This window comes from Chaetomium tenue, assembly GCF_020726465.1.
Source record: "Chaetomium tenue strain MPI-SDFR-AT-0079 chromosome Unknown F5144scaffold_4, whole genome shotgun sequence".
NCBI lineage: Eukaryota > Fungi > Ascomycota > Sordariomycetes > Sordariales > Chaetomiaceae > Chaetomium > Chaetomium tenue.
Window position 1 is genome coordinate 4787100 of NW_027117332.1, and position 109823 is coordinate 4896922.

The window sequence follows — 109823 nt, forward strand, 5'->3', positions numbered from 1 at the left end:
CCCCATCCCACCAACCCGCGCCCCCTTGGACGTTTGAGAACCACACACAACCGAGCCGGTGATCGTTTTGAGCGAGGTTGCCGACGAGGTCGCCGCTTGCACTGTTGCACATGCCGTTTTATCTTGACCATGTCGCCCCGGAAGCTTCCTTCAACTTGTGTCCCCTTGCACGTTTGAAAACCAAACTCAACCGGACCAGTAGTGGGTGGTGTTGAGTGAGGTTGCGGACCAGGGCCGCCGCTTGGACGTGCCGTTTCGTTGGGACCATCTTAGCCCGGAAGCTTCCTCTAACTGGCTTCCAGAGAGAAATATCATGTCTCATTCTCAGTTTCAGACCCTCTACTCGCTCGGGGTCACCCGGGCGAGGAGCCACACATCCAAAAATATCCTGGAAAGCACGGCCGATGAGGACGTCAAAGGCTGCGGCTCGGCGAGCGAGGGACGAAGATATATTGAATGATTCCAGCCGAGCAACATCACGCCTCTTGCTTCTGATCAAACAGAACCCAACATCTTCGCTATCTTCGCATCTTTGCCATCTTCGCCATTTCCAAGTCGTTCCCGTTTCTACACAAGCGTCTCATTCTCTGAACTCCTGGCGAGCTATTACTGCTACCCATAATCTCCGTCTCGAATCACCATGCCTGCCACGAACATGCGTATCCGTTTCAGCGATCAAGTGCCCAACGACGAGGGATACCGCCGATATCTCAAGGGCAAAGTGCTGGCGTTCGTCGACCTCGATCCGCATAACGAAGGTCTTGCCAACTGTGCGGCGGCCATCGTCTTGTAAAACTCACACCGACTGCTTGCCGCTTGTATTGATGTCGGCATTGACTTCTCAAATAGTAACAGCGGCCATTCGAGCCAATCTGACCGCAGAAATCACTCAACGGTGAATTTCTACGATCTTGACCGGGACGGGGGGGCGCGGTTCTTCGTCACCCAGCACGTTGTGGCGATGAAATACAGGACATGGTTGCGGGAAAGCCGGCGCCGCCGCCGGTAGACACCCGCATAGCTTGGCCGTGGCTTCAGGTTGTCTGCAGGCAGGGGCTCGAAGAATGGGCGCGTTATTTAAGTGATGGCAGGCCGTTACGAGGGGGTCTGCGGCCTGGCGCCTGCGGCCCGGGGAGTGTATTTCTCTCTTTAGGCAATAAAACCGATTTGAATACCTAGGTATTGTGATATTGTGGGCAAATGCGACTCTTTGTCTGTCTCCCGACTATGGGCTACTATCGCCACCTTGGAACACAGCATCCGTCTCGACTCAATGTTAACGCCCAGCGATATATGTTCGGAATATCCTGGCTGTCCCATGTCTCCTTCGACCCAAGTAGGCGGTTGTAGTTCCTAGATCCCTAGTATCTCAAAAGCAACGAGTGCTCACCCTGGCTCACTCGGCTCACTCGGCTCACGCACCCATCCAACGGGCCGGATCGGCGGGCGAGCCGGAGCCATCGAACCGGGGAAACCGTGAAACGGCCTCCGGTACGTCTGACCAGAGGGTCTTGATTTTTCGACTTTTCGTTCCTTGCGCCGCGGCGCCTTTATATCTAGTCAGGGGGCGGGACCCTCCCTGAATTGGGGGGGGGCAGATAATTATTATCTTACTTTTCGTTTCCACACTTGCGGAAGTGACCTTTTTGACGCGGTTCCCTGATCCGCGGCCCTGCCCGTGAATGAGGGGCCCGCGCGTAGGGGCGTTACGAGACCGGAATCGTAGGATTCGCGGTGGAAGTTTACAGTTTCTGAGCTATCTCCTCCCTTATATGACATTGACATCACAAGGCGTGCGGCACTGTGGCTCAAGCGTTGGTGGTGTGTGTGGTTTTGGTGTATCACCGCTTCACCATGCACGCTCAGGTGAGTCAGGTCAGGTCGCGGAGTCCTGGACTCCCGGATCAAAATGTCCGAAGAAGCTCATGCATCCAAGCACCAGCAAGCAGCAGCCAATCAGCAGCCAAGCAGCCACTGACCGTGGTAAACAGCCAAGGCAGCCAAGGCACCGCGTTTGCATGACGTCACCCCCACACAATCGTCATCAGCACGCACGGGCTGCACGACACCAACTTGAATCTGGATAAAGTTTAACTTCCCCTCACACCCTCCTTCACCAAAACATCACGAATATTCTCTCTCCGTGTCAACGCTGAAGTCAGTCTTAAACCAAGAAACAACTCACCTCGAAACAGTCAACATCCAGTCATCATGACTTTCAACACCCTCCTCTCCAACATCATCCTCCAGCTCTGCTTCGCCTCTTTCGGCCTCGCCGCTCCTGTCTCGACCGAAGCACTGGACAACAGCTGGCAGTATGGCACTGGCGGTGGCCTAATTGGACTTGTTGTCCTAATCCTGGATATTATCGTCTTTGGTACGTTGATGTTATTTGGTTTTAGCTTGATGTCAACCATGACATGACCGCTAACGCTACTTCTCAACAGTCGAGGTCCTCAAGTCGAGCCGCACGCCCGTCCAGAAGCTCATTTGGTGCCTGGTCGTCTTCCTGTTCCCCGTTATCGGCATGATCGTCTACTATCTCTTCTCGAACCGCTCCAACTACCAGCGCGGCTCCGGCTATGAGACATTAGCGTAATGGCCCGCCGTCATAGGCTCCTCATAGCCCGTCACAACGATGACTTCCTCACTATTATGATCAGATATGAGAAACGAAGATACTGGAGTTGGATGGAAATAGGGCTGAATCGGATTTATGTAAAACCTGGGCTGCGGAATATGTGGATAGCAATCTCTTTTCGGGCACCTGGCGTATGGTGGGGACATGTTCCGTGTTAGAACCAGGTACTCGTATGTGCGTTGTGGCGTTTACAGTTCCGTACGTTAGTTACCAGGATAGGCAATACAAAGGAAACAGAGTCGACAACCTGAAACTCGTCTAATCAGCGGCTAGTCGCTGGGGTTATTTCCTGTTGCCGTATATCCGAGTGTCGATCCGGAGATAGCCTTGATACGGTTGGAGATGGTTTTGATTCTGCTTTGCATCCCGGACCCAGACCTCAACCATCTCTTGACTTTCCCGGTCCCGGTAACCATCGTATCATCGGCGCCTGAGCCGTTCCAAGAGACGGCTCGTCTGGGCCGGACGGCGATGACGATCCCCGTCCCTCCAACAGAACCCACCCCCGGTGATCACGAATGGTTCCTGGTAAGGCGGGTGCGGGGTGCATAGGAGATCGGCATAAAAAGTACCGGAGGCGGCTTGAAGGGCTAAATTGCAGCCCTTGCGAACGGTCCGACGCGACCGGCTGTTAATTGAAGTCTCCATTGAGCACCCGCTCACGGAACTTCCAAATTGAGCGACACGGAAGATGAAAGTGGTGAATATGGGCCATGAACACAGCCGGCGCGATGGGATCCCCCCTGGATTTAAACAAGCTTTCCCACAGCGAGAATGGAGCGCCGAGGAACCTGGGGTCGCGTACCCAACATAAATAAGTACTACTCAACCCCCCTGACTTGCTCCTTTTAGATTCTTACTTCCTCAGTCCCATTCCTCTCCCATCCTCACTTGCTACCACCAGCAACCATCCGCAACAATGCTCCGCCAGGCTGCCCTTTTCGCCCTCGCCCTCGTGCCCGCCACCTTCGCCCAGGTCGCCGAAGACTTCGAGGGCGGCTGGGACGAGGCGGCATGGCCTACCTACGCCCCTGACTGCAACCAGGGCGGCAAGGTCGCCCTGGACAGCTCCACTGCCCACAGCGGCTCGAACTCCATCCGTGTCGACGGCGCTGGCGGCTTCTGCGGGCACATCTTCTTCGGCACAAAGAGCATCCCTAGCGGAGATCTTTATGTTAGAGCCTGGGTGTAAGTTTGCAAACACGGACGAACTCCAGACAGAAAAGCAGTTCTGACCGTCCTCCTCATCCAGCAAGGCGTCAAAGGCCTTCACCGACTCCCACGTCACCTTCATTACCATGCCGGATCCCGCCCAGGGTACCAACAAGCACCTCCGCATCGGCGGCCAGAGCAAAATCTTGATGTACAACCGCGAATCCGACGACGCCACCCTCCCAGACCTATCCCCGCAGGGTATCGCCGCCTCTGCCGCCCTCCCCGCGGGCGAGTGGCAGTGCTTCGAGTACCACGTCGGCACCGACGGCTCTATCGAGACGTGGCTCAACGGCGAGGCCGTTGAGGGTTTGACCAGCGTGCCGGGCGATGGTAACCCCAACGCCGGCCAGTGGCAACGGAGCAGCGTTAAGCCTACGCCCGAGGCTGTATACTTCGGCTGGGAGTCATACGGCGGCGATACCAACACCTTCTGGTACGACGACATCGCCATTGACTCGGCCCGCGTTGGGTGCGAGTAGATTAGGGGGAACCGGACCAGGATAGATTGCAGATCTTGTAACTGTGTACATATTATTTGCATACTAAAAGGCCTGAACATACAAAGCCATCCCAAACGATCTCGCCCAAGAACGTAAAGTTGCGTAACCGGCCTGGCCGCCTGTCTGGTGGTCAACCATCCATCCCCCTGACTACCAGTCAAAGAAGTACTCAATTGCCTCCGTCAACACCGTCCCTGCCACCCCGGGGTGCTCCTGCCCAGCATACTCCCTCAACACCACCTCCCGCACCCCGTTGCCCGGGCGGACACGGTCATACAGCGCATGACTCCACTCAGTCATATGGTTCCATCCGTACAGAGCCTTGCGCGCCTGGAAATGGTCCTCCGTCTCGGCACGCCTCCGGACAGGGAACTGCTCCGCGCCGCCATACCCAATAAACAAAGCCGGCTTCGTCTCATTCCCACCACCACCCCCGCCCTGCTGCTGCTCGTCACCACCCCCCAACCCATCACCAAACCTCCGCGTAATCTCCTCCAACAACGCCTCATCATTCCACCCCACGCCCGGACTCGCCGCCACAAACGTATCAAACGCCGCCGGCTCGCTCACCAGCGCATACACCACAAACAGCCCGCCCAACGAATGCCCATACAACGCATCCCTCTCAAACCCCACGCCCGGAAATACCGTCCCCCTCACCCACGGCCGCAGCACCCCGCTCAAAAATGCCAAAAACTCATCCGCATGCCCATTCCCCGCCGGCTCCGGACTCCCGGTCGAAGGGGGCGCGGGGGGCAGTGGTGGGAGGAAGTCGGCGTTGCGGCGGGTTACGTCGTAGACGGCGTCGGAGAGCGGGTAGCCCACGCTGACGACGACCGCGTCGGGCTGGTCGGCGTAGATTAGTTTGCGCCGTTTGATCGCTTCGGCGGCGGTGGTGCCGAGGGCGTTGCCGTCGAGGATGTAACTAGAGTGCGAGGTAGTTAGATAGGGGGTTGTTTTCTTTTTCTAGCTTTCTTTTCTTTTTCCTCTTCCCTTTTTTTGTCCTTCTCGAGGGGGGGGGGTTCTGGCTGGTTGTCACTTACAGGGTCAGAGCTGACTTGTCAGTCACCTCGCGGGATTCCCATTCGAAGGGCCAGGAGATCTGGACTTGGTAGCTGAGGTTCTTGGCCGTGTTGCTGACGTCCCACATGGCGATGTTGGGGAAGACGGTCGGCGCAAAGGCCGGCAAGGGATTGAACGACCAGTTCGCGAGGGAAGCCATGCTATGTTGTGCGTGTACGGCTTGTCGTACTTCTTCGCAACTCTTGATGCTGAAGAAGAAGAAGTTGCTGAACATGAGCACCGCCGGCTCATACTAATAAGTCTCGAGTACAAGGCCAATAAAGTAAAGTGGGGAGTGATGGCGGTGGTTTAGAACAGTACTATCTCACGTCGGGCTTCGGGGCTTCCCGTGCCCGGATCTGCAATTCACCTAGCAAGGGGTAGGGGGTTGGTTTGTCATATTTCGTAACTGCACAAAATCATGACAAATTACGGTGTAGTAACGCCCCGTCTTGGAATACTCCGACTATGCCCCTAACAAGGGACCATTTACCAGATCTGGTCAAGTCTGACCAATGGGCCCAGATACGGTCAGGGGTTGGCATCCCACGAGGTTCGACGGCCGCTAGGTATGGCAGGTGGACAGAGGTATTAAGACCTCATTCGACTTCTCGAACAATCGCAGTCGGTTAGGGTCGGAGTTTTCGGTGCATGACCAATCTCCGGGGCTCCGACAACAGGGTAGGCGACATAGGGCTACATACCGTTGAAGGTGTACCCGTCGGCGATAACACCAATCACTGCCTTGTGTGATTAAATGACGTCTTCGGCGAACAGCCATCCGTGCTGCTGACGATATGGATGGAAAAGGGTGGGTCTCGATTTGTGCCTTTTATGGAGGTCTGATAATAATTAGAATCAGCATACATAAGCTACCTAACACTGAAAAAATAGCCGCGGTCATATTCACTATTCTGAAGAAGTTCATCGTAAATTCCCACGCCGGGTCTTCTATCCTCTCTGTGGTACCTCTCCTGGGCAGGACAATCTTCTCTCCAGACTCCGCGTCGACTAGCCATTACCGCCCTCGCGAAGTTCATGAAGCATCATCCGTACAGGCGTCCTTGAGACCAGGTGCATATTTCTCCAGAAGATATTTCAGCTTGTCATGGACCCTAGATACATTAGCTTGACTTTAGGTCAGGTTGGTAAACTTGGGGCATGCCTACTCTTCGCGAAACCAGTCTCCATTATGACACGCAGCGGCATGAAGAGCTGTACATGCGCTGTAGAGCTTCTGGCGATCTTCAAATTGCTCTGCGGGTTCGCTGATGCCCATTTGGGCAAGATATTCCTTCACGTAAACACCTGAACCGACAACGGAGGCAGGGTGAGGCCGCCATATTGCAATTTCCATCTCGTGGTGGGCGTAGTAGGAACTGGCATCGAATATGTAGATCTTGCCGGTCTTGGAATCAGTCCCAATTTTACCCCCCCACAAATCTGAGAACGGTGGTCAATTCCGGGCTCCCGTGGCTGCTGCGATTGAATAGGTACATACCTCCATGGATCAATGACGGTTTGACGGATCGTCCGTCGGCTCCCAGCGGTCCCAATACCCGCGGCACAACATGTTTTATGGCCAACTCGACCAGGTGCCCGATGTCCTTCCAAGTGCCGTTGACCTTTTGATCCAACGCCAGCGATCTCCGGAAAAGCTGGATGAAGAACTCTAACCAGTCAGGATTCCATGTTGTCTCCAGTGGAAGGTTCCCTCTCAAGGGCTTGATATGGAAACCGAACATTCCAGTCGGCGACTTGCTGGACTTGTGCAGTGCAACTAGCTTCTCGCAGAGCTGAAAGGGATCCGGCTTTTGGCCGGTAAACTCGATGAAGTCGCAAAGGTAGTAGTATGTCTTTGGATTGGAAACAGTAAGTTGTCCCCAGCCGTGCGGCTTCGGCACGAGATTGGGAGCGACTTTGTACAGTTCGTTCATCGAATGGAACTCCCCTTCCAACATGGCTCTTCCTTGGTCATATTCTGCACACTTAGAGTTGTAAGCATCGTGGATTGAAGGTGGAGCGGGAGGGTCTGCCATAGTTGTTACCTTGAGGAAATAAGACTTTGGCTCGCCGCTCGCAAGGATGGTCTCGATTCTCGCGGCCACAGTCCAGTCAGATGCGCCGTAACGATTGCAAGACCGGACCACAGTGCCAGGCGGAAACTCTATATATATTAGCCACTGCTCTTGGAGCTTATTGGGACTCGGTACGGACCGTCAATCACGACTTGGTCCAACGGAAAATCTCCTTCGACAGGTTTACCGCCACTAGAACCCGGAGCGACCTCCGGTATCCCCCCAAGGAACTTGGGCGGGACTTCCCACTCTTCGGCCATAATGCTTTGGCTGTTTGCGACGCGTGAGGCGGCGAGCCTTAGCTGGGTACCTAGGGATTCGTGGGGAAATTGCTCAGTTCTCCCAGGCTAAAGCTGGCTGTGGAAGGTGTTTTGTAGGTTGGGTGGAAGTTTTTGGCTTAAGCAGGTTCTACCATATGCTCCCAGAACTCTTGGGACCGCTAGCACTCCCGGGGACTTGAGAGCACCAAGGGACCTGCTTCCGAGCAGAAGCAAAGGGGAAACGGTAGGCTTCCGACTTTTTTGAAGAGGTCAAAAGTGGGGTGGGGGCATGTATGTGTATCACCTGCGCAGCCACGCTGGCAAGTGCGCCTTCTCGTTGTTCCTAATTAAGACCCAATCTCACCAATTGAGTCCTATGCTTGCTACCGCGTTGTTGGGAGAGGTTGGTCCGAGCCAGTGCCTCAAAAATGTCGGAATGTGCACCTTCGCTGTAGCCATCATGGAAGCTGTATTTCATATTACCTACCTAGGTACTTTCCGCATGATTTGCCCGAACTAACTTGGCTTAGCTGCTTCTCCTTAGCCGTCCTGTTAAACCACAGTAAAAGCTTCATTGCTTGCCACCTTCAGAATGCCCTCATCCAGCAGGCACCCTAAGCCAACCCTTCTATAGGTCTTGGGAAACCATGTGTGTTTCTGCAGCAACAGCATCCAAGCGCCGAGGAATTTGTCTCCCAATGACGCTGTCGAAACAATAAGGCATTTGGTTCTAGTTGACTTACCCACCTTGCCAATCCCAGGATGAGAATCCATGATCTCCCACGCGATATCCGCCTGCGCGGTGATGGAGGAGTTTGAACCAGCCCTGCTCCAAACTGCCACGACTGGTGGGCCGTTCTGAGGTGCCATTGCAACAGAGGTGGATTTCCTGAACTGTATCAAAGGGGACCGCTTGATCACCATACCCTCGACGACAAGTGAGCAAGTGCTAGCAGCACGTTGCGAGGCGAAAGATCGCATCCATGGCGCCGTCTCGACTGTATTCAGGCAAACACCGTCGGGGGTGATGGACCTAAAAGTCGCACAGCTCGCCATATCCGCACCATCTGGAGAAGCGGCGAAAGCTATCCTGCCGTCCACGCTGGCCCAGGACCAGGACGGGGCCCTCTTCGCTGGCTTCTGTAAAGGTTTAGGGGCCTGGTTGGAGTACCATAGAATCGATCTCACAACGTCGGTATTGAAGATGCCGCAATGATAGTCGTAAGATAAACTCGACGCAAAAAGACTGTCCAGCTGTTCGGCGATGCCAGCCACAGCTATCAGTTTGTCGTCGGGTTTCGTCATCTGACACGTCGAATATTGAGAGATCAACTCTCGCCAGAGATTGGAGCGGGCTTCTCCTAGTTGCTCCCAATCCTGAGACCGACGGCCTTGCAACAACAGCGCGGCCCACGTTGGTGGATTTTCGGTATCAATCCGCAGGGGTGTGTGGTCGCATTCCCATAGGACGCGATTCTCGAGGAAATGGAGGATACGCGGCGAGAGACACAGCTCCTGCATCACCCACGCTCTGCTGTTGAGGCAACTTTGTGAGAACCTACTCAGCAGGGCGGCGGATGACAGCTCCAGCGTTGGAATGGTGAAGCCACCTGCCGGGTTGTCGGGGGTGATTCGGAGCGAGTTAGGAACGAGAAACGAACCTAGGAAGCCTTGCGTGGAATCCTGCGCTGAATGAGCGGCGATAGTCATGCTAGAATTTGCAAAGATCTTTCCCATCTGTTGGGATTGGGCAAGCCAATCCGCCTCGTCGTCCTGCACGATACAGAGCAAGTCGATCCATAAGTACCGGAGCCCCAGGCTCCGAGCGACCAGAACTGCATCTTGGAAACTTGGAGGGAGTTCCTCCAAGTAAAAGCCATTGACTCTAGCTGTGAAAGTGTTGCTTGTTGTCATAAATGGTACTGTACCTCCCCAACGATGGCTGAATGTGGCGTAGTGAGCGAAGTAAGGGTTGTGCAGTGATGATAGCCGAAGATGAAATTTCAGCTTAGGTCCTAAGGTCATGTGTAAAGGGCCTATATCGATCACTCGAGTAGTGAGGGCGGGTGCTGTTACCTGTTGTTCGACCCTCGATGCGCCAACGGATTGGCAATATTCCTCATACGTATATCGATCGCGGGCTCTGGCGTCGGAGGACGTGAGACAGGTGCATGGAGGCAATGAATCTAACATCGACTCTACAACTGCTGTGGCGATATTGGCTCGGTCCTGGATGGAACATTCCGCATGGTCGAAGTGCGCGCTTGTCTTCATCAGCCTGGGAGTAGCCCACGGTGGTGGGGGCATTAAAGGCGGGAATTCGTGCCCAGCTACAACACGTTAAAAAGGAGATCCAATTACATGTATATGTAAAAGTTAAGATACCTAGTGTTTAACGAGCCCTCAACTGTTAACGCAGTCTTCGAGGACTAAAGGTATTGAAGTGACCTCACCTAAGATTTCGTCCCCTAAGCCGGCGTCTTCATCAAGGTACACCTGGAACTCTGCTAAAGTGAAGCCATCATCCGTGATTCTGCTCGGGCGCCGCGCCACGTATACGCGCAGAATACCGGCTTCCAGAGCCAAGCATAAAGAGCACGCGCTGTTCCGTGTCAAACCCAGTGCCGTGAGAGTCGTCTCAATATCCAGATTGCCGTTGTCTTTGATGGTCTGCACGAGTAATGCACAAAACCGGCAGTCGATGGCCGACCCCTCGAGATCCCAAAAGTTTGCCAAGAGTGTATATCGTTCGGATACTGCGATGGTCCGGGTATCAATTTGCTTGCAAGCAGGGCAAAGGTTGGCGATGTGGTGTAGGCGATGAGTCCCTGCAAGAGGGTATGTCGGCACCGAGAGCCCGGGCAAGCTAATGGAAGCCCTGTCCGGCTCGACAGTAGTTGGTGGCAAAGGTACTGATTTTGATGAGGTGTAACAGGAAGAGATCCGCTTGAACATATTTCACCGACCGCCGAAGGAACTACCGGATTTGAGGACCAGGTTATTGTTAAAATGAATGCATGTATAAGTGCGTAGAGAGACTATGCGTTTATCTAACTTCTAGTATAACGGAAGTTCACGATAGGTACTGCAATACTAAATGGAACTCGGCGGGGAAGTGGCACGCACGGTACCGGAACAAAGATCCTCAAGCCTGGCCATGCAGGGCAGTACCTAGTATTATGTTCGCATAGATGGACCTTATGACCTGTTCACACATCTCATCTCGTCTTTACAGCAAGTAACGAGCGTCGAGAATAGGTCTTGCAGTATGGTACGGCCAATATCTAGAATACCTATAGAAAGCATGATATGAATAGGTAGCAATGGCAGAGGCGTCATGCGACGGCCTAGTCTAATTAATATAAAGTACCTAACTATCTATGTTGTACACAATGGTAGATGATACACCCATGAGAGATTGGTACATAGGAGCCGCAAGAAAGCGCGGGCTTCGCTTAAACACGCCAAGTTGTGACGAATAGGGAGAGCGGCCGCCACCCCAGTGCCGTTTACGGATTCTCAATGCAGTTGGTGTTTGCCATTTAGCGCCTTGGGGCTGAAAGTGACTAAAATCTGACACGACAACGTGGGAAATTAGGCAACACTGAAATTCTACGATATCTTTCTTGAAGTTGAGGAACAATCACTCAATCAACTTCTCACAACTCACCAGTACCCCTGACGACATGGCCAGGTAGACCACAACCTACCCATCACATCTCAGCAAGTTTCGGCTCTATACCCAATACAAACCCCACAATGCGCCACGCCGCCGTTTCGGCCCTGGTGGGTCTGCTCGCCGCAACAGGGCTCGCCGCCAAGTCGCCCAAGCGTGGGCTCGCGGCTGTGGGTAACAAGGACTGGCCCGAGGACGACGCGAACTGGGTGCGGGAGGGCTCGCCCATCTCGTGGTACTACAACTTCCACTGGAACCTGTCGGAGACGTACGCGTCGCTGGGGCAGGACCGGATCGAGTATGTGCCCATGCTGTGGGGCGGCGGCGCCAACGACACCGACTTCCTCCGGAACATGACCGAGATGATCCAACCGACCTCCGACCGGAATGCGAGGAATATCACGCATGTTATGGGCTTCAACCTGCCGGATCAGCCGTTTGAGTATGGGGGGAGCGAGATGAAGCCCCGTGACGCCGCCCGCGCGTGGGTGCGTAACCTCGTGCCGCTGCGCGAGAAGTTTGGTGTTAAGCTGGGGTTGCCTGTTGTGGGGGATCCCCGTGGTGGATGGATTGACCCGTTCCTCAAAAACTGCACCGAGTTGAACAAGGACAAGGAGTGCGAGTTTGACTTTGTGCCGTTCCATGCGTTGGGGCATTTCGGCGTGCTTAAGGACCGGGTCGGCTCGTTTTCCTCTGCGTAAGTCGGCGCTATCATCGGGAGAACCAGACTCGGCTAACCATGACCCCAGATTCCCCGGCGTACCGCTCTGGGTGGTCGAGTACGGCTACAACGACCAGAACCTGTCGACAACGCAGGAGTATTTCAACCAGTCCCTGACATTCCTCGAGGGCAACAAGGACGTGGCGCGGTACAGCTGGTTCGGGTCGTTCCGCAGCACCGTCTCCAACGTCGGCCCCAACATGGCCATGCTCGATCCGTGGGGCAACCTGACCGACATCGGGTCATGGTATCTCGGCGGTAACGCCACCGGAAACGCGGCCATGCCGAACGACACGCCGCGGACTAATGCGTGCTCCGCTGAGCATCCTTGCACCGGCAGTGGTGAGAATGCTGCGGTGAGTATGTCCGGTGGAGGTTTGGGGTTGTGGGGGGCAGCTGGCGCGGGGTTGCTGTTCCTTCTTCTTTGAGGAAAAAGAAAACTGGATCAATAGCATTCGAACGCGCGGGATAAGGGTGGTTGCTCGAGTTACAAATGAGGAATCTGGTGATTGATGGCAGAGGACCTCGAAAGATGGAGAACGCGCGAGATGACCAAGAAAAAAGGGACGAGCCTGGACGTCAGGATGATGATTCCGGCGAAGTTGCAATTACTAGGTGTAGAGCTAGCTTATAATGATTAATTCCTGACTCCGACTTCTAGAGAATTCATCCTGTCCGAGAAGTTTCTTGCCAGGAGTGTGATGCCGCACAAGTGGGATGAACGGGTGGTTGACCAGGGTTAGGGGTGGTCCCTCTATTTTCATTGGGCAATCGGCCAAGTCGCCAGCTTGCCACTCCTCGAAAGTGCGACTAAATCTCAGGGTCTAGGCACACGAGCTCCTCTAGTTTCACGAGTTACGCAACATGCGCTGGCGCGTGTCCTATCTCCTCGTCATTGCATAGGGATCCCATTCAGACAACAGCCGAAATGCTGTCCCTCCCGCAACGGATGCAGCTGTTCGTGCTGATCGCTGCTTTCTTGGCGGCGACGGCGATGGCTGCTTCGAGTCCAAACCACGAGCACTCTCTACCGTCGTACCATTATGGCGCCCCGATACGGGTCGAGTGCATGAACCGAAGCTCGTAAGTCCTACTTTCTTTCTGTCTTCGATAATGCGCTCGGGAACGAGGTGGATGGGAACTTGCTGACCCCGATGCGCCCACAGGGAAACGGGCGAACACATCGAAAACGCACAGCACGAAATCCAATGGATCCCCTTCCCGGTCTGCAACGAGACGAACCAGCCACTCGAATTCAACTACGGCATTGAGGGGGAGCAGAACTGCACCATCGCCATGATCAGCGACCCCTTCTTCCACCTGCTCGAGTTCTACATCCACAACGACGCCCCATTATCCTGCCGCCTGCCCGCACGACCTCCACCACACATCACAGCCGTCGGCGAGAAGCCGCCGGAGCAAGAGTACATCCCGCTGGTATTCGCGCTGGCGGGCACGCTGCAGCTGAGCCACATGCACATCAGCACGCACCTCAACGTCCTGCTGCACAGCACGCCCAAGCACCACGTGCAGCCGCGCGACAGCGGCGTGCTCGACAGCGGCACCGCCTACAGCACCAGCCCGCTCACCCACCTCGAGGGCAGCGCGACCCGGCGCCTGGTCATAGGGGACCCGCTGCCGTTCAGCTTCAGCGTGCGCTGGTTCCCCACCCCGGCCCTGCCCAAGGTCGCCGGCAAGGTGGAGTGGGCCGGCATGGGCGGCCACATCTACGCCAGCACCGTCTTTTACAGCCTGGTGTCGTTTTGCGCCGGCGCCGTCGTCTCGGCCGTTTACTTTTTTGGGTCGGTAATGCCTCGGCGGCTCAGGGGGAGGGGCCTCGGCGGCGCGACCCCGCTTGGTTATGGGGTGAACGGCGTGGGGAATGGTTGGGGATACCAGAAGCGGGCGGTCGACTGAGCCCACCAAAGCTGGGGACATCGGACGGAAAGATCGTGATTTGGGGTGCGAAGCGCTGTACTACCAAAAATGATACCACGGCGTTCTGGAGTCGGCACTCGACAACGGGTCCTTTTAATACATGTTGTTTAAATCCAAACGCTGTCACAAGCATCCAAGGAAGTCCTGCCCAATACTGGCTTGACTGCCGTCCACCACCAGGCACTGAAACCAGACCCAACTCGCTTACTGCGACTTCTTGGCTCCTTGAGCGGCATCGGCGGCCTTGATGCGGCCCATGATCCGGGCCGCCATGTCGATAGCACCGAGGGCCGCTTATTTCACAGTCAGATACAACCTCAAATCCAACCATTTAGGACAGGCGAAGCACTTACGGATAATGCACCACGGCGCATAGAGCTGGAACTGCATCTCACGCTTGATGGCGGGCGAGTAGATGGCCTCGTCCAGGAAGGACGTGTCGTAGATGCAGATGAGGGTGGTGAAGGCGACCTCGAGCGCGAATACGAGGAACAGAAGCTCATCGCAGCCCGAGGTGCCGCGCCGCTGCACGGCTAGGCGGTAAATGCCGTATAGCACCGTCGGCAGTAGGAAGAAGAACTCGAGGTGCATGAACAGACCCATCCAGCTGTCATGGCCCGACGCCGTCTCCGCCGTCCACTGCACGATCGGGTCGTTGTACTTGCCGATGTACCACGCCTTCATCTGGAAGGCTGCGTGCAGCGGGGAGCCGACGGGCTCGTAGAGCCAAGCGGGCCACATGTAGTCAAGCAGGTCCATGACTGAAGGGAGACGTTAGATTCGCGCACTGGCAAACTTGAACATCACGGCCCCGGAGCCGAAGCCCAAGGTCGCAGCGGTGGGCTTACAGAGGATGATGGGCAGCTGCATGAAGAACCATCCCATCCACACCTTGTTCCTCCATGTATTGGTGTAGGTCGCCATTCTGTACAACTAGAGTGGTGAAGCTGCGCTGTTTCGCTGTTGAGAGATGTGTACCGGACGAGGACGTTGTGAGAGTGAGCTTGAGCTTGAGCTTGTGCTGACCGCTGAAGAAAGTTCAGCGCTTGGTCGCGTCGCGTTCAGCTGGTTGGCCGGCGATCATTCGAATCGGACGAAAATGCAGGGGTCCAAGAGCAAGGGTCTGCTACAGGGTTCCCCACGGCACTCAACGAACACCACCTGAACTCGAAGTGCTCCACCAGGGCAGATGCCCGCGATCCCACTGCCTCTGTAAACTCCATCTCCCCCATAAAACCTTTATCCACCATCAGGGCAAGGTGGCCGAGCGGTCTAAGGCGCCATGCCAAGGAATTCCAAACCCTTAATCACAGTTTCCGTGGTCTCGAAAGGGGCGTGAGTTCGAATTTCACCCTTGTCAACACTCTTTTGCTCGAGCAGCAGCGAGACGCTTGATGGACTCTATTTTTGTCTGCTTGGCTTTTAAATACTCTAGTGGCATACTTCGTACACTTGAGGTAAAGGGGCGATCATAAGCATTGCATTGTGAAATGTTTCACCTTCGAACAGTTTCCAGCCCTTATACTCGTAATAGGATGCTCTTTCCGTCAAAGTGAATGTGACACAGGGTTGGGTTAGGGTAGCTTCCTTGTGCAAGTCTCCACCCGCGGTTGCCGGTTTGGGGAGGAACACCGGAATTCAAGTTTCCAAGACTGGCGCATGGATCGGTCGGGTTGGCTTTGGTCGCCTGCATCTGACTTACATCACCCAAACCCAACAACATGGGAACGCACTCGAGTTTGTTCCGCGACAACTTCCCTTCCGGCGAGAACGGCTTATGGCGAGCTGGTCCCTGTCAGGGGCCGCCAAGCTCCCGGAAACAATCAGATTACGTTATGGGAAGCTGAAATGATCCACCGCGACCGTTAACTTTTGGCGCATTTGCGATGCGCCTCGTGTCAATTCGTCTTCCAGCTCGAACCTATCCCCAAACTCGAACCTTGGCTGCTCGACATCGAACCCCGACCGATGAATCGAGACCACCCGTGGCATCCACAATAACGACATGGGCGCGGATTTCCCCGATACCAGCTCCCACTCTTCGTCTGACGAGGACGACGACCCCGAGGCCGCCCTGAACCCACACGGCGAGAACGACAACGTGGCGCCTCTCTTTCGTATGCGGCGGTTGCCGCCCCAAGGAGGGGAGGATGGCAGCGCCGTGTTGCTGCCCGGAGAGGGCACCGTCATGTCGGTTTACATGATGATGCACAGGTACGGGACTCGGAGAAGGTGCATCGACAACTATGGCAGGAGGTTGACAAGATGGCAGGATCCGGCGTTTGGTCATCGCAGCTATCGGTATGCCCACGAGTTCCGGTAATAGAAATTGGCCATAGTCTGACATGTGACTAGACGATACCTACACCTTGGACGAGCTTCGAGCGCCCCATATGGACCACCAGATCGTACGGCCCCTCGTCGACCGGTTATACAATCCAGAGGACCCCGCCATCGGTCAGTGTCTTACGGTCGTCTGCAGGGAATATCATGCTAACTGTCGTGGATGTTGCAGTTTACTGTCTCGTCGCCAATAGGGTTCAGTTCCTCCGCCCTCGCTCCGATGAGGCGCTCTACCAAGGCGTACACGAGTCGCGTGCCATCCTCTGCGAGCTTCTTGCAACCCGTATTTTGCGCCGTTTCCACGAAGATCACCCGGGGCGCTCGGGTCTCCTTCTCATCGCCAACATTCTAGTTTCCGGCTTCGACCCTTGCGATACGGCACCCGAAACTGTGCGATCTCGCCGCCCACAATGGGCCATCCAGGAGCGGGGCGGCCACGAGCGGAAATTGACGGCGCTCGAACTCGCCATCATCTCGGAAAGCAAATTCCTGATCAAGTCGCCCGCTTGTCAGCTCGTCGTGGATGCCGTGTATAAGGGGGTTGTGGTGTATACGCCCTTGTCCTTCGTCGACTTCCTCCCAGACCACTACAAGTACCACCCTGTTTCGCTCTACGAACCCCGCCGAGCTGCCATTCTCAACCATCACCGCCTCATTGTCCCTCAGTTGAGGAACGTCATAGAGCTGATGCACTTTGGGATCCTCCTGGTTCTTTACATGTTGACCGTTGCCCACTTCGGGTTCGGGGCTGACATGGCCGGTGTCCGCCTTTACGAGACCGTCTTCAACGTTTTCGCCGCTGGTTGGGTGCTGGAACAGTTTGCCGCCGTTGTTGAACATGGCTGGGAGGTCCATGCTCAGAACCTGTGGTCGTTCCTCGACCTCACCTTCGTCGCCATTTACGCCACCTACGGTTTGGTACGCGCCGTTGAACTGGTGCTTTCCGACGACGCCTACTATGCCCTTCCAGTGTTGTGCACCGCCGCCCCCGTGTTGCTCACGCGTATCGCCTTCGCCTTGATGCCCGATAACATCGTCTTCATTGCTCTCCACGCCATGATGCGCGACTTCACCCGCCTGACGTTTATTGCTATATGGTGCTTTGCCGGTTTTGTCGTGGGGTTGCTGTTCCTTGCAAGAACCAGCGGCGAAGGATCGCTAAATGCCAATGTCACCTGGGCTACCATCACCAAATGGCTGCTATGGTATGTATCTCCCTAGCTCTGTCAGCGGTAAGGACTTCTTCAGCTAACAGTGAAAAGGATTTGGTTTGGCCTTGACGGCACAGGTATTGAGCGAGCAGCGGACTTCCACCTAATCCTCGGCCCGACCTTGATCATCACATTTGCTTTCCTTGGCAACACCCTGTTCCTTACCATCCTCGTCGCCATCTTGACCAACACCTTTTCCAAGATCATCTCCAACGAAGCAGCCGAAGTCCAATTCCGCCGCGCGGTTCTCACTTTCCAGGGCGTCAAGAGTGATGCTATCTTTTCGTATCCGCCGCCCTTCAACATCGCCGCCATGCTGATTCTGTTGCCTATCAAGTTCTTGGTGGGACCCCTGGCTTTCCACAACATCAACGTCGCTGCCATCCGCACTGTCAACGCTCCGGTTCTGTTGCTCATTGGATTATGGGAGCGACGGAGCGTCTGGGCCCGACGATCTAAGGCGGCTAGATTTGGATCCTGGAGATACTTCCCCGGCTTGTCTCCCCACGGCGACATTCAAGTCGTGTTTGGTTCGGAGCCGCCGTCCGAGGTTGTTGACGCGTTAGAAAAGATGGATGCTCTGCATGAGGTGGGAACTGCAGCTGACCGTGCGCCCACGATACACTCGCCGAAGGAGCTGCGCGGGCTCGCTTCGGCTGTGCGCAGGCGAAGGACGTCCAATAGCAGCAGTATTAGACGGTTCGAAACATGAGAGATAGATAAGGAGTAATACTTCTCCGCTAGAATATCACACAATATTACAAAGAAATCCAAAGCCTGTGCCCTTCCCGCTTCCGTATTTGAACAATGTCTTCGCCCAGCCGTGGCAGCAACAACAACCAATCCCTCGCTACCCCTATCACTGCTTCTCCTCCATTCCTTCCCGTAGGATCGCCACCTGTTTCTTGATCTCAACCCACAAGACCAAGTCCTCCAGATCCCCATCATCCGAGTCCCCCTCATCAGCAACCCCCACCCACCCATCCTCCAACTCCTCGCCCTCCACGGCCTCCCACCCCGTCACCTCACCCTCGCCGTCACCACTACCCCCACCGCGCGCCACCACAATCAGCGCCGCGACAAACGCCTCCTGGATGTATGCGAAGCTAAACCCGTCGGTGATGCCCGCGATGGCGCCGCACAGCCGGTCCGGAAACTCAATGTCCTTGTTGCCGGCCAGCTTGCGCTGCCAGAAGCGGCAGTAGGCCACGCGCTGGGCGCGGTCCGGGTCCGGGAAGTAGTATTTGCGGTCAAAGCGCGAGGGGCGTTTCTGGGTTGTGTTAGTGAAGGTAAGGTACCTAATTGGTTTAGGGGGGGTGGGGTCGAGGGCTTACCGCGATGCCCGGGTCGAGGCGCTCCAGGTGGTTGGTGCTGCCGACGATGAAGATGCCGTCATTGCTGCGCAGGCCGTCGATCTCGTTGAGGAAGTAGCTGCGCACCGAGTCGGTGACCAGCGAGTCCAGGTCCTCGAAGATCAGGTAGCAGGGCGCGTACTGCCGCGCCTTGAGGAAGATCTGGCTGATGCCGTATTCGGGGCCGGCGAACTGAAGGTTGGTTAGTACATGTACCAGACGTAGACTGGAGGGGTGGCTAGTATGCGCGGGTGTCTGTCTCATACCGAAGAGAAGCTCCTGACGTAGAGTGCCGGCACCGGGTCCTTCCGGTCGTACAGCATGTGCATCGTGGCCTTGATGGAGATGGTCTTGCCGTTGCCCGGTGGGCCGTAGTAGATGAGTCCGCGCTTCCAGGGCACCTTGAGGCGGCCGTATGTGTCACGCGCGTCGAAAAAGGATTGGTGGTCCGCGATGATGGCCTTCTTCATGCTGTCCTCAAGAATGACGGCGTCCCAGGAGGCCTTGCCGATGCTCTGATACAGCTCCGCGCTTTTGTTCCACATGCCGCTGTCCCACACCCACACCTGCTCGTGAAGCTCGTTGCCCCACTGCCCAGCGGCAATCAAAAGGGCGTCCGCCTTATGCGTGTCCGTGGTCAGGATGTAGTTGTTGCGTATCGGCGGATATGAACTGGTCCCGTCGCGCCCATCGACCATGTAGAGGATGAACTCGTCATCCTCCCATTTGTACAAGAATTTGGCGAATATCACGTCCTGTGCCAGACTTCCGGGGCTGCCGTCGATACGTCTACCGGGTGTGACATACACCTTCCATATCAGCGAGGACGGCAGCTCATCGCTGACCTCGTCAATGGACTTGAAGCTGGCGTGTCCGGCGGACGCATACCCCAGCAAGTCAATGCCGTAAGAGGGGGCAATTACAAGCTCGAGGCCGGGGTACTCGGCCTTGAGAGCTTTGGCGATGGTTGCGTCGGTGTTGACGCGTTTGGCAGACGAGTGGCGGAAGAATTGCTGGCTGATTTCGTTGGAGGTCGTGTTTATCCCCGCTGGGAGAGTCTGCTTGGTGTTGGTATCCATTGCGTCACAACGCTGTTGAAATTCCAGTGGGGTTGTGGTCAATGCTAAGTGAAAGTGAATGACGACAGTGGTGGATGAACGAGTTGGAGTTACCAAGTATTACTGAAGTGAAATACACCGTAGAATTGGAGTCGTGTCTCTCCTGGTTGGGGCGGTCGTGCGGGGAAGCTTCAGCTGCCTACGGCGCAGGGGGGCGCCTGAGACACAGGCATCATGGACAGGGTATCTATTCGCTGAGAGGGGAGCTCTGAGGCGGTGACCCGAACAACCGAGGGCCAACGAGAATCTCTCTTAAGAAGACCCTTAGCTGGCGAGGTATATACCTACAATCCCTATGATCTAGGCGTGGCCGACACTCCTAACCGCGAAGATAAATGCGAGAATCCCTCCCGTCACAAACCCATCAACTGAGAAAAGTGCATATCTCTAAGCCGATAACTCGGGCAAGTGGGCAACAACCCCACCGTCGTCCATGTCCAGTGGCAGTTTATATTCACGAGCCTAGATTGCAGACCTGGCATTATTCACAAATTGTGTTGCCGCACCAGCTCCTCTTCAATGTCAGGCTTGTACAACAACCTCCTGAGTTCCACTCCGGCATCGCAAGTTGCCTGTCGTGCCGCCTCGGACCACGGCGTCATTTGCAGCCATCCATACGCGAGATCATCATAATGCTTCCAAGCGGCCAGCAACCCTACTCTGTTCATCTTCCTGGCGAACCTAATGCCGTCCTCCCGTAAGGGATCGAAGCCGTTGGTTAAGATAGCTGCGGGGGGCTGCCCAATGAGCCCAGAACTGCCCTGATCACCAGGGTAGACGTACTCGACGGGCCGTGGAAGATCTATTGAATGTTAAGCTAGTTCACGAGCGTGGGCGGGACAACATGGGACCTTACCGGCTGTGAGAGGCAGGTAGTGGATGGTACACGAATAGGTGCCTTTACCCTGCATGTAGTATGTGGGCTCGCCCTCATCCTCCTCTAGATTGAGGTATGACGAGTACACCGCCGGGTACAATAACAATTGGGCTGCCAGTGGTTTTAGGCCTAGACTGCGGCGGCGAAAGCAGAGCGCCACCGTCATGCTACCCCCAACCCCGTCTCCGCCCCCCGCCACGCGGCGAGGGTGCACCCCCCTATATCGGCCCCCGTCGCCTTGCACCCAGTCGACGACGGCCGAGTATTCGTCGAGCTGGACAGGGTAGCGAAATTCTGGAGCCAGCCGGTACTCGACAGCAACAACCTGCAGGGCCAATAATGGTCAGTCGCGAATGCCTGCTCGTGGTGTTGGGGCCCGGGGAATAATGTATAGGTAGGTAGGTGTTTTACCAGGCAGCCTGACGTCTCGGCTATAAGTCTCAAACCATTCTCGAATTCATCCACACTCCCGACGCAATACTCCCCGCCATGACAGTAGACCAGCGCTCCCGCATCTCCGCTTGTCCTCAGGTCTATGCCCTTTTCCGGATACAAGACCCGGATCGGAATGTCTCCATGGGGCCCGCGGACAGTGGTGAATTCGACGGTGCCGATGGGGTTAGCCTTGTGTTCGGGGAGGTTCTTGAGGGCAAAAACTTCGGCGTGCTTCTGCCGCTCCACATCGTACCACTCAGTCCTCCCCAGCTTAAGGTCTTGGTGGCTATCTAGGAAACGGGCCACTCCTCTATCTAGGAACGCGGCACGGGTACCAGCTTTTGGGACATGAATACGCGACTGCTCGGATGTCATGATGAGTATACTATGCCAGCACGCAGCGTCACCGGTCTGACTTCCTTTCCTTAGGTAAGTGATGTTTTGTCGTTGTGCGTAACTGTCGGTGAAATGGTGCCGTGATATTTCGGTCGTCAACCCCACGAGTGGACGAGAAAGGGGCCAAACGTCCGAAAACGTAAGGTACCCTACCTACCTGGAATTGGGTTGGGGGATTAGCTGGGTTCAGGTTGTTCTGCAAGGTGGGATGGGAGGTAGATAATATATTAACGGGAACGGTGGGAACGGGAAGCAAAAAGTAGGAGTTTGGAAGTCAGAACGAGTGTGAAGGGGAATCGAGAGACTTTTCGAAAGTGCTGAGTGCCTGGGGTGTTTTTTTTATATATTATATTTCAGCGCATCATAGGCTCCTCTCTATGATGTTACATCTGATGTTAATGGAAGCGCTAGGCCAAATGTCACGTCATCTCAACATCACGGGTTGTTTGCCCCCCGTATCGCTCCCTGCTTAGAACATGTTGATTTTATCATCACTTAATTCAGGCTTGGAATGACCCGGGCCACTGAGCCCCTGTGACCTGGGATTTGGAAAGTTGAGGGTGCTCACCGCATGCGTGCAGAGCTGCCTGGCACTCAAGTGCTGATGTGCCCGGCCCAGCCATCATTATCAGGGGTTTTGGACATGGACGCAGGCCACGTGCATCACCATAAGACGGTGGCCACGGGACGGGGGTTCATAGTTATGGAATCTCTTCGATCACCAAAGAATGATGAGTGGCCGGAAATGTGATGAATCATGATTGTGATGGAATTGTTCGCCGAGACTTTCATCTCGTCCAGTCTGTCGCTTCCCGGGCGACAACCAATGAGAAGCTTGTTGACCATCACAGTCCCACATCGCGTTTCTTTTTCACAATCCAATCATTTTGTTGCCGTTTGATAATCGACGGTGCGACCACCCCCCATCCCCATTGGCGGTACTGCAAATGTTGTCAACAGGATCCAGCCTGCCCTTTTGATGTTTTACTGTTCTGCTGTTTCGTTAGTTACCATGAAGGCGAACGCGATGCACCTTGTTTGAGACGCGCCGGTCAATGATGGGCGGTCGATTGTGACTTGACTTGTGAGCACATGCAGTGAGCACAAAACACCAGGATCAGCCAGGGGCACGATAACCATCTCAACTCAACCAAAATCATGCGGGACGCCGGCCGGGAGGGATTGGCCTGGGAGGACAACGGCCTGGGTCCGGAGCCGCGATGGACGCGAGACCCTCACATCCGGGCCGTCGAGCGCGTCTGTTGTCGACATATGGGTATACCTCCCCGCAAGCCGTCCGAGGAGGGAGAAGCGAACGGCCCGGTCTCCTTTCATGCGGATGGCGCCTTCAACAAGCTTTACCGGGTCTACTCACCGCGGGGTCACTTCATGATGCGGGTCTCATTGCCCGTCGACCCTCACATCAAGACTCGTGGAGAAGCGGCTACGCTACAGCTCGTCGGCCGCAAGACCGATATCCCGGTCCCAGAGCTTGTGGCCTTCGACGACTCCCGGAGCAATGAAATCGGATACGAGTGGCTTATCATGAGCAGAATGACCGGAATACCAGCTTACTACCGCTGGCGAAAGATGTCGATGGCACAGAAGGAAGCCCTAACCACCAGGGCGGCCGCCTTCCAGGCTCAGCTGTTTCGCTGCGGCAACTTCGGCGAGGGTTTTAGGGGCATCGGAACTCTGGGAACCAGCCCCAACTCGGACCACGGAATGCCTGAGCCGGGACCCATTGTGTCCAGCTTCTTCTTCTCGGGGCAGCGATACCATTATCCGATCCCGCGCGGCCCCTTCAGCTGCAGCCACGACTGGATCCGCGCCCAGCTGAACGTCATTATCAAGGAGCACACGGCTGCGCTCGCCGAGGCCAAAACCGAGCTCGACAAGGACTACGCCGAGAGCGCGCTGCGGGTGGCTCGGAAACTCCTGCGCATGGTGCACAAGGTTTTCCCCGCCATCGTTCAACCCCCCGAACGGACCGTCATTTGGCACGACGACCTGTCGCTCCGGAACATACTCGTCGATGCCAGCGGCAGCGTTACAGCTGTCATCGGATGGTGTGTACTTTTATCTTACTTGGCATTGCCTTCTCTAGCTTGGTAGGGTGAACGAAAGCTAATATCATGACCAGGGAGTGCGCATCGGCAATGCCGCGGTGGGTGGCGTCACAAGTGCCCGAGTTTCTGCGCGGCGCCGTGAGGGATGTGAAGCCCGACCGCAACTGTTATACGGACGTCGACAACGGGGGAAGCGAGGTCTCCGGCGGCGACGACCCCGACGACGGGCTCGACAACGAGGGCAAGACAGAGCTGTACTGGATTCACCTGATGGAGTACGAGCAGACCCAGCTTCGCAAGGTGTATACGGCGCGTATGCGTCAACTCAGGCCTGAGTGGGATATGGAGGTGGAAGAGGGTGCCCTGAAGGTCGACTTCTTAAACGCCGTTTCGCGGTGCGGTTCAGGATTCTATCTCCGGCGCATCGAGCAATGGGTGGACGCGATTGAGCGCAAGGAGTATCTACCCTTGATGGAGGTGCTCAGGGTGGGCATCAAAAAGGAGAAAGCAAGCAACGCGGGCACGAAACCAACAGCATCGGGGACGGTTACTCTGATAAGCAGATTGTCATGAAGATGTCAAGTATCTATCCCTTCACTGGGGGATTGGGAGCCGGAAGCGCCGCAACCACTTTCCCATCGAAGGCCTCCTTAAAGATCTCGAAATTACCCTCATTCCTCAGATCGTACACAGCAAACCAGATCTCCTTGAACCAGCCACCCGCGAACTCGACTTCACTCAACACCTCCATCCAGCACTTGGCAACTTCCTCGGGCGGGTTCCGGAAGGCGCCACATCCGATCGCCCCGAGCACCAGCATCGTGTGTCCCTTTGCACCAGCCATACGCAGACACAGTCGCATCTTGTCCTTTGTCAGCTCCCGCGCCGCAGGGTCGGCGAACACAAACGGCCCCTTGGGTGCCTTTGCCTTTCCTTTTCCTTCCCACTTCTTCCTCCCGGCACTGCCATTGCCCGGTCGCTCATCAGTCACCTCCTCCTGATCAACCTCATCCTCAACACTCCCTTCCGCCCCCTCCGTCTCGCCGCTAGCGCTCGCACCCTCCGCCCCCTCCCCCCCAACCGGCCTAACCTCCGGCCTCCGAATGCCCGCCACACTCAGCACCCCCACCACCGGCAACTCCGCAACCCCCACCTCCGGCACCATCAACTTATGCCCGTCCGCCGCCGCCCCGCGAAAGATGACCACATCACGGGTATACAGCCCGGCCCTCTCCCGGATCGGATACAGCGCGCGGTGCAGCGACGCGGCCAGGGTGCTGCGGAAGCACAGGGCCTCTTCCTGGGCCGAGGCGCCCTTGAGCCAGCCGCCGCCGGGGCTGCGCTCCGAGGCCATGTTGAGCACGGCGACGCGCGGGGCCGTGGTGGGGTTGAGGTGGGCGGGGGAGGTGGCGGTGGTTTTGAGGAGGGCAAGGGTGGAGGCTTCGGTTTCGGTTGTTGGGGTGGGTTTTGGCGTTGGGTTGGCGCTGGGTGGGATGGAGAGGACCGAGGCGGGCATGGCGAGGGCGGCGTCGAAGGTGTCTTGGCTGAAGACGCGGGTTGTGGTGCCGTAGACTGGGGTTGGCCCGTCTGGGTGCATGGTCTGGAAACGCGGGCATTTCGATGGGTCGAGAGGTGGCAGGTTGGCCAGGTCGAGCGTCTCAGACTTTGTTGGGTCGAGATGCGGTAGCCCTGACGCGATGGTTGGTGTCATGGCCACGGTCTCTTTGGCGACGGCTGCGAGCGCCAGGCGACGCGGGTGTTCGTAATACTTTTTCCTCCACATGGCGGGCTGAGTCTGGGGTTTCTTCAAGTTGTTGTTTGATATGGAGTAAAGTCTCGAACACTCTGGTCGGCGCAGAAAGAGCGGATAGGCCCTTTTAATAATTATAAACATTCACTGCTCTGTTCGTTCAATCCCAGGGTTGCCCTCGTGTCACCCGGGCTGCGCTTGCTCGCCTGGTGTGTCACCGGCAAGCGCAGGTTGCACAGCCTGGGTTTGCCAGGCAGGATCCAGCTGAAGTGAACGGTGTGCCCAAGGAGGCTAGAGCGAACGAGGGTGCATCTCCAGTTCTTGGCTAACCGGCCCGGGTTGATTACCAGCAGCTCAGACGAGGGTAAATCAGAACCCTAACCCTTCTCCTTTCATGGTGATAACGGTTGGTCACCCGGTGGAGTTGGACGACGTCAACAGCGCCAGGAAAGTTTGCCTCGATGTGGGTTCGTCAAGCGTGGCTCCGAAGCTTCCTTTGTTAGTCTGGTGTGCGGGGATTTCGGACATTTAAATCCTCGCTCAGCCTAAACGTGCCGAAAACCGGCCTCAACCCCCACCCCGGCCCTACGTTATAGACTTGAGTGATATAAGAAGTCTTTGGTTAAGATTGGGTTTCACAACTTTCAACATATTTCGCAACCTACCAGTCATAATCTACAAGGATACAAGATGCCCGTCTATTGCATCACCGGCACCAACCGCGGGCTGGGGCTCGAGTTCGTCCGGCAACTAGCCCAGTCCAATGACAACACCATCATCGCCGCCGTCCGATCTCTGTCTTCGGACCTCACCGACTTGAAGGCGGTAGCTTCCCCCACCACTCACATTCTCGAATGCGACACGGGCAATATCCCGTCCATCCACACCTTCGTCAAGGCAGTCGCCCGCACCCTCGGCGAGGGTAAGAAGATCGACTACCTCCTCAACGTGGCGGGGGTGAATCTCGCCTCGTCGCAGAGCTCGCTCAACCTCGGGCCGGACGAGCTGCACGCCCAGCTGAGCATCAACGTGATCGGCCCCGCCAAGACGGTAGAGCTGTTCCTCGACGCGGGCCTGCTGTCGCCCGACGTGCGCGTCCTCAACATGACGTCCGGCCTGGCCAGCCTCCAGCTCAGCACGCAGTCGGCGCGCAAGTGCGCCGGCTACTCCATCTCCAAGGCGGCGCTCAACATGCTCACCGTCCACCAGAGCGCCGACCTCCGTGCGCAGCTCCCCGGCGCCGTGGTTATCGTCATGGACCCCGGGTGGGTCAAGACTAGAATGGGCGGTGCCGGCGCCCAGATGGAGCCGAGCAAGAGCATCGGCGACATGCTCGTCGTTCTGCACGGGCTACGACCCGAGGACACAGGGTCCTTTTATTGCCACAACGGAGAGAAGCTCCCGTGGTAAGGACTGGGTTGGGTTGGCGAATATGTATGGACGCACGAGGTTATGAAATTGGCGGGCGACATGGGCTAAAATGATGTGTTTGAATACATTACCCTGCTGAATAACGCCCTTCCCAACGCACATACGAATACTCCCCAAACTACGATGTGGAACTGCCGAATATCCCCTGGAGCGTAGCTAGCAACAGGGGCTGGAAGAAGGCGCCACAGATGGCCGACAAAACCGCTACAAGAACGAGGGCCCAGAGGCCAAATCCCCGGCTGTTGTGGTATGCTCGTGGTGCCATTGGGCCGACCATCTTCTTGATCGGGGCGATGCCTTCCTGCTTTCCAGTCTTGTACCCGATTTTCATTCCCGGCAGACCGTCCACGCTGTATGCGTTCTTGAACGCCCAATACCTGAATCGAGATTGTGATTTAGTTGGCGCTCCGTTCCGCCGGGGCATGTGAGCGATATGTACGAACCTTTCCCTGCTCTCCTGTGACTTGCCCTGCTCGAACTTCTCTTCTTTTTTCGCAAAGGTTTCGTTGAGTGTGTTACGGAAGTTCTTGAATTCGTAATAAGGCACCGAGTAGCCGCACGAGCTCGCCACCTGGTGCACCTTGACGATGATGATGGACCTGGAGCTCGGGAGGACCTGGAGGTCGTGCTTCTTGACAAAGTCGTCAAAGGCTTCGCCTCCTCCTTCGTGCACGCCTCCCCGCTCAAGGACCGACCCGTGGCCGAAAAGGCGGACGATGCGAGGCGGCCCTTCGAACGAGTTGAACATGACGGTGATGCGGCCGTTGTCGGGCTCGTGCAGATGTGCAATGGTTTCACTACCACTGCCAGTGAGGTCCATGTACCAGAAGGTTTTGTCATCCAGCAAGCCGAAGTAGAGGCCACCCTTGGGTGACACATTGACGTGCCCAGATGCCGAGAGCGGTGATGTGGCTACCCAGAACATCTTCTGTTCAAGGATCCATGTCATGAGATACTCTGGGATTGTTTCGAAGAACTGCCCCATCGTGAATGATGCGCCAAGTCGTCGACAGTGGATAGGTAGGTAAGCTATCGGGTGATGGAGTTAGCTGACTGACATCCACTTTTACCTGACCTTGAGTATTAATGTATCATGTTGGGAACCGGCAGTAGCCGAACAGCTGGAATTGAGTCACCTGAAGGATGGCGGTATCGGCCTTCCGACGGTGAAAGAGAGGGGCCGCGGGTCCACGGCTCGGGAATAATTGACTTACTGACGCGTGCATGGCTCTTACTCGTTAAAGATTGTTACGCTAGTTTGAACAGCAGCGTTTCGGCACCCAGAGTTCTGCAGCCGTCATTGGTTACCTGGTTGTGGTCCCATCGCATTGGTGTTATGGGCTTATGGTTGGCCATGGACCAAAACAACCATCTCGGTTCTCATTGTCACGTTTTTTGGCCCCGAGGACCGAGGACCTCTTCGAATTGACCTTCGCGAGTCACGTTTAATCATTATACTAGCACGAGAAAGTCATGTAGAGGTACTTCCACCCAATTGTACGCAAAAGAGCATCATGATATTCCCCTTCATTCTGACAGACTTTATGAATATTGCCAACATTTCCGTATCCCCCACCGTCGCTGTTTCTCCCAAGCAAAATCGGGGCTCCTTCGGCGCCACTTACTCACGATCCGGTCCTGTCCAGCCGCTCCTCTTCAGCCACGCTTCAAATGAGCTAGCAGTCAGACCAAGCTCGTCGGCGGAGCGATCTATCTCTGGTTCCAGAGCTCCATAGGCGACTTTGCCCTTTGGGGCGACGGCGGCCCATTGCATCATCTGCGTGGCGTCCTCTTTGAAAGCTGGTCCGACCAATGGAGCTGTCAGGTCGCCAAACTCTTCCGCTGACGTCGGGGAGTGGATGGCCGGTTGCCCAGTGACTCTTGTGAAGGTCTCTACCACTTCCTGCGGCGTGATCCGGGGGCCCATAACGAGGTAGGTCTTGCCGCGCGTCTGATCGATGCCCAAGTCGAATACCTCTGTTTTATAGCAGGCGTAATTAGATAAAAGCCACAAGTAAAGGGGGCTCGCTCTGCTCTCATCTCCGTTTCGCTTCTCCTTCTCGCCCTCTTTCGGTTGGTATTGAGATGGAATGTTGACTTACTTGCCGCGAAGGAGCCCATGTCGTATTCCGGGTCTGTCCACTGTGCCACCTGGTCCGATGGAAGCGGGTAGCAGAACCTAACAATGCCGTCATCTACGCCATATGGGAGCGGGGGAGAGGTCAGTTTCGTTTCTCTCTTATGTTTCAATGGAAACAGCCCTCGTCGAGTGTGGTGGGGGGTTAGATGAGGTGCAGCTCGACGTACCCTGGCGTCGAGAATACTGTCGCCATTGCAGATTTGTGTAGAAGAAACCTGGTATGAGGCAAGTGACTTTTCCTGGGAGCTCTTCTCTGGCAATCTGCTCGACGGCATGCTTGTTGTTCATGTGGTAGAGTTTCGGAAATTGGCCAGACGTGGCCTGCATCATGTCGGGCAAGCTGCTAAAGACAAAATGTTGAACATTGCACTCCTTGGCGGCTAGAACAATGTTGCGCCCAGCCTCAATTTCGTGCTGCATCTCCTCTTCGTTCACTATTTTCTTGTCAGGATGGCGCTCGCTGGTGATGGCGAAGACTCCATAGGCGCCGGCAAATGCCTTTCGCAGACTCTCGATATCGTACACGTGTGCGGCGACAACCTCCAACCGGCCATCATTGGTTTGCTCCTCGGCCAGGAGCTTTTGGGCCTTGGGCGAGTCCGGGTCGCGAGTGCCAGCTCGGACAATCCACGATTTGGACTTGAGCAATGCCCGAGCGACGCCACCACCTTGGTTTCCCGTGGCTCCTAGGACGACGATGACTCTTGGATGGCTTGCGGATGTCGACATGTTTCGTACGATCAACCAAAAAATGGTATTAGAATCGAAATGAATACTGGTAGATTCGGGATGTTGGACAAGGAGCCGTGGTGGGTGGAGTCCAGGCCGGGGAGTTGAGTGACAAGGTCGAAATGACCAGAAGGACCTGCGAGTGTACGTGCTTATATAGACTTACAGCTTAATAATTGGGAAAACTATCAACCGGACTCTTACAAATCAAAGTACCGTTCAGTACGCAAGCACAACATTTGCGGGTTTTCTTTTCTAGCGCCAGATGTCAGGGGCATGGCTTGGGATTTCCCTTTGCGCTTCCGTGACCCCCGCCCCCCCTCCGTATATCGTGTCTCTTTGCGGGAGTTCCTTCTCTGTCATTATTGGTTCACCCAGTTGATTAATGATCGTGACACTTCATAGACCTCAAAAAAGGAAGAGCGTTCATTTCTGGTGATCGTTTTGATAGAAATTATGATCAATTACAAGAGGCTATCACCAGCTAAAATGCGGTTCTTACAGGACGTGGAGCATCTGTACGTGACTCCTTACTTCGGCCAAAGGCGTTTCAAAGGAGCTGATCCAGGGCATCTGCCGTACACGCACCATTACCTCGTTCCATTCTTTCCCGTTTAGTCGATGGATATCTCGTGCAATCAGGCGTACAGCCGCTTCCCGTTCGCACGATCTGTGGCAAGATGCGATGCCACAGAGAACACTAAGCCAGAGCCTCACAGACAAGACGTCATCCGAAGAACCCGAGGCAGTGTCTGCCGCCCAGCTCGTCTCCGCACTGAGCATGGAGAGTAACTCTGGTATGTATGCCATGGGAGAGCCCGGCCATGATCGGCACATGCGTTTCACCCAGATAATCCAAATGATGACCCCCAGCCGTATGGACTCCAAAGTCCGATCCAAGTGAGAAGATAATCCAGTAGTCCGCCTCGCGCGGTCAAACAAACGATATACCAGGGCGTTAATTCGTAGCCCCAGAAACATCTCATCATCCCACAAGGCATTCCCTCTCGCGGCCAGCTCTGACTCGATGACTACGGCTACTTCGCTCAAGTCTGCTATATAAACTGGGATGTGCGTTAATTGTGCCTCAGCTTCGGCGGTAGCAAGAATCTTCGAGAGCGGTATCGGCAAATCTTTTAATGACTCCGTGTGAAACATTGGCGGGGTGAGGTCCAGGGGAAGTGAGTATCGTGGCCTCGTGTTGAACAGCAAGCATGTCGCGGCGTCGACCCTAGAAGCCGGATATTAGCTACAATCCAAGACCTCATCCGGCTGGTAGCTGTACCAGAAAATCATCAATCTGAGTTCTTTGTTGCTCTTCAGAGATTGTATCCCGCCTCTGGCAGCAATCACCCCCCCAAGACCCTCCAAATGGACTCGTGCTTGGTCAAACTCGAGGCTCAATAGCTTGCGGGACAATCATCAGTGACTCGGACGCAAAGAGGAACGGTACAAGCCCTGGGTTCCACTTACATTGTAACAAATGACGGATAAGACGGCGTAAATGACACGGTCCGCTGTCGCGAGATCAAAGCTGGGCTTGGCCACATTCGCCTCTATACACGAAATTGTCCCCATGGAACGTTCCAATGCCATAACTCTGATCCTCGCAGATGACCGATGGTAGATTCCTTTGAGCATGGAAGGGTCGGAGAAGATGGGCTTGAAGTGGCGGAGGAATGCGGACGACGTGAAAGCGAATGGGAATGAGAAACCCTCGGAAGTCAATGCATCTGCATTGCCGAGGAGTCTTTTGCCCTCGGCAGCCAGAAAAGACATGCCGTACGCCGAGAAGCTGTCCATCCCCCACTGTTGCTCCAAAACGCTGAGCGGATTCTGATTCCAGAAGGGCAGCAACAGAGAGTTCACCGGATGAGACCCCATCTCGATGACGAACTGCGGGTTCTGCTGGGGTTTGCGGCGGGATATTCCGATATCTTTCATGATATGGCGCCGGATTTTCGTCATGGTGGTTTTATCACGACGGCGAACACCTGTCGGCTCGGCGGAGTGCACCCAGAGCAGTCGCTGCGGTTTTGAGGGGTTCATGGCGATAGTATGGCGCTTGGGGAGGGGAGGGGTCAAGCTGAGTGGTGGGGGAGGCAAAAGCTGAAGGAATTGAAGGAAGAAAGAGGGGGGACAAAGGGAACTCCGAAGATCGAGATTATTTCTTGGTGCTGGGGATGACCATCGTGACCGTCGTTACCAGACAAGTCTTTAGTCATCATCGGAGATTTCAACTGCTCCCATCGATTGATTCGTCTCCACACCGCCTCAACGCTGAGAGGCGTTGCGGTTTTCCCGATTAGGCATATGGTCCCTGGCATCTTGCAGGAACCAATACGACGACGTGATTTTCGTGTAGACGCAAGCTGATATCCCCCACTTGAAAAACAAACCAATGGATTATGGCAGTAGTCATACCCCTATGCTGCCTCGTCCTTCTTCACAGACACCCCGATCCACGGGCTCCCGGCCAACTAATGCCTTGTTCGCCATCTTACGGCAAACGGAAAGGCCGGCAGATACCTACCGAGACTTGAGTCATGCGACTTTCTTGATCGGGTATCAGGTCCCTGGGATGATGCAGCAAACTGAAACTGAGGCTTTTGGCTTTGACTCGCACGGAAGATATTCATTATCGTGAGATACTGAAGACGGACTCGGCCCAGCCCAAGCCAAGCGTCAAACCTCATCATTATTAATTAGAATGTCAATAATCCGGCCTGGCCGTCTAGGTAATTTGTCAGATTTCAAGCAAACATCTCCTAGAGATTTAGATCGTGTTGCCATTATTATTAAGCAAGGCGGATGCTGTTTGAAGTATTTATGTTCATAGTTCTGGCGCTCAGGAAATCCCAGACCTCACGCTGCACCAACACCACCACACCGATCTCAGAAATTGGGCCAGCTGACAGAAGTCAAGATGACGACCAAGACCAACATCACTGCGTACAGCGAGGGCACGCCTAATGGATTGAAAGTCCACATCGCTCTAGAGGAGCTTGGGCTCGAGTACAAGGTACGATCGTGACAGTTTCTTTCTTTCCTCTTGGTTAAGTGACAAGCCTGACATATCACACAGCTGGTACAGATTGATATCTTCAAGAACAAACACAAGGAGCCGTGGTTTACCGAGATCAACCCCAATGGACGCATCCCGGCCATCACCGACGTGGCAGCCGACGGCGTGGAGCTCAAGGTCTTTGAGTCGGGGGCTATCCTGGAGTACCTGGTGGCGACATACGACAAGAACCACCTGATCTCTTATCCCCGCGGAACCAAGGAGCACTGGGAGACAATTAGTTGGGTAAGGATTCCAGCTGTCATGGAGTACCTCCGGCTAACTTTCTCGTAGCTGATGTGGCAGATGGGTGGCTTAGGACCCATGCTAGGCCAGTCCAACTTCTTTACTCGTAAGTAGGAAAACACAGCGGAAAGCCGGAAATTCCGTCTAAGATTTCCCACAGGTTCCGCGGTAGGAGTACACCAATACTCGATTGACCGCTACGTCAATGAGAGCCGCCGCTTGCTTCGAGTTCTTGATGGCCATCTCGAGAAGAAAGGGACCGCCTTCTTGGTCGGTGATCGTCTCACGATCGCCGATATCGCCATCTGGCCGTGGGTTTCTGCAGTCAGTATGTGTTAACCAACACGCAAAGCATACACTGTGAAGCCTTTTCCTAACCAGCTTTAGGGTATTCGGGATTACGCGCCATCGAAGAGTTTCCGAACGTTTCCAAGTGGTTCTGGGGTTTGCTCGAGCGTCCCGGCTTCCAGAAAGGTGCCAATATCCCGGGGCCAAACAAGTACCTCGCTACCAACAAGATGACAGAAGAGGAGATGAACCGAGCTTCTGCGCCCACGGTGAAATGGATCGCCGAGAGCATGAAGAGGGATGCCGAGGCCTGATTTCTAGGAAGCACACGCACCCCTCGAGATTAGGAAATTGCGCATGAAGTAGTTGAAACTGTATCGTTTCCTGTTCGAATCCAAACCGATTTTGATATTGATTTTGGGAAACGGAGACTGCACGAAGTTTCCACAGGAAAAGGCCCAGTGAACCTATGTCCGGACATACGGTGGTTTCCAGCCGCAATTTTATTCAAGTCTCGTCTTGATTTGATGATAAATAGCAAACCAAGGAGAAAATCAACAGTGTTGAAGTGTTGGGGGATTGCAACACGAGTAATGGCACTCACAGGCGAACCGACCCTAACCCTGAAACATGGAACAAGGGGCCGGCCACCTGCCCTGTCGCCGGCGCCGTTCGGACTGCCGGACCCGTTACGGAGATGGCCGCGGACCGGGAATGTGGGCAGAATCTCGGCCGGTAAAACATCTGCAATCGCTGGCTCGAATTGGTGGCACCCGGGCGGAAACCGCTGCAGCCCGAAGGAAACATGGTCACGGTGTTTTACTGGCCGCCCCGGTACTTATTTACATGTAGGTGTTTTGGGAGCCTCCATTTTCTTATCGATGATGGAATGATGTGTGTGTCTCTTGAGACATTGAATCCCCACAACGTTCACCACACGCCGGACTCCGGAGAAACACCAAGATCCCAAATCCAATCCTCGGGCTGGTGTCTCTCCCTCATTTTGTCTATGGTGGGGCGGCGCAACCCGTCTCCTTTAATTAGCAAACTTGGCACTTTCAGACCCGCTGTGCCTGAGGAGTTGAACCACTGTGCGACGGTTCCTCGGCTTCTGGGATCATGGTGTGGGGCGGATATCCCCCTGACAAGGAAGGTGACAAGACCTAAATTGCCTATCCCGGCAGGAATTCCACCGTCTTACTGCTTGTGGGCGGAAGGGGCAGACAAATATAAAGACTTCCAGGGATTTTCCACGCAAAGTTGATCGCTCCACTCGGGGCCGCACGACTTGCATCTGGAAAACATGAGAATCACCACGCTCCTTACGGCTTCCCTCCTTCCCGCCGGCCTTTTGGCCGCTTCGGCCGACAAGGCGGTCGACCCCCACTATGGTTATGTTCGAAAGGAACCTGTTTCCTGTAAAATTGTCAACGCCTCTTCGACAGTGAACTGCCGGTCGGGCCCCGGCACGCAATTTAAAGTGGTCACGGCGTTGAAGGTCAACACCGTTGGCAGCTTCATGTGTGTGAAGACTGGAGAATGTGTAACGGACAGCGGGAATGTCAACTGGTAAGGAGATCTGTGACGCCAGCCTTTTGACTCACCAAAGAGATTCCCTCGACTAACTCGACTCGAAGCGGTTGGCACCAAGTGCAAGTCAAGGACAAGACTTGCTACATCAGCGGCCACTACACCGACGAGAACTGCACTCTGGGTACGATACCTCCTTCGTCCTCCTCGTATGCCAGTCACTGGTATAGCTAACACCAATTGTGCCAGCTAATCTCGGGAAATGCTAGCTTAGCATGGCAGGGCAATCGTCAATTCGAGAGTCTCGTGCCTTTTGCTCCCCGGGTGAGGGGCTCGGAATGGCTCTGGCTGGAAACAAAAAACAGAGAGCCGTGGTCTTCTAACATAGATGGCCGGAGGTCGTGTAATGATAATGGTAGAGATAAAACCAAATGGTTGGCCTTCGCAAGTTGTAACATATTCAATGAGCATGTACACAGCCAGAGGGGGTAAGGGGAGCCACAAGAAGCCGCCGAGGATAAGGGGGCCCAGGAGGCACGCAATCAACCCTAACCCGGTCTTAACGAGTGATTCACGTGTTTCTTCCGCGCCGGCTGACTGCTTTTTGAAACTTGAACTTTTGCCCAGTTGTGCAAAGTACCTCAGCATAATTAAGTCAGCAATTTGATCGAGAGCCCTCCCCTAGGTTCATGCACAACCATGTGTCTTTGATTCCCCACCATTCCCTAACTATATCCAGTCTTAGCCTACTCGGTGGTTCCGATCATGCCTACAAGTAACGCACAAGAAGAGTCGGACCGCTCGAGTGCGGGGCCGCCACCGCCGGGCTCACCAGAGTCACACCCTGAGTCTGGGCGACAGCCAGATCAACCCCATATCCAATCACCCACAGCCGCTAGCATTGCACTCTTAGTTGACGACTTCTCTCGCGTTCGCACCCAAGATCCTGAAAACGTTGAGGATATGCCACGGCAAGCTGCGGACGCCACAGCGACCAAAATGCCCGCAGAGTCCGAAACTCACGATCATCGTCACCGTATCAAAGCCCAACATTCACCGGTCCCCAAAGCTGCTGCGTCCCCTGACAACAACACGGATGCCGATATGTCAGACGATGATGAGCAGAGTACTAGCTCGGATGAAGCCACGCTCGGCCACAATCGAGACGATGGCGGCCAGTCCGAGATGATTGACCACATCATGAAGAGTTTCTGCGCGTCGCTCAATCTCAAGATTGCTGCCATCAAGGGGACCAAAGCACGTCCGGCGGTGAAGAAGGAAGAACCGGGGGAAGCGGAACCTCGCAGGCCACCTGTTGCTACCACCAAAACCGTACCGAAGGACGCAGCCCCGGGTGAAGCGTTGCGAAAACGTGCCGTGAGGAGGACTAAACTTCAGGGCTGGAGTCATCCCACCGACGTGCAACCGACTCCGACCGCTCCAGGGTCTGGCATCCCACAGCCCGGTCCAAGTGCGATGGCCTCGTTCTTCACTCCAGTGTTGGCTACAACTCACGCCCCAGTGCCTGCATCTCTAGGATTCCCATCAACAGCGCATAGATCGACTATGTCCCAACCCCCAGGCCCGCCCCCGCCACCCTTGCCCCTGACTTTCGCATCATTCCGTTCCCGCCAGCAGGCACCCGCACCGTCTCCGCCGCCTCCTCCGCCTCCAGCCCCTATTCGCTTTGCGCGTCGAGCGGGGGGGCTGCCCAGTCCGCCTTCCGCTGCCGCGCCACCGAGTGGTGGAACCATCCAGCTTCTGGCTCACTCCCAGAACCAAGAAACCTCAGTCACGGGAGGTGAGCTTGGTAGTGTAGGAAGACTTCCTGCCTTCCGAGCCCGCTCGTTGGGAGAACCGGAGGTTCAATCCGACGTGGTAGATTCCGGCCTACTACGCACTCAACATGCCCCTCATGGCCCAGTAGACGACGGTGAACAGACGGTGCCCGAGGGGGGCGTTTCTCGTTCGAGTGACACCTATTTCGGTTCTGCTACGATCAATACCCCTCCTTTCGAAGCCAACGCCTCGTCGGCCGAGCAAGAAATGGATTTGCCCTTTATCGGATACACCTTCAAGACCTTTGGAGGCCCACCCTTGGCGCACCAATCCGTGCCGCCTCCTCCTAACCTCCGCACCCAAGACTTGATTCTTTCGGCCCAGCGATCTGGGTTGGAGACGCCCGAGGGATGGCAAGCTACGCAGGGAATGAAGCGGGCATCTGGACCTGAGCCATTGGGTCCCGGTACATCGCCTGAGACGCCTCAAGAAGACGACGGCGACGGCAGGCGCAAGAAGACCAAACGAGCTTCCCTGAGCGTTGCGACCACAAGCCAGGAGAAAGGCACGGACAAGTTTGCCTGTCCCTATTTTCAACGGAATCCGAAAAAGTACCGGAAGTGGACTTCATGTCCTGGGCCGGGATGGGACGAGGTGCATAGGGTCAAGTAAGTTTTCCTAACGCGCCATTCGACGACGACGGTGCTAACAACTCGTTTGCAGGACGCACCTCTACCGGCGACACGCCCTTCCCATCCAGTGTCCCCGGTGCTGGGAAACTTTTAAAACGGATGGCCAACTCCAACTACACTTGCAGCAAGACCCACCATGCTCGGTTCAAAGGAACCGGACCATTCAAGAGGGCTTTACTAAAGACCAAGAAAAGAGACTACGCAGCCGCAAGAAGACTCATGCGGACATGACCGATGAGGATAAATGGCGGGAGATCTACATGATCCTTTTTCCAGATGATGAGCAGAGTGCTATCCCATCACCATGTAAGACAATTCAACTCTTGCTTTCGATACTAAGAAACATGTTTCTAACCAAACCCTCAGATTACGAATCCAAGGGCGGAGACGAAAACCAAGAGCTGGGGGGCTCAGGGGAGCTAGAAGACTACGCCACCTTCATTCGCCGGGAGATGCCCACGCTTGTACGACGAGAGTTGGAAACATTGTTCCGCGAAGAATTCCAGGACGTCGAGGAGCGGGTCCGACCACAAATTGCGGATATTGTTCTGAACCTACAGCCGAGACTACTGGGTCTCTACAAGCAGTCGCAGATGCCCTTAGACGAATACGGACCCCAGCAGCACGCAGATGCTGCAAGTGGTAGCGAGCCGACTCTCACGCCACTGCTGTCACAAGGCACGGGCTCGGCAACGGGATCAGGCCCAGACTTAACCCCCGACACAACATTTGGGGTCGACGATATGTTTACGGGGCCCGAAGCTCAACTGGGCTTTTCCGGTAGCGGCTCCGATGAGCAGTGGGACGCGCTTTATCCCACGAATCTCATGCAACTCCAAGCACCAGAGGCAAACTACGGTCTCGGATTGAACTGGGACTCGGAATTCGACAGGCTGCTGAATCCCGCGCTGTTCCTGCCTCCTACTAGTGGACTTCCCGCCGGTTATCCCCACCAGACAGGAACACGAACGGGATGAGACTGGCGCTCTTCGGATTTGACCTGACACGCCACGGCAGCACTAAATACATCTCTGCCACGAAGTACTTAGTTGCTCGCCTTCCAGGCCCAGGCCACAACCACAAAGGGACCGCCGCCGCCCCCTACACGCGACAAAGCCGACCATTCTGCGTCGGCAGTTCGCTGGACGTCCGCACACCCCATGCCTCACTGCCGGGCGTCACTGGCGCCCAAAACACATGCCATGGGTCCCGCTCGCGCTTGATGCGCGCCAGCTTCTCATAGTTGGACCCAAAGAAGCTGCGCTGCCAGTCGGGCTCCTGGATGTCCGCCTCGTTGAAGTATGCCCCACCCCCAGGGGTCGCCGCGCGGATCGCCTCCATGTACCCGTTCAGCCGGCGCTGCTCGGCCGCGCCCTGCGCCGGCGTCAGCGCGCCCATGTCGACCCGCGCGAACACGTCGGCGTGCATGACGGTGTCACGCCACACGGGGTTCAGGCCGGCCGGGGCCGGGTACCCGGCGGCCTTGAGCGTCGGCGCCATGTTGAGCCCGTGGAAGGTGTATCCGCCCTCGACCGTTGCCCGGGCCGCTGCCATGGCCGCCGCGAAGAGCGTGGCGTTTTCGAAGGACGTGCGCGGGAACAGCCGGGACGCGTAGTACCCATTGCCGGGTTGGCCTCCGGTGTTTCCGGTTTGGCTGCTGTACACGCGGGTGGTTGGGGTGGTGATGGCGACGGGGATTCCGAGGTTGTTGAGGGTACGTAGGAGTGGCTGTACGAAGGCGGTTGCTTCGTCCGGCGTTAGGCCGGGTAGCTGGACCTGTGCCTGCATCTGGTAGCGGTTCGCGCCCGTCGGGATACCGTTGGTCCAGAGATAGCCACCAGCATCGGCCGTAGGGACTCCAAATGCGTAGACTTCGTTGAACCCTTTCCAGAATGTGTCGATGTCGGTGATCGTGACGCTGGGGCCCGGAGTGGTCGATAATGTATCGCCGACGGCAAAATTGAAGCTCGCAATCGTCAGGTTGATCTGGGGGTGCGCCTTGACGATGGCTGAGGTGACAATTCCGTACGTGCCTATCACGTAGGTCAGCAGTTGCCTTTGATATTCAAAACGGCGTAACTTCTAGGAACGTGTGAACGTACTGCCTCCACCCCCTCTCATGGCGAAAAACAGGTCCTCGTTTGTCTTGGGGTCTGCGATCACGTATCGCCCATCCGCCGTCACTACTTGCAGAGACAAGACCTGGTCGACGCCCAAACCATACTTGGAGCTGAGAGGAGAGTGGCCGCCTCCCGTCATCCAACCACCGTACGACCCGACCGTGAGACAGGAGGCCGCCGTCAATGTGGCATTATATCGTTCGGCGTTCGCAAAGACTTCCCACACTTGCAACCCGGCACCCACAACGGCAGCTGGGCCTCGGTAGTTTCCGCCTGGCTGCTTATAGTTGGGAAGGAATTCAAAACCCTTCAGATAATGCGTCCAAACGCTAATGGAGCCAGCCCCTGTATTCCGTCCGCCGGAGTCATGTCCGGTGTTCCTATCCAGCAACTGTCAGTCACATTCGGCGCTGAGTTGGTATTTGTTTTGGAATACAGACTTGATTACAAGGCGGATGTTTTTGTTTCTGGCGAAATTGACAGCAGCCTGGACTTGTTTGACGTTTGTTGCGTTGACCACATAGACGGGGTATCCCCCCTGAGTGCAGGTGCCAGTCGGATTTCGGGAGATGAGGCACGTATTGCCCTGGGGCCATTGCGTCAAGATGGTGAGGGGGTCATCTAGATAGAAGGTTGTGCGGCTCGCATTGTTGAGGAGGAAACTGCAGGTTTCGGCATTGAAGTTGGGTGACATGCTGTAGCATGCGGACGCGGCTGGAAGGGGCTTCAAGAGGGCACCTCCCAGGGTCTTGTTGAGACGCGACCATTCGGATTCTTTGGGCCATGATTTGTCCCCTGGAAACGATTTGCAGTCAGGCCGTGGCGTGGATGAAGTTGTACGTTTTACACCCGCAAACCCAACTGCTTCGAAATCCCCGATAGCTTCCGTGGTCAGTTGAATGTCGCTGGGGGCGTGGACTGAGCTGACAACAAACCCCTGAACGCCCGATACGAAGTGAACAGCGGCCAGAAAAAACGGAACTCGCCACATGGTAACAGTGCTGAGTGAGTTGCCAGAGGTTATCACAGCAGCGATACCGAAGAGCGGATCATCTCCGTTAACTACCTTACCAATTTACAGAACCCTTGTCCTTTTAAGGTATCCGGAAACTACTCACAACCCCGAATACTATCGGTCAGAGAAGTAGAACCGCTTACACCATCATACAGTAAGCGCAGGAACCCAACCATCGGGGACTTTGGGTCTGTGCGAGTACGACCAAGAAGGTGATTGAGATGGCATGGCTCGCAGCCAGCGCAACCATTCAGCCCCTGGGCCGTCCCGCCTTGTGCAGCACATGGTGTCACTGCAGCTCTCAGCTTACTGGAGCGGGGTAGAAACGACCGAGAACCCCGAGGCGGATGCACATACAACACGTTGAAAGTGCTTAGCGCCGCTGGCGCCACGACCAACTGACGTTGTACTTGATAACAACGGGAGCTAGCGGTTTGAAGACTCGCTTTCTAGCTCGGATTAGGACAACTTCACGGCTTCTAGTACTAGCATCCGACAGACCGAGTGACGGCTGGACTAGCAACAAACCAAGGCTTGGATCATGGATGTCAAACTGCCATTCCTAATTACCTTCCCTTTTCGTTCAACTCATCCACACGGTGCAGGAACGCCGCAGCCCTTTCCAGTTGTTCCTCATCCACGCTACCAAACCTTGCCCACCCGTCCATAGCCATGCGAGCGTACCTTGTAGCATTCACCATGTCTCCTTTCAGAAAGTAGAGGTCTGCAAGGGTATCGTGGTAATCGGGCATGAAGGGCGGGGTCATGTCCCAGTCGGAGATAAGAAGCCACTCTTCCGTCATGACGATTGCGTGTTGGTAATACTCTTGGCTTCTCGCATCCAAGATTGATGATTTCAGGTTCTTGACCTTGTCTCTCCAAGCTTCAGAATTGTCTGCATCCAATTTCGATGCGCGACAGAGCGAGCAGGCGCAGTTGAAACCCCAGTGGTCTTGTAAGTATTTTCGGCGTTCGTCCACTGGTGTTTCGAGGGGAACGTCTAGAATAGTTAGAATCATGGCATCAGGGGTCGGAGTATTGTCATAAAAACGTACAGCTCATGAGAATTTCCTGTCCTGGCTGAATAGCGCGGAAGGCCACCACTTCCATAGTCAACCGACGTTCTGAAAATCTGTAGTATGCGCTATGAAAAGGTTAACACATAACAAGGCTCCAAACTAGATCAAGGGCAAACTCACTTCGGTCTGCACGCATGGTTGATTCTCTACCGGGAGCGATGTTCGTTAGCCAACACCATCAATTACCGTCAGACTTCACCAGGCGCTAGACGTACCGCAGCCTCTGTGAACAAGCCGACGTGAACTTCGTCTTCGCCCACTGTGATGGTATTCGAGTTGGACCCCATGATTGCGTCCACTTCGTACTTTGATGAGCTCCGACTCAAGCTGTAGACCCGGCGCTGGGTTTCTTCGGGTAACTGTTTTATAGCTTGTTTGATGATGCGGCGCCGATGATGCGGTTTGGTGTCGGCCAGGAACGGGATCGAAACAAGCACCGCCGGAACATCGACCATGATGATCTCTCCCCTCCGAATCAACCGGTTTGCCACCACACCTTGACCTTTTCCTTCGACAGGGACGATATCATACAATGGCCCAAGGGCGTCACGCCGTTGGGCGACAAGGGGTGATGGCTTATCCGAAAAGGCTTCGAGTCCTATCAGATGCGAGGCGCTGGTCGTCGTCGTCACCAGGCTGGTGCCGTGCCCGTTGCGGAACTCAGTTGAAGTAAAGAGACAATCGATGCGGGACGAATTATCCAAGGATACTTGGTTGATACATTTCGGGGGAAATGACCAGGACATGGCGTTGTCATCCCCGTCTTCCACAATCCCGATTCTTCCCGGAACAGGACAGACACCGGATCTATTTTCCTGCAGTCTGCCTGCAGGTTCGTTCAGGCATTGCGCTGAGTAGGTGAGAGACGACGTTACCAAGGCCGCATGATAAAACAAGAACACGAAAACGGACGAGAGGCGCGTGCTGGCGAGCTGATGAGCAGGGCGGGAAACCCGAATTACTGACCCCGGGCCCGCCATTTTGGATGTCGAGGGGGTTTCGCAATGTCTTGGGTCTATTGGAAAGAGTTGTCAGTTTTCCGCATAATAGTAACTCAGGGTTAGCTATCAAGATGCAATGTGTCCGTAGTGACAGACTCCCACGATGCTTGCATCAGTATTGACAATACCCGGCGGCTAATTGCATCCGCGGCTGCAACATCATGGCGAGCCCTGGTACTTGGAACATGGGACGATGAAACACGATCGCCCCGGATTTCATTTATTAGATCCACATTAATTATCCCCATCCAATATGTCCATCACAGTTTCCCTTAAAAGTGCTTAAAAGAGGCCAAAGCAGTTGGCATAATACGTGACGGTGGCGCTCCAATCCGAGAAGACACCAACCACGCCCACATCCTGCGCCAGCACGTGCAGCAGATTGTACACGTCGCCCTCGTTGTTGGTAACGTTTGCAATGCTGCTGTAGTAGTATCCGCCCCCCGAGCCATCGCCCAGCCAGCCGCTGCGCTCCAAGCTCCAGGTGATGATCTTGAGGCCGACCTTCTTGGCCTCCAGGGCATACTCGCTCGGAACGATGCTGCCTTTCTCGACCGCGACGAGGTACGGGAGCGGGGGCGCGATAATCTTGACGCCCGCCTTGGCGTACTTCTTGAGGCTGGCCACCGCCTCAGGCATGGTCATGGCCGCGTCGGCGCTCTCGTCGAGCAGGACGGCCTGCTTGGCCCACTTCGGTTCCGCCTTGATCCAGTAGAGGAGGTCGTCGTACAGGAAGGACTGCAGCCACACGCGCTCCGGCTTGATGTTGGCGGCTTTGAACTCGTCGATCAGCTGCTGGGCGAACTTGGCCTGGGTGTAGTCGCTGCCGGCCGGGAAAGGCATGGGGACCTCAGGGGTCTTGAGCTCAGCGGTGAACTTGAGTCCCAGGCCGTCGACAAGCTCGACATAGTCACGGAAGGTGAGCACACGACTGCAAGTCTTGGCATACAGGTCAGTCCGATACCCAGGCGTGCCGCCGAGGAACTCGGCCGGTGTGGTGGCAGCGCTGTTGGAGGCGTCCATCTTGGCACACAGTGTCTCAATTTCTTCGAGGGTGAAGTCCGAGGTGCAGCACTTGGCGGTAGCAGCGGCGCCGTTTGCCGCCGGCTTAAAGGGAACAGTGCATTTGGCATTGAGTTCCGGGATGGAGACCACGTTGGTGGTGGTGTGGAGGTCACACTGGGCGTGGCGACACACGAGCTTCTTGTCCTTGGTGAATGTGACGTCGCATTCTTGGATACCGGCCCCCATTCTCGTCTGCCGCAGAGTTAGTGATTTTTATTCGAAAGGACGGGCGCGGGAGACCATAGCTGCTTACCCCGGCCATGAGGGACCCGTGTGTATGCTCCGGGAACTGCAGGGTGCCGCCACCGCGGTGAGAAATGCTCCAGTCGCTTCGCTTCATCTCCTTTTCGGAACACGAAGCGAGCTTCTGCTTCAGCGGGCCATCGTCCATGTCGTCAACCAGCCAATACGGGCGAGGACCGAGCGAGATCCGTTTGACGGGAGTGACCTTCCCCGGGCCGGAGCTACATCCTTTCCCATTGTCGCGGGGAGCCGCGAGGCTCGGGATAACGAAGGCCGACCAGGCCAGGAAACGGATCGCTACCATGGCGGGCGGATTGGGTGATCCGGAGGATGGTCTCGGGAAGGGAAGCTCTGGGCGGGCGATCTCGGGCTTCTGGGCTTTCGAAGCCGGGGGATTCGCAGCATCGGGACCAACCCATATATATACTTGGAGTTGCACAGGAACTAATTATAAGCACGTGTGACAATCAAGGCGTTCGGTTCCCAATCTGCTCTTCGATGCACCCTCTCCGTTACCCCTGAACCCGGGAAGAATGCATCTTCGGCCCCAACATCGCTTCTCCCAGCACGTGGCTGGGGGTAGGATTGTTATCTTTCTAAATCTGGTATAATCTGCCAAGAACAACCCGCAGGACAAGCGTGGGCCGCCTCTCGCCCAGAGGTGTGCTTCAATCTGCGTTGCTGATTGGTGGTGAGTGGATGAGAACACCAGCCGCGGATGCAGGTTGTGCAGGTTCTTGCTCCCAGGGGGACGAGGGCCCGTGAAAACGAAAGGGCTTTCCAGGATAGTCAAACCCAATCGTAGATTCTTCCGTCTTACAAGGACGTCGAGATGACCCGAAGGCTTGAACTTTTCCTGATTAATCACTGAAGATCACATTGTTTGCAATGACCACACCCGACCCTGCGAAACCATGAGGTAGCATCCGACTCCATCATGACTTGGCATCCCACGTGGGTTATTGACGCGGAAGACGGCATGTCTGAAGTGGATTGCCTTGTGGGCACCTTATGGAGTTGAGTTGAGTTGACGGTCAGGGGTTCCACAACACCGAGGTGCCCTTCTCAACAGACTGGACGGATGAACATCACAGCGGCGCGATTTCCTATCTAGGTACTCTGTCTTCCCCAAACTGACAGCGCCCGTTTCACTATGTGCCCGAAAAGGCTCTCCGGCTCCCACGTCAACATATCTACCTAACTACCCTGAATAAATCTTCGAGTGCTCTTATCTCACAACCCGCTGGCTTTTGACCCCATTCCATACCTATTGTACACACGCTTGCTCAGAGGAGATGAGATGTATACATCTAATCTGTATTTAAACGCTCGTTATAAAGAAAAGCCTAGGTCCTCTATCATTTTCACATTATCCAATCCCCAACTTTGCCATACGCCAGTGCTTCTAGCACTTACACCCGCGACGCAGGCTGTGGGCTAACCTCCTCTAGAGCAACGACTTCGGCGCTAGCCGAGTCGCCGTTATCTTCCTTCCCCTTTTCGCGAGGGGTCTCACTAGGCCGCCAACCGGCGCTCCGCCACGGAGTGCATGTCTTGTCCCCATACATCTCATCCACCTGCTCTAGCGACAACCCCTTGGTCTCATAGATGAGGAAGTACACAAATGCGATACACAGGAAGCAGCAGCCAAACCAGACAAAGAAGATCTTGCTCTGCAGGTTGGCGTACCCTTCGCCGTAGTTGACCAGATACGGCGTCGCGTACGCGATAGCCCAGTTGAGTAGCCACTGTATTTCCAGATCCATGTTAGCATTCATTCTTTACGTAGGGGATATCGGCGGAAAGGTACGTACGTTGGTGGCAGTTGTGATAGACAAGCCCCTAGCACGGTGCTTCAGGGGGAAGATCTCGCCTGTCACCACCCAAGCGAGGGGGCCCCAGGTGGAGGCAAAGAAGAAGATGTAGATGCAAACAAAGGCGATAGATGCCTTTTGCGCAGCAAGATTAAACACGAGGATATTACCGTCGGCATCTTGTCCGGTAGTGGTGGTGCCGAGGACGGCCACGAGGAGCTGGCTGACGCTCATGCCGATGCCGCCGAGGAAGAGGAGAGGCCGACGGCCCCATGTGTCGGTCGCATAAAGGCCGGGAATGGTGGATACGACGTTGACGCAGGAGGTGATAAGGGTGATGGTGAAGGCGTTGGATATGCCGGAGTTGCGGAAGAATTGCGTGCCGTAGTAGAAGATGAAGTTAATACCCGTAAGCTGCTGTAGCGCTTGGATGCCCATGCCCGTCAGCTGCCTCTTCAGCATGCCGCCGCGGAAGCAGTCGAGATAGCCGGCCTCGCCTATGCTCATTTCAAACTCGTAGCTGGCTTGGACCTCAGCAAGCTCGTCATGGACAGCGGCGTGGTCCTGCGGCAGCCGGCGAAGGCGTCCAAGAGCCGACTTGGCTTTATCCATTTGCCCACGCTTGATCAGATAGCGGGGTGTCTCTGGGAGTAGAAGCATACCCACCATGAGGACGATGGACCAGGCGAACTGGACGGCGATGGGGATCCGGTAGGAACCTGTGTCCATGCGGAGATGCGTGGCATTGTCGACGACGGCAGCGAGGAGCAAGCCAATAGTGATGGCGAACTGATAACTCCCAACAATAGCTCCTCGGATCCATTTCGGTGCGGTTTCCGACTGGTACAGGGGGACTGATAAGACGTCGTTAGCTATCTGGTATTCACTACTAGAGAGGCAAAGGTCTGGCACTCACCGAGAGCGGAGAGTAGGCCAACGCCCAGTCCCGCAAAGAACCGCCCGGCAAGGAAGAGAGGGAGCGCAGTGGCCGCTGTCTGGAGCGCGACGCCAAGGTTGAAGACCCAACACGACGCAATGAGGCCCCAGCGGCGTCCGATGGTGTCACCCAGAAGCGGTGAGGCGAGGGCACCAAAGAAGGTGCCGGCGGACAAGATGGACACAATAGCTGACGACTGGGAGGGTGATACGTCCAGGTGGCCCTTGGGATCACGATAGCCGGTTGAGAAGAGGTCCCTCCAGTAGTCCATGGCGAGGATTCCGCTGATGGTACCCGTGTCATATCCAAAGAGCACGCCGCCAAAGGCCACGAAGGCACTGATGGCGATGGCCGGCCATGCTGAGCCGGCCTCCCCAGGAGGTTTTGAGACGGCGAGGGGCATTGTGTTCCCAAGAGGACACGGCAAGTTCTCCGACGGCAGACCACGAAATAGAGAATGGGAGGAGGTCGACGGACACAAGAGGTTGAGGTAGAGTTCAGTGGCCCAGAGGTCTAAGGAGCTGAGCCAATGCTGCGGGATCCTGCTTTTAAACCCGGGGATGTTGGGCAGGTTGCGGGGAGCGCGGAGAATCCGGGGAACGAGGTTCAGAAGGGGAGGTTTCCCCGTTACTCCACGCCGACCAGAAGGTGGAGGAGTGGTCCACTAAACGTGGTCATCCCCTTCGTCGGGTATCCCATGTTTGGTTTAGTGTCCCGCTCCGCGGTGGATGGAAAGTGGTTGAGTACAAAGTAATGCCGCGTGTGTAGGGGTAATGCACGTTCCTTCCGACTCCTGCGGCCAGATAACAGGGCGGGCGGTCTTCTCAAGGGGCAATCCTCGCTGTGGTCATGCTCAACGCTGCGAGGCCACACTCCCTTGAGTGCACGGCGGTATGCATGTACATGATGATGCGAGTAACTATAGCGGCGGTTGGTCTCACACCCCAATCTCAAAGTGGGCCTTCCTGCTGTTCGATTTTGGCGGTGCAAGTCGTCCTCTCAGCTCTGTTGCAGTTCGGAGCGTTGAAAGACCTCGTGGCTCCTGGTTTTGACCGGTTTCGAGGCGCCAGGGACAGGCCCCGGAGAAATGTCCTTGTTGGTCAAAGTAAAGGGCCGATGAAGGACTGTTGGCTATGGGCTTTCCTGCTGAGAAGCGGAGAACCAACAGGGCCGTCAGCCGCCGTCTGCAAATGGGTGTGCCACGACAGGGAAACGACACGGAGCTTGCCATGCAAAGGGGCGCCACTTAAACGCAGATCATGGCACCTAGGGAGGCTAGTGCACGGCAGTGAGTCGGGAATCTCCGAGCTGAGGCTCTGTGTCTTGGCTGCTTGACGATGACGTTCACTGTTCATCTCATGACAGCCTCCCTGGCAAACCTGAAATGGTGCAGAGCATCCAGTCTTTTGTTTCATCTCGTTGTACATACAAGAACTGAGAGCTCGCTCATCAAAGTCTAGGTGCATGACTCTCCGGGCTTCCAGGATCTCGAATGATCCACCAGTGCGATTCAGGAACAGGAATAGGAGGCGCGTACGGATACGCGAAGACCCTCTCACCTGCTCCATTTTGTCTCCATGAATCGGCCCTGTTGGCCCTTGTTGGAGCATCACGGACCCACTTGACCTGAACAACGTCGTGCGAGATTCGGTCCGATTGTTCGATTTCGCCGTGTTCACCAACGGCAAATATAGAGATGCGGCGCGCGCAGAAGATTCCGGGTGGCGAGTGTATTTTTTCCCTCATTTTCTAGAAAGAGCCGGTTTCAATGTTGTTTTTGTTAGGTTGGTTTTGGGGCAGCATGGGATGCCGATCAAGGGATCGTTGTGTAATTACCTACCCGACTGTACATATACTACGTATTTACAAGATCGACAAGGAAAGTATTGATTGGGTACGTTACGTAGCGTACGTCATAGAGAGACCCAAGCATGTGTTGCGCCCGTTTCTGGTCTAATCTGGCCAAAAAGCATCTGCCCCCTAGAAAGTAAGTGTGGATAGCTGATCAGAAAGGAACCCTTATTTATTCATAACAAGGGGTGCTGTGATTTGTGGTGAACTCCGGGTTGATGGGCTTGGAGAGGTTCGTACGGCAGTGTTTCGTCTTGAAGATCAGGTACGTAAGGTACTGTGTATGTATACTATGGGACGATACCACGTTGTGTGAAACTTTAGTAAACCAACCAAAAGTGAGGGGCTATATATACAATTGCGCATATCGAGGTGAGTAGGGATCTATACTTATCGTCTTGTTCTTTGCTTTGAACACCGCAATGATGTAGACATTGGAAGGGCTATGGCAAAAAGTGATTTGCCCTGAATTCTGTTTGATAATTACCTCAGGTGTGATGAAACGCAATCCCGACGCAGAGGGTTAGGGTTTCTATTTTTGGTCCTGAGCTACCTAATCAAATGACGGCTGCGCTTGTGGGCGGCTGTTTAAGCCACACACCACAGTAGGTGGCCCTTGCACGTCTTGGCAGAAAGGCCATGTGGCTTTCCTCCAACGGGACTGTATTCCATCTGATACTTTCGCCACCTGCTTGAAAACAAAACCTCATGCCCATAGTTAGCCAAGATTGCCATTCCAAGTGACTTTTCCCGTCATTTATTTTTAAATAAAAAAAGATTATTCATTTCCCTCCGCCATCGCCATGACTCTCAGCCCACGATCCAGCAACGGGGGAAGACGGCTTGCGGCGGGTAACCCGTACTACGATCTCGGGCGACACACGCGTCGCGTAAGCACCAGGAGCCCAGATGCCCAGACTTGGTTCGACCGAGGGCTGAACTGGGTTTACGCTTTTAACCACGCCGAGGCCGCCGCATGTTTCGGACAAGTGGTGCTTCACGATCCCGACTGCGCCATGGGTTACTGGGGTGTTGCATTTGCCACTGGCCCCAACTACAACAAGGGTTGGTCAGCTTTTGATAAGGAGGACTTGTCACAATCTTTGGCAACATGTTACAACTTCTCCCGCAAAGCTCAGGCGATGTCCGGGTCCGCGACCCCTGTCGAGCGGGCGCTTATCGACGCTCTCACGTATCGTTTCCCTTCAGCCACCACACTTGTGGCCCTGGGGTCGAGATCTGTCCTCGCATACGCCGATGCCATGAGGCAAGTGGGCAAGGATTTTGGCGAGCAGGATTTGGACGTCACTACACTCGTGGCGGATGCCCTGATGAACACGGCACCTTGGAGACTTTACCGGGCAAAAACCGGCGAACCCAATCCCAATACCCCCGTCCTTGAAATACGCGAGATGCTCGAACGCGGTATGGCGCTACCTGACGCAAAGTATCATCCCGGTATCCTCCATATGTACATCCACCTCGTGGAGATGTCTAAGATGCCCGAGGACGCTGTCAACGCGGCCGATTACTTGCGAGGCCTGGTCCCCGATGCCGGCCATTTGCACCACATGCCCAGCCATATCGATGTTCTTGTCGGGGACTACCGGCGAGCGCTTCACGCCAATCTAGAAGCCACTATTGCCGACGACAAGTACTATGCCCGTGAGGGCGGGAGAAATTTTTATTCCTTCTATCGGATGCACAACTACCACTCTCTCATATACAACGCCATGATGGCCGGCCAATCCCAAGCTGCCCTTGACGCCACCACTCGGATGGAAGATACGATCACCGAGACGATGCTTTTGATGACATCCCCTCCGATGGCGAGCTGGCTGGAGTTCTTCAAGTCAGTTCGCGTTCATGTCCTCATCCGGTTCGGCATGTGGGAGGAGCTGAAGCAGCTGCCAGTCCCGGAGGACAAGGAGCTCTACTGCGTCACCGTCGCCATGACGTACTACGGGAAGGGCATTGCATATGCGGCTACCAACGACGTCAAGACTGCAGTTGGATACCAAGACATCTTCAGGGACGCGGCAAGACGCGTGCCGCCAAGCCGCCTCGACTTCCCCAACAGGGTCGTTGATGAACTTGCAGTTGCAGCAGCTATGTTAGAGGGAGAGATCGAGTATCGACGCGGCAATTACGAGGTTGCTTTCAAGAGCTTGCGCCTCGCCATCGCGCGGGATGACTCGCTGCTTTATTCGGAGCCCTGGGGTTGGATGATCCCCTCACGCCACCCATATGCCGCGCTACTACTCGAGCAGGGGCACGTCGATGAGGCCGCCAGGATCTACGCCGATGACCTCGGTCTCGGCGCCGGTCTTGTCCGAGCCCACCAGCATCCAAACAATATCTGGGCCCTACACGGCTATCACGAGTGCCTTCAACGCCTAGGGCGCACCGCCGAGGCGAGCATCATCCGCAAGCAGCTCTCGCTCGCTATGGCAGGCGCCGACACTAAAATTGAATCGTCGTGTTTCTGTCGATTGAAGCCGGCGGATGACGGTGTTACCAAGGGTTGTCGTTTATAGCATCAGTTAATGGTTTTGGGAGTATAGGATATTGCATACTGGATCTACGGAGGAGATAGATGATACCCAATAAAGCGCTTTTTGTCTTTTGGTTTTACTTTTTAATCCCATTTCTCTTCTTTTAGTCTCTATGTTTTTCCCCATTGATTTTTGGGCGGCAGAAGCCACAGTGCCTCCTTCGCTGTATGCATACTGTATGTACGTGCGTGCACTTGGTATAACTGTGCGGGGTACTCTCACCCAAACCGTCCCACTACACTGAGCTCCCGCACCGAACCCTGTCCACAACCGTTGTGGATCGGGTAGCTTGGTACGCGACTGCTGCGCGACTGCTGCTGGACATGTCGTTTCCCAATATCTACACGCACCGCAAGGTGGCCGAGACCAAGGCCAAATCATGCGACATTTGCTTCAAGATCAGCTCTAGCGTGTTGATCACCCCCGACAACAAGGTCCGCCCAATTGCCCCTGCCCGACACCTTTCTCAAGCCCGTCAACATGGACACGGTCTGACAGCCTGCAGGACTGGTTTTACGTCTGTCCCGCACATCTCAAAGACATCGGCTTCTGTACGCCCAAGATCGACCAGGCAGCCATCGAGGCCCGCAAGAAGCGCGAGTTGGACGAGGAGGTCGAGCGAGTGAAGAAGGAATACGAGGAGAAGCAGAAGAAAAAGAAGGAGAAGGACGAGAAGGGCAACAAGAAGGATGATAAAAAAGACGACAAGAAGGAGGACACGAAGGATGGAACCGGCGAGGACAAACAAACCACACAGGACAAGACCGAATCAGTCAGCGACTCCAACCCCCCGATCGCCTTCGTCCCCTCTGGCTAATGTTCTGTTTACTACAGGCCCAAGAAGGTGCTACCGCCTCGCCAGTGGATGAAGAGGAAGAACCCCGCGTGTTCGAGTTGAAGAGGTGGGAAGCTTTCCTCGTCCCCGCCGTTCCGTTTTGCTGACGGCCACCTGCAGCGCCTTCTACCAACAACGGGTGAACAGAAAGAGACAAGCCGAGATCGCCAAACGTAACCGCGAGCGCATGCGCGATCCCACCTTTTTTCCGTCCGTCCCTAAGAACCTTCCATGATGAAGGGCCCCGGCAAGCACACGAGACCGAATCAGCAGGCGTCTTCCTGACACTGGGCAAGAGTACCAGGCCAGCATGTCCTAAGTGGGGGCCATTTGATGCTTCCTTCGGGCTTGTTGCTGTGATACTCCCCACAGTCGAGGGTTGCAGACCATTCAAGGGCAAGAATAACACGGGTAAGGCGAGCATGCACGCCTGGTATGGGTTCGGGTTTCGGCTCTGCGCTGGTGGGGTTTCCTGGGTTGTATCGGCTGCAAGCGTCTTGTGTGGTATCTCAGCACCTGCACACTGGCCTTCCTCGACCGACTGCAGCATCACGACCGCGGCTAGCGCCCGCCGGGAACCGACGGCCTTTCCACAATTTCTGCATGGAGATCCTTTCGCCGCCAAAGAAATCGGTGGCGGGATACATGGACTGTCTGTCCGCTGCACTCTCGGGTCACCCCGACTGTTCGTGGAGGGCGTTCTTTCTGTTCCCCGGTACTTGCATGAGTGGCCCCCACTTGGCGATCCGTTGCCCGACTTTGGTTGCCCACATTGCAAAATGCAAGATCTTTGCATCCTCGTCCAACGGCTCGAAGCGACGTCAGATTGGCCGATATGTCGCTTGGACGGCTCAGTTCCTCGTCATTTGTATGTAGCATCTCTTCGTCGCCAAGACGTTGTGCAGATTGGCTGCTCCTCCCCTCGGCGTATTATTAGCCCATCTGACAGCGATCTCAACATCCATCGAGACGATGAACGTGCTTGTAATGTGAGCCCGGAGGAAGGGGCCCCACTACGCCGCAGGAGGAGTGATTCCAGTACCGGACGAGCTCGGCCACGGCCGGAGAAAAGAAGAAAACGAAGAAAAACGGATCCTTCGTCTCAACAGACGACGGTCTCACCCCCTCCTAAGCTGTCTCGCATATGACGGTTGCATCGGAGACGCATGCCCGCGTCTTCATGAAGATTTAGCGCTTACTGTGTGCTGTCACCACACAACAACCGTCTTGATGACTGGCTTCCTGCAGTCAGCCGGTTGCAACACCAACTCTGATGCATGCCAGACAACCTTGGCGCTCATCAGTCAGCTATGCTTCTGCGTATATGAGGTGCTCGCGCCGGTTTCGGAATACGCGCCAGGTCTGTTGAGCCTTTTGTAGAAGACGATGGATTCTCAACGTCAAAATGAGCGAGGTCGGTGTGTGAAGGGTACGTTGGCACAATCAACACAAGCAGGACATCAAAATTACCAGCAATGGCCTAGGCAACGAGTTCGACAGCTGGAGAAAGAAGAGGCAATTCTGTCCGTGAGCACGGAGCCACTGCGGGCAAGGTAGAAGGAGTTTTCAGCTTGTTCAACATTGGGTGAAGCCGGCCTGGGCTGGGTTGGGGGTGGAAGATGCTGAGATTGAGATTGGAGGGGGGGGGGGGGGGGGGGGGCAGAAGGATGGCTAGGAGGTGCCTCGCTTTGGGAACCCGCAGATAAGTGCGTTGGCGCAACCTATTGTCCGTCGCGTGCATCCGTCCCAACTCGGGGACCAAACCTGTCTGCCACAACTGCCCGGGACAGAGGGGGCGGGCCAAGTAAACAAACATTGAAGGGAGATTGCGAAAGTCATTAGTCTATGCAACCGGGTAGGTTCTATATAAGAGCAGCGTGCCAGTCCAAGGTCGGCCTAGGCCATCTGGGTGTGCCACTGGCTCCAGCATAAGCAAGACTATGTAAAACCCTACAGAGAATTTTAGGACTTGGAATTTATTGCAAACCTTCCTGTCAGTCACCTACCTTACGTTGTGGTCTCGACAAAGCGCATATGCAGCTGTATGTAATACGCTGCGCTACCGTGCTAATCTTTATCGACTACGGTGAGGCATCGCAACCTGTGGGATCGTCTAGGCTGTGGCGGGAGGAGCGGCGTATTACTCGGATCCCGAGCTCCACCATCAGAGGTTCTCCTTGTACCTCTCGGCGGCGGCGTCGGACGTTGCAACATGGGGCGCTCTTGCAGCCCCCGGTGGCATGCGGATGCCCAGGGCAGCCATCCGCTCAGCAACGGCGCCGGCGCCAGCGCCTTGCCTCCCTTTGACAACTTTGTCGACCTTGCTGTTCTGCAACGAGAAGGCCGGGGCAACCCACTCGCCACAGCTGCACTTGAACCCCTGCCAGGCGTACCGGCCGATAGAAGCCGAGCACTTGGCATTTGGACATATCAAGCGGCCGTCGAGCGCGCCTTCCTCTAGGATCGGACGCATCCACGAAAGCGCCTCGATGAAGAAATGGGGACAGTCTGCCCGGTCCACTTCGTCCGTGCCGCGATGCGGTACGATAAAGGGCCCCGTGGCTAGCACGCGCCGGCATTTCTTACATCTGAGCTCCGTCCCCGTGCCGGCCTCCGTAGCCTTGACAGCGGCCCCAATTGTCTCCTCATCCTCGAAGCGTATCCAGTCAGGGGCTCGCCCGATGCGCGCCGCGTCTTCGACCTCCCGCTTGTATAGCCAGCGTTGGTACGCGGGCTCCTTCTCGACCGCATCGTCGCTGCCGGCCGGGCAGCCCATGTCCCACCATAATTCGAGCTGGCGCATGAAGCCGTCGTTGGGCTCGGCTAGGGGCCGGGTCTGGCGTACCCATTCCACCGCTTGTGCGACCGCTTGTTGGGCTGTTGTCGTCGGGTTCGCTTTGCCGAAACGGTGCGCGTGTTTCCAGAGGAGGTAGGCCACCACGGCGGAGACGGAACGCGACTTGCCCATGGCACAATGCACGAGGACAGCACTGGGTGGTGGTGTTATTTCGGTTGTCGATGGAGCTTTGTCGTTGTTGTCGTTGTCGGCCGTGGACTTCCCGGGATGGAGACCGCGGTCGATGAAGCGTACCAACCTGGGGAGTTGCACGAGGATGTCCTGGTCGTCCATGTCATCGATGTCGATGCTGAGGTGCTCGACATTACGGAATGTATCGTCGTCTCGGTTTAGAGCGTACTTGACGACGGAGAGAATGTGGGTGATGCTGTGTTCTTGGAGCCGGGCACGATTGATACCGAAAACGCTGCGGTACCTACACGTCAGTTTTTCCTGTTTCCCAGCTGCGAGACAATCTGAAAATGCCCACTCACCCTCCGACATACAGCTCTTCAGGGCCGTTGATCCGGTTTACGGCCATATTTTTGCGAGGTTAAAGTGTGAAGGAGTCACACAACTTTCCGGTCCAAGTCAAAATTATTCTAGCTTGTGACAGACACAACACAGTCGACAATTTGCAAGACTGCCCCGCGACTGACGACTGCGGGGTAACATGGACCCCTGTCAGGGGTCTGAAGTGGGGCCTGGGTTCGGTCAGCCCTGTCACGGAAATGTGGATGGTAGGCGACTGTGTGCCGGACCTTCTTGGCGGGGCAAAGACAACACAACAACACAGAAAGACAAAGGGCCAATTGGAAAACAGATATTGGTACTTTTCTATGGTTCATTGGCATGGTCGGTCATCAAGAGGACAAAAAAATGTGTCACCGTCAAATGCGCCAGATACGCCCCAGAATACACCATGTCCAGGAAGTAAAGGTGCGCCGTTGAGCCGTTGCCAGGACCATACTGGGGAAAAAGAAAAATGGGATATACAGATCTGTAGGGGCTCCAAAATCGGCCATGAACACCCTCCAACCAAGCCAAGAGACGCCGCTTTGATGTAAACCAATGTGAGCTCGGACACTTCGGAATCCGGTAGCTATCGCATGCTAATGCAAATGCTCAGGTCGTAACTTCGTTCGGCGCGGCGAGCCTCGTTGTACCTGAGGGTTACCGCGTCGGTGGTAAAAGTGTCGGTGTGCGCTGCTGCAATGAAGTGCCGGTGGTTGAGGTACCGGTAGTTCGTGAGGGATGGCCACCGAGTCGTCAACGGCTTGCTCGGGGATGAGAGGGGGTTCAGATGCATCCGAAAAATAGCGAGCCCTTGTCCCGGGATCGGGTCCGCGGCGGGCTTGCATGAAACGGTCTGGGGCGCTGCATCAACGTCGTCCCTTTGGCAGGGTTGAGCTCGCGCAACGATCCTGGATCCGGGCGAGGCAACGTCGCATCATCTCGCCCCGGCCATCTCCGCCACGACGGCTGGATCGGCCAAATCTCCTCTTGCCCCACTTTCGAATTCCGAAAGTAGACAAAATACCCAGAATCGAGACCGAGCTGGCCAGGGCCTGGCCCCGGGTTTCGCTCTGAGATCTCGACGAGGCATCCGTCTTGGTGAGGGAAGCTTCCATTCTCAGGAGGAGCATCCCAAATCGCAAATCCTGAATTGCCCCCACATCTCATCCGCGATGGCGAGGAGGGCTTCATCTCGTGGGAACGGGTGGGTCCTCTTCCAGCATGCAAGCATTCTCGAGCATGTTGGTCCACTTGCCACTGGTGCCCGCATGGCTATGCTTGAGGTGCTGGCGGAAATGATCTGCTCGGTAGAACTTCTTGCTCGAGTTGCACTCACGGAATTTGTGCACGTCCTGGAGATGGCGTGCGCGGTCCTCCCAGTCCTGTTCGTCTTTCCCGCTCCTGAGGAACTCCTCACCGCAGTATCCACAGACATCCGCCTCGCCGGGCCTCGTTGTGCTGTCGTGAAACGCCCGCGCGTACACGGTCAAGGCCGAGCATGACCAGCTATGCCGCCGGACATGGAGCGAGTTTTGATGTCTCTCGGCTTCGTTCTTGTTTTTGAAGCGGTTGCCGCAGAACGCGCATCCGTACTGTTTCTCGGCCTCGTGCGCTCTGGTGGGGGTGGCGGAGGTTAGTTCGACGACTGCAAAAATCCAAGGGCGTGAATGCAAGGACCAATAGCATACCTCAATTCTTCTTCGGTCTCAAACTTTTTGGGTTTCTTCGGGCAGCACTCGCACATATACGGACCCTTGAGCTTGGCGGCCAGGCTGCTGTGGTTTTTGGGGACATCAGCAATCTTCCGTGGGGAGGCGACGGTGCGCGTGACCTGTGCTGGCGATGGCTGTTCGCTAGGTGATCGATTATGTGGTGAGAGCGCACCGACGGTCCGTCCGATTGAGGGGCGCGGAGAAGCGGATATGCTTGTTGGCGGCGGATACGGGCTGCTGCAGGTCATGGGGTCGGTTGGGGACAAGCCAGCCGGGGAGAGGGCGTTGGGCGAGCGCCGCCCAAACGAGCCCATGCTTGTGATGCTGCTAGCGGTGAGGTTACTTGCGAAGCTTCCGCTTCGGCTGACCGAGGACACACTCGACAGCGAGTTTTGAGGTATCGCCAGGAGCCGCGGCGTAGGTGAGCCCCGAGTCATTAAGCCGCCGTCCCTTCTCCTCAGCAACTCGTTTGCTACCGCGGCGTCATCGCTCGGCGGCGACGAGGCCCTGCGTTTCTGGCCTGGTTGATAGCAGTCGCGTTCCCTCTCTCGTTCCCGCTCTCTGTCCCGGTCCCTATCCCAGTCTCTTTCCCGCCACTGGTCTTCAATCGCAAGGCTCCGCATGCGCGTCGTTTCCTCCATGGGAAAATCAACGTCATCTTCCCGGCCGTCGTAACCCCCGTAACCGGTGTGCCCCCCCTCATCTGCCGCAAGGACCCCGTGCATCCTGCGAGGCCGCGGGAGTGGCGACCGATTATACTCATTACTGTCGGTTCCCAAGGGTGAACGGTGGTCCATAGAACCCCGCCCGTGATGGCCAAAGGGTGCGGCGATCGGAGATGTGGCTGACATGGCTCCGGGAGACTTGGTGAAGGTCGAGTCTAGGTATGGTTGTCTGGTTCGGTGGGGTAGAGAGAGAGTCGTCAGCTGCGCGTGGTGGGGGCGAGCGCCCTGCAGGTCGTTGACCGACGCGCTGAGTCCAGGACGCCGTCCGGGGCGGTTAAGCTTGTCGAGCATCGAGTGGTCGATGGAGTCGCCGCTTGGGCGGAAGCTCTTCATAGTGTGGTGACCGAAAGGCGAGGGGAAACCTGAAGATCTAGGGATGGGCGGAAGATAGCTTGGTTAGCTCACCTGGGCGTACACGCCGTGAAGTGTGCCGCAGGGGTTACGGGTGGCCTGGACAAACCTGAAGCTTTCGAAACTGTGGTATCCGTCGTCGGAAATGTCACTCCTGAAGGACATATCCCTTCGTTTGAAGCTATGCCCAAACGAATCGGCACCAGGGCTGCCGTAGTCGTCCCTGCGCATGCTCTCTTTGAATTGCAGCGTTGGGTCGACGGGCCCACTGATGGGGACCAACCGTGGCGGGGGTAGAGGCGGAGGCGCGTTGATGTAATCCGTACCGCGTATCGCCATAGGATTCGAAGCGGCCGAGGGCGAGAGGTTGTCTGCGAAGGGGACCGCGCGACCTGGAGGTCCAAAGGGCCTTGAGAGGGTTTCGCTACGACCAGTTGATATGGACGGGAGAGGGCCGGGACTGGGGCTCATGTCTCTTCCCCCGTACCCCCGGGAGGGCGCCTGGATGGGGATGGCGGCCATGACGTTGGGTTTGGACTTGGTGGCAAGGGAAAGAGTAGGCGTGTGGAAGACGATGGCAATGTCAACGCGTGCTGAGAGCCTCAGTGGGAAAGGAGGACAGCGGACGAGCTGAAGTGCAAGGCGAGGTTTCGCCTTGCCACCGGCGCCGATTCCGACGAGGTCCTTGGCTGAACCGAAGCCGTACCAAGCCTGATCTCACAGTGGACACGGACACCGGGCCCTGCAACTGGCGGCTGGCAGGGAATCGCAATTTTTGAAGCCTCAGCTGCTCAGGCGTCCGAAGAGAGCCGGTCTTGCCGTGCACTCGTTTTGGGATTGGTTGCGGCGGCAGCTCAATCCAGCGCACAAGCAACTGGAACACCCCGCGTGCATGGGATCAAGACGAATGAGGGCAGAAAGGAGACAAGAGTGCGGAGGGCGGCGGCTGATAATCAACAAATTAGGTAGCTAGTGCGATGCAGGAAACGGCCAAAAAAATAAAAGCAGACGGCGGTCCGCCTACTGCGACAGTGCTGGCTCCCGGGCCATTGGGACGAGGGCAGTGGTGGTGGAGAAATTGTGTGGGCTGGGGTCACCGTCCTTGCCGGGAAATGCCTGCCAAAAGAAGTGGAGGTTTGGCACGACAGGGCGTCAGGGCGTCTCGAGGGCGTGTCGCCGGCCGGTGGGTTCAGCTACCCAGGCGTGGGGCCGCACGGCAATGGGCCAAATATGTGCGGCCCCCGCTGAGTGTCCTTGGTGTCAGCTGCAGTAATCAGCAGCCGGTCGCTGGCTACCTAAGGTGGTAGGGAGGTTGAGAGGCTGGAAACCTGGAAAGAGGGAGCAGCCCCAATTTGTCGTGTCACTTGCTCGGAACCTGAAAGTACCGGGAGGTGTCTTTGTGAGCATGCTGGGGTGCGCTGTTCCGTGTCGTTCATCCATCAACTCTCATGTATCCACGATTCGTCCCTGCCATGTACGCAGGGTCGTAGGGCTGGGTGGCTGCGCGGGATGTGGCGGGCAGAGGGGACGGGACGCACAGAAAAGATGGAAGGACGGAACACACGGAACCTGGAAGCGCTCGAAGGCGGAACGAGGGTACGAAAGCGAGGGGCCCGTTTTGCGGAATATTGCCCTGCGCTGCTTGCAGAGCGCGGATTGGAAGGAGCGAGCTGCAGAGGCCCCATCCTCGGCACCATTGGCTCGCAGCACGCATGGCATCGCACTCAGAAGGTCGCGTCATCCAGAACGGTTTAAGCCCGACCCACTCTCCCACTCAACCCAGTCCGCTGCTTCAGCCCTTTTTTGTGAAAAACGGCAGGGATAGTTAGTGGATCTGCGAGGTAACTGGGTTCCTTTGCGATCAACAAATCCATGTCCCTGCCTCCTGCGCGACTTTAGCGTAGCAACCTCGAGGCACCACAAGGAACTGCCCGTGTGGGAATGATGAGTCCTTGGGAAGAACTCGCACGGCCAACTCCACAGAGCTTTGTTTGGCGGAGTGTTCCAGTCGTTCGAGCGCGTCCACTCTGCTCGCTCACAAGTTACCTGCCTAGGTACTTACCTGACTGCACGGCCTGCCTCCATCAGGTTCTCCAACATCCTCCAGTCGAAGGTTGTTGTTAATTTGCGGCAATATTTGAGCAGGGCAAGACCTGGATAGTTAGTGGCAGGCAAATGAGGAGGAGGTGAGTGTCGGCGTCCGCCCATGGGACCCCATGCCTCCGGTCAATGGTGGGGTCTCGGTCTTGCCTTGCTGGGCAGAAAAGGGGTCACCGCCTGTGGGGAAAATCCTTGTCTCAGGGATGGGATGGGATGGGATAGTTCGGACCATGGCCGATGTCTTTCGCTTTTGAGCCTTATTTTACAGGTTTCCATGCAACCACCGAATGAATGAATTGTAGCGAAGCTTTCCTAGCTGAAAAGTTTGCAGCGGACTCCGGCCGATTACCGCCAAAAAGTAGTAAGTTGGAGAACCTCCTTTTTTGTATAAAGTTTGCCCGAAGCTCGGGTTTTTTTGGGGGGGGCGGGGGGGGGGTTTGTTCTCGTTTTTTTTTCTCGCCGTCAGCCCGTCAAACGAGGGTACATTACCTACCTCCCTCTTACACTTACTAGATCCAGACAAAACGACACCAACTAGACCCCTCCATAGCTAAACCTAACCGGGGTGACTAGTGGGACCGCCCTTTTCTCACCACCAAGGGATGAGCCCATCCAACCGCAGCGACGCCATCTTCAGAACAGGGAGGCGGGCGGAGCGATGATCTGGCAGGTGGTAATCGGCAATGCTAGCGGCAAATGGCGGTTCCGAGACACAGGCAGCGACAGTGCGGACAGGTTAGCTCTTTCGGTTCATGTTTTGTTTCACTCCTGGGAAGGGGCGTACGGATGCATCCTCTCCTGGCCGACGATCAACCGGTGCGTGGCGATCAAGTAGGCCATCTTTCCGTCTTTCTTCTGGTTCGCCTGACGAAAGTGGGCGGCGTTGATTGCAAACGCATGCACGAAGACCATGCGTCAGCAGGATGGGTGAGTCGTCGTTCGGTTGTCCAGACAGGGCACATCCGTCACCCGCGGTTGACCCCGGTGACGAGATTTGGGGGCCAACCAAAACGTGGCTCTCTTGTCAGCCTCCACATCCATGAGTGGGCGGCTCCGAGAGTAAAGGGCCTGCGAGGTTGGAACAAGGCCGCTTGCCCCCTCCTTGAAGCCCATGAACCTACGAGAAATCACAGGGAACGTGCCTCGAGTTGTAACTTGGTTTTTAAGTTTGACCAGCCACACGTCTCAAGTTCCATACCAACCTCGGGTATATTACCAGGGCCCTAGGCAGGCAGGTAGCCGTCCAAGGGAGCTGTCCAAATGGACCCTTTGGCTCCGGCCCGGGCGGTTCCAGATGGAGTTTGACACCGCACGGCCATGAATGCAAACTTTGGCGTGTGGAGGAATCTCAGCCCTACGGTAGGGACAGCCAAGACCCCTTCCCATTGCAGAATAGCCCGTGGTGATTGGCAGAATTGAAGTGAGCTGACATCTGGTGGGTTCCCAGTGCTTGGCTAGAACCACGTCTTGGTCAAAAACTCATCCTGTTTATGTTGTTTCTTCGGCTTGGCCTATTTTGCAAACGGTAATTCTTCAAACGTGCGCGTTTGGATTTCGGTGGGAGAAACGGGATGGGCTTCGTGAAAGTGACTTCGGGACTCTGGGAGTATTTGCGCGCTGGATGCTTGGGCTACACACTAAGCTGTTACTTCCCCCGCAACAAAGGCGGCTGCGGGGTAAATGAAGAACCCCAGTCCAATTAGCGGTGAGCGGTTCGGTGTCGAGGCGGCGCTGGCCTTCGGCCTTCCACAAAAACCACCAGCCGAATCGAGATGGCCCTTTCCCCCAGCTGACCTCCCATTTCCGGGTAGCTCAGCAAGAAGTGAAGCTCCTGTGCTAGAGATTCGTTGCCTTGTAGAGCTCCTCGCTCGAAAGCTCCGTCTGCTGTCTAGCCATATATGTACATTGACGACGTGAGGGACCTGGTTAAGGGGTCGCATCGTCAGTGGGGAGATACCCCATGCCGAACAATTCGAGTACCTGTATACGTAAGGTATGTACTTGACGTACCTTGTGGACACTGCAGTGCTACGGATGCAACCACAACATGCCTTGCCCGAATCCCACAATCTCAGGCTCATGGACGAGAAACAACCCCCTGCCCAGACGAGCCGGGCAACCGGAACGGATACCATGGGCGAGAAACCGTTCGAAATCGCCGATAGTTACAAACATACCCATGTGGTTATATCGGACACTAAGCAGGATTCGGGTGGCGATGTTGACCCCCCCGGCCAACGGCAAAACCGTCCCAGTGCACAGTGCACTAAGCGCAATTGCAGCATGACTCGGGTATATACAGGATATAATGAGAGACCCGACGTAGGTTGCTCCCTCCCTCTTCGGGCCTCGAAGAATTCGATCAGAGAAAACGGAGGCCTCTGGGGATCCACCGAATCCACGCCGCCGAGACGCTAAACAACACCGTGTCTGTCATTGATGAATCTCCGAGTCTTTTTGATCAATACCGACGCGGCCTTCTCGGGTTCTTGGCCAAATTGGCTGTGGGTCAAACCCCATCACCTCAACAACCTCTTCGCCGTTCACGCAAAGAGGTCCTGTATGAACGTGGAATGCAGGCAAGGCAGGCAATGTGTGGTTCCCGAGGGGCAAGTCGAAGCTTCACGTGTGGTGTGGCGGAGCAAAGAGGCAGCTCACTCCGCATGGGCAGATTCGTGGTGTAATTACAAGCAACAGATTCTCCGGAGGCGAGGCAGCCAATAGTTCTTCTGACTTAGTTTTCCAAGCCCTCTGCCTCGTCATCCTCCTCCTCGTCGTCATAATCGCCCTGCGCTTCGTCGTCGTCATCGTCCTCCCCACTTGATCCACCTTCGCCCTCGCTATCGTCTTCACTTCCAGGGTCGTAGTCCTCCTCCAATTCATCCTCCTCGTCCTGGAGCTGCTGCTCCGCCTCGCGTTGGGCCCGCTCCAGTGCCGTAAGCCCGTCCGCGTCGCCTTCTTCAACGGCCAGCTCATCGCCGGCAGCGGGCTTTTTGGTGTTCTCAGCCAACTCCCTCTTGGCCTTGCGTTGCTCCGCCATACTACGGTCGGCAAGGCCGTGACGGCGGACGTACGTCTCGTCAATCCCACCATAGTCCTCTTGATCGATCATACCGAACTCGATCTCCTTCTCGATGCCGAGATTGGCATCGTTCGATATGTCGGTGTCGAGCTCCACTACGATGTTGAAGGTTGTCCGGAGGACGTTGGTGTAGCTAACGGCTACAATGCGGTCCAACGGAAGGAACAAGATGGGCTTTTTGAAGCCCCACAGGATACCGGTGGGGAGGAAGAAAAGGAAACCGTCCTTGCTGCCGCGAAAAGCTTTCACGTGCACTGCTTTTTCGTTTGGGCGATGCGGCTGCCGCGCCACGCTATGGAACAGCTTGGGGTCCGAGGCGACGAGCTGGCACGAGTGGTTTCCGGCCGAACGCATCGACGTCGTCAAAGCCCAATGAAGTAGGCTACTGTATGTGTCTGAAACAGCCTCGGCCGCTGCGGATGAGGGGCCCGCGACGCTTCCAGGTTTTGGTGCCGTAGCCGGGACCGTGAAAACCAGCGGTTCCAGCGGTTGCAGGCCGCCACCGGAGTTAGCGCCGGCCTGCTTTGCGGTTGGTAGGTAGCTATCGCGCGGAAGAAGGACGTAGTTGTACTGGGCTTGGGATTTGTCGGGAACTGGCAAATAAAACGCGTGTTCTGGGAAGACCGGCCGAGGTTAGTTCAACAATGCGTCGGTCTAGCAAACGGGCAAGCCCGGTAGAGGCGTACCAATGTCCTTCAATGGGTACACGACCCCCTGAACCGGAACCGACGTCCCCGAAGCCCGAGCATACAAGAAATTCTTGGTAAAGCAAAGGTCGTACTTCTTGCGCTGAGGTGCTGTAACCGATATGTCCCGGACTTCGAGCAACACGGGGTCGGTAGCGGCGACATCGACACTCAACCCGGCGGTTGGCGCCCTCCCGTGTGCATGCCCATTCGGCTGCGGGTGTGTTGGTAATTGCGCGATATCAATCCGCCTCCTCTTCGACGCAGGCCCGTCTTCGGGGTCAGCCGAGCCGAGCCGTTCGTACACGAAACTAGCAATGTCGTTGAACAAAATGGTACGCGCGGGCGTATCTAACGAAGCAATACGCCAATCGTTAGCAGGCTGATCCCCAGTTGTTAACATTCATTTTCCCTAATTGGCTCCTTGTCGCTGCTCGCTCATCTCGGGCGCATTGGACCACCAGGCCACTTGTGGCCGACGGCCGGGGGAGTAAGGGGAAAGCGCGTACCGGCATTCCTCTCGATGTTGGACAAAATGTCCGGCCGGGACTGGAAAACGGACCGCAGCGTCTGGACATCAAGTTGTGTGGCCATGACGATGCGTGAGTGCACGAACCCAAGAAGAGTCAATCGATGGTCGACTTCCCGATCCCGTGCTGGTGTCGTTGTACTTAGGGCCTAGGGTTGTGGGCGTGTTCGTCTCGGCCGTTGGCGTAGGTACGATGGAAGTACTCGGGTAATGTTGTAATGTTGATGTTGGACGGAGCACGCGTTAATGGCCTACCACAGCAACACCCAGTGCTGTTTTTTAGTGGGGCTTCTTCCCACCTGGGCCTCTCCCGACCTTATTTGCCAGGCTCTAAACTTGGAAAGGCAAGGCTCCCGCAAAACTCGGTTTTAGGTAAGCTTCGAGTCTTTATGTGACATCAACACACTTCAACTTGGCCCTGAGCTTCGCCGTCCTCTGGATGAGATGGTAGCGTTAAATTAATCTACAAGTACGTACGTAGCAAATGAGATAAGGCGCGTAATGTGTTGCACGCGTCTGCCTGCCGTCGCCTACACAAATGAGCAGCACAGAAGTTGACAGAACCACCTACAGCCCGTCACGTGTGAGGTTTACCGTTGCGGCGTTGAGGTATAAGCCAGGTAACAGTTTGATATACCTTTAGGGGAGGTACTGCTACATCCAGGACCAGTTCATGCCGCCTACAGCTTACCTTCCCCATCGGCTGCTTGAGGATCGCTGAACCCGGAAATCCTCCGAGTATCTGGTTTAACCTGAGGTACCTATTCTAAACCGCCCGCTCCGGCGCTCCCCAATAATCCTTCCCATCTTGGAATTCTTGGAAGAGCACGCAACTGGTTATACCCCGCGCGGCTTCTCCTGGCGTGCTTGGGCACCACGCGGCTTTCTCGGGTAACGGGCCCAAAAGAAGGGCAGAAGAGTCCAACGTTGCAGCATGTTGCAGTTATCAGGTCATCTGCAACTGTATGTTTGCCTTGGCGGACACGGTGGATTGGACCATGACCCCCCACCGCGTGGCTGGAGGCCTTTCGACCCGTCACGCAAACAGTTGGTTTATCTCCAATGGGCGGCGCCCAGCCGGGTTTAAGCGCTGTTACACCTCGAGGTGTATGTACAAGACCCATCGCGCGGCCGCTCGTACGCTCTTGGCTCTTTGTCACCCACACACGCAACACCACATCTAGTATCCTTCCCCGCTCACCCCGCCGCTTGGAGATAAGTCGTTCTCGGGCGAACTCCACCTTCCCCCGCCCTCTCCCCCATCGCCAACGCACCTCTGCAACACGCGCGCTGGCCGTGGCAGAGAAGGGTGGAGTTCTCGCCCTCCTTTTCTCGCGTGATTCGTCTCGTTTCGGCTGTGCGGCACAATGCCAGTACCGTGATGCGGGATGGAAGGCCCACTGGGGGCAGCAACTGTGTTGTACTCGACACCTTAAATAGCCTTGGGTGTTCCCTAGACTCGATACCTCGCTCCCTCTCTTTCCACAGCTCTACCAACCAACAGTCCGTCTCACAGTCTTCATCCTCAACGCCATCAATAGCGATCATGTCTTTCGCTCTATCGGCTCAAGAAACCCGTGTCGAGGATGGCCATATGCTCCGGGCCCGTCTCCAGAAATCGGACGGCGAGTGGGTGGATGCTGAGATCAATCTCAACGATTTCATCGGCAATAATGATGGTATGTGAGCCAAACTGGGGTGCCATCTTCAAAACTACCCGCTGATGACATGTCCAAGGCTTTTTCGAGTGGGGCGGAGTGAACTTTTCCCAAAGCGCCCAGGACATTGACTTCTCAGTCGAAGGTGACGACGCGGTCCCAGTTCTCCGGGCTACTCTCACCAACATGGAAGGCGAGGGTATACAGGGAGATATCAACCTCGGCGAGCGCATCCAAAACATTGACGGCGGTTTCCAGTTCGGTAAGTTCGAAACTTCGGCGGTAGAGAGGGTTGTCGTCTAATTCCTTCTTCTTAGTGTAGTCTCGATCTCGAGTAACGATTGCTCAAAGGGAGGTTGATTGGTCGGTAGGGCGTAAAGTCACTTAGCACAGCTTAGTATTTAGAGTAACCAAACCTTATCACCGACATACCTACTCATACTGGCCCACACTTGTAAACTTGTTATACTTGGCTCAAATCCACTTCCGCGAACTGTCGGCGGTCTTTGGCCGCAAGCGGCGCCGCGGGATACATGTACATTAGGTATGTACCTACCCAATTAACGTCACATAAAACCTACTGGCTCTTAGGCGTCGTTGTGTACACCTATGTAACTCGGGTACCTAATTACCGATGACACATAGGACAATGCAAAGCAATGCAAAACCACTTAAGTACCGTACCTAGTAAGAGGCAAATAAAACTCCTAATGACTCGTACAGCAGCCCGATGTTAAATCACAATACACGCCTGAGTTATTAGGGACCTAGCAACAGCATTTGTTGTTAGGCTTATACACCCGAACCTAGGTGGACTCTGGCGGCGGCTGGAAGCGCTTATTTTTCTGTATCAGAAGCGGTGATAAGGGATTATCAGGCGAAAGTTTTGTTTCAGTGGCCTGCCACCCATTTTACGGCTAAAGGAGGTTGACCCCAACGGAGATTGGTTGGCAAATAATTGAGGATAAATGAGAGGGCCCGGGGTCGACCGCGCTGTCATTTCCAAGGACATCCTAAGTGGCTTGCTAGTAGTCCTTTTTTTCATGCTGGCAGCAGGCATGCCTTAACTGTTTTAAAACACTCAGTTTGTTTCCTTGTAGACACAGATGGGATTCGATATCCTGACCAGACCCCCTCCCCTCCCATCGCGCGGGAAAGGCACCTTGCGTTGCATGACCACGTTCGATGATACCCAATCACCATTGAGCACATTCCGGCTAAGGTCAAAGGTGCGGAGCGGAACGTCGAAGTTGGCTGAGGCCCTGGAAGGAACGCGCTACCATCTCCCAGCGAAGATTTCCAAGTTGTTATGCAAGGGCCCAGCTTTATGGTTGCCGGGCCCTGGCCCTGTTCGCCGCTAAATCGCGGCGTAGCGGCGCCACCTCGGAGGTTTCCATGGGCCCAAACCGTACGTATGAATGTCTCGCGTGTAAGGAGCTTTATGAGGTAGGATTGATCCTGCTGTCGTGGATGCCCTCTACGGTCTAGCGGGCATGCGGATGAGGACATTCGGACAAGCGCTCCGCGGACGGCGCATACATAAAGCGGGTTCATGATTTCATCTTCGAGCCCGTCTCATCGGATCAACGCAATTCCCACCCATTCGACCTTCACCCCCCCCAGCACGTGAGCTATAAAGATTATTATGGCGATCATCCGTGCCGCCGCCCTCCTAGTTCTCGCCTCCAGTGTGGGGGTCTCGGGGGTGTCAAGGCCTGCAATTGACTCCTACGACTACATCATCATTGGCGCCGGTACAAGTGGACTCGTCGTGGCTAATCGGCTCTCCGAGGAGGCGTCAGTAACGGTAGCGGTCATTGAACCCGGAAGTGACGAAAGAGACAATCCGAATGTGACGACAACAGTATTTGGGACAGGGCTCAACACCCCAGTGGACTGGGTTTATTCGAGTGTGAACCAATCCAGGGCCGGAAACAGAGCCTTTGACCTTCATGCCGGAAAGGCCTGGGGGGGAACCAGCGCGATCAACGGTAAGAAGGTTGCCCACCCAGTGCGGTAAATTGTAATCGGGCACGAATCATATTAACGGAGGCTCGTTAGGTATGACATACATCCGTGGCAATGTTGCCGAGTTCGACGCCTGGGAGGAGCTTGGAAATCCGGGTTGGAATTGGAACTCCATCTTCGGATACTTCAAGAAGTCAGAGAAATATACGATTCCCACCGATTCTCAGTTAGCCGCCGGTGCCACCTTCGAGTCTCAATACCACGGATTTCGCGGCCCCCTTCATGTCGGGTACACACCCGCTCTCAAGAACGGCTCGTTTGCCCCCGTGGTCCGCGATACATGGGCAGGCCTATCGGTCACTCACAACCCAGACCTCAACAGCGGAGACGTCCGTGGCTACGGCATGGGGCCCCAGACTTTGGACGCGGCATTGAATATGAGGTGGGACGCCGCACGTGCGTACCTGCATCCAGCTGAGCATCGGCCAAACCTCAAGGTTCTCAAGGGAACTGTCAAGCGTATAACATGGGCTACAGGGAAGCATGCAACAGGACGCCTTGTGGCTGACGGGGTGGAGGTGGTGACTGATGACGGAAAGTCAACCGTCTTGAGCGCCAAAAAGGAAATTATTGTGTCGGCGGGTGCGCTTAGGACCCCGCTGGTACTCGAGGGGTCGGGAATTGGAAACCCTAGGTGAGTGAGGTCGGATTTGTGCAGTACTCGCACGCGAGGTTGCGCCCAGTAGCAAGATCTGACCCGAGAGATCATCTGACCGCTTCTCCAACCACCTAGGATCTTGAAGTCTCTAGGTATAGAGACCCGAGTCGACCTTCCAGGAGTTGGAGAGAACCTGATTGAACAGCCGAGTCATTTCTTGCTCTTCTCGGGCGACCTTCAAGATTCATCAGCGAGCGCCTATCACTCTTATGTGACGATAGCGGACTTGTTTGGTGCCGATGTCGCCGCAGTCGAGGCAGCAACGCGTGCTAACATCCCCAAATGGGCAAAGGCCGCCGCGGACGCATCAGGGGCACGAAGCCTTGACGCTTGCGCCCTGGAGAAAGTGTTAAAGATCCAACATGATCTTCTCTTTAAGCACAATGTCACCGCTGCCGAGATTCTTCTCGCCATAGCCCCAGACAATGTCCTGGCCTCCAATTATTGGGCCCTATTTCCATTTTCTCGTGGCAGCGTGCACCTCAAATCTGCCGACAAGATCAACGAGCCCCTGGTGGACCCGCGTATTTTCCTTGCAGACTTCGACCTCTCCATCATGGTGGCCGCGGGGAAGGTTGCCCAAAAGTTCTGGCTATCTGAACCGATGAAGACGAAAGGCACAGTGATAGGCCCCATCGTACCGGAGGAGGTGGATCTTCCTAACAATGCTACCAATGCACAATGGCAGCTGTACCTCCGCGATACTGGTAAGCACTTGGTCTTGTTCCCTCCACCAACTGCCCTGCTCCATATTAATGATGCATCACCGCTTTAGTCGTCGCAAACTCGCACCCTACGGGTACAGCAGCTATGATGTCTCGGGCATTGGGGGGGGTCGTCGATCCAGAGCTTAGGGTCTACGGCACCGCGAATGTGAGAGTTGTCGATGCTTCGGTGGTTCCACTCCAGGTTAGCGGACACTTGACAGCGACTCTTTACGGCCTGGCGGAACGTGCGTCGGATATCATCAAGAGAACAACTCACTGATGTGACATGGTGTCTGCCGGAGCAAGGTTCAAGGGTAGCGGACGGGATGAAAACAATGCATGGTTATTCTTTGCTTCAGCGACAAGGACCTATTAATGAGCTCTGTAAGCCGGCGAGATTGGATCAAGGTCAACACATCGCGTCCGTTGCAACATATCTCATTGTCTCATTTCTAGTGTAGATACACCCAACATCCGCTACTTCTCAACGGACATCTCGCTATCGGAAGAGTAAAACCTCTCGAACGCCCTCTTTTCCAAGTCCTCCTCGGTTATGGCAGCCCCCTTCCTCTGCATGACGTTTTTGCGCCTGAAATAGACACGTTTAGCCCATTTCCACGATTCTGCCCCAAGGAAGAACATGATGGTCATGGCAAACACAACTCCCCACTCCTTCCCAATACCCTCGTGGAGGAATACGCGCCGGTTTAATACGGGGATGTAGAGCGTGGGAAACACGCCAAGGAAACCGACCACCACAGACCAGAACAGAAACGTGTTCTTCCACAGGCGTTTGGCCCAGGCCTTGGTATCGCGGATGGCGCCATCGAAAAACGACAGCCGGCTGTCCACGAGTTCCCAGGCAAAGAAAACAAACATCCACATCATGGCTGTGTAGCAGGTTGATCGGGCTTTGAAGACGCCGAGGCACGAGGGTGAGTACCGGAGGTTACAGTCGTGGCCGAACTCGCCGTCGTAGAAGCCAAATATGACGATGATGAACGAAGAGAGCAGGCCAATGGCCATAATGATGCCATATGCTGCAATATCAGAGAGAAACTCGGGGGTGAAGACGCCGTATTTGAGCTGCCATCCTTGTCAGTGCCTGATCCTCGAAACTCTTGAAATTGTTAGAACTTACACTTTGCGGCGGCCTGAGCAGAATATGTTTACTGGCCGATTCGAATCCCAACCCAGTTTCGGTGAAGGCACCAGCAATGAGCAACATGAATAGGATCTCGATGGGGGTAATCTGGAAGATGGAGATGCCACTGGCATCCTTGTACGCCAGCCCAACCAACAGCGTGGTAATCAAGGCTACATTCGCGGCCAAAACATGGAGCATAAACTTTTGCACATTGTCAAATATGCGCCGACCCTCTTCGACTGCGTTGAGAATACTGGCGAAGTTGTCGTCGCTCAGGACGATATCTGACGCGGATTTGGCCACATCACTGCCCCCCAAGCCCATGGCGATGCCAACGTCGGCTCTCTTCAGACTGGGGCTGTCGTTTACGCCGTCTCCCGTCATGGCAACGTACTTGCCGCGGCGGTGGAGGGCGTCGATCATCCTAACTTTGGTGCTCGGTGCACACCGCGCCACCACAAGCGGGAGTTCGGCAAGTGCATCAAGCTCATCGTCGGTCAGTCGGTCAAAGTCGTGGGCTGTCATGACCATCTGCTCGGCGAGATCCGCTCTGATCATGTCCATCCTCGCAGGCAGAATGCCCACCTCGATTGCAATGGCGCGTGCCGTTTCGGGGTGGTCACCCGTCAGCATGTGCACGCCAATACCTGCTTGGTGGCACTTGAACACACTAGGTCGGGATTCGGGCCGTGGAGGGTCGTAGATGCCAATGAGACCGCGGAAAGTAAGGTTGGTCTCATAGTCTTCGCGTTTGAGGAGGCCTTGGCGAGCGTCGTCAGCCGAAACAGGGTGGATCTTGCCGTCCGTTGTCGAGTTGCTAGCCAGCGCCAGCACACGGAGGCCGCGGCGGGCGAGGGCTTCCATATTTTGCAAGATGGTGTTTTGAATCTCCGATGTTAGGCCCGTGGTGGCATCGTCGTCGTCACCGGCGGCTGATGGGACCGAGATGGATGAGCAACTGGCCAGTACGCGCTCGACAGCCCCCTTGGTGAAAATGCGCACTTGCCCCGTGTCTCGGTGCTGGCAGAGGACGGACATCTTCTTGACGGACGAGTCGAAAGGGAACTCGGCTAGTTGGCTCCACGATTCCGAAGCCCCAGCCCCGTAACCAGGCCGTCCGAATCGAGTTGCAAATACTTGCATAGCAATCTCGGTCGCGTCGCCGTTTGCTTGCCACGATGTTGAACCCTCCTTATCGACTCGGTTGACGGTGGCGAGATTGGCGAGAGATGCAATGTCGAGGTAATGATGGACGGAGGCACGCGTTTCACCCGTCGGTGTGATAGGCGGCGCGCTGTCTTCGTTGCCCATCTCGCGTGGCTCTGACTCAATGAACTTCACGGTGCCGGTTTCGGGGTCGTACGGGTCATTATTTGGACCGACAGCATAGGTACCAAAGCTCGGAATCCACGCCATCCGTGCCACCATCTTTCCTTGGGTGAGAGTGCCCGTCTTGTCTGAACAAATGTTGGTCACCCCCCCAAGAGCTTCAAGCGACCGCATATTTCGGACAACAACGTTGCGCTGCACCATCACCTTAGTCCCTGCTGCCATGGTAATGGTCAAGACGAGGATCAAGGTGACGGGGAGTGTGCCGAGCGCGGTGGCGACCGCGTAAATGATGACATCGTTTCGGGCTCGGAACTAAAGCGGTGCGGTGTTAGCAAACCTGCGCGTGAGATGGCGTAGACGGACATTGCTGGCATCTCACCTTGTTGGCTGCGAGGACAATGATGGCGCAAACGACGGCAAACCCGAAGATGTAGTAGAAGAGCTGCGACAGCTTCCGTTGTAGCGGCGTTCCCACGGTCAGGCCAAGGAACTTCCCGATCCAGTCCCATGTTTTTCCGACCGCAAACGATAGGTAGGATGTGATGGATGCCTTGCCGTTTTCATCGCGCGCAAGCTTCCGCTTCTTACCTCCCTCGTCGCCAAGTGCAGCGGCGATGGCTCCTATCTCGGAAGACAATCCGGTGGCGAATACGATGGCACGCCCGCGGCCCTTGGTAATGATGCTCGACGAGAACACGACATTCAAGCGGTCCCCGGGCCCGGTGTCTTCGCCAAAGACTTCGTCCGGGTACTTGCGAGCTGGGAGGCTCTCGCCCGTGAGGAGAGCTTCATCGACTTCGAGGTTGACAGCTTCGATAAGACGTCCGTCGGCCGGGATACTGTCTCCCACCTTGAGTTCGATGATGTCCCCCGGTACCAGCTTAGTTGCGTCGACAGTGGTGATGAGTCCATCGTCTCGGACGACTCGGGCCGTGGCAGCGTTCAGCGATTTGAGGGAAGCGATCGTCCTCGCTGCTTGGAGGTCTTGGAGGAAGCCGATGACGACGTTGATGAGAATCAGACCGGCCAGTACGCCGCCTTCCACCCACGACTGGATGCCAAAACAGGCCGCTAGGGCGAGCAAAAGGATCTTGAAGCCAGAGTCAGTACCTCCATCCCGGCCGGTGGGAATCAAAAAGGGTGCGTTACCAAGGTCATGGCATTGGCAACCTGGGCCACAAGGATCTCAAGGGGTTGAACCCCTTTTTCCTTGCCGAGATCATTAGCGCCGTATTTGTCGAAGCGAGCAGCGGCCTCGGAGGAGCTCAAGCCCTTTTTGACTTCGGTCTGCAGTTCCTGGGCGACTTGGGCTGAGGATAAGCAGTGTGGAGGGAGGGACAATGGCTCGTTTGACTGGCCCGAGACACGACCTTCGACGGCCCGGGCGTGATTCGGGGCCGCCATGGTGGGTAGAAGTCAAGCCTAAGCCAGGGTTGAGAAGGTTGTCAACGGAAAGTGGCCATAACAGTCTAGCAGTCTCGGACTCTCAGATTTCGAAAGGGGGCCGAAGAAGGGGCGTCGATACTGGAGAGCAACCCCTCGCTTTATAAGGTCTTTTTTTGCTAGACCTGGGCCAGGCGAACCCAGATGCCATCATCTTGGCGGATGGCGAGCATGCCCGGCAGCCGCTGGTGAAAACAAAAACTGGGCAGGTACATCCCGAAGAGGGAGCCAAGACGCATGTGGTGCAGCCATATTACGTATTGGGAGGAGTAAAACATTGGCATGTGGACCGCCGAGAGAAAGATGATGGAGCCCGCTGTTGCTCGCGTCTTCCGTCTGCCCGCCCAAGAACATTGGCGCGCGGGGGCCGGTGTCGAGAAGACGGCCTTGCCATCTCGCCATATCTCGTCGTTCTCGGCGAGCGAAAGAGAACTTACCCGCGGATGTATTGTTGTTTTCTCTGCAACTTTACCTCCTCTTAATGTGTTTATCGTCAGAGAACCCCATGTCTTGGCGGGGCAAATCCGAAGGAACATAAAAAAGAAAATCACATTTATGAAACATGATGGATGGGCCCTTGGCGCTGTGAATGCCAGTCCAACCTTGAACAGTTAGAGAGAAGCCCTGTGTTCACCCGGACTGGACAAAACGGGCTTCGGTGAGCCGAAGATTCGAGACGGGGTGGGGATGATAACAACCCCACTGCAATTGATGGCTTGCTCGGCCCCGGTGTGTGATAATTGGTATTGAGAAAATCGCAATCACTCTAAAAGCCCTGGAAGGAAATTTGGCAGGTGTTGGCGCAGAACAAAACCTCCGGCAACAAACCCGAGCGCCACGGGGTGTATCCGCCAACATCATACCTCCGCGTTCCAACTCTTGGGGGTCGTAGCGAACTGATGTTACCAGCCGCTTCTTCCACGGACAGGTTGGTTGTGGTGTTATCTGCACCGAGTCGTCCGGAACAATGGCCGAGATGTTGAATTCTTTGAATCCGCGGTACTACTTGAGCGAAGAGGGAGTCACATGATGTCATTCAAGGAAGCAAGGACTCATATTATTGGTGGCAACTCTGCGGTTTGTGTCCTAACGCCACGGCCAATCGTGATTTGATTCATGTGCTACTTTGGATCGTACTGAATGCGAGAGAGTCGGGCAGTCGGGCTCGTCAAGGGGGGTTGAATCTAGGTGCCAAGAGTTCCAAACATCCCGCCCAGCTCCACCGCCTCGATGGTGCAACTTTGTGGTGCAGGGTTGTTGCACCCATTGCGTCAACCGGCTTGGCTCACCGTCTAATATGCGGGGTTCTGCCCATGTTGTTGGTTCTGCTGATGAGGCTGGGGCTGGTAACCGTCGGGCTGGGCGTGATGATCTGCTTGGTGCTGCTGAAGATGCTGTTGCGGGCGCGGGTGGTAATGGTTTGGTTGATATTCTTGCTGGGGTTGGTAATGCTGAGGCCGGTATTCTTGTTGGGGCGCAGTGTTGTATTCCCGGTGATGAGAGGGAGGAGGAGGTGGCGGGTAGCCTCCATGGGGAGGAGGCGGGTAATTGCCATGAGCAGAAGAGTGGTTCCCATGGGGAGGAGGGGGGTAATTTCCATGAGGAGAAGAATGATTTCCCGGCGGAGGAGGAGGAGGAGGGTAGTTCCCATGGGAAGGAGGGGAGTGGCTTCTTTGAGGTGGAGGGTGGTTCCCTCCGGGAGGAGGGTTAGCCTGATGTCCACCACCGAGTTGTATGTTGGAGTTCGGCGCTCCCACGCTCACTCCTTCGTTCCCGATGTCATCCGGGACGGAGATTTTGACCTTGGGTAGGTATTTCTGAACCTTCTGCTCCACCATGTTCTGCACGAAGACCCAACTTTCACGCTCAAATTTGCGGTGTCCGCCGTTCACGACGCCCAAAATACTCCCGCGTAAGGTCTCTTGGACCTTCCGCACGAGGCCCCGGATTTTGTTGACGAGTTTCGCTTTGATGTCGTCGCCAAACCCACGGTCGGCGTGGGGCTGTGCGTCGCGGTCTAGTTGCGAATCAAATGGATTGCCACCGAGGATTTTCTCCAGCGGCTTTTGGAACTGGTCGGGAAGCAACTCAAAAAGCTGCTTTTCGATTCCGCCCAGAATCTTTCGAAACTCGAGGCGCACTTCCCTGTGCACTCTCGCAAGGCCTGTGCTGATCTTCTCGCTGATGACTTTGGAGAAGCCGCCACCATTCTCCTTGTCCCCTGCATCGCGATCGTGGTCTTCGAGGCCCCTCGACGTTCCCTGGCTCGGATGTTTCTTATGTCCAAACAAGCCCCCGAGTCCCTTGACAAGATCTTTCACTTGGTCTTCGATCTCCCCTTTGACGCCATCGCCGAGATCCCGCGTGCTTGTGTTTCCACGCAACCAGCGTTTGATGTGGTCGAGAGCGATCCGAGTAAACTGCTCCGCGATAGGGGTGTGTTGCTCTCGGAGTTTCGCGCCGACTTTCTCCTTGATCTCAGGGCTGATTAAACGCGCCTTTTCCTCCGGGTTGCGCGCGGCGTCCTTCACGGTGTCGCTGAGGACGCCGAGCAGCCCGTCTAGTTGGAAAGTCGGACGTTCTGACCCCTTGCTGACTTCAAGGTGGTTCTGAACTGCGTGGACGGCGGCGGACAGGAAGCCCCTAACGTTCAGGTTGTCGTTGGGCTCGGACCCACGGGATCGAGTCTCGCTCGGAGCCTCGCGGTTTTCGGTCAGGTTGAAAATGTCGCGCAAGTCGTCTCCCGCCCCGCCTGCGATGTTGGTGAAACTACGTGTGAGGTCGGCGATCTCGTCGGCAAAGGGCAACGACTGGCCGCCATATGCATCGGGGACTCGGTCGTTTAGGCCCCTCGAGGCGCCTGCAGGGCCACCTGTGGAAGCTTGGTTTTTGTTGAAAAGCGAACGGAAAGCATCTACGACCTGTCCCTCGAGGCTGTCAATGGTTTTCTGTTGAAAGAGGTCCAGTTCTTGGGTAATGCGAGGTTGAATTTGTGGAGCCAGCGAGTCGACATATTCGTCGACCTTCTTCATCAGCACCTCGGGGACGTGGGAAGACATCTGAGCGGTTGTAGCAAGGGGCGTCTTCTCAAGGAGAGCAGTTTTGTGCCTAAAGCAGACAAACTAAATTCGGTGATATTAGAGCATTGCTCTCTTTCGTATTGCGCAAAGATGGGAGTGCGGGGTTGTTGACCCCACGTCTTAGGTCATGGAGGCCCGACGAGAAGTTGTCCACCCAGAGGAGAGGGTTGGGGTTATGTACGACATCAGGGGGGGCGACACCATGGATTCATTGTACTCACTTATACTCGTAGGAAACTAGGGCTTTCTCAAGTACTACTGGGACCAGCCCAGGGTTTCTAATTGCTACACTACCTATGTAAACCGTATCGTAGCTGGAACCTCGGCCCTTGTTTAAGTGGTAGGGAGTCTAACACCAATGTAACGGAACCCTGCCTGGACGATTGGCTTAGAGGCAGCAAACTTGACAAGGAACATCGGTGTAGCATGGGGCAGTTCCTCCTTGGTCTGCAAAGCAATGTACTTCAGCAGGTGGTCGATGTCTGCGGCGTCTTGGTCTTTGCCACTCGCAGTGGTCTGCTGCGACCACGAGTAGCACCGAATGTTTAACAGGAGCGAGGCCTTCAAGACACGTACTTTTCCGACCATGAAGAAACCATTCGCGTTAGGATAGTCTTGCTGAAGCCATGCCGGCTCCCGAAAGCGAATAGGGACCTTGTTGCCATCTTTCTCGTACCAGACCCGGAGTTTGCCCGTCGAGGAAGACGATTTGAAGCCGTTATTCGGAGGAGCACACAATGCCGTAGCTGTCTTGGCGGTTTGGCCGGTAGGGACAAACACCTCCACGTCTTGAACGGGGCGCTTGATGTTGATATCTAAAAGCCCGAGGGCGCAGGCACCTATGATGGCGTAGCGAGTATCCCCAAGGGTTTGAGCTAGCTTTTTGGCCACAGGTTTTGCAGGTGAGTTGTCAAAATTTGTGTCGCTGGTCAGCGCGTTGACCCCGGCGGTGATGAGGTCAACGGCAGGTCCGGCTGTTCTACGTGCCGCCTCGGCAATGCGGGCGCCAGTTGAAGTTGAAGTGTTTGTTCCCGTCCCATTTCCAGTTGCCGACCCGTTCGTTGTTGACGTATTTCTTCCTGTTCCATTCCCTGTCGTACTCGCCGCTGTTCGCCGTTGGCCACCTCCGCCGGATGTTTGGTTCCGTGTATTATTGTTCATTTTGACGAGGTTGGTGGAGATTGGAACGGGGTCAAAAGATTAGGTTGGTTCGTAGTGGTTCGGGGGCTAGGAAGGTTGGTCAAGGTCGATGTACCAAGTAGGATGAGACTCGTAGAAGAAGCAGAAAGCAATTTAATTGAAGTTGCTACGCTTTTATGTATACTATTGCATAATACTGCCAAGTTGAACCTACAATCCTCCTTCAGTCTTGGTAGGTTTCACATTAACTTTCTTGTCAGCTCAATGAAACTAAGGTACCAAGGTAGATTGGAACGGTGTAAGCTCGATACATGTAGGCAAAGTAAGGAACTTGGCATGGAGATCGCGTGTGTTTGAGAGCAGTGAGACTGCAACCGTCCGTCTTACATTTAGGTCGGAAGGATCACTAGGCTGTAGTCGGACAATACTTCACCAGCGCAGAAAAATGGTTACCCGGCCATTATAGACGGCCCCGATGTGGCCTCGATGTCAGAGCCTTTGCCGCGGCCCACATGACCGTGCAGCGGCCGAAATATTCTTTGGTACTTAGGCGACTATGTTGTAAACTTTTCCTTTTTTTTCGTTGCACGGTTGAACAACACTACTAGTGTTGTGGGGACATTGATGCGGTGCTGGTCCACGGGTTATTAGGCTCAGTTTCTTAGAGTCTGTTCAATTTTGCTTTACACAGGTCTCAATCCAAATCTAGAACAGCACCAATCTCAGCTTAGACCTCGTGGAGTCGTGTAGGTACCTAGCTCCTCGGTACAACTGCTATGTTTGGACACATACACTGCAACCAATGCCCGACTGCTGGTTGCCACGAACTTGCAACCCCACATCGCGCATCTCTCAGCCGCCTTGTTCATTGCATTGAACTTAGCTTCGGTGTCTCACTGGGACACCGGACATAGCCACAGCGCCGGTCTCTGATTTGAGTCACCAATCCAGCACAAGACCACAAGGCTCTGCCACACTGGGGTTAGCTTGCTCCACCAAAATTCACCCAGTGTCACAAGGTAACAAAAGTAAATCTAGTATAAAAGCATAGTCCTAGAACCCCAAATGTAACGTGGCTTGAAATTCCCATTGTTTTAACTCATCCATCTGGCCACCAATCGCAAGTTATATTATTGGGATATTTGTTTTACATTATGGCGTTCCCCGCCGCCAAAGAGTTCTCGTCAGAGTTCATCCTCGTGAGCCACCCCCCTGTCCTCTTGGTTGAACGATCATGCATGCTAATCAGTTCCCACTACCATTCTAGGAGCACATTTGGATACTCCAAAGATTCTGCGCTTTGATTGACCACGTCAAATTGCCAGGGCCTTATGCTGCCAAGTATCCGACTATTCCGACATTACATAGGGATTCGACGGCTACCAAAAATGCCGACCAACAATGGAGGGTCCAGGCCTTCCTGATGAACGCCGAGGTCCGGTATTCGTTTTACCTCCGCTGCGTCGACAATTGGCTTCTGAAGCAAAGCCAGGGCCTGAGAGAGAACGACTGGCCGCTCCCACCTTGGGATGTTGCTCTCATGTTTTACATTCACATGCTCTCCCCCCAGCGCTTCCAGAAGGACATGACTGTCGAGTACCCCCGCATTTGGGACGCTCGCATTTCCTTCCCTCTCGCTCGGCTGAGGCAACACCCGCGCAATGACGAGTACTCGCAGCGACAATGGGAGGCCATGTATCCCGACATTCCCTATGAACTGTTCGAGTTTGGGCCCGACGGCGGAGCGCCGCATATTTCAACAAAGGTTCAACGTGCTCTCGACCTCCGCGGTTACAAATGCGGCTCCGTCCACTGCAGTAAAAAGAGCCAGATTATCCCCATGGCCAAATGGTCTGCCTATCGCCTCGGCAAGGATTATAATCCGGCTTGTCCCTCGTGCAAAACCAGCTTTTCGTCGTCCCGGGGAGGATACAACTCAGTCTTTGCACGTTTCTGCAAGACCGTCTTTGGGCAGCACGTGTTTGGGCTCTGGGACGCGCCACTACGCCAGATCGGCTTCGTCGAGCGGATACTCGCCGAAACTGCCCTAGTTACGGCAGTGCAGCTCCAGGGCCACCAAGATCGCTATCTCAAATTCCTGGGGCTGATGAAGGACCACCCAGAGAAAGTCTTCGTCCCGACGCTCGACATTGACCTCTTTTGGCACACCCATCAGCTATCGCCTGCTGCCTACGACGCCTACTGCTGCGCACACGTCGGCCGTCCTGTTAACCATGACGACACCATTGCTGCGTCTGGCCGGCGCAGTGCATTGGACGATACTAAGCGGTGCTGGGCGCTAGCCTACCAGGAACTATTCCTAGGTGGCCCTGCCGAGATTGTCACTCTGTTGCAGGAGAAAACGGCCTTCTACGCTGCCAAATGCCAGGAAAAAGAGCGTCGTCTCGCCGCCTTTGACAACGAGCTCAACACGCCGGGTATACTGCTCGATGTGAAGGCGGCAAAGCAGGCAGCCCTGGTCGAGTTGAACAAGGAAGCGGCAGTAAAACGTGAGGTTGCTGTCCTGGCTGAAGCACTTCAGCAATGCGTGCAAGAGCGGGACGCTGTGCGACCGAAGATCCGGTTCTTCAAGCACAAGTATTATTCCAAAAAACGCCGGGAAAAGCTGATGCAGAGAGATGCCGAGGTGCACCAGGTCGAGGCTGTGAAGAGTGCCAAGGAGCAGGATCTCAGCGAACAGCAAAAGACCACAGCTGAAGCGGTGGCAGCCAGAAACACACAAGAAGTGCGTTGGGGGGAGATTCAGACGGAGAGGTTGGCCCTGGAGGCGGAGCTCGCGAGCCAGGTGTCAATAGCAGAAAACGCTATTGTAAAGGACTGTGTCGCCCGAGCAGATCAGCTGAGAGGTGACCCATTAGGGAAGGGTATGTTTTCTGTAGTCCCGTCCGAAGCTCAAATTATGGCGGCGCCCGTCGTTGAGATTCAGAAACGGCGCAGTGCCTCACCAAAGGGAACCTGGGGAGCTAGCTTGGGATATACGACACCTGATCCTGTGGGAGGAGGTTCATTCGGTGGCGCCGCGTTCGGGCCGGACTATCGGAGTGACTACGGAGGGTGCGGGGGTGACGGATGGGGTCGGCATGGAGGGAGTGACGGTGGAGGTGGTTCTGGATGGGGAGGCGGCTGCGGTGGTGGTGGTGGTGGCTGCGGCGGGGGAGGCGGGGGCAGTGGTGGTGGAGGCGGATGCGGAGGTGGCGGCGGAGGCGGCGGCGGAGGCGGCTGCGGTGGGGGCGGCTGTGGAGGAGGATAATACCATTTCCTCGATTCTCCCAAGCCTTTACCGAGGTTTAGACGTTTTCATTGCGGAGAGACATAATGGAGTTGTGCTGCATGTCAACCACTTGTCCTATGGGGGCTGCGGCTTCCATGTCCGTTGAGAGTTAGGTACCTTAGCTTAGTGATTCGCACCAATTTGGCAATTTTTGCGACTGGTTCAATTCTTAGTCAGGTTGGGCGTGGAAACCCGGGTTAGCTGGGATAATGCGGTGCGTGACCAAGTTCTTTACCGTCCCACTGTCGGACTGGAGGCAGAGCAAGAGATGCGATTGGAGAACACATACTGGGGTAAGACAGTTCACGAAAGGCGAGCATTAATATGTACCCAACTTTAAATTTCGAGATCTGTGTAGTATGCCGAGGTAAATATTAGAAGTTTCGCAAACCTTACGTGTTTCTCTGCGACCAGAACTTGTTTCCCAAACTACGGTAGGTACCTACCAGCCAGCCGCCTACCTCTTCAGTAGGTACTTTCATGCATCTCCCTTTGACCCCCTCACCCACTATACCACCCAGTTTCGGCATACTCGAAACATGCTATGCTCGAGTCACACGTCCCAGTGTCCACTAGTAGCAGCATTCCTTATCCTAGTATAGCTTGCGAGTGGTCGTGTAAAATCATCACAGCACTGGGGAAATACGGGGTATGAACCTGGAATCAACCGAGCCTAACTTGACAGCCGAGGTCCCGAGGTTTTAAATCGACGCTGGACAAAGTTGTACTTGTAATTTAAGTTCTAGGTTGTATTATAAAGACACATTACCGCATTCCGTTTGAGACTCGCCCCAAAAGTCTCAGCCCAGCCCGCCCCTGTGAACCTCGTCAGTCAAAGGTCCTACTACCTCGTTAACTCTTCGCCACCATGTTGTCTCCCAAGCTCATCGTCGCCCCCCTCGTGTTCCTCACCCTGGTGGCAGCCCAAGAACCTACAAATTGCCCGGAACTTCCAGAAACCGGAGTTACTATGGGTGAACCAGTCCCCATGCATCCAGAACATATTCCAGCTGGCTGCTCTGACTTCGAGATTATCGTGGGTGAGTGCAAATGAGCTACTATTTTAGACTGTATTGAAATAACGTTTTTCTAACAAAACAACCTCGAGCTCGTGGAACGAGTGAGCCAAACTATGAGGCAGGCGGTGGCAAGTTCGGCATCGTGGTTGGCGACCCAGTTGTTAGCAATACAACCCTCAGGCTTCCTGGCGCCAGAGGATACCCTGTCCAGGCAAGTTACGGCGGGGACTTTTGCCCTGTTTCCATCGTCAACTTCCTGCTCTGTCGCCCTCTAACATCTCCAGCAGTACCCTGCCAGCGCCGAGATTGTTAGCGGCACCATCCGGGGTTCTTTGGATGTCGTGAACCGTCTCCGGTCCCAAGCAGCTGCTTGCCCAAACCAGACATTTTCTTTGGTCGGCTACTCCCAAGGAGCGGGGGTCATGCACGCTGCGGCAAAAGACATCCCAGTCCGATTATACAGCCGAATCAAGTCCCTCGTCATGTTCGGAGACGGCTATCACCGTCTTGGGGACACTCTCAGCAGGTTCCCTGTCGGTTTGAATAGCAAGGTGATGCAAGTTTGTGCCAGTGGAGACCCGGTATGAGTTACTCTATGCTGCAAGCTTTATCTTTCATATTGAAGTCGGTTACTAACCTGGATTGTTCTAGGTTTGTGACCGAAATGGGGAGTGTGTATTCTATCACCTCACCTACATCCGTCCCAATTACATCGACTCTGCTGTTGACTTCATCGTCCGGGGGTTCACCGGCTAGAAAGGGAATGACCTAGGTTACTTTCTGTGTTGGCAAAGTACTGCCAAAGCCAAACCCAATGGGTTTTAGGAAGTTTGGCTATCTCTGCTGCAGCGTTTTGCGGCGGTTATGATATGTAAAGTAGCATTGCCATAGCCAACGAGAACAACCGGTGGGATGGGACGCCCTGTCCAATGCGGAAACAGAAGGACCAAAATGATATTCGGTGTCATAAACATCACGATCTTATCTCACGTGCATGATAAGCCTCGATGGCTTGAGTTAATACCCCGGGACGGTCATGTGTATCACTCGTTGTAGGTTCGGTGGGGCACAAGGGTCATTGGGTAAGGTAGGTTTTGCATGCAGGCGCCGGGCATGTTCTCGATGAGGAGAAGACGAACCGCGCGCTGCCGAATTACGCCGCAGTGGCAAATCGACAAGCTGAAGCCCACGAGCCGTAGTAGCGAGAGGGGGATGACTAAAGGTGCCAGTACGCTGCCACTTCCCGCCTGCAGTCGCCATCTTCTTCGGCCGCGAGACCAGCTGTCTTATCACTGGCGACTTAGCTTGTTACGGAAGGAGTAGAGAGCCAATCGAAGATTTTGGCGACTGCTCCCATGAAAGATTCTTGCGTGCATTAGATGCATGCAAAGCAACGTGGCATAATGTTAGCTGCGGGCCTCAATCCTTCTCAACAACGATGAGTTTGAGGATCGTGAGTATTGAGGGTTGGGAGCTATAAAGGGAGATCTGAGATTCGAGCGGGGTGTAGCGCAAAACGCGTTTTTGTGTGCGCTATGGGCCGTAGCCATTCCAGTTCAGGCCAGTCCACTAATCCCCTAATCCGCTCTTGTCTTTGCTGGAAGGCAGGAGAGGAAGATGATGTGGCATTTTGATACTGAAGGTGGTGTCGTCCAGGCAAAGTGGCTTCTTACGATCTCGAGATAGAAGCTAGGGCGTCGAAGCTGCGAGTATGGCTACCTAGGTGGTGTGCCTGGAGGCTCAGTTAATGGCAGTTTCGCGAGAACCACGAGTAACAGTTATGACGATATCTCGGTTCGGGAAGGCCGAGAATCAAACACCGTAACATCGTCTTCTCGGCACGGTGAGGCGAGAAAACGAAAGCCGATGTTAGGAAATATGATAACTGCTAAAGATCCAGAAAGCCCAGTCCGCGGTCAACGTACAGTAAAGGCACCCCGTGTATTGGTCCGGCAGCGATGATAATACCATCGACCAATTGTTCCTGCACCGACCTCTTCTCTCACACAGGGTTTTGCTCCTGCTTCGCCGGCTGAGCAAGTTCCCCTTTGTCGAGGTCCTCCGGCAGGGTGCCCAATGACCGCTCGCCAAACAAGAGATCAATGTCTTCCAAAGACAATTGCTTCGTCTCCTTGAAAAAGAAGAAAACAATAGGGATTGTGATGACAATATCCCAGGCTATAAAAAGGAAATAGAACTTCCAGTCTAGTGCCTTGAGCGCCATGGGGGACAATTGCGACCAGAAAGTCGACACGAGCCAGTTGCCGATACCAGTGGCAAATGCATTTCCGCGGGCTCGAATCGACAAAGGCATCACTTCCGACATGTACACCCATGAAATTGGGCCCCAGGACCAGGAAAAGATGACGGTGACGCAGAATATGAAAAAGACACCAGCGATAGACAACCCGTGGTCTGGATTGTTCCGGTCAATCCGACTGTTGACGGCCGACTCGCAGATCAGGGCGATGGCTATCGCAACGGTGCCCCATATGAGGGGACGGCGCCGCCCAACACGGTCAATCATGAAGACGATGAAGATCAGATTGGCGAGCGGCCCCATGCAGTTGTATATGCCTGCCACCAACAGAGCCCGATTCCCGGTGATCCCGAGAGCGCCGTACATCTGAGTTTGATAGTACCTGTTCCCACCATATTAACAGGCTGACTTTGAGAACAAAACCTAAACGTGGCGGATACATACCCAATGACATTGATCCCGGTGAACTGAGTGAAAACTTGGACGGCAACGCCATGCATGAGGCGTGTTCGCCACTGAGGGACGGTGAACATGATCCTCCATCCAGGGGCAGTGATTGCCTTCTCGGCGGCAATGGTGGTTTTGATCTCGTGAAACTCTTGCTGAATCCACTCATCATTGGTGCCGTCGGAGTGCAATTTCCAGAGAACTCGTTTGGCCTCTTCCTCGCAGTCTATCTCCATTAGATGACGGGGAGATTCCGGAAAGAACATGATGCCGCAGACAAGAAGTAGAGCAGGTGCTGCTTGGAAGGCGAGTGGGAATCTCCATTGGAACTGTGCCAGCTCTCCTTGAGCATACGAAGACCCATAACCGACCCAAGTAGAGCTGTAATCGGTCAATGAATATTCGAGCCCCCTGTGGACTAAGGAGTCGAATCAAGATAACAAAACTCACACGATGAAGCCCACTCCGATCATTTGCTGTGAAATCCCAACCAGCAAACCCCTGATTTTTGGGTGGGCACATTCTGACTGGTACACCGGGACCGACATGCTCAGTAGGCCGACCGCCCAGCCAGCTACGATACGACCAACAAGGATCATAGCGAGATTTTGGGCGGCGGATTGGAGGATGGCGCCAACAAGGGCAATCATTGCCCCGATCATAATCGTTTTCCTGCGGCCGAACCTGTCCATTGTGAGACCGCCCATCAACGAACCGAAAACGGCACCCCCCGAGAATGTGCTGTTGATGGCTCCAATGATCGGGCTTCCCGTGTCGGTGTTGAAAAACTCGAGAAAGTCGGGGGACGCAATAACATCCGTCATTACGCCCGAGTCATAGCCGAATAAAAACGACCTGTAAGGTAATAAGTTTGTTGTTAGTAGCCTCATTCTCATCGAGCTCCCGCCGCGGGTCCTTTTAAATCCAGTCGACTACTGACCCAGTAGCGGCGAATGCCGCAAGGCAGACGTTGAAAGCTTTCCCCATTATTGTTCACTGGTCCCATCACCACTTGAGGCGAGGAGAGTCGCCGGGCCCCATCGATGACTTCGCAATATGAGTACTTATATCCGGGGGTTGCCTCCTTAGGTTGGGCAAGGTTTTTGCGGCTCCAGTCTGGACCGCGTTCCCAGTCGTCGGGATATCGCGAAGCATCACCGGCTACGCGCGGTGACGCTCCGTCTAGACGCCATCGGCTTTCCAATAACCAGAAATTTTTTTATTTTACACTGCCGTTCGGGAATAATCGCCCGCGGCGGAGCGAGTTTGTGGGGCTTCAGGCTTGATCCAACCATGATCTGATTCGTGCGCCTCTAAAATGCCGCCAGTGAGCTCTGTCAGGCATGGAGATCGGTGCAAGGGTGTGCCGGAAGGATACTCCCATACGCTAGCGCTCGACGTTAAACTCTCACGCACCAGGGAGGGTACATCGTAATGTTGAGAAGAGCGCCGGGAAAAGGGGAGGGAGGGTCTGACTGGGCCCTATAAGATTGTCGAGCATTTCCTAGCACCGTTAAGACACAATTTCTCAGCTACTTACAGCTCCTTGAGTCCTTCTTGGTCCTGGCTTTTAGAAGGAGGGGATCTGCTATTCGTTTCCTTAATTAACTTAGCTCGCTTAACCATTGTAGAAGTTTTACACCCCCAAGGAATCACGAAGAGTTGCACGAAGCGGGGGAAAGGAGCTGCCAGAGTCGGCCTAATTTCTCAATGCGGGCACCGGCCAGGGTCGGGCCGCGGTCGAACCCAGGGGCACTCGCTCTCTCGCTTGAATCGGGAGAGAGATTCGGGTTCTCCTACCTTGTTCGTAAGCAGGTCCCTGCCCTTGCTTCAGCAAATGCGAAGCGCGGTGGCATAGTCTTCGGGGAATCGGGCCGGCGTCAATCTGCTGCAACGTGAAAGATGCCGCATGCTCGAGGCCATGTCGAACCGAAGCGACAACTGCGGCATATATCCACCTGTGATTATTTCTATTCGGCATCGGACGTGGACGAATGTTTCTGGGAGACACTTCTTCACACAATCTAATGCTTGCACCCGACGTGGAATCATCCCCTGAGTCAAATACTCATGGGACTCCTTGATATCCTGGAAAGTGTTGCTCTTTTTATAGACGCGCGTAAGTCCCAGTAACTGCCTCATCCAGATCTACCTCGTTGAACACGGTAAGGTAAAGACTCAGTTACACAAGAGCTTAACGGGGGGGGGACCCATTGATTATGCTCAGCCCTATCCTTTAGCTCGAGAAAGAGCCCAGTCCTAAGGATTTATGATCTTCAAGACCCAATCACCCTTCAGTGGCTCTGTCCCGATGAGCTCTCCGTTGTTCATCCCCAAAGCACCCAGCACCTTGCCCTGATCATCGACTAACACGGCGCTTGCGCCATCAGTAGCAAAATAACTTCTGACTTCGATGTCCCGTGTGTAGTCATATACCGTTCTCGTTTCACCCTCCTTTCCTAATACCAACAAGGCGTTTGGCCGCACATAGAGCGGCAGGGTGCCAAATGCGTGAGTCTCAGTGAACCACCCAGGCCCGCTCTTGACTTTCCCCGTGAAAAAGTCAGTCCAGTCACCCTTAGGCAGGTAGAACTGGACTGTGTTATCCTCCTCAAACACAGGAGCGACGAGGAGGCTATCGCCGAGCATGAATTGGCGATCCAGTGTCCATGCCGTTGGATCATCGGGGAACTCGATGCACATGGCTCTCAGGCTGAGCGGGAGCCCACTCTGCACGCACTGCTGGGCTTGAGAAAAAAGGTATGGCATCAAACGAGCCTTGAGATGGGTCCACTTCCGGAGCGTTGCCGAGCATCCCTCCTCTGAATTGTCGTCGTTGTCAACCGTCCAGGGCACACGATACGAGTTAGACCCGTGAAGACGGGAGTGTGAACAGAGGAGGCCAAATGCTACCCATCGTTTGTAGATCCATGGCGGCGGGTGTCCTTCAAACCCGCCAATGTCGACGCTCCAGAAAGCGAAACCGGAAAGGCCGAGTGACAAACCCCCTCGCAGTGACTCGGCCATGGCTTCGGGGGTGGATTCACAATCGCCACCCCAGGTTAGGGGGAATCGTTGCGTCCCGGCCGTGGCTGAGCGGGCAAATAGGACGGCTTCGTTTGCACCGTAACGTTTTTGGAGCGTCTCGTAGACCAACTTGTTGTAAATGAAAGCGTAATAGTTGTGCATCCGTTTTGGATCCACAGAGGAATCGAACCATTGTACGTCTTCGGAAGGGATACGCTCACCAAAGTCCGTTTTGATGGAGTCAACGCCGGTGTCAAATAACCTCTCCAGGCAGCTGACATACCAAGCGCAGGCGTCCGGATTGGTGAAATCGACGATGCCCATGCCCGTCTGCCACATGTCCCATTGAAACACGTCTCCATTCCTGCGCTTCAAGAGATAGCCCTTGGCGGCGGCTTCGGCAAATACCGGGGATGCCTGTCCGAGGTAGGGGTTCGTCCACACGCAAACCTTTTTGACGATGCCGTCCGCCTTGAGACGCGAGATCTGGCCCTTGGGGTCCGGAAACATGTCTTGGTCGAACTCGAAGTCGCACCACTGGAAAGCCTTGAGCCAGAAGCAATCAAAGTGGAACACCTCGACGGGGATGTCGCGCGCCTTCATTCCCGAGAGGAAGCTGTTGACTGTTTGCTCATCGTAAGAGGTAGTGAAGGACGTGCTGAGCCACAGGCCGAAAGACCAGCTCGGCACAGCACCCGGCGCGCCAGTGAGGATCGAGTACTTGTGGAGGACTTCCCGGGGAGAGGGGCCGTAGATGATGTACCACCGCAGCCTTTGGCCTTCGACGCTCGTCTGGACGCGGCAGCACCGCTCGCTACCGATCTCGAGCTCGACCCGCTCAGGCGTATCGATGAAGACGCCGTAGCCCCGTGAGCTCATCCAAAAGCTGATGTTCTTATATGCCTGATCCGACGACGTGCCTCCATCCGCGTTCCATAGGTCAACCTTCTGGCCGACCTTGTTGAAAGGGCCGAAACGCTCGCCGAGGCCATGGATAGACTCGCCAACACCAAGCGTCGTTTGGGTGAAGATGTAATGCTTCAGGTTGCGCATGTCGGCCAACTGCATAGGCGTGCTCGTTGCTGGGGTGTAGGCCAAACCGACGGACCGATTAAGGAGAGTGGTTAGGGGCTTCTTGTTGTCGGTCGGGTGGAACGAAATATCGAAATTGTGCGGTTTGCCGCTGACAGTCGCCGAGAGGCCCCCCGCCGACAACGTGGTGCCATTCTCGTTCCGTGTAACGTTGGCATTCACATCGGGCCGTCCGGCTGGGAAAAGATCGAAATCGGGACCACGGCGAACGGCGCCTTGCCAGTGGGTGGTCTCCACAGAGATGACCCCATCAAAGGCAGCTTCGATATCCTACGCATTGCCGAGTTAGACCAAGGTTTTTGGTTAGGATGTCGTGATTTCAGCATACAATGCTAAGTGTCGCTAGATTGAGCGTATCTCCGCGACTCATGATCTTGCGTGTCGGGCACAGGAGGCTGATTCCTTTCCCCGAGGGGGTCTGCGTGATGCGGTACACTTCCTCGGCATACTCAATGCGCACCCCTTCAGCCACCAACCATTGACCTAGATCCCGTGTGTTAGGCACTATTCCGAGACTTGAGTCTGTTGGCGATCGAGCCAAGGGCACATACCGTCCCTGAACCTCATTCTCTCAGATTTGCGAACTGACTGGAGGTACGCTCACTGTAAAAACACGGGGTGAATGAAGTGGTGCGTTAGGAAGTAATTCGGCCAATGTCCAACTGAAGTCATCCCCGGTCGAGAAAGTTGTCTTCACCTTCGGATCGGTGGACGATGGTGGAATTGGATGAACCCCTCAAATTCCATGGCTCGTTCATGGAATGGGGTTGTGGAACAGAATGGTGGAGACGACGGGCCAGTAATGCGGCATGAGCGAAGTGCATCCTTCTCTGCGTCTGCATCTGATTCTCGATGGAGATATTGCACCCGCGGTTCGGACATCGGGCGAATGCTGACCGAGGGGATGATTGGTGGAACAGTGTGCCCCCCGCTGGCATGGCTGGGATTGAAAAGGCACCAAGGCGGCATCCCCGCTCTCACAAGCCCAGCCATGCAGGCTTGCAAGGAGAATGGCCAAAGAAACAAACGCAACTGTGGGCATTGGTGCGGAAGATCGAGCGGATGGTCTTGGTGGCGATCGAGGCTCTCGAGATCATGTCGGTATCGAGGCCCGGCCGACCCGGTAACCCCAACAAATGCAAACATCCGGAACATTCCCTGCTCAAGTACATGCAACCCGAGATTTAGTGTCACGATGAAAACATTGGCAGTCTTCAACCGACTGATCGTCGGCCTTGGAAATAATCCTCGGCTTTGCTCATAAAGATGCAATGTTTCTCCATTCCCATACCCGACTACTCTCCTTGTTTCCTCTATCCCAAACGACCGCAGTATCTTTGCTGATTAGGATAAGCACGGGACCATGAGGTTGCTGTCATCAGGGCTGCTGTTTGCGGCGGCCGTCTGGGCTGCCGACAAGGGGCGACCGAGCCTCAAACATGCCGTTTACAAAGACCCCAAGGCCTCTGTTGATGCTCGTGTAACCGACCTGCTATCACGAATGACCATCGAGGAGAAGGCGTCGCAGCTTGTTCAAGGAGACATTCGCAACTGGATGAATGAATCAACCAATGCTCTCAATCAGACTGGGCTGGAATGGAGCACCAAGTATCGTGGAAGCGCGTTTTATGTCGGTGTGCCGGTTCCAAACGAATGGCTCCTCAAGCACATCAAGGCCGCCCAAGACTACATCCAGAAAGAAACCTACTTGGGCATCCCGGCATTTGTCCAAACCGAGGGTATCCACGGTTTTCTTGCCCGTAAGTCCTCTTATGCAGCCAGTGGTGGAACCATCAAACCGGCCAGACAATGATTGACCACCCGTGTAGACAATGCCACCATCTTCAACTCACCCATCGCCCATGCTTGCTCCTGGGACCCGTCCCTGGTCGAGGATATGGCCGTTGCCATTGCCGAAGAAGCCCGCGCCTTTGGTATCAACCAGCTCTTTGCCCCGGTTGCCGACTTGGCACGGGAGCTTCGCCATGGTCGGGTCGAGGAGATGTACGGCGAAGATGGGTTTCTCGCGGGAGAGCTCGCCCACGCCTATGTCAAGGGCGCGCAGTCTGCGGGAGTCAGCGCCATGGTTAAGCATTTTGCTGCGTTTGGCGTAACGGAGCAGGGTCTCAACACGGGACCCGCGCATGGAGGCGAGCGTGAACTGCGAACGACGTTTCTCCCTTCATATCGGCGCGCCATTGTTGACGGAGGCGTTTTCTCCATAATGACGGCCTACCACAGCTACGACGGCATCCCCGCTGTTTCCGACCCGCATTTGCTCACGGATATTCTCCGCGACGAATGGAAATACGAGTACTTTACCATGACCGACGCAGGCGCCTCGGACCGTCTCTGCAAGGATTTCAGAATGTGCGCTTCCGATCCTATCGACAAGGAGGCCATCGTCCAATACATCCTCCCAGCCGGCGGTGACATGGAGATGGGGGGCGGTTCCTACTCGTTTGAGAAGATCCCGGATCTGGTTGCAAACGGCAAAATCAAGCAGGATCTGGTCGATACGGCTGTTGCTCGCGTCCTCAGGGCCAAGTTTGAACTCGGTCTCTTTGAGAAGCCTTTCTCGGGGCTGCCGTTAAAGGAGGCTAATAAGGTGATGCACGCACCAAGCTACCTCGCCCTCGCAAAAAAGCTTGACGAGGAGTCTATCGTTCTCCTTGAAAACCACAACAACGTCCTGCCGCTGCGCAAGGATGCATCGATCGCCGTCATCGGGCCCATGGCGCACGGGTTCATGAACTATGGAGACTACGTCACTGTGAATTCTTCCTCGCGCGGCATTACCCCCCTCGATGGCATCAAGGGACTTGGCAACGGCAAGATTACATACGCTCAAGGTTGTGAGCGCTGGTCCACCTCCGAGGACGGATTTCCTGCTGCCATCGCCGCGGCCGAGGCAGCCGATGTCGCTGTGGTTGTGGTGGGCACCTGGTCTCGCGACCAGAACGAACTCTGGCAAGGGCTGAATGCCACTACGGGAGAACATGTCGATGTGAACAGCCTCGACTTGGTCGGCGCCCAAGAACCACTTGTCCGTGCCATTATCGCGACAGGAAAGCCGACCGTCGTGGTATTTTCGTCGGGTAAACCGGTGACCGCGCCGTGGATCTCGGGCGATGCCGCCGCACTCGTCCAGCAGTTTTACCCCTCCGAGCAAGGCGGCGCGGCACTGGCCTCTGTTCTTTTCGGTGACACGAACCCCAGCGGCAAACTCGCCGTCAGCTTCCCCCGGAGTGTTGGCGACTTGCCGGTCCACTACGACTATTTGAACTCGGGGCGTGGAGATTCCCCCGATGCTGGTGTTGCCTACGAGAATGGTACGCTTGTCTTTGGCCACCAGTATGTCCTGGGTGACCCGCGACCGTTGTACGAGTTTGGTTATGGCCTGAGTTACTCGGCCTTTACTTACAGTGACATCGGTGTGGATAAGCAAAAGGTGGGAGTGGCGGATACTGTCACCATCAGTGCTACAGTCAAAAACACATCCCGTCGGGATGGGAAGGAGGTTGTCCAGATTTATGTCAAGGACCTGATTGCTAGTGTTGTCGTCCCCAACATCCAATTGCGAGGGTTCCAGAAAGTCTCCCTGAGGGCCGGGGAAAGCAAACGTGTGAGCATCAAAGTCAAGGTTCAGGATCTGGGGATTTGGAACGCAAGGATGAAGTATGTAGTTGAGCCGGGGGATTTCATGTTTATGGTTGGAGCTTCGAGCAACGACATTAAGGGGAATGTTACTATTACTCTTGAATAAATAGTCCAAGATTCACAATTATTACATTACTAGCGGCCACAACATCCCTTCCTCACACATCTATCCGAGCTTTGGAGTCCCAATCCAGTGACCCCAGCCCAAACAACTCGAAGCACCGACATGACCTATTCTCAAGCAACATAGTCGCTGTACTTGCACTTCACCGGCTCCGTGGTGGTAATTGTGCGGCCGGTGAAGGGCAGGCAGCCTTCTTGACCCGCCGGTTTATCGACACCCGTGAGCCAGATCTTCCAGGAGCCGTCGGTGTTGGGGCAAGCCTGGAGGCCGGCGCCCTTGAAGTTGAGGTTGTCATTCTCGTCAATGGCCCAGCCCTTCACCTCCAATCTGCCACCAGGGTCCGTAGGGCCCTTGGTGAAATATTGCACAACACCTTGGCCTAGTTGCATTATTTTCGTTAGTCACGGCATGGCCATCCAAAGGGGTGTAGAGCGGGTCTTACCCATGCCAGAACGGTCGACCAGGAACTGCTGCACGACGTCACCCTTGCCGTAGAGGTACAGCTCCTCGTTCTTGATGTAGAAGATGGCATCCTTCCTCGACTTTCCATCGGTGCATTGCGCGTCGAGCTTGTTGTCGGGAAGGTTCAGGGCGATTCCGTTCTGAGAAGCCCCAACGGTGGCAAAATGGATGGGGGAAGCAGACCGAAGCGCCATGATGCCGAACTTGCGCGTCGAAGCTGGGCAGGCCTTGCCCGACCCGCTCGCCGGCGCCGCCGAGGCCGCGACGGCGAAGAGAGACAGAATGGCGGAAGTGAGTTGCATGGTGGATAGCTTGGAGGGTTGTTGGAGACGAGGAATGTTGAGAGAAGTGATGAATGATTGAGAGAAGGCTGTTCGTTCCTGCTTTGAAGCTTTATATCGGCGACATACCTCTTCTAATTATGACGTTTCGCCACACTGCAATGCGCCCCCGAAGATCTGCGTGCTGCCCAAAATGGGATACGAGAAGTGCCAAGGGGGAGAGGCCCACTTGGGCTCGTATTTGCCGAAGCGGCCATTGCTCCTCGTGACCGGTTCCGTTAGGGCCGTTGCCAGGTTGGAGCCAAGACGGCAGTGGGCTCAGGGCTGAGAGATGGAAACCAGTTGTTGATCTGTCTCGCGGCGACACCGTCGCCAAACGCCCGCCTCCACGTATTGAAGAAATAAAATTATCTTGGCACCACGCTTGTTGGGAGTTGAGAAGGTCAGCCCCCCGGCCCGCCCCGAATGGAAGCATAATTTTTTGGGTTGTTCACCGACGGGGTCGGAGGAACTTGAGAAGTGCTGACAGGCGCTACGAACATGGTTGTGTGCCTAGGGTGTGGGGTGATACCGTGAAGTTGTGGAAGTGCGGCCCGCGGGATGGATGGGCGTTGAGTTTCGGTCCATGTCAGCACTCCGGAGGACTGCCCGTGGTATGGTACTACGCGTGTTGTATGTGTCTTCGCAGGGAAAGATTGGGCGAGAGAATCTAAGGGTTGCTGGAGAACTACTTGCTGACAGGAAAGGACCAAGGAACAGTTCCTGCAAGCCCACGGAGCCGCGCGGGTATCAGCGTTAGAAAGATGGCCGCCTTTAGATACATTATCCACTAAAGTCCCATCTATGTTTATGACTCTTCCTTATCTTTTTTATATTGTCTGTACATATCCCCCATAGTTACGCTTTTCCGCTTATATTATTATTATTCCTACACCGCTATGCCCTTGGGCTCGCCGGTCCAACTATCTAGCTAGTTGTACAGGAAAACCGTCCTGGTTTCCCAGTCGGACTAAAAACCTGTACCGATGTTACCTTGGCCCGTCTCTTCAGAATTCGTCGTGCTACGGTTGAAGGGAGCCTACCCAGCTCCCTGCATTCCGACATCCTGACCGTCCGCCTCCAAGGTATCCGCGGCCTCTGGAGTCGTAACCCCTAGGCCTCCAACACCGTCTCCTCGGTCTCCGGTCAGATCCGTATCGACCTTCCTCGCAAAGGTCAGCTTTCCTTGCCTCGAACTCCTTGCAGCCTCCTCCTGGGCTATGAGAAAGCCGGGGGGTCGGCCCCGTGGTCTCTTCCTTTTTCCGGCTTCTTGGAAGCCATCGTCGGCCTCCTCTAGGGTGGACGCACCCCGGAATGTGACGCTCCGCATCCTCGGTAGTAGTCTCTCTTGCTGCTGTTGTGTTTGTTGCTGCAAAGCAAGCTCAAAGGTTCGAGGCCGGAAATGGTATGCCTCCCTCGCCGCACCCCGGGCCTTCACTGCTTCCGGGCACCACCGTACCCAGGCCGGGTGCTTCCCTGAGCAGCACGGACAAAAGTATGGAATCTCGTTGCCGTGGGTTGGGCATTGGGCTTCCCCCGCCCTCCCGCCTCCCCCATGGGCCGCTGTGCCGCAGCGCGGGCACAGCGCAGACTTCTTGCAGAACCGTTGGGTGTGACCCCATTTCCAGCACCTATAGCACTGGGTAGCCTGCAGCGCATACCAGTACGGCTCGCAGTTGAGCATCTGGGCCCGCCAAACCACTCCCTCCTCGCAGGCCCTTTTCGATTCTTCCTGACTGGTCATAGTAACCAGTGCCGTCGCTCTCGTGACTCCCTCGATCGTTGGAATTCGGAACTTGACTCGTTCCACCGACTGCAGCCCCAGCTGCTTGCCGAATGCCGCTTCTGTGACGTCCCTCAAGTCTCTCTTCAACATCCCTTTCACCAAAACCGCAAATGTCCGCTTTGCCTCTTTCGCCACCTCTCCAAACGCCGTTCTGATCCATCCTCCGTTCTTCGCGTGCCATTCTTTCGCTTCCGCGTCTTGAAAAGTGACGATAACATCCCCGCTAGGGAGCTTGCGTGCTGCCACTGCTCCCTTCCTCTCGGAAACCCCGTTGACCGCCTGGACGATCTCTTGTGGAGACCTCCGGGTCAGCGACGGCTCTATAGATCCCCTCACCAGTATTTCCTTGTTGAGCCGCCCCGGTATGATCTTCTTCGGGAGCTCCCCTTCCCCAGCCACCACTGCAGCCCACGACCGGGCTACCGTTGTTGCTGGTGCAGCAGCTTGCTTCTTTCTCTGATCCTGCAGTTCCCTGCGGGCCTCTTGCAACTCCTTCTGGACCTCCTGCATCTCCTTCCGGACTTCCTGCATCTGTTTTCTCACTTCCTCCATGGCCCTCCCTGTCCCTTGTCCGACACCGTCCACCACGGCGTCCACGATGCTTTCTTGAAGAGAACACATCCACGTACTATGCCATCTGTCTCACTTGTACTATGACCCCACCAAATCCGCGAATATAGTTAACCCTAGCCCTGTGACATCTGGAATTTTTGTCAATGCTGCCAGGTGCCAGGACATCAACAATACCAAGCCCACGTAGCAGATTCGGACGCGGACAACGTCAATCTACGCAGAATTAGCAGGCGATTCGAATGAGGGTAGTTACAGCCTACTCAGACGACATCTTGGTTGTTTTGTTGCGGTTGGTGGTGGTGATGCGGTGGCTTGGCTGGATGCCGCGAATGTGGTGGGGGTTGGGGGCTGAATGCGCACTGAAATGCGGCTGCAATTACAGGGCTTCCGTGTATTGGCACCTGGCAAGGCTTTCATGGCATTGACAAAAATTCCAGATGTCACAGGGCTAGGGTTAACTATATTCGCGGATTTGGTGGGGTCATAGTACAAGTGAGACAGATGGCATAGTACGTGGATGTGTTCTCTTCTTGAATCCTCGTAACGTCGATTCCCTCGCTTCCCGTCTCTGGTGCCTTTCCGCTTTCCAGTCTACGCAGCCTCCGCAGCCGTGTCATGATCTCGTCCGCCACTACTTGGGAGACCGCCTCGTTTGGTTCCTTGGCCAAGTGAACTATTGTCCCTGCAAGTACCTTGTCTGATTCCTCGTGTAGAGGGTTGGGGCCATTGTAAATGTCATCTTCCATCTCTTCGTCGCTGTCCTTCGTTGTGATTGGTTGAGCTCCTTCGGTAGGTGGGGCAGGCTCCCCCCGTGCAGCATTTTTCGCTGTCCCGGGCGCAGTCTTGCTCTTTCCTTTGCGAGCCATCGCGACGAGGCGCGACAGATCCCGCAACGGGGAAACTACCGTCGGCGGTTAGAGCTTTCCAATCTCGATCGAATGATGGTAGTTTCAGGCGTTCTGTTGCTTCTTTCGTGCTTTCGGTTTTTCTTTTACGCGACTATTATACGACTTTCCGCTTATATTAAACCTTGAGTTTACCAACGTATAAAATCAGGATGCCGACCTGCCACTAAACGACCCTGAACTCAAACTAGTCTTGTTATTGGGCATCCCATTATTATTACCTGTTTCCTCTTCCTTACTCTCCTCCCTCGCATGCGGCGACTGGGACGACCCTCCACTCGTCCCAAGACTACCATCCTAAAATTTCAACAACCCTACTATCTCCTCCACATCCACATCCTCCTCATCCTCTCTAATATCGGGAGGTTCTCCCTTCTTTAGCCCAAGGATCCAGTCCCCTACGTGCGCTTGTACATACCTAATGGCTGCAGAAGCAGGAGGGTAGTCCGGGCTTTATTGAAGTGTCTGGAATTTCTGGGCTCGTTGGAATCTGCCGCCGCTTTGGAATTTACTGTTTTTGGTATCCTAGGTTTCGTTACTGCAGGTAGCACGAAATGTAATTATCACCAGATGAGGGCACGACAAGTTTCATGAGAACCCTCGTATACACCTCTCGGCCTTTTTCTCCGTTCTCGCCTTTCGAACTACCTTGCCTAACATCGTAATCCAACACCAAGACATGAATGGTAATTGAGTTCCGAAACCTCCACTTTCACCATAGATCCCGACCTCCCCTCAATCTTCACACACGTCCAGGCACAACCAATCGCGCGTCCAGCGCGAACCTCTCTGGCTATAGTTGTGAGCAACTCGGCAAGCAGTTGTGCGGTTCTCGGCTGATACCCGTACATTAACGTGATAGAACGGCCGTAGACCCTGCGCAAGGAGCCTAGCATTTTCTTTGTAGCGGAGACTGCTTCTACGAACTTCGTAGCCCGCACCTGCATGTCATCCACTTCGGGGGACTGAAGATTCAGGCCGAGGTCCCAGTTGTTGCGCTTAATGATAGATCCCAAGACGATTTCTTTCTTGGTAACAGTCTTGGGATGCGCAGGGGATCAACTAACGCTGGCACAAGGCCACTGCCGATATTGATTAGGGATTTAACATCACAGCCAGGTTCAAGGTCGAGATAAAGTAGGGCAAATGCCATATTGTGCGTGGGCCCTATCTGGACAAGTCGGGATTTGGGGTTATATATCTGAATGCCAATATTAGCGTGGAGTAGGTTAAGGTATACAGAGGTTGAGTCCAGCTTTCCTTCCTCTCTTTTGCGCGACTTGTGTCATTTACTTTAAATCACTGCCATTGATATATGGGATTAGCGGGATTTGATTATCACTGTTGTCTTGATGGAAACAAGATGCTATCTTCATTGCCTGTGATATTCTTACAAGGGTTCAAGTCGCTTCATATTATCATCCATTACTCAAAACCACTTCCCTAGCAGCCGCTCTCTGAGAGATTTATGCCTACCCCTGGCCTCGAGTCGGTCCGACAGCCACTGCCGACTGAATAGTGTAGTATCTGGAGTACATCCCCACTTGCGGAGTAGCTCAACAACGTTATTATGGCCCTTCCGAGCTGCTTCGTTCAGTGGGGTAGGAAGGCGAAACCCCGACCAGTTTGGGTTAGCCCCTTTTCTAAGCAGAACCTCGACAACGCCTGTATGCCCATTGGTGGCAGCCCAGCCGAGCGGCGTCCGCCCTCCAGCCCGATCTGTTAGGTTGGGGTGGGTGCCTCTCTGAAGAAAGGCCTCAACGGCAGCTTCGTGTCCGTTTTCGGCTGCGCGTCCGATTGCCGTTCTGCCCTCTTTGTCTCCCGAATTAGCAGGGGTTCCTCGTTCCAGCAGAAGCCGTATTACGCCCTCGTGCCCGTTCTCAGCCGCTCGACTGATGGGCGTCCTGCCTTGATACCCTTTCGCCCCAACTAGGCGCCTTGGCTTTTCGCCGCCGTGGCTCCACCCATGGAGAGTAACACCCACATCGAGAATCATCTTGACCAGAGACTCGTGTCCATTCTCGATGGCCCACCAAAGCGGTGTCTCTCCAACATGGTCCTCCACCACAAGGTCGGCCCCCTTCTCGAGTAGCAGCTGGGCCACTGCTACATGCCCCCCGCGTGCGGCCCAGTGCAGCGGCGTCTCTCCGTTATAGTCTTTGGCGTCAACCATGCTAAGGCCACCGCCTCCCCGGCTGTTGCCAAGCAGCAGCCTTACCACTGATTCTCTCCCACTCTCACAGGCTCTGTGCAGAGGCAGACGTCCCTGGGGATCTGCAGCCAAGATGCAAGCTTGGTTCTCTCTCAAGAAACGACATACCACCCACTCAACCCCCCCTCTGGCAGCCGAATGCAGTAGTTTCCACGCGTCGGTGGAGGTAGTGGAAAGAGGATCCTCCCCCATTTCGGCTTCCCTTCCCCACAGTACTTTTGCTGCCGCTTCGTGCCCGGCCTGAACTGCCAGATGCGATGGTCTCCAGTCCTCGGAATCAACACGAAGCGCAGCAGCAGCAGCGGACGAGCCAGGTCTGTCCAGCAGCTGTCGCACAACATGCTCATCCCCGACCAGCGCGGCGACGTGGAGCGGCGTGTGCCCCCGGGAATCCGCCAGCATAGCGTTGGCGCCCTTGTCCAGCAGCACGCTGGTAACGGCGCTCTGGGCGTACTCGGCTGCCACATGCAGCGCTGTCCTTCCCTCCGAGTCTGGGATGTTGGGATCGGCCTTGGCCGGGGATGATAAGAGCTGTACCACAACTTGTGTAGATCCAGCCCATGACGCTCGATGCAGCGCTGTATGTTGCCACTTGCCATACTGGATGTTGGGATCTGCGCCTCGTTTGAGTAGTAGGACGAGCATCTTCCGATCCCCTCGATCTGACGCAAGGTGTAAGGCGCATCGCCCAAGCGCGTCTCTAGCAGCAACGTTGGCGGAGTTGTCGATGAGCATTTCGGCAACGGCTTGGTGGCACCGCCAGGTCGCATAGTGCAGCGGTGTCCAGCCTCCGGGGCCCTTGGAATTGGGATCCGCGCCCCTCTCAAGAAGCAGTTTGACGATGCTTTGGTGTCCATTACCGGCCGCCCAACTGAGTGCTGTCCGGCCTTGTCCGTCGCTGGCATCAATTTCGATTTTAGGATCTGAGTCGCCGGGTCCCGTCGTGTTGAACAGTTCTCGGATGATGGCCTCTCGCCCATCATCAGCAGCCTGCAGCAGTAGCTGCTGCATCCGACTATGTCTTTGATCTTCGTCCCCGAAACGGCCGGGCGGACCATCAGTGTCCGAGCAACACCCACCTCCTTCTTCACCTTTTCTTTCTTCCCAGCAACCGATTGTTACTTGTACGATTCCTGCTTTCGTATCGTCTAACTCCATGTCCCGGGCGGATAGAGGGGGCTGGAAGTATACCGATCCAATAAACTCGACTTTGCTCGGGATCCCCTCTTCTACCACCTTAACTAGTAGCGCCCTAGTTATAACCGCTACCTGGATGTTGGGCTCGACTAGCAGCCTGTGCCTTCCCGAGTCCTCCTGCAATGCCGAACCCAACCGTGCTCTGATCAGGTTATGAACCCCCTCCCAGTTATACCTGTCCCCAGCAATATTCCCGAGTCGACTAACGACCCGCCATCGACCCGTGAGGTTCCCATTCTCTTGCAGCATGAGCGCGGGACTCCCCCGGTTAGGACAGCTCTCCATACCTAGCACGTTGGTTGGGCACCACCCAAAGCCGTGCGACATGGTCGTCGACTTGTGGAAGAGATGAGCGTGGCGGAGTCCGTCCAGCTTCCGCAGGACATCCTGGTAAACTTGCTGCTGCGTAGCGTCGGGACCAATCGTCCCGACATTTGTTAAGAGCCCGGCAATGATGGCCTTGTCCCGGGGCCAGGACGTGCTGCGCGAGCCGAGAGCTCGAAGGAGGCCGTCGAGCGACGTAACTTTGCCGCACCGTAGATTGGCGATCAGATCGGATGCGATCCGGTGGCGGTGGCTGTACGTGGTGGCCCCGGAGTTCATGTTGGTAGCGAGGATGTCTTCGTCGAGGTCTTTGATGACGGACCCGGCAAAGACGACCTTGACCTTGCGTGACCGTGCCAGCTCGAGAGCGGTCCAGCCGCGGCTGAACCACGGCGACATGATGATGGCGAAGCAGGCCGTCTCGGCGTCGAACCAGGCCCACCGCCGTAGGAAGCAGTCGTGCACGAGGGTGATTTGGGCATCCTCGTAGTTTAGGTGCATCTTGTTGATGGCCCTGCTACGGGCCGCCTTGTCTTTGGGAATGCAGATAGTGTCCCACCAGATGCCCTCGCACCGGAACCGTTCGGCGATGGTCTTGAAGTAGGCGAACAGACACCGATTAACCCCGGTATCTTCTGCTCCGGTCCCAGTCCCATCGGACCAGACATGCGAAATGGCCATGAATGGCCGATTGGGCTCGATGATGGATTTTCCATCCAGGGACCAAGCGGCTAGCCTTCCGGATAGGGTAGCCTTCTCTAGGAAACGAATCGGAAATCTGTGATAGATGGGTGTACAAGCGCAGTCTTGGCTCTCGTGTCGTTGCTTCACGCTGGTGAAGTCGCGTTGTGAATGTTCGCACAAGTCGATGGTGCATGCATCGTGGCCCTGGTGACCTTGCATTGGTTCATTTGGGCGCCGGCTCATTAAGCAGGGGAGAATCTTCTCCCTCTCCCAGTGGAGGCGCGCGACGGCCCATACACGGTTCGGACAGAGGCCGAACTCCTCGGTGGCATTTCGCAGGGCTTCCCATACCTCGGTGTCTTTCGACATCTCCTTGAAGACTCTGGAATTTTCCGAAGTTATTGAAACTTTGATAATTGAAAATCGTAAAGCATTAACTACCTAAGGTAGCTTGTTTAAAATGATTGTTGGTAGGGAGAATAGTTTTAGGTATATTAGATCTTTAGATTTCAGCTCCGCCCCGATCTTACCTAGCTAGGAGGCTGTGTAACTTGGGGGAGGGAAAGGGCCCAATCAAAATTATACTTGAGGTAAGCTATAAATTGGGCAGCCTTATGCCTGGAGGAACGTACGAGGAACGAGTACTTCCGAAAGGTTCCTTTGCCTGGAGGAACGTACGAGGAACGAGTACTTCCGAAAGGTTCCTTTGCCTGGAGGAACGTACGAGGAACGAGTACTTCCGAAAGGTTCCTTTTCCGAGAAAAACCATGGCCTGCTCAAGCACGGACCAAATCCCCACATCAAAAGCCGTGTCGTTTTCCCCTGTATACTGTAAAGTTTCTACTGTCATTATCCTAAAGATTATGGAAGGAGAGCCATCTTGTTTTGCCTGGAGGAACTTACCTCTGACGATGAGCGTCTCGAAGTTGGGCTTGGCAGTGGTGGTGCACGGACGGTCTGTTAGTCATGGCTTGCAGCCCGTGCCGGCCCCAAATTCAGCTGTGGGGCCAGCTCCGGTTCAGAAGGGCCAATAAGATGGCGTGCCCCCGGGTAGCTTCACCGGGTAGCTTCACCGACGACCACGCAGATTGCAGGGCAACACGGCAACAAGGTGAGCAGGAAAATATTAATTGAAGCAGCTTATTCTGCTGGAAAAGAGCCCTGGAACAGAGCAGCGGTGGAGAGCTGTGCTACGATCCGGGCTCGGAAACCCCAGGGTCTCCCCAGAGCAATGCATCCTCTACGTCATCGGTTTCAGTACCCTGGCCAGATTCAGCCATTGCATCCCATTCTTGAAACCACGACTCGTGCCTGTGGTCTTGCTCGAACCGCCGTCTGGTCTCCTCGCCCCGTCGTTCCAGCTTGACGATGGCGTCTCTCATGTCTTTATCAAGCACATTCTTGGGCTCGATAAAGTCGCCGCGCGCCGGTTTCCGAAACAGATGCAGCCCGTCCCAACTCTGCGCCCTCGACAGCTGCACGTACAGGCTCATGAAGCTGGGTCGAGTCGCCGTACCGCTGGAGTGGACGCCTTTGAGGTTGACGAGCACATCCGAGAACTGCTTGCCCTGGCTCTTCTGATCCGTCATGGCGAAGGCCGGCGTGCAGAGAGGCCCGGTTCTGTGGGTAACCCACCTGAAACCCGGCTTGCCCCTCCATCTGCCTTCCTTGCCCCGCATTTGGCTCGGGATGGCGACCGTTTTGCTCTTGATCAAGACGGTGCCGTTGGGGAGCCCGGGGATGGCGAGGTCCGCGCTATCGTCTGACTGAAGGAGGACGGCCACCGGCGGTCCAAGATGAAGAGTCACATCGCTGGCGAGGGCGATGGTGCCAAACGCGAGATCAGGGAAGATGTCGACGGCCTTGAAAGGTGCCCCGTTGACTACCTTCAGCCCGACAAACTGGTTCCGAGTCACCACGACCGGCATTCCTTGGGCGTAGAAGAACAGGCCGGGGGTCGGCAGCTGCGAGTCGTCTCCGTAGCGGAGCACGTGGCATAGGTCCCCCGCACTCAATCGCTTCCCCGACTCAGTATCGTGCTTGGCCACAAAGACTGAGATGTGTTTGCCGTGGGCACGAGCCCACTGGACAACGGCGGCCATGTTGAGGTCCCACCGGTCTTGGTTCAGGGGCGTGATGGCTCTGAGGCCATCGACGAAAGAGGACTTGCACGACGGTGTATAGAGGCGGTGGCATAGCCGCTGGAAGTCCAGCTCGGTCTGCTCACCGTTGCGCAGGCGCCCGAGGAAGCCCCGCAGCCTTGGACAGCCGGCCGCGCGGACCTGTCCGCGGAGGATGACGACGGCCGTGAACCGGAGGAACAGCTTATGCGCAGCTAAGTGCCTTGAAGCGCTCTCTGGTTTCTGTCCGCCACGGTCCCTCGGCATTGGCAAGAGGAGGCTGGTCTGCAGGACAGGGTCGAACTGGAAGAAGTCGCCGAAGAACAAGACCATTGGGATTCCGCCGAACGGTCGATGCTGGTCGTCCCTGTACTGCTTCAGGCGGCTGTCCACTGCCGCGAGTGTGAGACCGCCCACCTGGCTGATTTCATCGATAATCAACATGATCATGTTTTTCCACCGCAGCTTCTCTTCTTCCGAGACGTTCTTGGCTGTCGCGGCCCTGCCCTCGAACGCAATGTTTGCCGCCGAGTGCAGCGTCACTCCGCCGATCAGCGCAGCCGCGTTGCCGCTGGCGCCCGTTAGGAGCAGCGTGTGGAGGCCATTTTTCAGCCGGAACATGTCCTTGATAGCGTGGATGACGCGGGACTTGCCTGTGCCGCCCTCGCCGCCGACGTATTGGAAATGCTGCCGACTCCCCTCTTCCTGCAGCCGTGTGCCGCGGTCGTCAAGAAACGCTGCCGGCAGCAAGACCGCCATCGATTGGAGCTTGTTCAGGGTCCAGTGCCTTGTGAGGCCCAAGGCCACATCGACGTGTGTTGCATAACGGCCGAGTTCCAGCCGCATCTGTCCGCCCGGACCGACCCCATCTGCTGATCCTTCGCCTCCGTGAACGGGCCACCGCGGGCTCGCGTGGGGCTCGCCGGAATGCGCAGAAGAAGGGTTCGTTTGCTTGCCCTGGATCTTCGCCGTCACACTGCTGTCCTCTTTCTTCTGGACCTTCAATACCGCGTCGATCTCCTCGCGGCTGGGCAATCCCATGCCGCGGAAAGGCGAGTCTTGGAGGTCCTGTAGTATGGTATAGAAATGGTGACCACGCCTGGTAGCAGTGTTGTCGTCCTGGCTTGGGTCAATTGCCCTCGCCTCTTCGTCCAAGCGCCTCAGGGCCGAAGTCGCTGTCATATCCCTGATGTCGCTGCCTCGAACCGTTGAAAGGACATCCAAGAAGGCCTCGTAATGGTCCTGTGGATCGATGCCCCCAACATCCAGCCCGACGCCGTCATCGTCCCCCTCCCGGTCGTCAAAGTCAAACCCGTCGACGACGTCTTCGTTTTCCTGTTCTAGCCCTTGCAGCTTTCGATCAGCACGGGCATCGTCCGCCGAGACGCGTAGCAGAGCGATGTTCTGGACGTGTGAGCGGATTCGGGCGCCCAGCTGCCTCTCGAGCGATCGCCAAAGTCCCGGTATATCGTCCGCCGGCTCAGCCTGAAACCTTTCCCATGGAACGAAGAGGGCGAGGTGCAGGACTGCGTTTCTGTATGTGACTTGTAAACACTTTTCTTTTACGCCGAGTGGATCCTGCTACTTACCTTCTTACAAATTTCTCGTCCTGCTCTTCGAACTCGTCTGTGAGGCGACCATGAAAAACGGGGACTGCTGTCTCGTTGGGAGTTCGGAGGCATTGAATCCATCCTTTGCAGACTGTTGCCGATGGTGGAAAAGGAACCGAAGTTGGTCCTCGCCGATGACCATGCTCTTTTTTCAGAACGACGAAGGATGCGTAGTCGTAGAAACAGAGCTGTTCGAGGATCGGGCCGCGGTGCTTGTATGCTTCCAGGTAAGAGAGCTTAAAGCCGCTTTCTTGGAAGTAGACATTGTTTGGATGCGGCTATTGACCAAGGCTCGCCAATGCTTCTCGCAGACCCGGCCACTGTCTAGCACAGGCCCAGTACAAGGAGTTCAGATGTATCCAGCTCCAGGCAGAGACGTTCGTGAAGTCGGTCTCGAAGCCGAGCAGATAGCCAAGCACCTCGGGATGTGAGAGCTCTCTGCTCGTGTGGATTCGATTTGCGACTCGTAGGAGGAACGATTTGGTGGCTTCTCCCATCGCCGACGGCGCAGCCGAGCCGTCTGGCTCTCCTTTCTGCTGTAAGGCCAACTCCAGCAGCTCCTCTGCATGAGCGAGTCGCTTCCACATGGGAGCGTTGAGCTTCGAGGCGTAGTTGCAAATGTAGTGGACGAGCGCCAGCCCCTTCTTCCGCGTAATGACTGGTGATATGTCAGTATTATGCCGAAGACCTACGGCCATGCTCTGGTTGTACTGGTTGACCATCTGATGATCCCGTTTCACCTCGAGCAGGCCGTCTTCCGTAAAGCTAGTCTCCGGCACGAGTTTCCACGGCGCCCGGAACCGACATAGCTGCGCTTTGCATTTCTCCGCACCCGACTTGAGAACTTCCTTGATCGAGTACTTCACACACGTAGCGGTATGGTGATGGACTTGGCAGCGAGACGCGACGAAGTTGGCTTCACGCTCAAACCTCCCCGATAGCCACTCCGCGTCGTGAATCAACTCGGGCTCTACCACGGTGGTCTTCTTGCCACTCTCCGTTGCCTCTTTCGCCAGGGCCTCGTCCAGGGTCGCGGTGAATACGTCATCCACAAAGCTCTTCACTTTGGACCGGTATACCCCTTCGTCGGGATTGGCCATATCGCGGACGAGATTCGCCAGATCCAGGTTCCCGTCCAACCACAGCAGGCCGTGCAGGTGGAGGGCCCCGCGGTCGTTGGTCTCTATGGTGGCGTAATAGTGACTCACCTTCCCATAGATGGATGGCCGTCCGACGCGAACGTAATGCTCAAAAAATAGGGAGATCTCACGGAAGAAGAAAAGAGTCGAGCTCAGAGGATCGTGGACCGAGAGGGTCGTCGCCTGCAGGGTCGTGGACAGTGCGCTGAGAAAGGCTCTAGCGGCCTCGCCATCTCGTCCCCTGTGCGCCGCGAGCTTCAGCTTTACGGGGTTGTTGATGTCGTTTGGGTTGAGCGTAAACCAAATAGCCGTGAGGCCGAACGCCACGATCATGGACCAGATCTTCTTCCGCATCGACAGGCGACTCTCGTTTGATAATGGATGTCGGCTACCGTATAGAGAGAGCTCCTTCATAAGTGCAAGAACATCTCCGTCCGTCGTTTTTCCCGTCTCGGACATCTCCTTTTGCGCCTCCCTCAACCGCTCGGGTGTCAGCCTTCGATGGATTCCCTCAATGCGTCGGAAAGCCGACCGCTTCAAGCGTCCCTGGCCGATTCGTCGATTCCGGGACTTTACAAGGATGTTGAAGATGAGGAACCCAAACATGGGGTGCTGGCCAAAATGCCCACCGTGTCTCTGCAGGACAACCTTGGCCCACGATTCTAGCGTCATATCTCGCAATAGCGGATTTGCTGAGCCTCCCTCTTCGTTACGATCCACTACCCGTGGTCCGCCACGCCCATACGGAAAGCAACAAGGGAATGTCTTGGGAAAATAGTCGGGAGAGAACGCGTCGGCAAACTCACTACCGCGCGATATCCGGATGAACGGCCGTTCCGAGGAGCCATAGACCTGCATAGACGGTGCGTCGCCGGCACCGGCCTCATAGCGGTCGTCAGACTCGCGCTCTGCTTGTAGCGCCAGACTGATAAAGTCTAGCTTGTCCTGCTCTTCGAAGGCGGCCTGGTCATCGATCGGAAACATGGCCGAAGACCGTAGCTCAAACACCGGCTCCTCCGTTTCTTCAGCCGTCGCCTCCTCCAAGCTGGCGGTGGATGCGCTAGGCGTGGGCTCGGCCGGAATAGAACTGTCCTTGCATCTATCTGCTAATTCCGCCGCAATATCCTCAACCGTCGATGGCTCGACCGGGAGATCCTGTCCTCGATCGGTCGGCGGCACGATCTGTGCTGTCCGGATGGCTTCCTCTGCAGTCTCTTGCTCTCTCACCATTCGTTGGTACGCCAGAGACGGCACCTGGCTACCATTCTCAAAGGACCAACTGTCCATCTCCTCCTCGTTGATTGCAATGTCCGCATAAAGAGGGTTATTTGCCCGCAGCCAATGCAACGCTGTGAGAAGGGCGCCGGGTCGGACACTCAACAGTTTGCTCACGTCCACCGGCCTCGGCCGCTCTAAGCCGGTCCAGATTACATGCACCTGGTCCAACGACGAGACAAGTGGATGCGGCAATATGGTCGCAACCAAAGACTCTACATCGTTGGGGAAGACCGAGATATGGCCTACAATGTGCTTCCGATATGTCGGACCGGTCTGCTGTCCGCGCTGCACGTTAAACTTGGTGATGAACCCGTAAGCCGTATTGAGGGAGATGAGCTTCTCCTCTAATGGGGTGAGATCTCGGAGCTCCTTTGGGTATCGGTGCTCACAGCCGATATCCATCGTACTACCCATGCAGACGCCCGGAACCCGGTGTCGATCGAAGGCGGCTTGACAGGCGAAGCAGATCGGCACAACATCGTCGCCATCTCGCTCCGGAAAGCAGATCTGGCATGCTAGGAGATTCGTCATTGCTGGTTGAATGTCCGCGGGAACCGCTCTTTTCCAGTGGACATGGCCAAGATCTCTTGGCTTCTTCTTTATATAGCAAAAGCACGTTGCTATCTCCATGGTGCTCTCGTCGTGGAACGCTTTTAGGAAGGCTTGGACCGTGTCGACTTTACGTTCCCTCGGAATAGGGTTGCACCAGTCACGGCGAACCGAGGCCGCTTGTTTTTCCCGGAAGGATCTCTCCCTCTCCTGGACCAGTTGATCTAGTGCCTCCCTTTGCTGCGCAATCATCTCCACGGACGACCGGTCAAGATGGGTTGGCTGTCCGCCCGCTGGGTCCGGGGAAGGCTCTTCTTGCCTCGGCCGGCGCCGCCTCCTGATTATTTATTGTTAGTCACCCAACGCCACAGGCAAACCTGAAGTTTAGGAAGATACTATTACGTACTGCGGAGATGACGAATCGGCTTCCTGGCTCGCCCTTCGAGCTCTTTGACGGCCCCGGCTAGCATGCTCTGCTAGCTCTTCTCGACGTCGCGCCACCTCCTCCCGCTTCTTCCGCTCTCTCTCCAGCCATTCTCGTATCTCTTCGGCTTGCGGATGATTTTCTCGTTCCTCTTCCAGCCGTCGTCTCTTCTCCTCTTCCCGGTGACGCCGACCTTCTTCCTGACGTAGGCACCTCTCCTCGTGTTGGCGGCGGCGAAATTCTTCTTCCATAAATCTGATCGTCTCTGGCTGCTGCCTCGTAGCCTCCTGCTCCTGTCGCCTTTGTTCTGCTAGCCGCAGTCGCGAGCCTTCTCGTGTGGTCAGGCTCTCGTCATCTTGTGGTCCTGTCAACGTCCACGGGTGCTGACTGCGGCGCTCTTCTTGCGGCTGGGACGGCGCAAAACGAAGATCTGTGAACGTCCGGTGCACCTGGTTTCCGCTCTTCACCATCTCTGGAACTAATACAGCCCGTTCATGGCCATTTCCCGCGTCTATCCACTCCCGCTGGGGCTGTGTCTCTAACGGGGTGGGCGGAAAAAGAGGCCCGTCATTCGATTCAGACATACCCAAGTAGCAACAACAAGCTTGCTGGTAAAGTAATTGTATTGCTCTGGAAATACATATCCGTCGCTCAACACTCGGTTCACCGCAGTCACAGATATGGTTAGAGGCCTTACCACATACCCCCCATGATGTATGCGACAACCCGCTCCAAGAACCCTCTTCACAATGCACGTCAACCGGGATCACAGCCTCCAGATTGATTCTTGAAACATCATCAGTCTCTCTTGTTAGTGTCACATAAGCAAAGACCTACGAACCGTTGCATCTCCGCCCTCGGAATAAACCTATCGCATTTGTAAAACTACTCCTCCGACCTATTCCGTCTGTACAATCACCTTACAGGCGAGAATCCTTACCAAGTCTGCCGATTCGATACCTGATATGACGATATGGCTTGCTAGGTTGCGTTTCAGAACCCAGCTTGGTGTTGCGGCGTGTTACATGGAAGGTAAGGTCAGATCGTTGCTAAAAGCAGTAGTTGATTTCCCCACAGTGAGTTCAGCATTTATTCTCAAGGAACAGCACTCAACATTCTCTGTCCCTCCAGCCTTTTTCCTAGAACTCAATTCTTTATTGGTAGAAGCTGGAACGCTACTAACGCCGCTATGGCTTCTTCGGTCTCTGCCATCTACCCGATGCCTCCACGACCAAACAAGCGAGACCAAGGGACAATCGGTACAGATCTCATCGTCACTTACTACTCTGACTTGGTCCAGTGCGACATTCTCCCACCTGGCTCCCGGTACACGAGTGCGGGAAACTTCAAGGCCGGGACCTTCCTATCATTCATCCAACCCGCTTTTATCCAAGAGCTCTTAGGGTTAGGGTTAGGGTTAGGGCTAGGGTTAGGGTTAGGGTTAGGGCTAGGGTTAGGGTTAGGGTTAGGGTTAGGGTTAGGGTTAGGGTTAGGGTTAGGGTTAGGGTTAGGGTTAGGGTTAGGGTTAGGGTT

At 55.4% G+C, this 109823-nt stretch overlaps 43 protein-coding genes and 1 non-coding gene across 44 annotated transcripts; 20 read left to right on the forward strand and 24 right to left on the reverse strand.

Annotated features, from left to right (window-relative positions):
* Positions 1–2072: 2072 nt before the first annotated feature.
* Positions 2073–2973, forward strand: F5144DRAFT_613196 (uncharacterized protein). Its single transcript, XM_066791739.1, has 2 exons — positions 2073–2377; positions 2448–2973. The coding sequence occupies exons 1-2, from the start codon at positions 2212–2214 to the stop codon at positions 2597–2599; spliced, it is 318 nt and encodes a 105-aa protein (XP_066643973.1). The 5' UTR covers positions 2073–2211; the 3' UTR covers positions 2600–2973.
* A 452-nt stretch (positions 2974–3425) lies between these two features.
* F5144DRAFT_264655 (uncharacterized protein) lies at positions 3426–4432 on the forward strand. The gene is made up of 2 exons (XM_066783570.1): positions 3426–3829; positions 3894–4432. The coding sequence occupies exons 1-2, from the start codon at positions 3561–3563 to the stop codon at positions 4333–4335; spliced, it is 711 nt and encodes a 236-aa protein (XP_066643974.1). The 5' UTR covers positions 3426–3560; the 3' UTR covers positions 4336–4432.
* Positions 4433–4506: 74 nt separating this feature from the next.
* F5144DRAFT_534728 (Alpha/Beta hydrolase protein) lies at positions 4507–5578 on the reverse strand (the record flags this gene model as incomplete). The annotated part of the gene is made up of 2 exons (XM_066787020.1): positions 4507–5281; positions 5400–5578. 2 exons carry the CDS (start codon positions 5576–5578, stop codon positions 4507–4509), a joined length of 954 nt encoding a protein of 317 aa, XP_066643975.1.
* A 488-nt stretch (positions 5579–6066) lies between these two features.
* F5144DRAFT_513600 (Fructosamine kinase-domain-containing protein) lies at positions 6067–7966 on the reverse strand. Its single transcript, XM_066786578.1, has 5 exons — positions 7636–7966; positions 7467–7585; positions 6920–7406; positions 6588–6861; positions 6067–6533 (listed from the first exon to the last, which is right to left on the reverse strand). The coding sequence occupies exons 1-5, from the start codon at positions 7754–7756 to the stop codon at positions 6455–6457; spliced, it is 1080 nt and encodes a 359-aa protein (XP_066643976.1). The 5' UTR covers positions 7757–7966; the 3' UTR covers positions 6067–6454.
* An 861-nt stretch (positions 7967–8827) lies between these two features.
* Positions 8828–9949, reverse strand: F5144DRAFT_489542 (heterokaryon incompatibility protein-domain-containing protein; the record flags this gene model as incomplete). The annotated part of the gene is made up of 1 exon (XM_066785739.1): positions 8828–9949. A coding segment is annotated over one exon (1122 nt), but the record flags the coding sequence as incomplete, so codon positions are not given.
* A 1153-nt stretch (positions 9950–11102) lies between these two features.
* F5144DRAFT_575359 (glycosyl hydrolase catalytic core-domain-containing protein) lies at positions 11103–12850 on the forward strand. Its single transcript, XM_066789076.1, has 2 exons — positions 11103–12129; positions 12182–12850. The coding sequence occupies exons 1-2, from the start codon at positions 11516–11518 to the stop codon at positions 12579–12581; spliced, it is 1014 nt and encodes a 337-aa protein (XP_066643978.1). The 5' UTR covers positions 11103–11515; the 3' UTR covers positions 12582–12850.
* Positions 12851–13081: 231 nt separating this feature from the next.
* F5144DRAFT_489672 (uncharacterized protein) lies at positions 13082–14070 on the forward strand (the record flags this gene model as incomplete). Its single annotated transcript, XM_066785749.1, has 2 exons — positions 13082–13236; positions 13320–14070. 2 exons carry the CDS (start codon positions 13082–13084, stop codon positions 14068–14070), a joined length of 906 nt encoding a protein of 301 aa, XP_066643979.1.
* Positions 14071–14295: 225 nt separating this feature from the next.
* On the reverse strand, positions 14296–15015 carry F5144DRAFT_603552 (transmembrane protein 6/97; the record flags this gene model as incomplete). Its single annotated transcript, XM_066791286.1, has 3 exons — positions 14296–14384; positions 14445–14852; positions 14940–15015. 3 exons carry the CDS (start codon positions 15013–15015, stop codon positions 14296–14298), a joined length of 573 nt encoding a protein of 190 aa, XP_066643980.1.
* Positions 15016–15344: 329 nt separating this feature from the next.
* On the forward strand, positions 15345–15451 carry F5144DRAFT_t104. The gene has a single exon. It is a non-coding gene; the product is annotated as a tRNA-Leu (tRNA).
* Positions 15452–15746: 295 nt separating this feature from the next.
* On the forward strand, positions 15747–18357 carry F5144DRAFT_630628 (uncharacterized protein; the record flags this gene model as incomplete). The annotated part of the gene is made up of 5 exons (XM_066792425.1): positions 15747–16305; positions 16364–16392; positions 16447–16548; positions 16607–17639; positions 17697–18357. The coding sequence occupies exons 1-5, from the start codon at positions 16097–16099 to the stop codon at positions 18355–18357; spliced, it is 2034 nt and encodes a 677-aa protein (XP_066643981.1). The 5' UTR covers positions 15747–16096.
* Positions 18358–18376: 19 nt separating this feature from the next.
* Positions 18377–20241, reverse strand: F5144DRAFT_621520 (P-loop containing nucleoside triphosphate hydrolase protein). The gene is made up of 3 exons (XM_066792069.1): positions 19264–20241; positions 18980–19189; positions 18377–18915 (listed from the first exon to the last, which is right to left on the reverse strand). Exons 1-3 carry the CDS (start codon positions 20074–20076, stop codon positions 18505–18507), a joined length of 1434 nt encoding a protein of 477 aa, XP_066643982.1. The 5' UTR covers positions 20077–20241; the 3' UTR covers positions 18377–18504.
* A 302-nt stretch (positions 20242–20543) lies between these two features.
* F5144DRAFT_264737 (Alpha/Beta hydrolase protein) lies at positions 20544–22098 on the reverse strand. The gene is made up of 3 exons (XM_066783571.1): positions 21404–22098; positions 20972–21317; positions 20544–20917 (listed from the first exon to the last, which is right to left on the reverse strand). Exons 1-3 carry the CDS (start codon positions 21800–21802, stop codon positions 20601–20603), a joined length of 1062 nt encoding a protein of 353 aa, XP_066643983.1. The 5' UTR covers positions 21803–22098; the 3' UTR covers positions 20544–20600.
* An 883-nt stretch (positions 22099–22981) lies between these two features.
* F5144DRAFT_490270 (phosphotransferase enzyme family-domain-containing protein) lies at positions 22982–24465 on the forward strand (the record flags this gene model as incomplete). The annotated part of the gene is made up of 2 exons (XM_066785784.1): positions 22982–23896; positions 23971–24465. 2 exons carry the CDS (start codon positions 22982–22984, stop codon positions 24463–24465), a joined length of 1410 nt encoding a protein of 469 aa, XP_066643984.1.
* A 13-nt stretch (positions 24466–24478) lies between these two features.
* F5144DRAFT_490992 (uncharacterized protein) lies at positions 24479–25675 on the reverse strand (the record flags this gene model as incomplete). The annotated part of the gene is made up of 1 exon (XM_066785831.1): positions 24479–25675. One exon carries the CDS (start codon positions 25673–25675, stop codon positions 24479–24481), a length of 1197 nt encoding a protein of 398 aa, XP_066643985.1.
* Positions 25676–26059: 384 nt separating this feature from the next.
* Positions 26060–27122, forward strand: F5144DRAFT_264780 (uncharacterized protein). Its single transcript, XM_066783573.1, has one exon. The coding sequence runs from the start codon at positions 26333–26335 to the stop codon at positions 27050–27052; it is 720 nt and encodes a 239-aa protein (XP_066643986.1). The 5' UTR covers positions 26060–26332; the 3' UTR covers positions 27053–27122.
* Positions 27122–28259, reverse strand: F5144DRAFT_264768 (uncharacterized protein). The gene is made up of 2 exons (XM_066783572.1): positions 27517–28259; positions 27122–27450 (listed from the first exon to the last, which is right to left on the reverse strand). Exons 1-2 carry the CDS (start codon positions 28056–28058, stop codon positions 27192–27194), a joined length of 801 nt encoding a protein of 266 aa, XP_066643987.1. The 5' UTR covers positions 28059–28259; the 3' UTR covers positions 27122–27191.
* A 435-nt stretch (positions 28260–28694) lies between these two features.
* Positions 28695–29942, reverse strand: F5144DRAFT_490797 (putative cinnamoyl-CoA reductase; the record flags this gene model as incomplete). Its single annotated transcript, XM_066785820.1, has 3 exons — positions 28695–29050; positions 29176–29268; positions 29429–29942. 3 exons carry the CDS (start codon positions 29940–29942, stop codon positions 28695–28697), a joined length of 963 nt encoding a protein of 320 aa, XP_066643988.1.
* Positions 29943–30364: 422 nt separating this feature from the next.
* F5144DRAFT_630633 (uncharacterized protein) lies at positions 30365–32188 on the reverse strand. Its single transcript, XM_066792426.1, has 3 exons — positions 31416–32188; positions 31228–31349; positions 30365–31173 (listed from the first exon to the last, which is right to left on the reverse strand). The coding sequence occupies exons 1-3, from the start codon at positions 31989–31991 to the stop codon at positions 30441–30443; spliced, it is 1431 nt and encodes a 476-aa protein (XP_066643989.1). The 5' UTR covers positions 31992–32188; the 3' UTR covers positions 30365–30440.
* A 541-nt stretch (positions 32189–32729) lies between these two features.
* On the forward strand, positions 32730–34088 carry F5144DRAFT_264818 (glutathione S-transferase). The gene is made up of 5 exons (XM_066783574.1): positions 32730–32964; positions 33028–33252; positions 33301–33358; positions 33413–33580; positions 33640–34088. Exons 1-5 carry the CDS (start codon positions 32869–32871, stop codon positions 33852–33854), a joined length of 762 nt encoding a protein of 253 aa, XP_066643990.1. The 5' UTR covers positions 32730–32868; the 3' UTR covers positions 33855–34088.
* A 755-nt stretch (positions 34089–34843) lies between these two features.
* On the forward strand, positions 34844–38518 carry F5144DRAFT_488764 (uncharacterized protein; the record flags this gene model as incomplete). Its single annotated transcript, XM_066785681.1, has 5 exons — positions 34844–35109; positions 35178–35254; positions 35810–37517; positions 37573–37847; positions 37908–38518. 5 exons carry the CDS (start codon positions 34844–34846, stop codon positions 38516–38518), a joined length of 2937 nt encoding a protein of 978 aa, XP_066643991.1.
* F5144DRAFT_264853 (uncharacterized protein) lies at positions 38415–41047 on the reverse strand. Its single transcript, XM_066783575.1, has 3 exons — positions 40102–41047; positions 39644–40041; positions 38415–39574 (listed from the first exon to the last, which is right to left on the reverse strand). The coding sequence occupies exons 1-3, from the start codon at positions 40650–40652 to the stop codon at positions 38643–38645; spliced, it is 1881 nt and encodes a 626-aa protein (XP_066643992.1). The 5' UTR covers positions 40653–41047; the 3' UTR covers positions 38415–38642.
* A 195-nt stretch (positions 41048–41242) lies between these two features.
* On the reverse strand, positions 41243–42210 carry F5144DRAFT_603565 (uncharacterized protein; the record flags this gene model as incomplete). The annotated part of the gene is made up of 4 exons (XM_066791287.1): positions 41243–41676; positions 41732–41820; positions 41876–41901; positions 41971–42210. 4 exons carry the CDS (start codon positions 42208–42210, stop codon positions 41243–41245), a joined length of 789 nt encoding a protein of 262 aa, XP_066643993.1.
* An 828-nt stretch (positions 42211–43038) lies between these two features.
* Positions 43039–44212, reverse strand: F5144DRAFT_490289 (PLC-like phosphodiesterase; the record flags this gene model as incomplete). Its single annotated transcript, XM_066785787.1, has 2 exons — positions 43039–44013; positions 44075–44212. The coding sequence occupies 2 exons, from the start codon at positions 44210–44212 to the stop codon at positions 43039–43041; spliced, it is 1113 nt and encodes a 370-aa protein (XP_066643994.1).
* Positions 44213–45476: 1264 nt separating this feature from the next.
* On the reverse strand, positions 45477–47218 carry F5144DRAFT_603567 (general substrate transporter; the record flags this gene model as incomplete). The annotated part of the gene is made up of 3 exons (XM_066791288.1): positions 45477–45812; positions 45879–46732; positions 46795–47218. 3 exons carry the CDS (start codon positions 47216–47218, stop codon positions 45477–45479), a joined length of 1614 nt encoding a protein of 537 aa, XP_066643995.1.
* A 1991-nt stretch (positions 47219–49209) lies between these two features.
* On the forward strand, positions 49210–51300 carry F5144DRAFT_575392 (uncharacterized protein). Its single transcript, XM_066789077.1, has one exon. The coding sequence runs from the start codon at positions 49470–49472 to the stop codon at positions 51201–51203; it is 1734 nt and encodes a 577-aa protein (XP_066643996.1). The 5' UTR covers positions 49210–49469; the 3' UTR covers positions 51204–51300.
* Positions 51301–51544: 244 nt separating this feature from the next.
* F5144DRAFT_603569 (VPS4-associated protein 1) lies at positions 51545–52291 on the forward strand (the record flags this gene model as incomplete). Its single annotated transcript, XM_066791289.1, has 4 exons — positions 51545–51655; positions 51727–51993; positions 52056–52123; positions 52177–52291. 4 exons carry the CDS (start codon positions 51545–51547, stop codon positions 52289–52291), a joined length of 561 nt encoding a protein of 186 aa, XP_066643997.1.
* On the forward strand, positions 52268–53363 carry F5144DRAFT_264939 (uncharacterized protein). Its single transcript, XM_066783576.1, has one exon. It carries the CDS (start codon positions 52479–52481, stop codon positions 53202–53204), a length of 726 nt encoding a protein of 241 aa, XP_066643998.1. The 5' UTR covers positions 52268–52478; the 3' UTR covers positions 53205–53363.
* A 694-nt stretch (positions 53364–54057) lies between these two features.
* Positions 54058–55553, reverse strand: F5144DRAFT_264995 (protein-tyrosine phosphatase-like protein). The gene is made up of 2 exons (XM_066783577.1): positions 55387–55553; positions 54058–55319 (listed from the first exon to the last, which is right to left on the reverse strand). The coding sequence occupies exons 1-2, from the start codon at positions 55431–55433 to the stop codon at positions 54221–54223; spliced, it is 1146 nt and encodes a 381-aa protein (XP_066643999.1). The 5' UTR covers positions 55434–55553; the 3' UTR covers positions 54058–54220.
* Positions 55554–56595: 1042 nt separating this feature from the next.
* F5144DRAFT_593545 (uncharacterized protein) lies at positions 56596–60528 on the reverse strand (the record flags this gene model as incomplete). Its single annotated transcript, XM_066790469.1, has 8 exons — positions 56596–57022; positions 57097–58215; positions 58306–58907; positions 59294–59312; positions 59394–59487; positions 60043–60074; positions 60125–60223; positions 60410–60528. The coding sequence occupies 8 exons, from the start codon at positions 60526–60528 to the stop codon at positions 56596–56598; spliced, it is 2511 nt and encodes an 836-aa protein (XP_066644000.1).
* A 372-nt stretch (positions 60529–60900) lies between these two features.
* Positions 60901–61738, forward strand: F5144DRAFT_265187 (uncharacterized protein). Its single transcript, XM_066783580.1, has one exon. The coding sequence runs from the start codon at positions 60993–60995 to the stop codon at positions 61521–61523; it is 531 nt and encodes a 176-aa protein (XP_066644001.1). The 5' UTR covers positions 60901–60992; the 3' UTR covers positions 61524–61738.
* A 34-nt stretch (positions 61739–61772) lies between these two features.
* On the reverse strand, positions 61773–62731 carry F5144DRAFT_265110 (uncharacterized protein). Its single transcript, XM_066783578.1, has one exon. The coding sequence runs from the start codon at positions 62429–62431 to the stop codon at positions 61934–61936; it is 498 nt and encodes a 165-aa protein (XP_066644002.1). The 5' UTR covers positions 62432–62731; the 3' UTR covers positions 61773–61933.
* A 141-nt stretch (positions 62732–62872) lies between these two features.
* F5144DRAFT_265185 (uncharacterized protein) lies at positions 62873–65012 on the reverse strand. The gene is made up of 3 exons (XM_066783579.1): positions 64574–65012; positions 64065–64415; positions 62873–63992 (listed from the first exon to the last, which is right to left on the reverse strand). The coding sequence occupies exons 1-3, from the start codon at positions 64656–64658 to the stop codon at positions 63031–63033; spliced, it is 1398 nt and encodes a 465-aa protein (XP_066644003.1). The 5' UTR covers positions 64659–65012; the 3' UTR covers positions 62873–63030.
* Positions 65013–66139: 1127 nt separating this feature from the next.
* F5144DRAFT_603573 (Cyanovirin-N) lies at positions 66140–66554 on the forward strand (the record flags this gene model as incomplete). Its single annotated transcript, XM_066791290.1, has 2 exons — positions 66140–66272; positions 66331–66554. The coding sequence occupies 2 exons, from the start codon at positions 66140–66142 to the stop codon at positions 66552–66554; spliced, it is 357 nt and encodes a 118-aa protein (XP_066644004.1).
* A 1342-nt stretch (positions 66555–67896) lies between these two features.
* F5144DRAFT_603574 (glucose oxidase) lies at positions 67897–69924 on the forward strand (the record flags this gene model as incomplete). Its single annotated transcript, XM_066791291.1, has 4 exons — positions 67897–68242; positions 68313–68913; positions 69013–69644; positions 69713–69924. 4 exons carry the CDS (start codon positions 67897–67899, stop codon positions 69922–69924), a joined length of 1791 nt encoding a protein of 596 aa, XP_066644005.1.
* Positions 69925–70022: 98 nt separating this feature from the next.
* F5144DRAFT_265247 (uncharacterized protein) lies at positions 70023–73606 on the reverse strand. The gene is made up of 4 exons (XM_066783581.1): positions 73273–73606; positions 72503–73213; positions 70786–72435; positions 70023–70730 (listed from the first exon to the last, which is right to left on the reverse strand). Exons 1-4 carry the CDS (start codon positions 73525–73527, stop codon positions 70122–70124), a joined length of 3225 nt encoding a protein of 1074 aa, XP_066644006.1. The 5' UTR covers positions 73528–73606; the 3' UTR covers positions 70023–70121.
* A 1252-nt stretch (positions 73607–74858) lies between these two features.
* Positions 74859–77807, reverse strand: F5144DRAFT_489988 (uncharacterized protein; the record flags this gene model as incomplete). The annotated part of the gene is made up of 2 exons (XM_066785767.1): positions 74859–76649; positions 77001–77807. The coding sequence occupies 2 exons, from the start codon at positions 77805–77807 to the stop codon at positions 74859–74861; spliced, it is 2598 nt and encodes an 865-aa protein (XP_066644007.1).
* A 1019-nt stretch (positions 77808–78826) lies between these two features.
* Positions 78827–81487, forward strand: F5144DRAFT_534795 (uncharacterized protein). The gene is made up of 2 exons (XM_066787021.1): positions 78827–78985; positions 79054–81487. Exons 1-2 carry the CDS (start codon positions 78941–78943, stop codon positions 81055–81057), a joined length of 2049 nt encoding a protein of 682 aa, XP_066644008.1. The 5' UTR covers positions 78827–78940; the 3' UTR covers positions 81058–81487.
* Positions 81488–81946: 459 nt separating this feature from the next.
* F5144DRAFT_491040 (cutinase-domain-containing protein) lies at positions 81947–82684 on the forward strand (the record flags this gene model as incomplete). The annotated part of the gene is made up of 3 exons (XM_066785836.1): positions 81947–82118; positions 82187–82302; positions 82385–82684. 3 exons carry the CDS (start codon positions 81947–81949, stop codon positions 82682–82684), a joined length of 588 nt encoding a protein of 195 aa, XP_066644009.1.
* Positions 82685–84099: 1415 nt separating this feature from the next.
* On the reverse strand, positions 84100–85791 carry F5144DRAFT_491685 (general substrate transporter; the record flags this gene model as incomplete). Its single annotated transcript, XM_066785877.1, has 4 exons — positions 84100–84739; positions 84802–85185; positions 85255–85659; positions 85745–85791. 4 exons carry the CDS (start codon positions 85789–85791, stop codon positions 84100–84102), a joined length of 1476 nt encoding a protein of 491 aa, XP_066644010.1.
* Positions 85792–86840: 1049 nt separating this feature from the next.
* F5144DRAFT_613225 (glycosyl hydrolases family 31-domain-containing protein) lies at positions 86841–89769 on the reverse strand. Its single transcript, XM_066791740.1, has 3 exons — positions 89475–89769; positions 89252–89406; positions 86841–89193 (listed from the first exon to the last, which is right to left on the reverse strand). The coding sequence occupies exons 1-3, from the start codon at positions 89488–89490 to the stop codon at positions 87064–87066; spliced, it is 2301 nt and encodes a 766-aa protein (XP_066644011.1). The 5' UTR covers positions 89491–89769; the 3' UTR covers positions 86841–87063.
* Positions 89770–90182: 413 nt separating this feature from the next.
* F5144DRAFT_265378 (glycoside hydrolase superfamily) lies at positions 90183–92899 on the forward strand. The gene is made up of 2 exons (XM_066783582.1): positions 90183–90683; positions 90753–92899. The coding sequence occupies exons 1-2, from the start codon at positions 90287–90289 to the stop codon at positions 92687–92689; spliced, it is 2334 nt and encodes a 777-aa protein (XP_066644012.1). The 5' UTR covers positions 90183–90286; the 3' UTR covers positions 92690–92899.
* On the reverse strand, positions 92645–93594 carry F5144DRAFT_575433 (uncharacterized protein). The gene is made up of 2 exons (XM_066789078.1): positions 93150–93594; positions 92645–93086 (listed from the first exon to the last, which is right to left on the reverse strand). Exons 1-2 carry the CDS (start codon positions 93469–93471, stop codon positions 92821–92823), a joined length of 588 nt encoding a protein of 195 aa, XP_066644013.1. The 5' UTR covers positions 93472–93594; the 3' UTR covers positions 92645–92820.
* Positions 93595–100645: 7051 nt separating this feature from the next.
* On the reverse strand, positions 100646–101539 carry F5144DRAFT_490426 (uncharacterized protein; the record flags this gene model as incomplete). Its single annotated transcript, XM_066785796.1, has 1 exon — positions 100646–101539. A coding segment is annotated over one exon (894 nt), but the record flags the coding sequence as incomplete, so codon positions are not given.
* Positions 101540–101785: 246 nt separating this feature from the next.
* F5144DRAFT_488667 (uncharacterized protein) lies at positions 101786–102005 on the forward strand (the record flags this gene model as incomplete). The annotated part of the gene is given in 2 exon segments (XM_066785674.1): positions 101786–101857; positions 101871–102005. Coding segments are annotated over 2 exon segments (207 nt in total), but the record flags the coding sequence as incomplete, so codon positions are not given.
* Positions 102006–109823: the final 7818 nt, after the last annotated feature.

Excerpts from the sequence above, each read along its gene's own strand:
- F5144DRAFT_613196 (XM_066791739.1), top strand. The coding sequence starts at position 2,212 with ATGACTTTCAACACCCTCCTCTCCAACATCATCCTCCAGCTCTGCTTC. Across the intron at positions 2,378-2,447 it reads CCTGGATATTATCGTCTTTG|TCGAGGTCCTCAAGTCGAGC; the intron begins GTACGTTGATGT and ends ACTTCTCAACAG.
- F5144DRAFT_264655 (XM_066783570.1), top strand. The coding sequence starts at position 3,561 with ATGCTCCGCCAGGCTGCCCTTTTCGCCCTCGCCCTCGTGCCCGCCACC. Across the intron at positions 3,830-3,893 it reads CTTTATGTTAGAGCCTGGGT|CAAGGCGTCAAAGGCCTTCA; the intron begins GTAAGTTTGCAA and ends CTCCTCATCCAG.
- F5144DRAFT_513600 (XM_066786578.1), bottom strand. The coding sequence starts at position 7,756 with ATGGCCGAAGAGTGGGAAGTCCCGCCCAAGTTCCTTGGGGGGATACCG. Across the intron at positions 7,407-7,466 it reads CAAAGTCTTATTTCCTCAAG|TGTGCAGAATATGACCAAGG; the intron begins GTAACAACTATG and ends TACAACTCTAAG. Across the intron at positions 6,534-6,587 it reads GGAGACTGGTTTCGCGAAGA|GGTCCATGACAAGCTGAAAT; the intron begins GTAGGCATGCCC and ends TAATGTATCTAG.
- F5144DRAFT_575359 (XM_066789076.1), top strand. The coding sequence starts at position 11,516 with ATGCGCCACGCCGCCGTTTCGGCCCTGGTGGGTCTGCTCGCCGCAACA. Across the intron at positions 12,130-12,181 it reads GTCGGCTCGTTTTCCTCTGC|ATTCCCCGGCGTACCGCTCT; the intron begins GTAAGTCGGCGC and ends CCATGACCCCAG.
- F5144DRAFT_621520 (XM_066792069.1), bottom strand. The coding sequence starts at position 20,076 with ATGGATACCAACACCAAGCAGACTCTCCCAGCGGGGATAAACACGACC. Across the intron at positions 19,190-19,263 it reads ACGTCAGGAGCTTCTCTTCG|TTCGCCGGCCCCGAATACGG; the intron begins GTATGAGACAGA and ends ACCAACCTTCAG. Across the intron at positions 18,916-18,979 it reads GCCTCGACCCGGGCATCGCG|AAACGCCCCTCGCGCTTTGA; the intron begins GTAAGCCCTCGA and ends AACACAACCCAG.
- F5144DRAFT_264737 (XM_066783571.1), bottom strand. The coding sequence starts at position 21,802 with ATGACATCCGAGCAGTCGCGTATTCATGTCCCAAAAGCTGGTACCCGT. Across the intron at positions 21,318-21,403 it reads CCGAGACGTCAGGCTGCCTG|GTTGTTGCTGTCGAGTACCG; the intron begins GTAAAACACCTA and ends TTGGCCCTGCAG. Across the intron at positions 20,918-20,971 it reads CTACCTGCCTCTCACAGCCG|ATCTTCCACGGCCCGTCGAG; the intron begins GTAAGGTCCCAT and ends AACATTCAATAG.
- F5144DRAFT_264780 (XM_066783573.1), top strand. The coding sequence starts at position 26,333 with ATGCCCGTCTATTGCATCACCGGCACCAACCGCGGGCTGGGGCTCGAG.
- F5144DRAFT_264768 (XM_066783572.1), bottom strand. The coding sequence starts at position 28,058 with ATGGGGCAGTTCTTCGAAACAATCCCAGAGTATCTCATGACATGGATC. Across the intron at positions 27,451-27,516 it reads TCACAGGAGAGCAGGGAAAG|GTATTGGGCGTTCAAGAACG; the intron begins GTTCGTACATAT and ends ATCTCGATTCAG.
- F5144DRAFT_630633 (XM_066792426.1), bottom strand. The coding sequence starts at position 31,991 with ATGAACCCCTCAAAACCGCAGCGACTGCTCTGGGTGCACTCCGCCGAG. Across the intron at positions 31,350-31,415 it reads TATCCGTCATTTGTTACAAT|CTATTGAGCCTCGAGTTTGA; the intron begins GTAAGTGGAACC and ends TTGTCCCGCAAG. Across the intron at positions 31,174-31,227 it reads CTCAGATTGATGATTTTCTG|GGTCGACGCCGCGACATGCT; the intron begins GTACAGCTACCA and ends TCCGGCTTCTAG.
- F5144DRAFT_264818 (XM_066783574.1), top strand. The coding sequence starts at position 32,869 with ATGACGACCAAGACCAACATCACTGCGTACAGCGAGGGCACGCCTAAT. Across the intron at positions 33,253-33,300 it reads ACTGGGAGACAATTAGTTGG|CTGATGTGGCAGATGGGTGG; the intron begins GTAAGGATTCCA and ends ACTTTCTCGTAG. Across the intron at positions 33,581-33,639 it reads GCCGTGGGTTTCTGCAGTCA|GGTATTCGGGATTACGCGCC; the intron begins GTATGTGTTAAC and ends AACCAGCTTTAG.
- F5144DRAFT_264853 (XM_066783575.1), bottom strand. The coding sequence starts at position 40,652 with ATGTGGCGAGTTCCGTTTTTTCTGGCCGCTGTTCACTTCGTATCGGGC. Across the intron at positions 40,042-40,101 it reads AACATCCGCCTTGTAATCAA|GAACACCGGACATGACTCCG; the intron begins GTCTGTATTCCA and ends GTTGCTGGATAG. Across the intron at positions 39,575-39,643 it reads CATGAGAGGGGGTGGAGGCA|GCACGTACGGAATTGTCACC; the intron begins GTACGTTCACAC and ends CCTACGTGATAG.
- F5144DRAFT_575392 (XM_066789077.1), top strand. The coding sequence starts at position 49,470 with ATGACTCTCAGCCCACGATCCAGCAACGGGGGAAGACGGCTTGCGGCG.
- F5144DRAFT_264939 (XM_066783576.1), top strand. The coding sequence starts at position 52,479 with ATGCACGCCTGGTATGGGTTCGGGTTTCGGCTCTGCGCTGGTGGGGTT.
- F5144DRAFT_264995 (XM_066783577.1), bottom strand. The coding sequence starts at position 55,433 with ATGGCCGTAAACCGGATCAACGGCCCTGAAGAGCTGTATGTCGGAGG. Across the intron at positions 55,320-55,386 it reads GAAGAGCTGTATGTCGGAGG|CGTTTTCGGTATCAATCGTG; the intron begins GTGAGTGGGCAT and ends TAGGTACCGCAG.
- F5144DRAFT_265187 (XM_066783580.1), top strand. The coding sequence starts at position 60,993 with ATGGCGGTTCCGAGACACAGGCAGCGACAGTGCGGACAGGTTAGCTCT.
- F5144DRAFT_265110 (XM_066783578.1), bottom strand. The coding sequence starts at position 62,431 with ATGGTATCCGTTCCGGTTGCCCGGCTCGTCTGGGCAGGGGGTTGTTTC.
- F5144DRAFT_265185 (XM_066783579.1), bottom strand. The coding sequence starts at position 64,658 with ATGGCCACACAACTTGATGTCCAGACGCTGCGGTCCGTTTTCCAGTCC. Across the intron at positions 64,416-64,573 it reads CAACATCGAGAGGAATGCCG|ATACGCCCGCGCGTACCATT; the intron begins GTACGCGCTTTC and ends TTGCTTCGTTAG. Across the intron at positions 63,993-64,064 it reads GTACCCATTGAAGGACATTG|AACACGCGTTTTATTTGCCA; the intron begins GTACGCCTCTAC and ends CGGTCTTCCCAG.
- F5144DRAFT_265247 (XM_066783581.1), bottom strand. The coding sequence starts at position 73,527 with ATGGCGGCCCCGAATCACGCCCGGGCCGTCGAAGGTCGTGTCTCGGGC. Across the intron at positions 72,436-72,502 it reads TTGTCCTCGCAGCCAACAAG|TTCCGAGCCCGAAACGATGT; the intron begins GTGAGATGCCAG and ends GCACCGCTTTAG. Across the intron at positions 70,731-70,785 it reads TGCTCAGGCCGCCGCAAAGT|CTCAAATACGGCGTCTTCAC; the intron begins GTAAGTTCTAAC and ends CAAGGATGGCAG.
- F5144DRAFT_534795 (XM_066787021.1), top strand. The coding sequence starts at position 78,941 with ATGGCGTTCCCCGCCGCCAAAGAGTTCTCGTCAGAGTTCATCCTC. Across the intron at positions 78,986-79,053 it reads TCTCGTCAGAGTTCATCCTC|GAGCACATTTGGATACTCCA; the intron begins GTGAGCCACCCC and ends CTACCATTCTAG.
- F5144DRAFT_613225 (XM_066791740.1), bottom strand. Across the intron at positions 89,194-89,251 it reads ATCTAGCGACACTTAGCATT|GATATCGAAGCTGCCTTTGA; the intron begins GTATGCTGAAAT and ends GGCAATGCGTAG.
- F5144DRAFT_265378 (XM_066783582.1), top strand. The coding sequence starts at position 90,287 with ATGAGGTTGCTGTCATCAGGGCTGCTGTTTGCGGCGGCCGTCTGGGCT. Across the intron at positions 90,684-90,752 it reads TATCCACGGTTTTCTTGCCC|ACAATGCCACCATCTTCAAC; the intron begins GTAAGTCCTCTT and ends CCACCCGTGTAG.
- F5144DRAFT_575433 (XM_066789078.1), bottom strand. The coding sequence starts at position 93,471 with ATGCAACTCACTTCCGCCATTCTGTCTCTCTTCGCCGTCGCGGCCTCG. Across the intron at positions 93,087-93,149 it reads GGTCGACCGTTCTGGCATGG|GCCAAGGTGTTGTGCAATAT; the intron begins GTAAGACCCGCT and ends TAATGCAACTAG.